The sequence below is a fragment of the Engraulis encrasicolus genome, chromosome 7 (genome assembly GCF_034702125.1).
Source record: "Engraulis encrasicolus isolate BLACKSEA-1 chromosome 7, IST_EnEncr_1.0, whole genome shotgun sequence".
NCBI lineage: Eukaryota > Metazoa > Chordata > Actinopteri > Clupeiformes > Engraulidae > Engraulis > Engraulis encrasicolus.
The window spans coordinates 56,728,848-56,873,026 of NC_085863.1; the positions used below are offsets into that span (position 1 = coordinate 56,728,848).

Sequence of the window (144,179 nt, forward strand, 5' to 3'; positions counted from 1 at the left end):
GTTAATCATTGAGTGTATGTGTTAGTACACGTTAATGCAGGTATGTTTCAAACATTTCTCAACAATTCACCATTTATAATGGTTAAACAATAGTGCAGTGCACTTTTAACAGAAGAAGTCGCTCTTCTCAGAGAGTGGGAGGAGAGAAAGAACCAGCAGTGCACCTTGACGTGGATTCCTGTAGTCAATGTCCATCAGGGCTCTGCTAACTTTTTGCGCTGGTTGCACTGGTGCGTCTAAAATATGTTTTCAGGTGCACCAGCACAAAATCTAGGTGCCCCCAAATGCCCCCCAACACCTGTGTGTGAGAGTCTGTGTGTGTGTGTGTCTTTAGCAGAATCAGAGAAAATACTGCACAGGATATGACAAAAATGGCAGTCATTATAGTTATGGCAGAGTTTTCGTGATTTGGATAGAGAACACAGAATCCATAACCAGCCTTGACTACCAATAGCAGACCTTCTGTAACCCTTAAGCCTAAGGCACCTGCAAAAACCTGCTGAACGCCTAAGCCAAGGATGTCAAACAGAAATTCAGAGGGAGCAAAATTAAAATAACTTAACTAATTTTTTTTTTAAAAGGGACTACAATTTCACATTTTAAAAAAACACTCATATGGTAGCTAGATCGATAGATAGGTTGATTTTTGTTTGTTTTGGTGGAAACCGAGGTGAATTTGGATTTGCCCTTCCCCATTCTGGATCGCTCCGAATGATGATTGTGGCATCTTGGCAAGCGCTTCGAACAGAAGCGTCTGCATCTCTCTCTCGTCACACTCTCTCTGTCTCGGTGCATGAAGGATGCCTTGCCGACAGATAGTACGTCGCTATCAAAAACATCTGCGATCTCCCGGGAGACTTTGCATGTCAACTCTTGACAGTGACTGAAACAGCCCATTCTTTGCGCTTGAACCTTCCGCGTGAATTCTATCAGTGGCCGCTGCTGTTTGCATTTCGTTTCCCTCCTTACCCTCTCGTCCGTTTCAAAACTCCCTGATTTGGTTGAGCACCACCTCGCTAGTCGCTAGCACATTATGAACTCGGGTAGTCGAACATTTTATTTTGAAAAGTCGGGCTGTCTATCAGCGCAAGGTGCAAGGGAAAGCCAGAGCAGCGGAGTTGAAGGAATGGCCGCAGTTCCAAAAACTTTTTTATTTTTTGATGGGCTAATACCTACTAGCACTACTGCAGAATGACTAATGGCCATTAAAATGGCGTTTAGCATTGTCAATTCATTTTGTTTTTGGCCGGATGCACAGGTGAAAAAACATTCAGCCTCGCATTCTTTTACACGACCGATTTGTTACATTTACCACCAATATTACGCACCATGTTACCCACCAATTTCCACCGCTTCTAACTTCATTAGTATTGTATGAACAACAGCTAATCTCAAACAGTCATCCATGGAATTCATGAAATTACGTTTAGCAGACCTTTCACTGTTTCACATCCAACCAGGTTAGTCGCGTCTTGCAGAACGTAGGCTACAAAATGCCTAGCAGGCAGCTTCTGTGGCGCTGCTGATGTCTGACGCCTGTCAGTCAGCTGCTAGTTAAAGGTTAAAGACAAGTTAAAAGAGGGAGCATGTCGCTAAGCTAGTGAAAGTCAATGGATCCGTGTAGCATGTAGCAATGCTACATGGATGCATTGACTTTCACTAGCTTAGCGACATACTCCCTCTTTTAACTTGTCTTAAAACAAGACAACGGCTTACATGAAAAATTAGACACTTTACCACCTATATAAACCCCAGCCAACGATTTTAACTGTATTAAGCTCCAAAATAGTGGCATACCCCTTTAACAACTACCGGTAGTATTAGCACAAAGCTAAATCAGTTCACCCAGCGTCCGTCCTTGCCGCTGCATAAAAATCAATTTGCCGAGATTTGAGATCACGGGCTACAGGAATCAAACAAATTAGAAAACAAATAAGACCATGTTGTAGGGAGTCAGGGAAAATTACTACCAGTTGAGATGTGGCTTACTACCTTTTACTGGTCATTATTTTGGACTTTTTCATTTACTACCTTTTACTACTTTTTACCACCCCGCGGGCACCCTGGGCAATATGGGATTGGGGCGGGCATTTGTGAGGAGGGCAGGGAGGTGACCCTATGCAGCAGGGGACATCTGAAAATACCTTGCCGTGACTTCCAAGGAGAAACCAAAAAGTACCACTTACATTTGTTGGAAATAAGCGTGTGTGTGTGTGTGTGTGTGTGTGTGTGTGTGTGTGTGTGTGTGTGTGTGTGTTTTTTAACTCATGATAAATGCCTATGGTTTTTATCATTTTGCAATGTCATCACACCAAGTTTTGAGGCACTACACCAAGTTCTCAAGTTGGCAAACTGTCTTTCACTTCCGATATCAGCCCTGATTTTTGGCACAAATACATCCGAGATCAGGTGCGGGAATGGGCACTGGCATGAAATGACTACAGAGAGAGGCTGCATTTCTCTCCAGCCATTCCTCACCTGTTTCTTTTTGAGCTTGAAGATCTGCTGCTCCACCTTGGCGATCTCCCGGTCCACACGGTCCATGCTCTGGATCAGCTCCTCCTTGGACAGCTTGGAGGGAGATGCATCCTGCTCCTCCGCCGCCTGCTGCCCTGCTCCCCCCGGGGATGACGCCTCTGCCTTGACATTCAACTGCGTCTCCTGCAGCAGGAGGAGAGATGATGAGGACGATTATGAGAGCAAAGAGGAGATGTGATGATGAGGAGGGGAGCAAAGAGGGGGAGCGGCGATGAGGATGAGGAGAACAAAGAGGAAGAGGACAACAAAGAGGAGGAGAGATGATGAAGATGAGGAAGAGAAAGAGAGATGAAGAGAAGGAGAGGGAGAAGGAGAGATGAGGATCCAGTGGGACAGCGAACTATACTCTTACCGCTTTAAGGTCAGATTAGACTTCTGCAACTGCGCTCGTCAAAACTCGCGTGGGAGTGGCCACGAACCAACATTGTATTCATGCATCTGCGAGTTCTGCGAGGTCCGAGGTCTCGTCGCGAGCCACATTTGAAATTGCGCGATTAGGATACTTTCACTAGCCTACATTGTAAGCACTGCGGTCATTAAGCAATGTTGCTTTCTATCCCGGTTAGCTAGGTATTTTCACACAAATTGCAAAGGCAATGCACTGGTATCATTATTTGACATACCCAGTCTGTTTTCACGAGCAGAAAATGCAAGCATGTAAAGACAGTTGATTCTGCCGATGTGTGTTTACATTCGGTGGAGGAACGGTAGTAAAACCGCAGGGATTGTGCCACGAGTGTTCAACTGATGCATTGTTTGTTACTTAGCTTGTAGCTTCGTGTATTTACACACATTTACACACAAGGCATTAATAAAGTTTTTAACAGAATACAGATCTGCTCTCGCAAACTACTGGCATTGCGCTGCCACAAGAACAGAACAAGGAAGTAGCGAGAGGACCAATCATAGTGCCTTTTTGTCTGCGTCCGACGGATAGTTAGAATTTTTTCGAGGCGCTCAACGACGGGCGCAGAGCCTCTGAGAGGGAGGCGTGGACTCGCATAGACAGAAAACGGACGGACGCAGATTCTATGCGTCCGAAGCATAAATCTAGCTTTACTCGATGGTCCCTGGGACTGTACAGTGTGTGTAAGGCCAGATTCATACTAGAGCGTGGCGGAACGGCAGCAAGAAGACGGCTGTCTTTCTGTCTAGTCTCGGCTAGTGTGTTCTATTCTGCCTTTCACACCGACAGCGTCAGTGTGCGCGGCCAGTTCTGTTCAAAATCCCCCCACAGCCAATGTTAGTTTGCTACTTTGCCATACGTTTCAATGGGAGGCCGCCGGTCGCTGCCGTCCAAAATCCGCTCGAGTTCTATTTTCCAAATGCAGCGCGGAGTGGAGCCAGCTGCCGCGCCGCTACTGCCCGACTACCGGTGTGTTGGTGTGGAAGGACAGATCTGTTACCATGTATGTTCGCCGCCGCCGGTAAAAATCATTTCCGTCCCATCCCGCTTCCCTACTCTGGTCTGAAATAGGTCCAAAGCATTAAAGAAACTGTACAATGACATATGTTCTTCTCAGAAGTGAGACGAGATGTCGCGCTGTCACTCCTGTTAGCATTTGTAGCTATTCAGCATGGTCAACGGTAAGTTTTGGGGCTGTAGTTATATGCGACCAAAGTCTTCCACGTTTTTCCTGTTTACATAGGTTTATATGACCATTGACCTGAAACAAACTTTGGTTACGCAAATTCAAACGTGGCTTTCTCCATGCTGTGGAAAGTGTGTACTATAAAGACAGGCGTAGCAACACATTCTGTGCGCTTCGACAGCACATTGATACCTTCACTTCCCACAATTGGGGAGAAAAAAAATGGAACGTGGAAGACTTTGATCGCACATAACTACAATCACTTAATACCGTTGCCCATGCCAAGTAGCTACAAACATTAACAAGAGTGACAGCGCGTCTGACTGGAAGGTCAATGCTCGGAGAGGTACGCGTCATGTTGTCTCACTTCTGCAAAGAACATTTCATTGTCTAAGTATGGTCTGTTCCTTTAAAACATTGACTACCAAACCACGGGAAAACCCGTTTTTACTTCCCATGCGTTGGCTCCTGGCGTCTGGTTTTTGTTTTTTAGTGGATTCTGAATCTACACATTCTAATGCACATTCTGTGTGATTTTCGTAATTATGTGATGAACATAACTCACATAGATCACAAAAACACCTACAGTCAAAACTCCTACAAAGTCATTGTTTGGATATTTCATCTGTGCAACTTATCACAATGCAGTATTCTTGAGTGTAACGAAAGCGAATGAAATCATGCACACTTCCTGTTCACGTCACATCAAGGCGCCTGGGTAATCAAAACATACCTAGCTTCCTAGCTTATCGTAAACACAGGCCTACAGAAGGATAAGGAGGTTTGCTGTCATCAAATTAGGTATGGAAATGGAAGTTTGGAATGAAAAAAAACAGCACAACACAGCAGCAACGTGAGTGTACTTCGGTGCATCTACTTTTTGCTATTGAATGACTGACATGCCCATCAGGATACACTAGTAACTAGCTCTTCCAGTGATAATATTAGCGGTAAACAGAAGTGATCCAGGTGTTTTTTCATGAAAATAGTTCACTTGGAAGCGACTGGTCTTCTCTTTGGAGCGTGAAAATATATTTAGATCCTCAATTTAAACTCTGAGATTCAAAGAGCGCATCCGTGACAAAAAAGCCCCTTTCTCCGGTTCGAATGGGGGAAAGTGCAATTTTTTGCTAAAGTAGCTGCCGCTTAAAGTTGAATAACTTCGGAATGGAAAAACGTAAAAACCTGTAGAAAGCGGAGATTCTCAGCTTTCGAACAAGCCCTACCATGTGTCTGTCTAAGACAAAATATTCGGTGGCTGTTCGAAAATGACAAAAAATGATGAAACTGGCTGGGAGTCTTAGGCTAACATTTCAAAAAAACGCCTGGTAGTCAATGTGTTAAGTACAGTGCGAAACTATGAAATATGACTTCCAATATTATGTCCTTACAATGGTGGTTAATCACAGGGATATGGACATGGAGTTAAGATTAAGCCTAGCCGTTAAGCATGTACAGCGTAAGTACATACAGCATTATATGTTGTTACAGCTAATCAGCGTCTGCTAAGATTTCCTGAGTTTACAACACAGAACACACAACATTTACAAGCCCTGCACTAAGTCTGTTGTCGTATGTTCACACTTTGTTAAACTGTTCTTTAGGCATTTCATTGTATTTAAGTTATAATGCCAAGGGGAGCTCCCCTTCGTAGCTTGAAAGTGGAGATCTGCCTAACTAGCTCAGGAATCCTACAGCAGTAGTTATTTGTTTCAAGAAAGGCATTTAATTCTCCAGCTAATTAGCAAGTTAATAACACAGTAATTATTTATACAGATGATGTTACACTAGATTGAGGTAATTCGGCCGTGCCTACACAGGCTTGCTAAATTAAGTATTGGATGTTGATACAATGTCAAAAGCGTTAAGCGAAATATTACTCTGATCCACCTACATGCTGTTAAAGAGCCATTCTTCCATTTCTAGAAATATGCTCATTTAACACCTCCCTCACTACAAGCAGTTAGCTGGTCCCATACAGTTAATGATACATTCTTGCTTAGAACAAGAGTAATGCTCGAACTAAAAAACTAAAACTGAATTATTTATTTAACTCAAGCGGAGGTGTAAAATGAGCATATAAGAAGTAGAACGTCACTTCAACCGAGGCAGCGCACAAGTGTGATTTTGGGAATGGGCGAGTGACCACCACACAGCATCAATATCATGCAATATCACTTCCACAGAGCAGGGCAGGTCGGAAGTGTGATTTCACTAACGCTAACCTTTTTGATGTCTCCGGCGAGGGGCCTGAGTCCGTCCTGCATGACGTGCGGCAGGGGCAGGACGATGGCTCCTGGTGAGGCGCGGGGGAAGTGGCCTTCGGACGCCCCGTCCAGACGCGGCCGCTTGGCGTCCAGGGCCTCATGCTCCACCTGCGCGCTGACGGACGACACAAACGACGGCTCATAGCCATGGCGCCTCTCAGGGGGCCTGTGGGAGCGGGGATGAGATAAGAAAAGTAGAATCGACACCTAATGATTTTCACAGTTTTTAACTGGTTGCTGAACACATAAAATAGATGACGTAAAGAAGCGAAAGACAGCATTCTTCAAATTTTTATTTTGCCTACAAATGTTGTAATGTAATTTAATGGTGACACACACTGAAGAAGAGCCATGTCTAAAATAATTGTAGGCGAATAAACAAAGAAAAATCTGAAGAGTGCCTTAGCTTCGTTCCTTTGAGAAATGAGATTACTATTTTTATTATTATTATAATTTTGGCTAGACTGTCTGCTGGATCAGACAGACATGGGTGATGTGGGGTTAGGTGGTGTGGGGAGGAGAGTTCTGGGAATAGAGTTTTGTAGTTTTTTTTCCGGGAAAGCGTCCTCATCCAATTTTCCCAGACAATCTGTATGAGCTTTGCACACTGCTCTGTCTCACTCACTTAAAAACTCTTTATCTTTACAACTTCATCCTAAAGCGCATCACCCCTGCCCTACACACTCACACTCACACACACACACACACACACACACACACACACACACACACACACACACACACACACACACACACACACACACACACACACACACAACTGGACGAGCTCCAGGCCACAGGCTAGGGGCATAAAAGATGGTGTGGGTGAGGGATGAGGGATGATGGTGTGGGGCAGAGTGAGTGTGGGATGGGATGTAAAAGACTGAGTGAGGGTGTAAATCTAGCTACCTCTCAGTGCCTGGGTGGAACTCTGAGAGCAGAGAGGGCCTGCGTCGACCTTGCTGCTGATCCTGAATGTGTGTCCGGTAGTCTGGGACGGTGAATTCCTGAGAGAGAGAGAGAGAGAGAGAGAGAGAGAGAGAGAGAGAGAGAGAGAGAGAGAGAGAGAGAGCATAAGAAGGTAAAAAAAGAACAAGGGTGAGACATAAATTTGTACTGTTGAAAGTCCAGCACCTACAGTACTCCTCCCAAATGCTCACATTAAATCCAAGCTAATGAAGCGAGACGATAACTCATAAAGAAATAAGCTTTTTTTCATAACCTGCGTCTCAGTCTGACTCCATGTTTAACTCTGGTGGTGCTACCAGTAGTAAGCTTACACAGTGCTGGTGTGAAAGTCACAGTCTGAAAACTAAACATACAAGAGCTTGACAAATAACCACCTTCGGTGCCACCCTTTTAAAACAACTTTTAACAGTGTCAACAGTATTAATTGAAACAAACCCATTTGTATACTAAAACAGAGGTAATATGATCATTTGATTGAACCTCAAGTCCAAAGAGGGCATGGCTATGGTCTGTTCAACATCATGCCACAGTGAGTCATGAAATCTTCCATAATTTGATCATCTATACATTAACCAGCGTCTAGCAGCACTTCCTGCAGTCTGGCCAGAGGACTTGCCAGACTGGCTTTGTAATGCCAGCGTCGGGCAGGAGAACAAGGGTATTGCCAAGTCCTAGACCAGGTCATATACATTTCAGCTTGACAGTTAACGGAATAATTGACAATACAAATAACTTTTCAGATATGCCTTCAGTCATAGAAGTTGGTTGTCCTCACAACTACAAATTCAAATCAAATGTACTGTGGCACGCATTCCCTTTACACACACAAACGCAATATTCATGCATTTGAAAAAGTAACATAATCTGCATCCAAGTGGTGGGTATTAACATGGGGTTCATTTGTTGCGCATCACGATACACATCCCACGATACAATACTATCACTATGTATTGCAATAAATGTATTATTGCGAGATATCAATATAATTTAGACATTTACTTGATTCATATTCTGTTTTCACATTTGCCAACATCCTACAAGAAAAATGTAAATAAAAATATGATAGTTCATAGGTAGAATAGGTTGCAGCAGGCTAAATAATCCTTTTTCAGTTTGAAAATAAGCTTAATTATGTTGATGGTTTGAAGCTTGGAAGCACCATCACATCATATCATGTAATTGTGTTCTGGACTGAAGGGTAACAGAACTTTGTGAGGACACATCACGATCACGATACTGTGTTCTTTGATTGAGATACAGTATCATGACTCGGTGCATCAAAATTATCATGATTGAATAGTTACAGCCCTATTGCATCCTGAATCAGAACTACAGATGAACATTGTCTTCCTTTCAAAGTAGGGCTGCTCGATAATAAGAAAAATTAATGTCACAATTATTTTTGTCAATATTGATATCACGATTATTTTAGACGATATTTCTTTTAAAACAAATAATTGTGCTGAACAATTCACAATCTTCCCTCCCTTCAGCAGTGTGAGTGGAGGGCCAGAGAAACACACAGTGTTGTTCTGCATGAGTGTTGGGTATCAAGTCTGCTCTGTGCTCGCAATGGCTGAAGTGGAGGAGAATGCATTGCGCTTAGCGTAACCTACCTTTAGGCAGTATAGACAAATAACAAAGATAGTGTTTCAAATCGATATTGTGAAATGTATTGTTTGACAGCAATTGATATCACAATATAAATTCGATATATTGCACAGCCTTATTTCAAAGAACACTTAAAGCCTAGATGTGCAACAAATGTGTTGTTCTGTTTGGAGTTCTGCATTTAAAGGTACACTGTGCAGGAAATGGTCAAAAAAGGTACTGCAACTATGCTGCTCATTGAAACTGGGCTGCCTATTGCCTAATTTGTATGAAAAGTGCAATTTTTCCGGTCATAATGAATACATAGAATTTGATGGTGGTGGTAAGTATTCAAGAAAAAGTTAACATTAGTGAATGGGTAGCATGAATTCTGGAAATAAACAACTGAAAATGTTACACAGTGTTCCTTAAGAAACAACTACTTTTATAGGTTCTTAAGAACACATGATGAATAAATCAACCTATCAAAGGCACTGCTGTACTGACAGTAAGAGACAGGAGGACCATGGCTTTAACAAATCAAGCCTTTCTGGTTTGCCAAATTATAAAACACCCCAAACACGGCAGAATGAACCCGCCATTCCTTAAATGTGTGTGTGTGTGTGTGTGTGTGTGCGTGTGACTCCAGTTGAGCCAGCAGCCTTCCCCACCCCGTCATCATGAGCTTCTCACTGTGCAACTGCATCTGGGAAACATGCCCGAGAAGCTTATCAAAAATAGTTAGCTAGTACATTTCTCTAGAAAAAATGGTTTAAAACAATATACAGCTCCAGGCCTTTTTATTAGAATAGCATGAAAAAGTTGATTTATTATATACACAGTTTATATATATACAGTTTATCAATAATGTTGAACTGTCATGGATTGTAGATTCATGGCCCAGTTTCTTAACTATTCCAGTCATTATTTTTTTTTTTTTATATACGTTGGCCTTCCAGCTCAAAAAACCCATGAATTGGGGAATTCGCAGCATTAGAATATTGTAATAAAATCAAATTTTTCTTCATCAAAATTCGGGTCACATTAAATCAGTTGAAATTTGGTACTTTCTACATAACATGCAATGTTCAATACTTGGTTAGGACATTCTCTGTCTTCATAACGGCCATGATGCGTTTAACATTGAAGTCAATGGCAAAAACAGTGCATGGGAGTTATGGAAGCTCAGATATCATTGATGCTTTGCTGTCAGCTGTTCTTGTTTGGTGACCTGGTGCCCCACACTTCACTCTTCATTTCTGGTGATTTAGAATTAAACTGGTGAGTTAGCGCATGGAAATCTACAGGGTATATTGAAGAGTGAAGTGTTGGGCACCAGGTCAACAAACAAGAACAGCTGACAGCAAAGCATCAAGGATATCTGGGCTTCCATAACTACCATGCACTGTTTTTGCCATTGACTTCAATGTTAAACGCATCATGGCCGTTATTAAGACAGAGAGAGTCCTAAACAAGTATTGAACATTGCATGTTATGTAGAAAGTACCAAATTTCAACTGATTTAATGTGACCCGAATTTTGATGAAGAAAAATTTGATTTTATTACAATATTCTAATGCTGCGAATTCCCCAATTCATGTTTTTTTTTTAGCTGGAAGGCCAACGTATATAAAAAGAAAAAAAATAATGACTGGAATAGTTAAGAAACTGGGCCATGAATCTACAATCCATGACAGTTTAACATTATTGATGAAATTATGGAAATAAATCAACTTTTTCATGCTATTCTAATAAAAAGGCCTGGAGCTGTAAATACTCTTAACGCAAGATTGAGGTTTGACTTTATCTGACTGCTGAGATTCAGTCTGTCACACAAGAAATTGATAATCATTTTTTTCATGGTTAAAAACTGTCATGATATCGGATTCGCTTTAGAAATCCAAGTCTTATGTTTTTATTTTCAGAAATGATCTGCATCTTCAAAAATGGTGGGACATGAATCCTGGCCACAAGGCCTATAAGCTTATCAGTGATTTAAATTCTTCTCTCATGAAACAGTGGAGTCTTTGCAGGACATACAGAACATTCATCAGGCCATAGCAATTATTCATTAACCAATCACAGAGGTTCTTGAGGTAAAGCTTTCACACACCCGCACACACACAAACACGCACACACACGCACACTTATCAGTCATATCTGTGGGATATGAGCTGATGCCTTAGTAGCCTTTGCCCAAAAGCATTCTATGGACTGCATAGGCCTAAATGTTGTGAACTTTAAACATTTGCATTGCACGTCGAGCTTCCTGAAGGGATATTTGCCAGACAAAGGCCACTGTGAGAATAGCCTGGCTGCCAGGATTCAAAATAATGAGTAGCAAGTAACAGTCAATGTCATAAGTAAGAGTTTATGATTTCCCAGATTGCTTTGAACCCAAAACACTAGTACAGACTCCACAGTGAAACAAAACAAATTGAAACATAATGGTATTTTTCTGCCATTTTATGCATTTCTTTGCGAGCATCATACTATTCCCAAAGCACCCTGAACCAGACATATAGAGCGTGTCAACAACATGCTACCTTCTTGGCCTTTGAATTAATTCACCTGGAAAGTATGGTTTTGAGGGGAGTTGTATCGCTACTGAAGTAAAGGAAAAGGCTTGATGCGACGTAGAACAGCCATGCAGACGCAGAAGCTAACACTGGACCTGGATTGAGAGTTCCAACACTTGTGTTGCGTCTCTTGCAAGATATTCTCATTTTCCAACGTTCTAATCACAAACTGTGTGTTCTATCCGCTAAAATGATGATGGAAAATCATCTGGCGAGTCAGAAAAATGTGCATGAAGACGGCTGGTTGTGACGTTTTATTTCGTTAGAATTGTCCCGTTGATTGAAAACCAAGCTGACGGATCGTAGATTGCTAAAACACAACGCACTTAAATCACACTTTAAATCTGATGGAAAAATCACTAACTTATAGAGAACAGTGGCACGCAAGTTTATGGCTATACTATACTATACCATTGAATGCTCCTTATATTGAGTTTTATTGCTGTTATGAATCAAAGGTTTCTGACACCACATGGGAAAAAACGCACATTATACACAAGTTCCTAAATGAATGCTCATTGTTGCGAAAGTGGCAATGGGAGGAGGGCAGACATTCCCTAAGGGCTGTGTGAAAATATTGCTAGTTCAAAAATCCCTCAATTCAGGAGGTGATCCAGATCATTACCAAAACATAAATCAGTTCTTGGCTACTCATATTTTGACCCATCCAGATAGGTTTATCAAAATCTGTCCATAAACTTTTAGTTAGCCTAAATAGTCAGTAAACGAAACTGCCAACAACAAAGGTAAAAAAAATTGTGTCCTTGGGTAACCACTGGCCCAGTCAGCCCTTACAGCCTTGCTCTGTGCTGCCAGCTGTTTTTTAGAACTGCGTCCCCATTCCCTCATGATACATGACTCTATTGGAGCCTATATGCAAACACAAGTCATATATGCTGCCCTTTCTGTAAGCCTTAAGTAACTTATGTGGGAGAGTCTTGTTCTTGTTCTTGTTGCCATAAGTGAAAATGGTGAGGGTGCTGCCGGTGTGTTTTTACAGTAAGTTAACTTTCAGGTCAATTTACACAATTTATACGATTAATCTGGCCAAATATGTCAGAGCAGTTCCCTTGACTTGTGTGAAAGCAAAAAGTTCACTCAAAATCAGCCACACAACAGCGCAGTGAGCATTGTAGTTCATTTAACTACATGTTCTCCAAGTGGAGCTGAAAACCCAGAGTGTAAAATGAAATAAGCCCAACAGTCTGAATTGCTTATGTACGTCAAGGGGACGTGGACTGCCATATGATTGAAAACTATGCTCTCTCTGACTTTTAGATGAGTCTGTAGTCTACAAGATAACAGTGACTGAGTTGTTGCATCATACTGGTAATTACACACGCATTACAGCCTTCGTAAAGCTACAGTACCACTGTCGTAGTCCGTTCTATGCACACTATGGTCATCAACGCACTGGCTAAGTTCGCATCTTGGCGCAATCTAACTTGAGGGATACATTTCAGCGGTTAATGCAGAAAATGAGTGATGGAACTGCTGCTTCCTGTTTTGCACATGTTGCCAACTTTTTTGTCCTTATGCAACAAGTAGTTCTATTTGCAAGCTACGTATATTTGCATTGGCTGATCTTGTAGGTCTCAACATGAGTAGAGCATACCATGTAGAATGCATCGTCCAGGTTAGCAAGGCTGCCGATAAAACAAACATGACAACTCCCATCATTAGCTGCAGACAGGCACTCGAATCAACACTTCTGAATCGCCATGAGTGCAAAATGGAAAAAAAAGACAAAAAAAAAATGTGTGTGGGTGAACTTGGAAAGGCGCAGGACAGTAACCAGCTCTTACCGGCTGATGACGTGCTGTGCTGAAGGTGTACTGGACAGAGTGTGGAGGGTAGCGGCTCTGCTCGCTGCTGAAGGCCCCCTGGCTGGGGGGGTATCCTGAGCTGGACATGGCTGGTTGGGCCGGTGCCAACGCAGGCCTGGGCCCAGGGCAGGGTACTGAGGCTCCGCTCACGGTCTCAGCTGGGGCATGACTGAGAACCCAAACCACCTATTGACAAAATGACACCAAGGAAAACGTATGCAGGTTACTGGTTAGGTTTATAATACCAACAATAACTATTATAATAATTCAACTTTGATAATGATTTAAAGGGGTATTCCACTATTTTGGGGCTTAATACAGTTAAAATCGTTGGCTGGGGTTTATAAAGGTGGTAAAGTGTCCTTTTTTTCATGTTAAGCGTTGTCTTGCTGTAAGACGAGTTAAAAGAGGGAATATGTCGCTAAGCTAGTAAAAGTCAATGGATCCGTGTAGCATTGTAGCATGCTACACGGATCCATTGACTTTCACTAGCTTAGCGACATGCTCCCTCTTTTAACTTGTCTTAAAGCAAGACAACGGCTTACATGAAAAATAAGACACTTTACCACCTTTATAAACCCTGGCCAACGATTTTAACTGTATTAAGCCCCAAAATAGTGGCATATCCCTTTAATTTTATGACATGTTTCAAGACACCCAAGGTTGCAGAGACCAAGAAAATGCAAGCTGATTCAACAACTGAATTATCATTAATAACGTTCCAGTTATATTTTCAGAGATAATAACATTTTCTGAGGCATGTTTACACACCCAAGGTCACTTAGAGGGTGCTTTAGTTTTAAGGCATGTTGAAATTAAAAAAGCTGGTTTTGCAGTATGATTGAAAAATATGTTCATCACAGATGTGTCTGACGAGATAACGTTAGCAAAAGACCTTGCGTCTGTCTGTGACCTGGCACTTGTGGTGTAGTAAACCTGTTCCAATTGCTGAAAACCATTTCTATACTTTATAACAGAAGCCATTAGTATTCTGTTCCAAAGATTTAATAGCTTGCTTGCAAGCAAATCAAAACATGACAAAATATTTTTTAAAAATCATCAAAAACGTAAAAAACAGACACACCAAGAACTCAGACATCAACATTTTGGTCTTTTTTCCCCTTTGACTTTCACCCACCTTAATGTCTGTACATGTGTGTGGTGCAAGTTAATGGTATGTGTAAGTTAAGACATACTTGACCCTTTGATTTGGTCCTGAGGCTCGATAAACTCTACGAGTTTCATGTACAAAGTTTTGATGAAATATGTCCACCTCCACTTATCTCGTCTCCTCAAACATAGAATGCTTAGGCAATTCAGTCCATCTTTAAAAATGACCACTGATTGTACTCTCTGCTGCTATGCGAGTGTGTGCGGGTATTTATTGTCCACCAGTATGTTGGTCCTCTTATTGCACTTATTGTGTGTGTGTGTGTGGTACATGTCTTGTATCAGTATGTTAGTTTTTCTCCTGCACGTGTGTGCGTGTCTGTGTGTGTGTGTGTGTGTGTGTGTGTGTGTCTGTGTGTGTGTATGTGTGTGTGTGTTAAGTTAACCCTGTTGTAGGCGTTTTGACAATAAAGTACACTTGACTTGACTACAACATGTGGCTTTTTTTAGTTGTCAAATATAATCCAAGTACAAAGGTAAAATCGCAGGGGATGAGTGAAATCGCAGAAACAAACCAATCCCAAGCCAACGTGGCAGTTTGCTGAGCATGTACCCACAGAGAGCTCAATAATTACACATCAGCTGGGCTACAGCTTTATCCTGTCCTTCATAAGAAAATGATCTTGAAAAAAAAACCTCAAATATTCTACTGCTTCAATGTTTCATTTTAGCATGCATCAGAATCAGACACTGTACTGTCCGAACAGTCATCTACAGCTGCTCTCAGCTATCCACATAAACAATAAAATGCAAGCCAAGCTTTACTCTGCAACCACTCTTCAGAGTAAATAAGCTTAAACAGTTTCATATCGGATAGATCATACCCAACTGTGTAGTGTGCATACCTTCTGTATTTCACTTGACGTACACTTATCAAGTACACATACTTGCATATAAAACACAATACAAACCAATTTTGCACTACTGTTCAGGTCTTATTGTGATCATTTCTGTTAATACCCCACAGTTAATGGCTCATTTAACTGAGATGCATATTTGGAAGTGGCCCTCCGGCATGAAAACTGGAGGCCACTGAATTGTCGGACTCCAGTCATAACAACAATACAGTGAGCTTAATATTCGCCTTCAGTTCCCGTCAATCGATTCCCGGCGGACAATGAGGCAAATTCACGGCCCTTTACTTTCTGAACTAAGAAATGCAATGGCACCGCATGGTAAGAACTTCGTAACAGTTTTCGGTGGGTAATGCCCATTTCGCTGTCTAAACATTTTCCTTTCACCGTGGACCCACGACCCTGACGTTTTACTATTGCTGTATTTTCTCTGCCATGCCTAAAAAGTTGCTATTATGAACATACACCGTTTCAAAACACAGTGATACATGTTGCTTTGATTAGTTAAAATAAACCTTAATAGAGTGCAGATTCACATTTCAAATGTCAGGCAAGATGATATTCAAAGGAATGAGCACGTTTGTGGTGTTATTATGATTGCTTAAAATAAAAATAAAAAATAAAAAAAGGACGAGGTGATTAATGGACGGGATTAACTTACATCTATGACCATCCCAAAACATGTTAACATTTGTTGTGTTAGTTGTAACTAGCTTCATAGCTTAGCTAGCCAATGCTGCGGCTCATTATGTGGTTAGGTAGTTGCTGCTCTGGCGGGTAAAATCATCTCCAAAGCTAGTATTGCGAATCTAATGAGAAAGGCCAAGCTTGGAAAATGCAATAACTAGATCTGTTGCAATAATATACATTTGTGTTTTGACGGTTCCAGGATAGTAGACTAAGTATTTCTTAGGGGACTGGCATAACCAAATGGTTGGTTAATGTTAGCTTGTTATTGCTAGCATACAGTATCTTTATTACTGGAACAAGGAAATGCGCCCATTTTTCTATTCAATAGGACTTCTGAATCGCTCCATAAACGCCTCCTGTATGTACAGTAATGAATACCAAAGTGTCTGGCATGATAGACAGGCCAGCAATGATAGTTGCAAAGTATTTCTAGCCTTGGTTTAATTTCACCTCTGCATTCTCAACCAAGCCGCCATCTTGCAAGGAGTTGGTTACACAGACACAAACGTAAACGTCCAGGCAACAATGTATTTTTATACAAGCAATTATAGCAGTGTAAAGAATAAGACCGTAACTTACCACATACTTCTGTATAAACCTCCCACACAAAACTAGATGTACACTTGTTTATAAAGTCGGAGAGGTGATGGTTACTCCGCGGATGACGGACTAATCGAATGTTGCAGGCTACAGGCTGCAGCACACTTCAACATTGTATTTATCCTAGAAGTACTACGTGTATTGCCCTTGCGTATATTAGGCAAACTGAATTTTGTTCTGATCTTTGGAAAGCGTTACGATTCACTTTTATGAACGATTTGTCGTTGAATATATACCGCAAATGATTTTGAAACAAAACCGAAGCCTTTGTGTTCCTTTATTTTCTTACATCTATCATGTAGGATAACATGGTGTGACGTTAAATAGTTCCCCACAGACGGCCAGAAGTTCCGACATGTCTCAGTGAACTCCACCCAACATTTTATATTAAGAAATCTGATTGATATTTGTCTGATACATACATGATCACAGCAGAGTAACGCATTTTAGTAGTTGATATCCTCTATGTTACGTCCTACTTATGAGGGTTGCGTTGTTACTCAAATGGTTTCGTTACTGACTGTAGGTTTTCATGGATTTAAATGGCGTCAAAACGTTTGAAACCTGTCTGTGTTTTTTCTTAAATGCTGTATATAAAGAGTGGCATTAATGACTAGGTATTCACGCAGATGCATTTTTTTTGGGGGGGGGGGTGGAACGGAACTACATGGGGATAGAACTAGACATTTAGACGGACGGTTTAAGGAAGCACTCAAGTGAAAGTAAGATTCGCTAGCATGAACGTCTTTGTTGTATGGATTACATTTCGGAATAATTCAGAAATTAATAATATATTCAGGAAATGGCACGAAGACTCAGTTGTTGTTTTAAACATTTTGGTGGGTGGTATGGATATCCTGTTAGACGCATAGACCTCGCGTACATCGATTCATACACGGCTGGTATGCAGTCTAGTTTTAGAGCTGGATACCTGCTTATTCGTTATATTTATATGTTTAAACACATAATAGCCGGCTGATCGTATTGAGAACATTTACGTTGTGTATGCTGTTGCTGTATTGAGTGGGGAATACGAATCCATCGCTGTTATTATGTAACGTTACTTGCTGATTAGCATGTAATTAGATCCCCATGTGGTGATGTTGCTTTAGCGCTGCTCCACTTACTAAATGGCTTTGGATTATCGTGTCTGCTTAGTGCAATGTGAGATAATGTACTAATAGGTTGGATAGGCGCTTGTGGCCACAGTCATCCCATATAGCTCCTTTTGGAATACTGTACCGATCACTGTCTAGTAGTCGCATCATCATTCAAGTTGAAAGTCATCAAACTTTGCATAGCCTGCAAACGGTGGGGGATGGAGACTCCCAACTGAGATCGCTCTCGGACGTGCGGTCCCAGGTGTTTCTATCACTCCCGGACGTGTAGTCCCACCCGATTATATTTCACGTATTATCATATACTGCCACATACAAGCAATTTAGGGTTAGGGTTAAGGTTAGGGTTAGGGTTAGGGTTAGGGTTAGGGTTAGGGTTAGAAACAAAAAACTAACATCAACAACATAACTAGCTCCATCATATGGCGGTGGTACCGATAGTCTGGCTAGTGGGAGCGAGATGAAAGGGGAGCGTCAATCAGGGAATCGCCTGCAAATGGGATGAACAAAATGTAGCCTATAGCCTAGTAATAGTTTATATCCCAAATCAGACCATTGATGATCAATGAGTAGACTGTGCGAATCTAAAATCTAAATTGCACAGCACAAGGTGCTGAGATACATAATTTATCCTCGACATATTGTTTTAGTTGTTATGTAGTTTGTTTTAAGTCAATAGTGGTAGTAATTACAATAGTGCAAACAAATAAGTAGAAATAGTTTTAATGTGACCCAACGGTAGGATTTTTTATTTCTGTTGTTGCATTGCATATTCTTTTGGACAACTTGTCTGGTGAGATATAGGCTATTAGTATTTACTGATCTAATTAACCGTGTAATCCTCTTCCAAATAAACCAAACGTTTCAGCTGCCATTTTGACAAAGACGTGTGTTTGTGAGCATAACTGGACAGATGCTGATGTTACATGAACCTTTGCATCCATTTTCTTCTATAACACTGAATAAATGTTACTTCAATTGATCCAATGTTATAACAAAGTTAGAACACTTGCAAACAGCCAGCAAATGGCCATTGCCCCATTCCACCATCTCTCAAACCCAGTATGCACCACCATTAAGAATGTACCATGCTGAGTCTCCACCAAGCCCCTTCACCAGCCATGTATTCAAACTGTGGTCGGACCACATATCATGTGGTCTTATTCTTACCACAAGAGAGCCATAGTCATCCAGAGCTGATGTATAGGTCCTCCCTGTCACCACAGGTCATAAATGATTAGGGCCACAGTCCTTAACAACAACACACTCCCGCCACACACACCACATCACCACAACCAACACCTTCATCCTCAGAGAGACAGCTGGCCTTGGGTCTTGCGGCCCTGTGAGTAGAAATCAGACTATATACCCCTGTCCATTTACCATCTCACCGTGCTAGACGTAAACAAAAGAGGTTGTTGGGGGGGACTATATCTTTAGGTGTGATTGGAGTATTCTGTCAGAAGCACTTTTATCAACGTTAGATCGCCACGTATTTATGCCACACTTAGTTGGTAAAGGTGTACAAAGAACCATACTCAAACGTAGAGACAACTTTGACATTTAGAATTACCAGTAGGTAATGTAGGATCTCTTTGATCCAGACATGCACTTCCTTATTCCCAATCACTTATTTCTATGCATTTATTTAAAAGAAATGACCACCTTTTTATTTTCACACATTCCCAAGTATTAAACATGAATGTGTGTATAAAAAGTGTGTTCAGTAGGCTTAGATGTATCAGTATAATAATTATTGACATAGTTTAGCATAATCACTGGAAGTGGATAGAACCATTAGCATCAAGCCACAAGTGATCTAATTAAATAGCCGTTTTGCAATCTGTTGAATTTTACATTAATTTTAAAGAAGTTTATAAGTACACTTGACAATGTTTTGTTTGGTTCCATAGACTTCCATTGTTAAGCTTAACATGGCTATACTGTTAAACTAGGCAATGCAAACACAAAGAGAAAAAAAATCCCATGTATTCTCATATTTTACCAGGGCTCAACTACATACAACCAATTTCCTGAAATAAGGTGGACTGTTCCTCTAAACATTAGTTGTAGCACGTTTGTGTTTCTGACACTATCTCAGAGAGATATACCGGTTCTTTAACTATGGGTGAAGGGCACATGAGTAGGCCTACAAATTAAAGCATTATTAAGTCTTCTAAAATCCACTTAGTAAGTCTTACATCTTGTCATGATCAGCTGACCCGACACTATGATTCTGACACCCACCACTAACAATGGATACAAGACTGCACCAGTCTGCCAGCTGACTGATAGGAGTGCACTCCAGAATCAGACGAGACTAAATTTGTTACTATGGTGTCATTGAATACGAAACAGTAATTGGAGGACAATATAGCAATAATAAGTACAGTGCATAAGTAGCAGCTGCCACTTGCAGGACACAAATGACACTCAGTTTGTTTATATGTACTCTCATGACATTGTACACTTCAACTACACTTGCAAGATCAGTTAGGATGTGTGTCTTATATGTGTCTGAGCATGTGTAGAATTGCGGCACTAAATGGTTTATGGCAGTCATGGGTAAGCGGTTAGGGCGTCAGACTTGTAGCCCAAAGGTTGCCGGTTCCACTCCCAAGCCGCCAGGTTGGTGGGGGGGAGTACTTGTCCAGTGCTCTCCCCCATCCTCCTCCATGACTGAGGTGCCCTGAGCATGGCACTGTCCCACCGCATCCTATAGGCGTCATTGGGGGCTGCCCCATTGCACTTGTGAGGCATAAATGCAATTTCGTTGTGTGCAGTGTTCCCTTGTGTGCTGTGGAGTGCTGTGTCACAATGACAATGGGAGTTGGAGTTTCCCAGTGGGGCTTTCACTTTCACTTTATGTGCACCAGGAGATGCATTTTATTACTCAATGGAGCATTATAAAAAGGTTTTCCTAAATACAGTTATCATTTAGACCAGTGTTTCTCAACCTTTTTTTAAGCGGGGCACCCTTTCAATTCATTAAAAATTTCAAGGCACCCCAAACCAACAAGCCGTAACATGGTATCGCATCTGATACCACACAAGCTTAGAAAAGTAACACATTTGGAGACGTCACAACCTACGTTCGAAGTTGCAGCTGACTGGGGCGACATATATTTACTTTATTGTGCGTAAATGGCAGATGAAAGATTCCACTGACTAGCATTAACTTATCAATTTAGACAAATATGTATTATATTACATAATTCATTCATCAGCCAAGTTTCCGCAGCACCCCTGTTGAGAAACACTGATTTAGACGTAGCATTAACTTATCAATTTAGACAAATATGTATTATATTACATAATTCATTCATCAGCCAAGTTTCCGCAGCACCCCTGTTGAGAAACACTGATTTAGACGTCCGATCTGTCGATAGTAGGTCACATTTACCTTATTGACATTATAGGCCTAAGCAGTCATTTCATTCTGGCTGGTTACATTTCAAGGTGGATGCCATTTTTCATACTGTGTATGAAAATGTACAAAGCTCATTAATTCCTTTATTTTAAAAAAAACATTATATTAGCTTAAACTTAATAGGCATTGCTGGAACATTATTATGATGAAAATGTCAAAACTTGTCTTTGGGGTCAGTAACACCGCTTTAAAGATGTATGTATCCCACTGGACATTAACCAGATAGGGGCAATAGAGTGTCAATGCAATTTTAAATTGGATTATACAAATTGGCCTACAACATCAAAGTGTAAGATGACATGCAGTTCAGGGCGGGTGTCACTAGTATTACGCACTGCATACCTAATTTGTCATTTTAATCATCTATTTCCCAAAATGGTATTTTAGTTTGACAATTTTATAGAGAAGTGTAAATTGTGTTTGTGAGAGTTGTCTTTTAACTTTTAATTTGCTGCCTGCCACTCCAGGATTCCCTGGAAGAAGAGCCATTGTGGCTCAATTGGACTTTGGTTAAACAAGGGTTAAATAAAAAATAATGTTAAAAAAAACAAATAAATAAATAAACAATAGGATATGACTGTTACATTCATGTTACAATAATAATAATAACTGGGGTTGTTAAGGGGATATTCGGCAATCAAATTCTGAGGGGTTATTACTAATTTTATGTATATGAGTTGGTATGGTATTACAGTATTTTGAATGAGGAACAAGAGGCATTTCCAGTCTACTGTGAGGCAGACATGACTCACTTTGTGTTCATGAACATCATGGCCTGTGAACCCCTCTACTCTTACATAAAGTGTATAGCCAGAGTCTGTATCAACACTAGGCCTACCAGCAGACCCCAGTGACATTTTATTGCATAAATGCCAGGCGTTATATATTAAAGATAGAGATTATATATAAAAATATGTATAATTGAAATATAAACACTGTGAAACATAAATAATATAACATAAATAATATAATAAACAAAGGCTATATAACTGCTTATTTGACCAAATCCATCACATAGGATTAAAACTACAAGAATATGTAAGTTCTGTTCTACAGTAGGTTTAGGGGTTGCTGGCCCCTGTCCAATACCTAGGCCTAATTAAGCAACATAATAGAAGTAGAGATTCATTAAAATAATCGAATCGTATCCTGGGGCATTCTTCAGTAGGCTTTTCACAAATAATCAAATTATAATCTTAAGAAATCGATATCGAATCGTATCGTCATAGAAACTGTGATTTGCTCCCCTACCCCCGGGATCAATAAAGTTATCTACTCTACTTAGGTACCCTGAAGCAAGGATCTAGTGAGTCGGAATAATGTGGTTAATACAGTTATAATAACGAACCAATGAACTGAACTGGTCTGTGTAGGCCTATCTACGTGATGCCCTCTTCAAGTCTTTGTCTTTGTTTTCTCAGTAGGCCTATATGAATGCCATTTCCTAATACTTAGAATAGTGTTTCTCAAACTTTTTCAGGGCGAGGACCACTTTGTCCCCCAAAAATGTTCAGGGACCACCTGTCAACTGAATTGACATCTGACAGGTGCTAATTTGACACTGCTAATTTCGATGCAGATCACTTACTTTTATTCACAAGCCTGTCTCATTGTGGTGAAAATATGACTTCAGCTATGTTTAGCTTTGTAATTATGTTACAAATATAGCTTATACTGCAGGCTTGTCTTGGAAAAGTAGAAATCCCCTCGTGGACCACTTGAGCTCTGTCGCGGACCACACTTTGAGAATCAATGACCTAGAACATCCCTGGTTCTCAGATGAAACAGTGATACAAACTCAAAACATACACATGAAAATTGCTCCATATTATCAGTCCCTCCAGTTTTTCGCGATTCAGCGATCGCGTGGATTCATGCAAATTCAATGATATTCCGCATAATTTCACAATGCCACGTAATTCCTGTAAAGCCGCATTTTTCCCGCAAAATTTTCCCCTTTGTCCCCTTCAACATTCTGTGGAGTTTATTGATTTATATTTTCGTCAAAAAAAAAAAATGTGACTACAATACCACCGGAGACGAAAACCAATAGGAAGCATTTTTGTTAATATGTCACTGAAACATTGAAAAATAATTGCCTGCTATTTCGCAAGTCGCGACCCTCATCTCAGCTGCTCAGCGTCTCTCTCCTCCCCTCCCTCACACCTAAGCTACACGCAGGCGTCGGTGCTGCACACCCGTGACCTTTTTTTCAACAGCAGTAGCCTAGGCTACTTTTCAGTGCAATCCTGGCTGGAAAAAGTAGGCCTATTGTTGCCCATTTATCCATGACGAAGAAGTGTATGCAGTCATGAAATAGTGGCGGTGCTGTCGCACAGCAAACATCTTACGTTACATTTTTGCGCAACTTCTCCACTCTCCCCTGTCGCTTTCATGAGCATGCTACCCGACGGTCGTTGGCCGATCTTTTTTCAATGTTCGCTAATGTTTGTAATTTAAGGGTCTATGTCTATGCGTAGGCACAAGCCTTCTGATAACAATCACTGTAGTGCCGATCGCAAAGGATTCGGAATTGTGGAGTTTTGCAACTTGTTTCAGTCCAGGACACCGAGATAGGAAGTGAACGGCCCTTCCACGCTTTCACTGTGTTATTGCAATAAAGTCTTGCAAATCCAATCCATGCAACCATGCACACAACCATGTCAACGAGAGCGTGTAGGCCTATGCCATCACAACTTTGCATCAAGCAAATAATATGCAACAGCTTGCAATACGAGCACGAGAGAGAGAGAGAGAGAGAGAGAGAGAGAGAGAGAGAGAGAGAGAGAGAGAGAGAGAGACGCGTCTTCCAACAGGTGACATTGTAACGCTTGCATACAACCTGGCTACTGTACCCCGCGACGCTCTTCATTAGCCTACTGGTAGGCTATACCCGAGCCCTATGGCAGCGTGGAAATTAATCTATTATTTTCGTGAAGACGTTACGAAAGGCGGGCAATAACGTGAATGCACCACGAATTTTTTTTTTTTTTTCGGGAATACTTCACGAAATGAGTGAGATACGGTTGCAACGGTTGAGTTGGCAATACAAGCTTACCTCAGATTTTTGGATCCAAGTGCAGATCGCAAGGAAAAATTCACCTCATTCAAATATGGTGAATGGATAATGCATTGTGTGTAGTCAAAACCTTGGAGAAAGATGTATTACAAAAGCAGTTACATAATTCTTTTACCTCATGTGCACCACTATGGTTGGAAGAGAACTTTTGCTTCGAGGAAATTTAACAAGTCTCTGCTGTACGTCATGGTACCCTGCGGGAGCCTTGTCTGGACGTCAGTTCTGTTTCCTGTTGCTCTTACATAGAATTACTGGCATGAATAAAAGGGTAACCACAGGACAGACACACACAAACACACACACACATAATTAAAATACTGTATGTGAATTCCAACCTGCGTGTGATTGCATTACAATCATACTGCATATGTTTTACCAGTCTGTCATGGCCAGCATGCTCTTCTATACGGTGGCATGCTGGGGTGGTAGCATTAGGAGGAGAGATGCTGGACGCCTTGACAGGCTGGTGAGGAAAGCTGAGTCTGTTGTAGGCACAGAACTGGAGGCTCTCAATACCACAGCTGAGAAGAGGACTGGACTCTTCATTGGACAACTGCAAGCACCCCCAATACCCATTCTTTGACAACCAGAGAAGCCTGTTCAGTTACAGACTTCGCGCCATCTCCTGCCGGACAGACAGGCTACGGAGGCCCTTTGTCCCCAGGGCTATCCAGCTTTTCAACATCACACAGAAGGACACATTACATTACATTACATTGCATTTGGCAGACACTTTATAACCAAAGCGACTTTCAAAAGAGGACATAATCAAGCCAACATCACAAGCAAATACAAAGTGCACAGGAGATATACAGAACAACAAGTGCAGTTGCAAAGAGGGGTTCGTTTTTTTTTTTTTTTTTTCATAAAGAGTAAATAACGAGTACACAAACACACACACAAACTAAACTAAACTAAACATCATGTCAGGAGTCTGCCCTGGGGCAAGGCCAGCTCAAGCATTAGTCTAGTAGATACTCTCAAAAGAGGAAGGTCTTTAGTTGTTTCTTGAAGGCTGCAAGAGATGTGCTTAGTCTTGCTGCCTCTGGGAGACCGTTCCACAACTTGGGTACCACAACGGAGAACAGTCTTGACTGGGAGTACCTAGAGCGACTGGATGGCAGAGCCAGACGGCTTGTGCTGGATGAGCGCAGTTCTCTTCCAGTAACATAAGGCGTTAGTAGGTCCTTCAGATAAGCTGGGGCCGTTCCTGTGATGGTTTTGTAGGCAAGGGTCAATGCCTTGTGCTTGATCCGGGCAGCAATCGGTAACCAGTGCAACTCAATAAATAGAGGAGTAACATGGGTCCTTTTGGGTTGATTGAATATCAACCGTGCCGCCCATTCTGGATCATCTGCAGAGGTTTTAGCGCACAAGCAGGTAGACCTGTCATGAGTGAGTTGCAGTAGTCAACGCGGGACAGGACCGTGGCCTGCACCAGTCGTGTAGAATATTGTGTCAGCACAGGTCTGATATTCTGTACGTTGGACATCTGGAATCGACAGGTCCGGGTGACTGAGTTGATGTAGTTGGAGCATGACAGCTCATCATCAATCATGACGCCAAGGTTTTTGGCGACTTTGTTTGGGGTCACGATGGTGGAGCCTATCTTGAGGTTGATGTTGTGACTGAGCGACTCTTTAGCTGGGATCACCAGGAGCTCAGAGAGAGAGGACACAGAGAGAGAGAGAGATCGAGAGAGAGATCGTCATAGGCGACTGGACCGCATAGACATAGACAAACCCCCACACCTGCACACTTAATGCATGCCTTCCGTGCTTCTAGGACTCTTATCCTACACCTTTCCTACACTAGGAATCTACACTCTGCTCTAGGATTATTTGCTGTATTGCACTGTTTTTATTCTCCAATGCAGCCATACAGGACAATCACCATTTTCATGCTCAATCGTGTGTGTGTGTGTGTGTGTGTGTGTGTGTGTGTGTGTGTGTGTGTGTGTGTGTGTGTGTGTGTGTGTGTGTGTGTGTGTGTGTGTGTGTGTGTGTGTGTGTGTGTGTTTGGAGAGGTGGAGCGACACAGTGTGCGACTTGTGATCCGTCATCTTTTTCAATGAATACAATGGATACTTGACCCTGGCTTTTTTTCCCTATGCACAGTGACTTCTGACACTCCTGGACACTTTCTTGGTCATTTTGTCTTGGCCTGCTCTGTGCCAATCAGCTAAGGCACATGTGATAAATCACTGGTACACTTTTCTTTGGACACTTTATAACTGTGTGTACGTGTGTGTGTGTGAGAGAGGGAGAGAGAAAGAGAGAGACCTGCCTTGAGCTAAATGTATGTAAGAGTGAGCTATACTGTATATGGTTAATATCGGCTATGTGTAATTTCTTGTGTGTAATGTCTTTTGTATTTATGTATGTATGCACCACACCTTAATTTCTCCCTGGGATCTTTGATACTCCACTCTACTCTACTCTGTAAGGAAATACTTTACTACTTCAAACAAACTTACCTACCTGTGCTAAATGCACACCATGGTAATGTCATGCACGTCGTATGTGTGTTATTTTATTGTCCTAGGCTCACATATAGGTAGTTGAACTTCCTAGTTTGTTCTGTCTAGGCTGTGAACTCTAATAGCCTACACTAACCAGGGGGTCGTTTCTCGACAGTGCCTTTGCTAACGACGTTAGCCATTTTGTTCGTTCTTAAGACCAACGTTGTAACCAAGGTCTTGAGTTGGTCTTAAGTTGTTCTTAAGTTGTTCTTAAGTTGTTCTTAAGTTGGTCTTGCGTCTAAAGACCAACTGAAGACCAACTTAAGACCAACTTAAGACCAACTCAAGAGCAACTTACGACCAACTCAAGACCGACTTAAGACGGTTAGCAAAGGCAAGAATCGAGAAACGGAGCCCAGACTGTACTCTTTTTTTCATACTTTATCTCCAATATTTACCTAAGGGCAAAATCCCTGCACTCTGCTTAGCTTCACTGGTTTCTCCACTTCATTCTTCATGCTGTCCTGCTTTTCAAGAGGCTGCAAACAAACATACGCGTGCATGCACACACGCACGCACACACGCACACACGCGCACACACACAGCAATATTTATTCAATTTCCCGAGTTTTTCTTGCCAGAATGTGTAAGTCTAACCATTTTAATTCATAAGCACAAACACAAAATGGACAAAAAAATATTTGTGTCGAAAAGATTGTCAAATTAATCCATTTAGTTAATGACACGTTACAGCCTGTGTGTTCAGTGACACACATAATTTGTCTAATCTAACTTATATTGTAGGGCCTATGCATTACACAAGATACATAAAGAGATGATAAAAAATTAAAATGTATTTTACATATTAGATTTAGAAATCTTAACATATGCCCAAAATCTATGTACACATTTAGATGTTAGCATTGCTGTGATGGGATCATATGCTTGTGGGCCGCCAACACCATGCAGCCTCATCAGGGCTTAATGAGTAATGAATACGACAGCTGTGTTGACAATCTCCAGAGCCCCAGTGCATCATGGGTCCCCTTTGTGATCAACACACATCTGAGCACGCCTCAGTGCCCCTGCACTTGCACCCAGCTGACCTGTGACCAGGCCGCTTTCACTGCTCCCAGGGAAGCTGGCAGGGAGGCAGAACAAAGGGGCCAGCTGTCCCGGGCCCAGCTAGAGAGGTCCACATTACATTACATGTCATTAGGTGGGGAGCCCTTTCAGATGACTTTATCCCGGGCCCGGCCAAAGCAGAGTGACTGCACCCGCCATGCTCAGTCACTCTGTTCAGGCACTTACCACTGTACCGTTACAGGCTATCTCCATCACTGCATTATTCATTGCCGATTTTAGGGCAGTTTCAGACAGAGAGAAGACAACATTTCATGCGCGGTAGACTTTGCATTGTTAATTCGACACTCAAGCCAACTCAAGCCAACAAGAAAGGGTTACATTTGACTCTCTGAGTGTTGAATTAACACTGCTATGACTATATCTACGGCAATGTCAGGTAGAGAAAAGACAGCGTTTCACATGGTCTCCAGCAAGTACAAGTGGCAAAGAGACCATTTACTGAACAGGACAGGTGCTACTGGTTAAAATGTTTGAACAGGCTCTAATTTCTATGAGTTTCAGTTTATTATGTGGGTCATTCTATGAGGGGGTTTCAGTTTGCGATACGGTTGACAGTTTGTGACACGGTTTTTAGAATTATCCAACTATTACAACAATGTTTCAGCCCTGTTCCAACTTTTTTGAGATTTGTTGCATGGACCACATTTGAAATCAACACATATTTCCCTCAAAACAGTACTTTTGCCTTTGATATTGACCTTGTGCTATTGTCCATCCATGCATTGAATGTTTGGGAAAATAGCAACCTTTTGCTTTTATTCACCAAATACCAAGTGTCCCAATTTTTGGTATCTGATGTAATATAAAAAAACCACTGTGAATAAATATTTGTAAATGTTTTATACAAAAAAAAGTTTTTATACATTTCAATATGAAGACTGAATCTGACATTTGGAAAACAGGACAGCATGAAAACATCCAAAAACTAGTACTATATATTCATTTTCTCAGAGGTAAATGACGTTATTTGTTGACTTTGTATTGCATAAAATATAAATGTGTGCTTATGTACAAAAGATCATTAATTGAAGTTAAAATTTCTGTGGCAGAGGGGTATTTGTATTCGTATTTGTATTCTGTGGCAGATAAATTAACATAGACGATTCAGAAGAGCAGAAGCGAAAGAGCATTTTTTCATGGTCAATGATTAATTGATTCTGGGAATAAATAAAACTGCCTGCACCTGCGTGAAGTTGGCACCTCATATGTTGAAAATATGAATGAAAGTGTTTAGATTAATTTGTGCATCATTTGTGCACAATTGTGTTTGTGCACAGCCTTTGAGATCTATTCAACTTTTAGGAGGTTGGTGAACTTAGCAACCCATTAACAACAAAATGTGTTTTGTTTGTGCATGATTTTGCGGTGTGAAATGAACATGCATAAACCATTTTTATTACTTAAATGTAAAAATGTTGAGGGTAGGTGCGTCACACAGTACCTGTCATCATCCAAATGACTCAGAAGTGGTTGGAATTGTTTTGTGATTTGTTTGTGCACTTGTGTAGCCATAAGTAACATTAACATAATAAAAACAAACTGTTTTCAAGGTATTTCACTTTTGAGAGGTTTGTGACCTTAGGTCACTCAGCAGTTAGCACCCCATTAGCATTCAAATGACTCAGATATGGTTGGAATCAGTTGTGTTCCATTCGTGCATGAATGTGCAACATTTGTGCACAAGCCATTTTTATATTATTTAGCTTTTCATTTTATGAAAGGTCACACAGCACCCTGTCGACAACATCCAAATGACTCAAACATGTTTGGGAAATGTGTGTTCTTCTCATGGGTATGGGCAATATAATGGCATGCAGTTTTTTAAAGGCAATATTCAATCTCACTCACGTTGACAATAACACCTTAAACAGTGACATAGCTGTAAGCAATACTGTCCCACATCCCGTAACCAGATCTAAATCTCCATCCCTCCTCCAAAGTGCAGTGGGCAAATTAGTGGGACAACAAGAAGCTGGCAGCTTTTCCAGGCCCACCCTTGCCCCATGTGAGCAGACTAAACAAGCACTGTCAGTCAGTCTGTCAGTCCCACTGTCTCTCTCCACTAGGCCAAAGTTCAACAACTGCACTCGGATGCCTGCAAGCAATTAGACAATGACATCCTGAGCCATAGCACAGGAGAGGAGGGGTTGGAGCGATGAGGTTACCCAAGGTTATTTCACCGCTGTTGTCATAGCAAAGCTTAACACCACCTACCCCCCCCCCCCCCATTCAGCTTCAGAGAAGGTCAGGTAGATCATGTGTCTGTTTCTCTTGCTGTCTTTCCCCTTTCATCAAATCCTCTATCTTATTTGATTTATTTTATTTTATTTCATTTTTTATATTTAATTTTAAGTGGAACTATTCACCTAGAGACGAATGGTAATGCATTTGATGCACATGTTTTGGACGACATTTTGTAAAATATTTTTTGTGAATAACATGGTTCAGAACTTCAAAATGGTTGAATTTAGTTTTTTTAAAAACTGCTGTGCTGACCATGAAGTGATAATGGTTTTGCATTTCCTTGAGTGCACACTACACATTGACTCGACCCGATTTCAAAAATAGGCTAAAAATGGGGCAAACATCACACAGCATACACCCACCATAAGGTCATCTGCTGGTGGTTTGTTCTCAATTGTTATGAAGTGATTACACATTACTGTAAAAGAGTAAAAATGACCCAGAGAACTAGTTTCACTTGGCCGAGTCCACCTGTGCTGGTCTGGATAAGCTATTATGTTAACTGCTGCCATGAAGTTGACAAAGATGAGTGACCTGTTCATGCCCCCCTGTTGTCTCACGTCCCCCTCGTCAATGGGGCTTTACCTCCTGTGACCCTCAATCCCTCACCGATGACCCCATAACCTTGCCAAGGGATTGATTTGTGTTGCGACCCGCCACATCCCTGGGTCTGCTTCATTGTAAAGTGTGGTGATTATGGCATGGTGGGAGTCAAAGGAGGGGGAGGGGAGGTGTCCTCCGTTTACCCCTCTGTTGCCTCTTGTCTGTCACTCTTGAGTGATCCTTCTTCCGTTGCTTTCCTCCCCCCTCTGTCCATCCCTCCTTCCCAGGTTATCTGTCTCTCGCGCACTCTCTCTTTCTCTCAGTCTGTCACACTGTGTCTGTGTCTGTTCTGTTCCTCCCCCTGCTGACTCTCTCGGTGACCTTGGGATGAGATGCTGCCACCCCCTTCCAAAAAAAACTATTTTTTAAAACTCTTTCAGCGCCAGGGCCTCAGGAGTCAACCCTTTGTTTTGAGAGATACACAGTTGTCTGTGCTAACAACTGGTACATACAGCTTTCCTAGTAAAGCGTGATGTGGGAAAAAATGTATGTAATTTTTACTACTTATTACTTGTTACACTTCGTTACTGGTCCTGTGTTGCACGTTAATGTCTGTCCTGTTAATGTCAGTCCTGTGTATGTCTATGTCTTTGAATGGGGGATAGAGAAGCGCAATTTCAATTTCCTTGTATGGTTCGGTGTTCTTCAGTGGTTGAAGTCGGCCTCTTGAAGTCCCTTTATAATAAATGCGTTTGTGAAGTACCTTCAGCAGAAACATGACTCATGCTCATCTGAAAATATATCAGAAAAATGTACAAAATGTATCTTTGTATTTAGTGCTACGGCTACCAAGTGTTCCTGGAAACTGTGAAAGTCTGCCTGAATGCCCACTGGACTTTGTGAAGTACCGTCTGCCATAACATGATTCATGCTAATCTGAAACATTTCTGATTGTGCAGCGCAATGTGAAAAATATTTAATTTATCTTTTGTATTTAGCGCAGTTTAGTGGTCCTGGAAATGGTTAAAGTCTGCCTCCTGAATCTTCCTTTGTCATAAATGCCTGCAGGACTTTGTGAAATACCGTCTGAAGTAGCATGAGTCATGCTCATCTGAAATATTTCTGAGTCAGTCTGCTTCACAGCATTATTATTCTTCCCTCTATCTATTCTGTTTCCTGCCTGTGTGCAGAGAGTGTGCAGAGAGAGAGAGAGAGAGAGAGAGAGATGTGGTGGGGGCAGAGTGTAGTGGAGCGCATCCTGCAGCTTCCTGCATTCACCAATGAATGGCACACCGTAAAAATGAAAGCAAACTGGAAAAAGGAAAGCAAACTGGCCCACTTCAGAAAGGGACGACTGATGCGCTCAGATACTTTTTAGTTATTTTAGTCATTATGCTTGCACCACAATAAAACAACTAAAAAGCATCTGAGTGCTCCAGTTGTCCCCGGCCTAGTCTTTCTGAAGCGGACCAGTTTGCTTTCGTCCTTTGGTGCATGTCTCGAAACCATAGTTGTTAACTATGTTAGCTACTTTGTTTTTTGCAATGCAATTTCCCATTGACAACTACCCAAGTTGCTAACTGGCTAACAACTCCGCTTTCCAGAAACGCACCCCACTGGGAGCACCAAGAACGTTAGAGCGCAAGTAACCTTCCTTTTCCAAGTAAAAATGCAGCTTTTATTCAACACCTAGATACTACTCTGGGACCAAAATTAAATACAATCAAGAAGATGTTAAGTCAGCTATGTATGTGTTGAATTTACACTACATACATTAAGATTTTTGATTGTGCAGCTATGGTCACATTTATTGCACACTGTGTGTGTGTGTGTGTGTGTGTGTGTGCGTGTGCGTGTGCGTGTGCGTGTGCGTGTGTGTGTGTGTCCTTAGCTCCTACCCCTCACTCAATGAAGAGTTTTAATTAACTGACTATCACCAAAGGCAGATGAGAATAAAACTGTTTTAACTTCCTTTTAAAACAAGGTACTGTTGGGGCGGTTCTTATTTGGACAGGGAGTCGGTTCCAGCATTTTGAAGCATAATGACTAAATACCATTTCACCCTGTTTAGACCTAAGACATCAATTAGGATGATATTGCTCAAGCATATGGTAGCCTAAGCCATTCAGTGACTTATAAACTATCAGATGAGTTTTAAACTCAATTCTAAATCTCACTGGAAGCCAGTGCAATAACCTAAGTACTGGAGTAATGTGGTCTCTTTTCTTTGTTTTATGAAGGATCTGATGCTGAATAGGTGATGGTATGGGGGCCCCCGGATGAAATTTTGCTTTGGGCCCCATAAAGGCTTGGGCCGGCCCTGACTGGACATTCTGGAACTGCACTGCTGAAAAGGTTGTGTGGGCATTTCTCAACCTCTAGTCTTCATATATCAACGCTTCCTCATTTATTAAATCTGTAATAACACATACATGGCGCTATGTTGAACACTCACATTTGAACTGCAGTTATTATTGTTGCATCATTGCAGTTCATACACATACATGTAAGGTTGCATAAAACTACCACAAAAAAATTCAATGGACACGTCACCTCCAAACAGGCCCCTTTGTGAAAGTATCATTGACCGACATCTTATGTCTGTGTCAATGGACCTGGTCTGCATTTTTCATTTACCAACCCGGCCATTCTTGGTAATTGATAGACTGGGACAAACAAATCATCCCAAGTCTGCATTTAGACATAATTACACATCTAATAATCTCCCAGAAGTCTTGTGGCTTTAGCTTGCAGTAGACGACGGCGATTCTCAAGGGTCAGACTTGGCGGCATGTTTACCCCAAGATTATTATCGACCGCACAAAGAAGTTCCAGAAAATTTCCCAAAAGGAATTTGAAATCAAGATCTGAACAAAACACCGCCCTCCACCTACCCCACCCCCCACCACCCTTCCTCACCATCGCTCGTCAGCGCCCACCATCCTCTCTCGCACTCCCACAAACCCATTACAACACAAACACAAACGGAAGCAAATTAAAGTAACTCTATGTGTGTGTGTGTGTGTGTGTGTGTGTGTGTGTGTGTGTGTGTGTGTGTGTGTGTGTGTGTGTGTGTGTGTGTGTGTGTGTGTGTACGCGTGCGTCCATGTGTGTGTGCATGCACGAGTTCTCAGCAAGCACTCATAAAGACACCAATCTCTATAGACTGTGTGTGTGCGTGTGTGCGTGTGTGCGTGTGTGCGTGTGTGCGTGTGTGCGTGTGCGTGTGTGTGTGTGTGTGTGTGTTTTATTCTCAGCATGTCCCTGTAGAGGCATATCTCTCGAGCATAGGCTACTCTAGGCCAAGCACATTGAGCAACATTCTCCCCAAAGATCCTCCCTTCAGCAGCTTCCAAGCAGCCACTGGACTTCATCCAATCAGATGTCAGAAAGAAGCCTTTTGCTATCTGTGATTGGGCCTGGTCCGACGAAGCTGCAAAGGTTGTAAAAAAAAAATCCCAAGTAAAACTCTATTTGCAGGGCCCAAGTCAGTTTTTTGTCTTTCTTTGAGTACCCCTTCACTTGTGCTCACTTCCTCTATCCCAGTGTGACTATGCTCCATATATTTGCTATTATTACATTTTTCCATGTATCCCCTTACAGTGTGTTTGCATAGCCTTAGTGGTACATGTACCCCTGGTTGGGAATAACTGTGGTAAGAAATCACACAGATACAGTATGTAATCTCAACAACACCAATCTGATCGACCTCTGCCCTTGTTTTGTTTCTGTAACCTTTTTGTCAATGAATGTGGTCATGCTAAGTCAAGGGCTGTGCTTCAGATTGATCTTTTATTTTCTTAAGCAAATACTCAGATTGCATTTGCAGCACACATCCGTGTCACTTCCTCTGATGTCATTTGTCACTATGGTACCATAAATATGTACTAAGTGTATGCAATGCCAGTGTGTGCCCTTTACTTTACAGAGAACTATAAACACAGAAATGTTATTACAAAGCAAATCTGAATGCCAAAGTTCTCTTGTATTCAGTAGCAAAGAGGCTCATTTTAGAAGAGACATATTTGTATATCTGTGCTGCATTGTTTGAATTTCCACATCTAGTGTATGGTCTTACGAATTGTTGGGGCACTTACTCCCATGTCCCTTTTCTTGGACGTGCTCACAGCGTCCTGTTTTAACTGGCTATTGCCAATATACGTACTGTATACAGTAAATTAAATAAACAGCACAATTATTTTGGTATAGTGCTCTTTTTTCTTCCCCTCCCTGCCTTGCCTTGTCTTGTCTTGGCTTTCCTACTGCCTGCTGTTGGGGTCTGCATTGCACACAGTGAAAGACAGTCACATTTCCTGTCTGTGGACTTGAAAGAGATGGATGGGGTTCCCCATTGTGTTTGGTGGAGGAGCAGATTGTAGTGTGTTTTGACTCTGCCAAACCCGACCTGACAAACTGCTGGCTGTTCAAACAATTCATGCATTCTTTGTGTTTCCCTCTCTCTTGTTCTCTCTCTCTCTCTCTCTCTCTCTCTCTCTCTCTCTCTCTCTCGTTTCTTTCTCTTTTTTCGCTTCATTGTGCAGGCAAAAAAAATCCAGACAAAAAAAGCACCCTAAATATCAGTTATCCTCTGCCAGGCAGTCTTATGTTTGTTCTCATTCATACAGACTTAGCCCTGTCCAGTTTTTATGACCACTCTTCTGAACCTTACTTCTAGGAAAGCTAAACGTACCAGTAAAACCTCATATTGATACAAGTCTTCCGTTTTAAGAGGGAAGCGTGAAGGGAAAAAAGCAGGATGTTCGAAATCTAACCGGCGAAAACGGCCTGAGAATGGATCTGTTCACTGTGTTCTATGTATGTATGTATGTATGTATGTATGTATGTATGTATGTATGTATGTATGTATGTATGTATAGTATGCATTACATACATATATTATATATCGTCGCTGTCCAAAGAAAACCACTTATCTCCACTATTATTTTTAGTTTTTTTATGTTCGTTCTTTATTTATTATAAAATATAAGACAGTACTACTGGTCAGTCTCCATGGGTATATGTGTATGATAAATAATTTAGTAGCCAACTTTAATTTTGCAATTTTTTTTTTTTTTCGAAAATGTGGTTTTATAAATTAATACATAAAAAACAATGAGAAGTGGAGATAAGTGGTTTTCGCTGGACAGCGACGATATGTAGTACAGTATCTGCGTATGTATGAAGATATAGATGGATGGATAATGTAGCTTTTTTGTTTTACTTAAATTCCGAATAAGTGGTTATCATGTGACAATCTTGAATTACCAATATGTTAATGCTTTCTTAAATGCATACTCCCCCTCCATGGAAGCACTGAGGCTCGCAAAGGGGATGAAGAGGCTTTCTGCAGAGTCATAAACTAGAGCCTTGGCCAGTGTCCATGGACGCTAACCCGCAGCCAGACTCCATAATTTTCTATGCACAAGCACACCACATGCAAAACATTTGAGCACAAAATAAAAAGACACACACGCATGGACGCACGCACACACGCATGCACACACACACACGCACACGCATACACACACACACCCACATCTCTCCTCTCTCTCCCCCTCCCTTTAGTTTTATCACACTTCATGTATTTTATGCCACATAGCTGTGGGACAGCCTCAAAGCCACAAACTAACTCAACGAATCCAAACAGTCCCACTCCCAGGCTGCCTTCCTGACGTACTCCCTCTCATGTGACAAAAACTGAAGACTACGGAGCTGTTAAGGACACATCGCAGCACTCTACAGACCCAGTATTAGTCACAGAGACGACAGAATGGGATGACTCTGAATATGAGTGAGCTGAGAGAGAGAGTCCAACATTTTGGATGATGTTATAATTGGATTGTTTGTTTGAGGCAACAGCATTCCAAAATGACTATTGTGCATGCACCCCTAAAATGATTTTAATTACACTGCCATTAGAAAATCCTAGACTGCATGCATCAGAATTCATCAGTCACTGGAAAACCACAGAGGAGCGCTGTTGAGAATAACGTGTAGGCCTATACACACTTTATTTTTATAGCCTACACTAAAATTATGGTCTGGCAAATAGATATCTATAGAACATAACGTGTCAATGAAAATGTATAATGATAAGTATAATTAGTTCAAACACCAGCATGCATCTGACTCAGTCAGTCAAGCTTCAGGCAATGCAGTGATGAGGGCAAAGGATACATTACTCTTCATGATGACAGAAGAGATGAGTGAAATACATATAAACGGAGTGTACCAAACATCTGAACCCAAATTAGGAAGTTGGGGAATGCAACTCGTTTCGTTCTATTTACAGTAGGGGGTTTATGGCCATGCAAGTGATTGGATGACCACCGTGGTCGTTTGGAAAGAGAAATCCTTCCCTAGTCACACTAGTAGTATCCAACTGACCGAATTGGCATGATCATGGCATCAACGCAAAAGTCATGGCTTCCTCCTCCTGTGTCCACTCTGCTAGTCACACTCTCTGCAGGACAAGTCTGCCCTCTGCTGGGGAATTTCTATACAAAACAAGAATACGAAGCACTCAGGTTATGTATGATATATATTTTTATATATATCAAAACAAGGACTCTTACAGATTTTTCTCAATTGGTTTTGTACATTTCTCATAACAGAATAATAATTCTGAAAACGTTTTATTCAATTCTGACTTTCTGGTGTTACCTGTGCACATGATAAAATCAGTTTCTCATAGTTTTCAGTATATAGCAAATGCTTTCGTCCACCATGCAATGGTTGTGTACAATTCTCAGCTTTTTCATACATTATCAATTGCTTTTGTCATATCACTCAAAAAGCTTCGTCACTGAATGCATGAAACTGTTGCACCCCCCAAAACATTTAGGCCCTAGGTCATAGTTTAAGTCATGACATGCAAAATGATTTACCAAGCTGTCATAATGTGATGAGCACTGTATAATTTCCACTGGATTTTTGTTTATAAATGTGATCTGAATTGGTAAATTGCTCGAACGTAAATATTGACTCTCTCTAATCAAAGGCAGTAGAAGGGATATAGAAAACAGGCATGCGATACAACAATAGGCACTGTACTGCATTATATTACTCTATGCCTCATGTGCCCTACATAATTACGCTCCACGTAAAATTACAATATTTCCCTAGAAATTCACAAGACAGTAAGTGCGCTTTATACAGTATCAGTGTATTGTTTTAAATTTATTTTGCCTTACAGTTCTATTTTTTTTCACATGGGCCTGCAACACAAGTAAAATGGCGTGGTAGAGGGCGCATTTTGACACCTCAACCAGAGTTGGCTATTTTTTGTATTTTGCAATGAGAAAACCTGTCAATTAATAGGTCATTTTCTAAATCTTATCTGATCAATGTAAGATAAAAGTCGAATTTACAACATTTCCCATCCAATCTGAACAACATTTCGCTTCAGAAAAGATCCTCGAGAGTGTACTAGTCAATTGACAACATGACAAATCCATTTGACTAGCCTATCCATACACTATATGACACAATGACTTACCATTCTGCTGGCACTGACACGTTCATTGAAACAAAATCTTGGTTTTGAAAGACAAACTAAGGATTTTGAGCAAAAGACTTGGTTTTGCAGGTCATCCACAGTGTTTTGCCATTTGTTAAAGCTGTTTTGAGAATGAATATTATGTTTTGCAAATTGCGAGAGATTTGAGAAATGTTCAAAAGCAATTGAGAAAATCTGTAATAATAGTGCACTACACTACTAGAACTGCTACACACATTATTAGAATCTTTAGTAGCCCTTACGAAAATCGATCATGGTAAACCATGATTTTCATGTTTTTTGAGCATGTTTTTTTAAAACTTTTTTTCATTATGGTTCAATCATGGTTTGACTGGTTTAACTATAAAATTAACTAACCATGGTCTTACCACGGTTTATTATTCATTAAATACAATTAGCTGCCTCTTTTTTTATCCAATGCAGATATTGGTGATAGTCCTCCTTGGAGCAATGTGGGGTTAGGTGCCTTGCACGAAGGGCACTTCAGTCATGGTAAGTAAGTGTGGAATTTCGAACCTGCAACTCAATGATTTTCAGTCCATCTCCCTAACCAAGTTTTTTTGGTAACCATGAAACCCACAATTAACCATGGTTTTTGAGCATGGTTTGTGACTATGGTTAAACCCAGGGTGCGATTTGTAGGGGGGGATGGGGGGGGATTGTCCCCCCTTCTGGTTTTGATATCACCACTTTTACTACATGATTTTAATCACAATTTAATGTAACTCCATTGATATTGCTCGAAATCTGAAACATATCTCCCCCTCTGGTTTTCTGACAAATCGCACCCTGGTTAAACCAGAGTTCACATCAACCATGGTTACTACAGTAAAACCATAGTCGATTTTCGTACTGGAGGACATTATGACTTGGTCATCATTGCCATTTCAGAAACAGCAAATTCATAACTGTGGCCTTGTCTTGAAGGTGCACTGTGTAATATTTTTTGCAGTCTATTTCCAGAATTCATGCTGTCCATTCACAAATGTTACCTTTTTCATGAATACTTACCACCACCATCAATTTAGGTACTTATTATGACTGGGAAAATGGCACATTTCATACATGAAAGGGGGGATCTTCTCCATGGTCCGCCATTTTGAATTTCCAGAAATAGCCATTTTTAGCTGCAAAACTTATTGTACTTTGATCATACTAGTATATTAGTTCATTATTTAGTAAACATTCATGAAAAGATCCAATTTGGCAGTAGACTGTGGTTTCAGTGAGCAGCATAGCAATACCTACTCTGGCCACCATCTTACACAGTGCATCTTAAAGAGTTTAGTAAGACATCACACAGCAATTTTGTCATTTTGTTTTGACACATTAAGACCTGACTGATTAGCAACATGGCATCACATAAAGTAGATCCTGTATGGGTACACTTCATTGCAAGGCACCACTGTACATTTTGCGGGGTTAATTCAGCACAGAGGGAAGAAACAACTAAAAGGGTGCCAAAATTGACTGTAAAAATATTGAATGAACTACTAGAAATATTTTGTATTCACTATATTTATATTCAACATTATCAGTATGACCAAAATGAAACAGAACCTACCAGATTATAGGTGTAATATCTTGGGAACACTGCCATTGATATATTTAAAAAAAAAAAAACACTGACATAATTTAGGAATAAAAACAGCTTAATACAGCTACACAAGGGTGTGTGCTAAGCCCTCTGCTCTTCACCCTACTCACAGACGACTGCAAAACAACCCACAGCACCAACCACCTGGTGAAGTTTGCAGACGACACAACCCTGTTGGAACTCATCACCAATGGCGATGAGACACACTACAGGACAGAGGTGGACCACCTAGCCAAGTGGTGCAGCGACAACAGCCTCATACAGAATGTCAGCAAGACAAAGGAGATTGTTGTCAACTTCCAGAAAGGTCCCCGCCAACTCCTGCCACTGACCATCGATGGTGCTGCTGTGGAGAGGGTGAGCAGCACAAAATTCCTTGGAGTGCACATCAGCGACGACCTCTCCTGGACCACCAACACTGCATCACTGGTCACGAAAGCCCAACAACGCCTCTACTTCCTGCGGAAGCTGAATCATGCCAGTGCCCCACCAGCCATCATGACCTCCCTCTACAGAGGAACCATTGAAAGCATCATCACCAGCTGTATAACCGTATGGGGCGGGAGCTGCACTGACTACAACAGGAAAGCCCTGCAACGTATAGTGAATACAGCTGGGAGCATCATCAAGGCACCTCTCCCCTCCCTGCAAGACATCTACACCAGTCGCCTCACCCGCAAAGCCCTCACAATTGTGAGAGATGAGACCTACCCAGCACACAACCTGATCCGTCTCCTGCCCTCCGGAAAGAGGTATGGGAGCCTACGATCCAGAACCACCGGCTGGCGAATACCTTCATCCACCAGGCCATCAGAATGCTGAACTCCCTCCACCCCCTCCCTACACGGTCTGCTCCAGCCACCAGGCAGACAGGAAGCTAAGACTATCTTTCTCTCTCTCGCTCTCTCTCTCACACACTCACACAACAAAACACACACACACACAAACAAAACACACATACGCACACCACAAAACACACACACACACACATCCTATGGAACTGCTCCACGTGACTGCACCTTACCTGCACTCTCTGATCTCCATTTCCAAGAACTGCTTGCACTATGAGACTTGCATCTCCAACTATGCTGCTAAATGACCACTGGACTACAATGGACCATGTTGGACTGCACAGTGGTACAGCACAGCCATGAGTTTTTGTATTCCACTATTTGACTGGACCTGCACTTCCCCACAACACACACACACACACACACACACACACACACACACACACACACACACACACACACGCACACACAATGCTGATACCTCATTTACTACTTGTATAACTATTGTTATTATACTGTTACTATTGCAACTGTTCTGTTTATCATTTTTATTATTGTAATGTCTATATTCTATATTTATCTTATCTTCTGTCTACATGTTCAATGTTAAATGTTAAATGTTAAATGAGAAAACATCATTTCATTTTTCCTTGTATGTCTGTGCATATGAAGAAAGTGACAATAAAAGCTGACTTGACTTGACTTGACTTAATAGCTTAATGCGACTCATAAAAAGCTGTAGCACAGGCTTGAGTGCTTGAGATATTTAGGGACATCAGGCTTAGTAACGGTTTCAAGGGGTGCTTATAGAAATGATAGAACATACAAAAATGCTCAACTGTTCAATATTACTTCTCACATTATTTGTGTCCAATCGGCAGTCTAGTGGCAGGGAAGGACACACCAGAGTAACCACACCAGTGCTGACAAAGAGGTTAGAAGTGCTGATGACTGGTGATTATAATGGTGATAAGTTGTTCATCAAAAACACTGCAAGCAACCAGTTTTGTTTCCCTGTTAAATTTTGTTTGCAGTTTTTAATAGAGCTCGAAATAAATAAGCTGATGTGATAATGCTGATTTGTCTTCAAATTCATCTTAGAGAACAGAGGGCACACAGGCTGCTTGCAAATAGGGTGTACAGTGTTACAAGTCAGAATCAGATCACACATTTATTTTGGAAAAAACTATGGTAGTGAAATTATCAGTGACACTTCTGATGTGTCCATAGAGTTTTTTCCACACTTTGCCGAAGTCATCCAATTCCAACATTGCAACATATTCTACTCTCCAAGAATGTCTTAACCAACCACCTTTTAGCCTTGAGAGCCTGCCTCATCCCTTAACATATCTGCAAAGTCAGGAAATTTGAAATGTTGCTTGCTTGCCAAATGTAGCTATGTTGCACCACACCTCATGTCAGCAATCAAACCCATAGCTTTCGATGATGACTAACTGAACTTTCCAAACACAAGAGAAGTCTCAAACCACATTGGATTCACGTGGACATTCATTTTAAGCCAATTGAATGGCAACTCATGCCATTAGTAAGTAACTGATCCCAAAAATAAAAACAAAACTTTTAAAACAAATTAATGAAACACGCAGTGTTCAATTCTTTGATCCTGCAGTGATGGATGGATTTGTGCCAACACAAATGGATGGATGGATTTGTGTCCAGTTGTCCCAACACAGTTTTTAAATGGCATGGTACAACAGACACTACTAACCCATATTTTCTCTAAACAAAGGATTGCTTATATGCAAATCTAGAGTAGAACATAAAGCTTTTTCTTTTCACTTCTTTTGCATTGCCTTTTCCACTGGTTTGAAACCGTTCCAAAAACCCAAAAGAAAGTGGTGTGATTATTTGATCATTTTCATACTGTAACCACTAAGGATTAATTATATAACATTAATGTCAGGAAAATATGAACGTGACTGCATGACCAGAGGTGATTAAAAAATCAGTTTACTATTAAACATTCTTTTAAACAAATACACTTGTCTGAAGACTGAAAACAGAAAAAAGCAGAGGCAGAAATACAGTTCAGTGCAGACTGTGTTTTTGTTGCTTTTGTGTGGTAGTACACTGTTATTCCGGACTCTTTGACATGTTCCTAATAGTCCGATGCTTCTGCATGCTTCCTTCCCAGTCCTGACCGTTAAACTTTTCTACAGTCACACTGCACACTGTGCCCAAGTCCAAACAATGTGGTGCAACTCCTAAAAGGTTAAGAAAATGAACAAATGAACAAATCTCAAAAGCTATCACCAACAGTATACATAAGAAACATGTTTTCAGTATTGTTCATCCAAATTCAACAACTTGATCAATTAACATTTTTGTTTTCTATGAAGTGTCCAAATTATATTTCTCACCAAAGCCATCTGGGTTGGAACGTGGTGTGTAGAAACTCTGTACCCCACAGGTCTTACAGAACGTGTGCTTGGCTTGATGTGTGTTGAAGGTGTATGTGGTAAGGCTGTCCAATCCCTGTCAAAAGTTAAGAGGGATGTTTAACCAGAGAAAGTCCCAGTAAATAACATGATATCCATTTTACTCTATTTTTTTTAAATTAGCATATATACAATATGACTCCACATACTTAACTTACCTGTAGGAGTTTAAAACGAGCTTGAGGGACTACAAAATGGAGGTTCTGCTTTTTTGTGCAAATGCTGCAGCTGAAAACACAAGAAGAACATCTCTATAGTACCAAAGTAGTGGACAGGCTTAAGAAAAGGAGGTAAAAAAACATCTCACATTTTGCCACAATGTTCTTGTTTATTAACATCACAACCTGACAAGAATAGTTTTTTGCCATTAAGTGGGTTTGTCTACTGTACTTAATTTACGAGGTTACTTGTTTATTGTTTGAATAAAAGACTCACTTGCATTCAAACACGTGTAAGTCAGGGGGGCTCCAGACCTCAAAGCGGACCGCACCGCAGTGGCATCCTCCTGTGTGCTTCACCAGACCCTCTTCTTCCCTGTGTGATAGCATTCAGACGAATAAAGGATTATTGTTATTGCTTTATTTCTTTGACAAAATAGGTGCAAAGGCAATGCAGCTACATGTCACTACTTTCAAATGCAGCCTAATTGTAGATGTTTTAAAGTACAGTACAAGTTTACGCCTGCTTTTGACAGCTCCTGTAGGCCTCAATCTAAATTATTCGGTTTCATTCTGAACAAATGTCATATATTTAAGAAGTGGTAAATGTAGCTTTCCTGTCTATTACAATAGGTGTTTCCAATAGCACAGTCGATGTTGTTTTCAACTGTTCATCCAAGTGAGAACATGTTCCTGGAATCAGTGACCCTCTGAAACACGTCTGAGGAATTTGGGAAAACCAGATGATGTATGTCACTCGTGACAGTGTTACATGTTCTGTTGTCCTGCTCATGTGTTTTCTCTTGCATAAATCACTGTAAATGAAAGTGCATGAGTCACAGACCCTATCCACCTGGGAAAGAGGGATGATCTTAACCCCAAAATGATCCAAACTATCAGAGGCCCCTCTAAGGCTATACACTGTAAACCTCTAAGACTTACTGTTTAAATGTGTTTGTGAGTGTATAAAACAGTATACATGCTTATAGGCTAGTACAACGCTTTTGTATGTGGTTAAACAAGTATGTTGTAATAAGCCTTGTGTGGGTAACTAACTATTACTGTATAATGCACCACAATTAATTAACTCACAAAACCTTGGGTTCCTTGAAAGGCGCTATATAAAACCAAGTTATTATTATTACTATTATTATTATTAACCATGATTTACTTAGGACATCACCATTTTCAACTACAAAGCAAGAAGACCGCTAAAAATGCTGAGGTCAGAGGTACAAACTGAAAGTTGCGGCAGGGGTGATGGCTAGGAATTTCCAAAGAGTGTCCTAGGCATTGCGCAATCCCGGAACACCCTGCACTACAGCTGAAGCTGTGCTGTGTTCCCTCCATTGGCTTGTTGGGGCTTAGAGAAAACTGGGAATTTCCTCAGATATTGTGTATAAGTACACTAGCTCTTCTACCACGTCCTCACACCTTCAGAACAAAGCAAGACTTCACTCGAGCCAGTCAAGCTCCACTGAAACAACTCGGCAGCAGCAGCAGCCATGCTCTACTTCAAGACAGCAGCTTGCATAGCCTTCCTGGCCATTCTGGTGATGGTTGCTGAATGTAGCACTGGTGGAGGAGGTATGTCCTGTCTTGCACTCAATAATTCTTTGCATTACTTTCTATGATGTCAATGCGTGCCTTTAATGTAGAGCTACTACTGAAGATATTACAAGCAAGCTACCACGTGTTGGCTTAAGGTTGCCATGCACATGGGAAGGATGATGTTTCATTACATTTAGATAATGTTTTAAAGTTTTGTACTTTCAAGTGAGGAACAAATATCAAGCTTAAATTGCATATGACACGTTGAGAGGAGAACTTGATGGACAAGCAAGGGTAGGGATAAAAATGTCAAGTTTTTTAAACCCAGGAAGACACGGCCCCTGTTATACATTAGCTGTTACCAGTATGACAAAGACCAAGTCGTAATGTATCATTAAAGGCCCTGTGTATTGTCATGGTGGTGGTGTAGCACTATGGTAGTTCAGTTTTTTTTTAGTTCAGTTTATTACTACAGCATTCCACTGGTGGAACGGTGTGCATTAAGGGGCTACGGAAATTATATTAACCAGTGTCGCCAGCCAATGTTATACACTGACAGTTTATGGTTACACACTACTGTACATGTTGTTGGATTTTGTCGTTGCTATATATACTGTAAATTGGGTCACTTTGAACCATTCGCTTATGTGCAAAAAAGTGGCCCATTTGACCGGAATTCACCCCTGTGTATATATTTTATTTATAAGGTGGTGCCAAGCCCGCTCATGAGCTGACCAACAAAGGTGACCTTCAGCGTCTCCTGGGCTCTAAAGTGGTCAATGCTGAGGTCATGAAACGACCTCTGGATGGCTGGAAGAAAGAATATGGCATCCTGTCCCACTCTGGAGTGAGGTAAGAACACTTTACATGAGGAAATAAGCCATGTTGAACAAGGGGGCTATTCCATTAACATGGTTATTTGCTAACACTGGCCAAGTTAACTTACAGGTGGTAAACCTGCTCATGGAAAGTGTAATTTAGTTAAGAAAGTTAGGACTCTTTTAATGGATGATTTACCACTACCTCAAGGTTAACTTAGCCTGCCTCACAACTGAACCATGGGAGTATGCCAATAACCTGGCAGTAATCCAGGTTAAATTTAATCTTGAGGTAGTGGTAAATCCTCTAATACAAGAGCATGGGTTGCTATTTTCTTAATTAAATGACACCCGTGGGCTATCTATTAGCAGATTTACCACTTCATGAAGGTTAACTTACTCAGTTTTTTTTAATTTAACCATTCCAAGCTCTTGGAATACCAAAATTGGTTTCCCATTTAACTTTCCCATTACTGTATATTATATACTTTGTGTCCAAGTCTGAAAGTACCAAGGAAGTTGAATTTGGCTCTTATACATATCTTTATCTGATGATGAAAAACGTGAGACCTGATAACTAAACTTATTGGGTTAGCAATAGACCTCAATTTGTTTCAGTAACTGTGTGAATATGAATACCAATGATTACCAATTAATTACACAAAAAAATATCTGTGTTTCCAAACATTTTAGTCATTCTGCTACACTCTACACACAGTTACCAACTGAAACCAATTGATAATTTCCCCCTGGGATCAATAAATGATTAATACTCTACTCTACTACTCTAACCTTATCCTGACATAACTTGAACCTCTTGTGCAAACATCAGGGTGACCCTGCAAGATGGCTCCCAGCATCTGGTCCACAAGGGCAAGGGCGTTGGAATAAGCACCCAGACAGTCGTAACAAATGCAAACAACATGAGTCCAAAATGGAGGGTAAGTCTTCTTTACATTCTTATTTGTGAACCATCTCGTCTGCCTGGCTACATTTTACATTAAGATGTCCAGATGCAAGAAATGCCATTACAATCACTGATAGATGTAATGATGCTAGTTTTTTGTCTTTATATGCTTGAAACGCATGTGACTCTTCTGAGATGTATGGACTGACAGCGGGTTATCCATATCAATCTATAGGCAACCGGTGAGACAAGAAACTTTGGTGGACAGAAGTCAGTGTCTGACTTCATCAATGCTGGAGGAAAGCGGTACAACGTCGCCGCTAGCAACTGCCATATTGCCACTAGAAACATGATGCGCCAGCAGGTGGGCCCCCGTAGAGTGGGCAGGCTCTCGCGAGTCAGCCGGAGGAGGGGCTGAGCACAACACCAAGTTCAATTGAACAAAACACTTAGCGCAAGTCAGCTGGGGTGGTATTCCATGAACATGGTTAAGTGATGAACCTAGCCAAGTTAACTGACAGAAAGTGGTAACTGCTAATACCGTAGATAGACCACTGGTGTCATTAAGTTAAGAAAATGAGGACTCCAAGCTCTTCTAGAAGATTAACGTAAACTGATTTACTGCTGAGACAAATTCTTGGAATACCCCTCAGGACAGGCTGAGATGAATCCCAATTTCAATTGAGCAACACTGAATTAATATCATTTGCTGTACTCCCGCACTGTTTACATTTCATCAGGTCTTTTTTTTTTCAATTGAGTGTTAGACAAAATGTGTTTTTTGTTGGGGTTTTCAAATAAGCCATGTTTTGTACACTAAGGAATTGTGAAATACTTGTCTTTGAGATGTTAAGATTAATGAATAAAAGTTTTTAAAAAGTCATAACTTCTCTGTGTACTACGCCTCCGGCTGACATGTGCTACTCATTGCGTCACTGTGTGTTTCCAGTAGGCAATAAGATCACAAAAGATTGGGATTAGTGTTACATATGTGCATTTTACAATAATATCACATTTTCACTCTTTGAGTGTGAGACTTTTAAGGTTCTGGCTACAATATTACCGAACAAACATAAAATACTAATCAAAACAGTCATAAAGTCCTAGGGCATGTCTTGGTATGCAAGTCCAGAGTTTAGTTAGGGCATATAGTCACACAGGTCCACAATTTGGTAAGGGCACAATCAGCTGTTACCATGGCTATTTAGCCTGCCACACATCCCCTTGGGTTGCTGAACTGCTACTACAGCTGCATTTACAGTGCACACATGCATGGGCTTGCTACTGCCAATGTACTAAACTTGACAAACCCACCTAGAAGGCAGAAAAAAAACTTTTGCCAGGAGAGTTAGTCAAGTACTGAACCATTGGAGTGACAGCCCCAATTGCCATTGTGACATACAGCACACGGTGCACACAACAAAATTGCATGCATGTCTCACCCATGCAAGGGGGCAGCTCAACAGGCACCCCAAGGGAGCAGTGTAGCAGGACGTGTACCTTACTCATGGTACATCAACCATGGAGGAGGATGGAGGAGAGTGATGGCTTGATGCTGCAAAATTTGGTGATAAATTGACAGTTGAATATGACAGAAAAGATGCGCTCTCCCAGCGGAAGCGCTTTCGCTGTAGATGGATGGAGGTTACGTGGCGCTATTCCGACATGTCGCTATTCCGACATTGATGTCTATTGTCGGAATACCGGCGCGAGTTATGCAATTTCTTTGGTTTGTGCTACGTTGCTCAGCTTTTACTAAGTTTAGGGAGAGTGCATACAGTTACCCTAACCCTAACCCTGACCCTAACCCTAACCCTAACCCTAACCTTACGGTATGTCGGCTGTCGGAATAGCGGTATGTCGGAATAGCGGTATGTCGGAATAGCGATTGCCCCCCATGGAGGGAGGCGGGGCTGGTGTGTGCAGTGGACTGCGAGTGGACTGATGCTGAAAATTCTGTGCTGAGTGAATGAGTGGACTGGCGGGGAAACTGTTGTGCGTTGGGTAGTGGAACATGCTAGCAGTCGCCTCGCTAGATGCTGTGGATGTTATGGAGGGACTGTTTTAACGGCAATGTGTGTGGAACATGAAATGCGCTTGGCCCTATATGAAATAACCTCGTGGTTAGGCTAATGGCGTCACCGGCGGCGACCAAAACCGTCCAAACGTTTCCCCCTTAAGTTCCAAACCTTCCCCCCAACAAAACCCGACACAACAAAGTTCATTTTAGCCATGCTCAAGTCCAGAATCAGTATTGTATGCGTGTGCGTCAACCCTCATGAAGTTTGCGATCGATATTGTTTGTTATTTTTGCCATTTAGTTAGGCCTATTTCTTTGTATTTTTGGGTATTATGACATGTCATTGGTGGGGGTGTAGCCTATGTAGGCCTATTTTGATATTGTTTTGGCCAATTTTAATTCTGTAAATCCCAGAAAGGGGCGCAAAATCTTTGCAAAAAATGAAAAAATGCCGCCACAAAATCAGGCATTTTGACCGCAAAAATCACAGAATCCCAGCGCGAAATCCTGGAGGGACTGATAGGCACATACATACATACATGCATATAAAGTGCCATCATAGAGATACTCTGTGCATATCTACTATAGCCTCCTACACACATACATACATGGCATTACAAGGATGGTAGTTGTTACCGACCTGCGTTCAGTAGGTAAACAGAAACAGGGACAAAAGAAAACCTCCAAAACCTTTTCTTGTTTTTAACTGGTACTCTGAATCGCCTGCCAGAGGGTAGCAGCTCATATTCTGGGTGCAGAACATGTGATGGATTCTCAATTATTTGCAAGCCTAACTAGACTCTTCATATTGCTTGGAGGGTGGGGTAGTCCCTCAACCCCACTACCTTCAGTGCAGAGCGGGTCAGTCTGTCTATTTGACACTTCATTTTCACTGTCAGGTTTCCAAACCACACAATGATTGCATAGCGTATTACACTCTCAACAACAGCATGGTAAAAAAGTAACATTATCCTAGTACAAACACCCTGAGTCTACGTAAAAAAATTGAGTCTCTGTTGGATCCTAGTACACACATTGTTAACATGAACATTCCAGGACAGATTATTATCAAAGTACACCTGAGTAAAATTGGTATCACCAATGACTAATGTGGTGTGGTCCCCTACATTACTAGGGTCAAAGACCATTTCCTCTGTATTCTTGGTGTTAACCGTAAGGTGGTGCTCCTCGCACCACTGCACAAACCTATGCAACCAACCAATCAACTTATCTGGTGAAAACCATATAACTTATTTCTTGCAAGTCATTGCAAATGTCATTGACAAATTGCATCAGTTTGGCAGATTAGTAGAGGGACTGTACCAAACAGTGATGTCAACTAAAGGACGTTGTAAGTTAATCAAATCACGGGTCAAAAAGATCAAGGGGAACTGACAAAATGCAAGCATGACAAATTGAACATGCACTTGCAGGAAAAGAGTGGGTAGGGTGCCAATTCTGTGCCAATCAACTTATCTGGTGAAAACCATAACTGTTTCTTGCAAGTCATTGCAAATGTCATTGACAAATTGCATCAGTTTGGCAGATTAGTAGAGGGACTGTACCAAACAGTGATGTCAACTAAAGGACGTTGTAAGTTAATCAAACAGCAGCCTACTACAATATTTTTGTATTTGGCAAAACAATCACGATAAACCTAGTATGGTTTGAAGATTATGAAGACAAAATACAGTGCACTGAATGTCATGTACTTGATGGGATGTTTCATTTTACAATATGTTTTATCCAAAGCAAATAATAAGTGGAAACAAAGATCAAAATCTAGAGGAAAGCTAGAATGTTAGGTTTAGAAGAAGAAGACAATTTTTATGAAATGTTGCCGGGCTACGTTGCGAACATGGGTAATTTATCATAGATACAAGGCAAACCATACTGTTAAGGTTATCATTAATATTGCCATTATCATTAGGCCCTATTATTATTATTATTACCGGTATTATGGTATTATTAGCCTATTATTATTATTATTAGGGCCCGAGCACCGGAGGGTGCGAGGCCCTATTGTTCTTGCTTTGTGATACATTTTTCCCGCACGTCGGGCCATTTTTGAGGTGGTTGCCATGCGTAACTTTGAACGAAACTTGGCACAGGTGTTGGATATGGTGGCACGATGGACTCCAATAAAGCTCAGCCCCCAAATCGACCGACGGGCTCAGTAGCGCCACCTTAAGTCATGGGCCTATGGGGCGGGACCGGCATAAAGTTGAAGCTACGGGCACCAAATTGTTTGTGCTTGTATAACTCACTAGGACAAGCAAAAAAGTCTTTAAGGTGCCATGGCCACACCCAACAGAAAGTGAGGTAATTGGAGCTAAAGTTGAACTTTTGTCAACTTCTGGCATACGACAAAATTGTCATACCATGAACTTTGATGTACTTGTCCTAAACCGTACAACTGTTTGGTTTCGTTTCAATTTGTAAATGATCTTAAGACATCGCAGAAGATATATTGCGAAGGAATTTTCAATATGTTGTAAGAAAACAAGATGGCGGCTTGATGTATTCTGATGAAAAAATGACCAAAAATGTGCCTCCACTGTGCCCTTTCTGAGGGGGTTGCCATGCATATCTTTCAAAGTTGCTTTGCACTGGTGTTTGGTAGGACACAACGTACCTCTCAAAACAAGCCCCACCCCTAACTCAGGACATGGGCTCTGTAGCGCCCCCTTAAATCATGGGCCTATGGTGTGGGACCGGCATAAAGTTGAAGCTACGGACTCCAAAATTTTTTTGTGTGTGTATCTCACTATGCCAATCAAAAAAGTCTTTAAGATGCCAAGACCACACCCAACAGGAAGTGAGGTAATTGGACTAGAAATTCAACTTTTGACATACGTCAAAATTGTCATACCATGAACTTTGATGTACTTGTCCTGAACCGTAAATCTGTTCAGTTTCGTTTCATTTTGTAAATGATCTTAAGACATTGCAGATGATATATTGCGAAGGAATTTTCAATATGTTGTAAGAAAACAAGATGGCGGCTTGATGTATTCTGATGAAAAAATGACAGAAAATGTGCCTCCACTATGCCCTTTTTGAGGGGGTTACCATGCATATATTTCAATGTTGCTTTGCACAGTTGTTTGGTAGGACACAACGTACCTCACAAATTAAGCCCCACCCCTTAGTCAGCACATGGGCTCTGTAGCGCCCCCTTAAGTCATGGGCCTATGGGGTGGGACCGGCATAAAGTTGAAGCTACGGACTCCAACATTTGTGTGTGTGTGTATCTCACTAAGCCAATCCAAAAAGTCTTTAGGATGCCATGGCCACACCCAACAGGAAGTGAGGTAATTGGACATGAAATGCAACTTTTGACATGCGACAAAATTGTCATACCACAAACTTTGATGTACTTGTCCTGAACCGTACAACTGTTCGGTTTCGTTTCAATTTGTAAATGATCTTAAGACATTGCAGATTATATATTGCGAAGGAATTTTCAATATGTTGTAAGAAAACAAGATGGCGGCTTGATGAATTCTGGTGAAAAAATCACAGAAAATGTGCCCTTTCTGAGGGGGTTGCCATGCATATCTTTCAAAGTTACTTCACACAGGTGTTTGGTAGGGCAGCACCATTGAGAGTAAATAGAATGGAGGCCAAAATTCTATTTCATTGTTGAAGCCAAGTTGGAGCCAAGGTTGGACCCAAAAAGACCAAAAAATGGCCAAATCCCATTCATTCCTATGAGAGACATAAAACCCTGTATCTCCCTTAAATGCCACTCCAGGGGGATCATTTTTCGCTCAACTAGTAGGTCCCCTTGCTCTCCAACTTACCAGGGTGGTGATTTTTTGTGGTGATGTTTTATTTTAGAGAGATATTAAAAGTTAAATTGACCAATGAGCATCAGAACATGGTTTGATTGACCGTTAGAAGTCTTGTTGTTGTCCAATCAGCACCTGCGTTTGGCGTTGCTAAGGTGGAATGTAAGTTGGAATGTTCCCAAATCTGGCTTCAAAGCGTTGAATGGCAAATAGCGTTGATTTGGCGTCCATTCTATTTACTGTCAATGGGCAGCACGTACCTCTCCAAACAAGCCCCGCCCCTAACTCAGTACATGGCTTCTGTAGCGCCCCCTTAAGTCATGGGCCTATGGGGCGGGTTCAGCATTAAGTTCAAGCTACGGACTTCAAATTTTTTATGGATATGCATCTGACTAAAACGAACAAAAAATGTCATGCAGTGACATGGCCACGCCCAACAGGAAGTGAGATAATTGGACCTCTTATTGAAACAGGAAGTTGGCTTCTATTTTAGTTTGCAGTGTTTTTAAAACAGTGCAAATGCATGTGTTCATGCATATAATGAGTATAAACCTTTTTCTATATGCCTACTATGGCAACCTGGTATAGCGCCACCATATGGTAGGCAAATGAACTGCAGTAAAAGTGGATGTCTTAAATATCTTTATCTCGTGAACCGAACGTCGTAGAGACTCCATTTTTCTTTTGGGCTGGATGTGACGGGATTTGGGGCGATATGCCTTGAACCGTAGGTGCGAGGGCCCGTCATCGCCGCTCGCGGCTTTAATTATTATTATTATTATTATTATCATCATCATTATTATTATTAGTAGTAGTAGTAGCAGTATTGCTGGTTTTATGTTCGTACCTACGGTCTGTCCCACTCCCACACTTACATTGCCCATCAACCATGTGTTCAAATCTTTGAGATTGAAAGTTCAAAGGACAAGTATTCATCTTTTGTATATCTGAAGATAATGGGTGACCTGATAACTAAACCCTTTGCCGTAGCAAGAAGACCTAAATTATGTGTATGTTCCAATTTAACATGGTATTCACAAAAATAAATTTGTGCTGTCCAAACAAAGTAACATTTGTATCATTCTGACAGACTAAAGATACAGCAACCAACTGCAACCGTATCCTGATTCAACTTGGCCTCTTATCCAAACACCAGGAAGACAGATCCAGACATACAGCTGATCCACAAGGGCAAGGGAGTTGGAACTAGCTCTCAGACAATAGTGACAGATGCAAGCAACATGAGTCCAAAATGGTATCCCTCCATGTGACTCATCTGCCAGTTCAGATCTAATCAAATAATACTATGAACTATCTACAATTGTGTAGTATAGCAACTAGTGGGTATTTCCTTCACATGAATCTTCAAGACATACTGTCTGTAATCCTTTTTCCATCCAATTCTGAAGCGACTTGTACCTTGTGTCGATTTTATTTAAAGCGACAAAAGTCGCACCAGAACCGTTTTCCATCAAAAAAGTACTTGAAGCGCATTGAAGCTACGTCACAATGCCTCTCGTTAATCCACATATTTCTGTCGCGCTTGGTCGTTTTCCATCCACTGCGTCGCTCTTTTAGAATGTTTGTGTCAAAAGAAAAATAGACTTTATCGCGCGTGAGAATATAGCCTTGACCGACAAAACAAGATGGACAGTCTACGTGTCGTGTTATTAATAATCAATATACTATCCGCAATAATTGTGATCAGGAAAAGGATGACAGTCCGGAGAAGGCGACTCGCATAGCCTAGATGTGCTTTTCACTAGTACTCGCAGATCGCTAACCTGGCAGCACCAGGTGCTGTTTATGGTGGGAGATGGACGTGCCAACATAGCCTACGGAGCGTCAGTTTATGACAAATTTTCGAGTTAGCAAACATCTGTTTCGAGAGAGGCTATGTGTGCTTGTAGAGCCACATATGAGGCCTGACCCTGCGAGCAGGGAGAGCAGAGGTGTCGTTGGGGAAACGGGTGGCAATAGCACTTTTTAAGTTAGCTTTAGGCACTACAAAACAATTGCAATTTTACAAACAGCCCCTGGCAAAAAAGTATGGAATCACCTGTCGTGGAGGATGTTCATTCAGTGATTTTAGGGTTTTTTATTTATTTATTTTTAAAGAAAAATGATGAATCACAGACCCGACCCAAAACTGCCTAGTCAGACAGACACAGAGCAGCATACAGGCCATCATACTACAGTAGGCCTAGACCCGTGAGAGCAACACCTCCCCGCCCTCCATGGCCAACCCCTGTACCTGTCCTGTCTGAAAAGGACTAAAACATCAACTGAATGAACATTCTACATGACAGGTGATTTTTTATTTTGTCTGAGGTTGTATGCCTATCACATGGTAAAATTTGCAGTCTCAAGTCAACACTGCTTAGAGCATATGGTCCCACTCATTTTAGTGTTAATGTACTGTTGAATTAACACTTGAAGAGTTGAATTTAACATTATAAAGCAGAGGAGAAGATCCCGAGTCAGCTGAGGAGGACACTGAGGCAGCGGCAATAAGAGATACCCTGATGCGTCACCTGATGCGTCACATGCATTTGTGAAAGAATTCACATCAAGTGAATATGTATATTAAAAACAAACAAACATGGGCATTTTTCACAAAAATGCATTTAATAAATATTCATAATTAGTATTAAATATTAAATAACATTAAATGGTAAGCCCACTTGGCTGCTTGAAGAGGTAATGGGCGGGTTATTCTGATGCTCCAAACTGGCGCTTGACGGACGTTCTCAGATAAGTTAGCATCTCTCCATCTTCCTCCTCCTGCCTCTTGCCTTTTCAGTAAGTCCGACAGCTGCTGACTCTATGCAGCTAGTACAGACTTTTTCTTCAGTGGCCTGCGAAACAGGCGACTACCTCCTGCTGCAGCTGGGGTGGGGCCTGGGGGCTCTGAATCCTCCATGGTCACTTGTCCACTGTAGTCTTCTATTACATGAGGAAACACATAAAATACAAACACATTTAATTAAGTTATCCGAGACATGGTATTACACTAGAGTTTTTTTTAATCCAAGTTAAAGGGTGTCAACTAAGCTTGAACATATTAGCCTGAAGTAAGCGTGAAAATATTCAGTTCCAATGATTTAATGGATATCAGTGTTAAGAATATTTTGAAGCTGTTTATCAAAATGACACCTCAACCTCTGACAAGAGAAAAGTGAGTACACCCCTATTTGAAAATGCATAGAAAGGTCTTCAGTGAGGCATGATTTGGTTCAGTGTCACGGTGCTTTGGACCATTTCTTGTGGACTGATAAGCCCAAGATAAACAATTTTGTTTTAGATGGTGTCAAGTACGTGTGACAGTACCCAAGTGAGTAGTTTGAAGACAACAGTGTGTTTTGCCTCTAGTGAGGCATGGTACTGGTACTGACATGGTTTGACATGAATGCTGCCAACATTTGGATGCTTAAAATACAGGTAAGTTAAAGTGACTAGTGAGAGCGTAACTTTTCGACCCTCAGGTCTTAATCAGGCAAAGTGCATCCTTGACAAGCAGAAGGCCTACCATTACTATGAGTACCAAGAATGAAAGAAGTGGAGGGCATAGTGTCGGTGTCAGACAAGTCACCTAGAGGCAGTGACCGAGGCAAAAGGTTACTCCAGCAGGAGACCTTTTGCATATGTACTATTTAAACATGATGTCCCCCAATGGTCTTATTGAAGATTTTGACATCAAACCATTCTTGTACATCTAAATTTAACAAAAGAGAAGCAGTGTTGCAGATTTTATTCACTTCACAGGACTATTCTATTACTCTTTCACTGGATTAATACTTTTATTGTCCTGCACCTGACTCTTTCTGGGCATTTTCGCATAGGGGTGCCGGAGTACTCACTTTGGTCAGATGTTGAATTGTTTAAAAAAAAACAAAAAAAAACAGAGAAATGTGTAGGCTACTCACTTTTGTGATACACAATATTAGCATGAATAACATGACATTCAAAAGCATGATGATCCTGACTTACCAGCACCCTCTTCTTCCTCATCATCTTTCTCGTCTTCCACACCAGATTGGTCATCAGGGGGAACTATTTGTACAGAGCCAGACGAACAATGTAAACAGTGAGAAATCGTTTATCAGATCCATAGCTTCATTAGCAAAAGTCAGTCCTCGTCTTTCTGTTTACTTAGCTACTGCGCTATGTCTGTCTGAGTATCGTGTCCTGTTCGATACAAACATATCATTACTTGTGCGAGCGATATACGAGGGGGGAAGATTACAAAGTAGACCTAGAAGACATTTATGTAAACAGCTGTACTACCTGGAGTCTTTTATGTGACACCTGAGGAGGGCTATCTATTAGCAAGTTTACAGTAGCAAGTTCCCCTTCGGATAAAGTAGCCAGGTTAACACTAGCCTACATCAACAACAATTAATCCACTCACCGGTGCTGTCAACAGCAGAGGACCTCGCAACCACGACCGGCCTGGCACCCAGTAGCTAGCTGGTCCATTTCTTCGAAAAAATCAAAACAGCGTTTTCCCCCAGCCCCATTCCTTGACGCCTGCCTTTTCTCGACCAAACTTAGCTTTCAAATTCTCGCGCATATAATAACAGCACTGCGCATGTACGAACTTCCTACGTCGCTTTAACGCTTTTCCATCAATTTTATGTCGACTTATCTCTAGCCAATCCACCTTTTTAGAGCGATATAAATGAGGTCGACAAAGCTGGCGTTGAAGCGACTTAACCGCTTTTCCATCACTTGTGTCGCATCAACTTTTTAATGCGCATTATTTTAAAGCGACTTTATATTGGATGGAAAAAGGATTTGAGAGACGATTGTTTTTGTCTTCAGGCAACAGGTGAGTCAAGAAACTGACTTCATCAGAGCTGGAGGAGAGAAGTAAAATGTTTAAACAGACAACTGCCATTTCTCCACAAATAGGATGCGCCAAAATGGCCAACAAGATGGGGGCAGTTGCAGAGACAGCACGTCCCAAAAGAGCAAGCCCCCAAAAAAGCAAGCCCCAGAGAAGCAGGCACAGAGAGCAAGAAAGCATGTGAGCGAGAGGCTGAACTGAAGATGAAGTTGAGAAGAGCAAATCAATCATGAAATAATTTTCTCACAGAGAACATTATGTTCTGTTAATGTTTTGAAATTCTACTTGCTTATATTGATATTGATGCCGTTCAACTGCTCATTAGGCCTAGACAGACCCATTTTCCAGGAGTGTGAATATGATTGGCCTAAGTGTTTATTACAGGTTTAGAACGCACACTGATATGAAATGTGACGAGTAAATTTACGCCTAGATGCTGATTCAGTGGTGCGCGTTTACACTATCCTTCCCATGAAAGGCTACACAACCCTGATATAAACCGACGAGACTATAAATAACAAATAGCCTACTGCACTGCTCTTGGATCATGGAGATCCCTCGACTCCCCTTCACGTGGTGAACTAAAACAACATACCAATGTGGTGGAAACAAAAAACTGTCGTTGTCATTGCAAATGTGTCATGGACACGTTGCACCAGTTCGACGGGTTAAACCGTGCATATTGATACTAGTGGTTCGTGTCAGCAGCCTACCTTTGGCTCTGCACTGATTGCGCCATGAACCTTCCACAGGGAAAAGACAGCGGGATAAAAAGTTCTAGGTAATGCTGACAAGTACAAGCACGTGTAGCCTAATTCAAACTTTCTTTAACGACGTCTGTATTAAACATCGAGGTCAAAAGGAGGACTTCAAACTAGGCTACGCAAGCAACAGAGGCACGCGCGTTCTTGGAGAATCCTCCAGGCACGCGGCGGAAAAAAAGTAGATCAGGTGATAAAGTCACGTGGAGCTGTTTTCCACCAGCGTCGGGTCATGTCCAGACAAGTTTTCGGTGTGCTTCTGGCAATGGCATAACTAAAACTGTTCTGTATAAAAAGAAAGTGTGCAAACTTTGTTGTCTGCATTCACAAAATAAGTCAAAAGACAAAACACAAGCACTTAAACAACATGGAGCACAAGTTGGTTGCCTGTATCCGAACTGATATCTTAATCATTTCAACTACATGTTATTGAAAGACTTCCCTAGAACGTAATGGACATAGTCAACAAGGAGCAACTGTGTAAACAGGGTTGCCAAGTTCCCGAGTTCCAGGCACACCCTGAGACTGAGAGACGTGGCACCATCAGCCAGTCACAAAGCTGTCATGTTCTGAGGCAAAGGTCAATTCAGTGACCTAAAAAAAGACAACCGAACCACACCTAGAACAAACAGGAAATATGCTAGGGGAACAATCACACAAGGGAAGCCATTGACAAATCTGAGATTAGGCTTTAAGTAATTGTTGTCTGACAGGACATTTTGAAGTACCTGTAGGCCTACCAAAGGTTTCATTTAACAAGGGGTCGGTGTGTGACTATCTTTGAGTAGCCTGGGCCAGGGGTTCCCAAACTTTACCATGACAAGTCCCCAGCCAAGTGCCACAGTATTTTTTTTCTGTGCACCCCTTTCACAACCATAGTCAAGTCTGTGAGTTTGCCCAACAGATCTGCCTGGCCCCCACTTTGAAATTCACTAGCTCAGGCCATGAGGGTTTGGGCCATATCATGGAGTTTGGTGCATGTAGATTTCAGGCTATTATTTGTTTGTTTGCCTCTGTGTTACTTTCAACTATTTTTCTGACCCGTATGCTCCTTAATATATACTTGCAGTGGGGGTGGGTAGGCCTATCGCATCAGGTTTATTTTGGCCTGACCTACATTACAGTAGGCTAGACAGCGAGTGGCAGCTTGGCACGACTGGTGTAGGCTATGCTTACATGGATGGACACGTGCTGGGGAAAGAACACGTGCCGAGTTCCATCCATTACAAACAAACAAAATGTTATATTTTATACTTTGAACGTAAAATAGAGTGAGAAAGAGAAGTCATGAAGTTTAGATCTAGAGAATATTCCCTATATTAAGCATATGGCTACTCTGCCACGATTGATTCACTAAACGTAATGATACGCAGAGGTGGAAAGAGTACAGAAAAGTAGTACTCAAGGAAAAGTATCTTTACTTTGCCTAAATCCTACTCAAGTAAAAGTAAAAGTACTTATCTAAAAATCTACTCAAGTAAAAGTACTTCACTTAAAATGTAATTTGAGTAAAAAGTACTTAGTTACTTTTAATTAGCTTTCCTCTTGAGAATGTCATGTTTATTTTTCTTGAATATCGTCCTCCATAACCTCTATCTCTTGCTTGGCACCAGCCATCATCCAATACATTGATACAAGATAGTAAAATAGTGGAAATGCTGTGTGCCATCCTGCACAGTCTTTCATTTCTGGCGGATTGTGGCATTATTGTGCATGGCATTTTGTCTCTCAGTCATTTTTTTTTACTCAGTACTCAGGCCAGGTTCCAGTGTAATTGAGTAAAGTAGCCTACTTGGGTCAAAATGTACTCAAGTACAAGTAAAAGTATTAATTTAAAAAATTACTTAAAAAGTACAAAGTATTCATAAAAGCTACTCAAGTACAATATTGAGTAAAAGTAATAAGTTACTTTTCCACCCCTGATGATACATTGCAACATCAAGCTCTGAGATTGCCCAATGTCAAAAACTGCCCTCTTATTTCCTTCTTGAGAATGTTGTTATGGTTCTCACCAACTGCGACAAACATCAACTCACCCAAACACTAAACCAGGCGTTGCTTGCTTTTCCTTCTCGCATTTTCTAGGCTCTTCCCGTAGGCCTACTTCCCGATCAGTGCGTATCATTCCGCACAAACTCGTGTTTCATATCAAATGGCCACTTTATGTGGTTACTATAAGGTAATGTTACTTTATTCAGCACGTAACATGTTCAACTTGCATCCAAATCAACTTCAATGCATGCCAAAGGATGAAAAATATAGGACTGTTTTTAGCAGCGGAAGGATAAAGGAGCGTGACGTCTGTATACGTCACACGAGTTTGTTTGCATAAATACTGTAGCCCGTGACTGCGCAGTTATTATTTTCAGATCAGAGACACAGCTGTTATCACCAGAGGAGAAGAAAAAAATACCCGCCGTCGTTTGCTTATAAAGAGTAAGTACAAAGGCAAATTAATTGCCATTACTTGTATTTCTGTCAAATAACAAGGATTTTCAATGTACTGTCTACTGGATCATTTTTTGAGGTCGGAGTGTAAGGCTAACGTTAGAAGAATCTAGCTGATTTGACAAAATTCGAGACCGATCCAGCGAATTAATTTGCTTGATGTACTTCTTTTAAAAGGTCGTGTAAAAATCATATTCGGATCTGTTATTTTTCACCTACGCACAAATTACAACACCAAATGTGGATTTGTTGATTCACCGCCGACGCTAGCCGAGAACAAAGAACCCGGATGTCCTAAAATGGCGGCGTCTTTGACTGTTCAATGTCGGACTGCGTAAACAATTCGTACGGGTCCATTTGAAAGCATTCGTTAACTCGAACCTGTATTTTCGTAGTAATATATCGTAGTGATCCTGCTCGTACAATTCTCATGAATTTGAAGTAAAAGCCACTTTGTGTGACTCGTACTCCTCAATTGTTTGGTTTTAAATCCTTGGTCAAACAGCACAGCGAGTTTATTTACACGACCCATGAAACTCAATATTTGTTTCGAAGTGGTTTACAGACATAATAATAACAAACCAAACTCATCCATGCTGTTTTCAATATTGTGTTGTCTTGTCATGAGATATTAACGAGCCTTTTTATTTCCCTTTACTTTCCACACAGGCTAAGATGCAGATCTTTGTGAAGACGTTGACTGGGAAAACCATCACCCTTGAGGTGGAGCCCAGTGACACCATTGAGAATGTCAAGGCCAAGATCCAAGACAAAGAGGGCATTCCCCCAGACCAGCAGAGGTTGATCTTCGCTGGCAAGCAGCTGGAAGATGGCCGCACCCTCTCTGATTACAACATCCAGAAAGAGTCCACTCTGCACTTGGTGCTCAGGCTGAGAGGAGGTATGCAGATCTTTGTGAAGACCCTCACAGGCAAGACGATCACCCTTGAGGTTGAACCCAGTGACACCATTGAGAATGTGAAGGCAAAGATCCAGGACAAAGAGGGCATTCCCCCAGACCAGCAGAGGTTGATCTTCGCTGGCAAGCAGCTGGAAGATGGCCGCACCCTATCAGACTACAACATCCAGAAAGAATCTACTCTCCATCTTGTCCTTCGTCTGAGAGGAGGCATGCAGATCTTTGTGAAGACGCTGACCGGCAAAACCATCACTCTAGAAGTGGAACCAAGCGACACCATTGAAAATGTCAAGGCCAAGATCCAGGACAAAGAAGGCATTCCCCCAGACCAGCAGAGATTGATCTTCGCAGGCAAGCAGCTTGAAGATGGCCGCACCTTGTCTGACTACAACATCCAGAAAGAGTCCACCCTCCATCTGGTGCTTCGTCTGAGAGGAGGCATGCAGATCTTCGTGAAGACCCTCACAGGCAAAACCATCACTCTAGAAGTGGAACCAAGCGACACCATTGAAAATGTCAAGGCCAAGATCCAGGACAAAGAAGGCATTCCCCCAGACCAGCAGAGGTTGATCTTCGCTGGTAAGCAGCTGGAAGACGGTCGCACCCTTTCAGACTACAACATCCAGAAAGAGTCCACCCTCCACCTGGTGCTACGTTTGAGGGGAGGCATGCAGATATTCGTGAAGACCTTGACGGGCAAAACCATCACCCTTGAGGTGGAACCAAGCGACACCATCGAGAATGTGAAGGCCAAAATCCAGGACAAAGAAGGCATTCCCCCAGACCAGCAGAGGTTGATCTTCGCTGGTAAGCAGCTGGAAGATGGTCGCACCCTGTCAGACTACAACATCCAGAAAGAGTCCACTCTGCACTTGGTGCTCAGGCTGAGAGGAGGTATGCAGATCTTCGTGAAGACCCTCACAGGCAAGACGATCACCCTTGAGGTTGAACCCAGTGACACCATCGAGAACGTTAAGGCAAAGATCCAGGACAAAGAGGGCATTCCCCCAGACCAGCAGAGGTTGATCTTCGCTGGTAAACAGCTGGAAGATGGCCGCACTCTTTCAGACTACAACATTCAGAAAGAATCTACTCTCCATCTTGTCCTCCGTCTGAGAGGAGGCATGCAGATCTTCGTGAAGACGCTCACAGGCAAGACCATCACCCTTGAGGTGGAGCCCAGCGACACAATTGAAAATGTCAAGGCAAAGATCCAGGACAAAGAAGGCATTCCTCCAGACCAGCAGAGGCTGATCTTTGCTGGCAAACAGCTGGAAGATGGCCGCACCTTGTCTGACTACAACATCCAGAAAGAGTCCACCCTCCATCTGGTGCTTCGTCTGAGGGGAGGCATGCAGATCTTCGTGAAGACCTTGACGGGCAAAACCATCACCCTTGAGGTAGAACCAAGCGACACCATCGAGAATGTGAAGGCCAAGATTCAGGACAAAGAAGGCATTCCCCCAGACCAGCAGAGGTTGATCTTCGCAGGCAAACAGCTTGAAGATGGCCGCACCCTCTCTGATTATAACATTCAGAAAGAATCTACTTTGCACTTGGTGCTGCGTCTGAGAGGAGGACAGTAATGGTCAATCCCTGCCCCTTATTCCCAACTTTTTAAAAAACACTTGAGTTCACTTTTTCATCCCATTTTTTTTTACTATGGTTCCTGAGTCAATAAAAGAATTGCAAGTTACGACCACTGTCTCGCTAGATAATTTTTTTTGTGTCTGTGTATATAATTGGGTAATTGCATTAATCATGAGTTGTTAAGCTCAATGCTACAAGTGAAGAGAATTAGATGTTAAAGGGACAGTTTGGTCAATTTCAACATGCAGTTGTAATGCTCACACTACCCTGGACCTGTCAGTACCTGAGATTTTTTTTTTTCTTCTTCAGTCGTTTCCGAGATCCTGGTCATTGTAATGGGGGCAGCTCTTTGTTTACATTTCAAAAAAACATTTATTTATTCCCAAAAACATCTAAAAGGTTATAAAACATCAGCAGACAACTAGCAAACAGCAGTACCTTTTGGGAAAATATTTGGAGTTGGCCTATGTTTCATTTTTTTAAAAATGTAAACAAACGCTGCCCCCATTAGAATTGCTCATATCTCGGAAAGGGCTGAGCCGAAAAATGTGGCATCACCAGGTACTGACAAGTCAAGGATAGCGTGAGCAATACAACTGCATGTTGAAATTGACCAAACTGTCCCTATAAAGTGTATGGCTTCAATCAATAACTCCTGCAATGACCCTCCCTGGTGACCTTGAATTAGGGTGTTGACATAAACTTAATATGTTGACTGAGGTTCATGTTTCAATATAGTCCAGGAAACAGTTTTTTTGACTGGCTTCTAATCAGTGTTGGGCAAGTAACTCATATGATAACATGTTACGGTCTTTTCAAAATAATCCCTTGCCTTACATTTTAAATATAGTACTATTGTAGTGCATTACACTGCTTTCACATTATTTTAGTACTTATGCCACAAGAACTGTAGGCCTAAATATGGATTTGCCAATTTATTACATTGTATATCAAGCTCATGAGTCATGACTTTTTCACCTCTTATACAGGAGTTTTTTTGGCAGCATGCAGACTAAAAACTACCAGGTTGAGGAATAGTTTTTCTGAGCCACCACACTAAATACCACTACAATCCAGGTAATTGTAATGCAATTGTAACTTAAGTTATTTAGCATTGTAAGTAAATATTACAGATTTTTGCAATGTCTTACATTACTTCATTACAGCAAAAAGTAATGCATAACTGCCCAACACTCATAACGGCAGTGGTTGAAAGAAGAATTTAAGAGCATTCATGTGTAATGGCACATCAAAGTTTAAGCGACCCTGCGTTGTCTACATGTGACATCTGCCGTAAAATAAAGTGGAATAAGAAAATTAACGGATTTGAAGTATGGATTCTTCCATTTTAAGGGATTAAATGGGTTTCGTATCAAATTCTCTTGGTTAATATTTTCTGATCTTTGAGTAATCTTCAATCAGGAACCATCTTCTTAAACACAGAATTGGTGCTACTGGGAATCTACTGTAATAAAGAGATTCAGTACTGTCAGATTTGGATCTCCCAAAAACTTAAGTCACTAACAAACCCATGGGTTTCAGTAGGCCTGCTCAAGCTTTACCTGCAAATGAAAACCATTCGGCTACAAAAAACATGATTAGAGTGTTAGTGAATCTGGGGAATGACCCACACTTTCCCATACTGAATTATCTTAACACAGAGCAAACACGAGACTTTTCGGTCGTCAAGGCCGTGTTAGTCACTCACACAGACTACTATAGAAGTCAGTGGTCACTCACCAGAGCAACATTGGCCTGAGGCTATGACCAAAGGGCATCACCCATACAGGTAGAACATCACCGCTCTGAAAAGACTGTTGTACAACAGCTCCCCCTGCAGACCAATCTTGGAAATGTGTCGAGTAGGTCTGTCAGGTAGGTCAACAGCTTTACTGTTGTTTACTGCTTCATTAATAATCTAACTAATTATCCTACACAACAATATGGGCTGTCAAGACAATATACAAAAAAAGACCATAGGCTATAATAGGCCTACTTTTGTCTTTGAGCTTCTTAGAGTGGAAACTATTTGCCACGATCTTGGGAAAATATTGTGTATTGTAGCTTATTGTATTTCTGATTTCTGAATTAAGGAGAGAACTACACTGATTCATAGATATCTCAGTAAGACATTCACTTTTCTTTTTTTATCTTGACTTTGTTCCTGAAACAGGGGTCTAATCATGGGGACAAATTATTTATTTTAGTTGGCTACAGAATGAGATTTCAGACAATACGCCCACACCTAATCTTCATTTAATTGGCACCCACCTGCAGATTTCTGAAATGTGCGAAGATGTATTTTCTGACTGAATAGTAGCCTATATTCCCTATTTGTCTGAGGTTGTAAATATGTGACATTTCATCGCAGTCTGCCCACCCACCCGACACCCCGGTCTGTCTGCACCTAGTCAGACTGATTAACCCGCTGTGACACTTAAGTTTACACTGCATGTCAGGTTATGTCAAGATGAAATGGTCATCTCCCTTGCAGTCTTTGCAAAAGTCATAGTAGGAGCACAGCAGCTACATTACAAAAAGTGCCCCTCTAAAAACTAGGAGAAATTCCTCAAAATGTGCTTAAAATAGGCCTATATTTCAATAGGCCTAAAAAATTTGCCAGTGGGGGTTGACACTTTTTCTTGGTCGAGTTGAGAAGTACTGAAACAAGGATCATTTTAGAACAAAAGTAGATTAATCTCTCCAAGACAAGACAGTTTACTTTCTTGAAGATCAATGTAGGGTTTGCTGTGTAGTGTTGGTGTAGGCTACCTCTGTTATTACTATTTAGCCTAACTACAAACCCTCGCTAAACCATAAGCATAGGCCCCTGCATTGTCAGACGCCTGAGCCCCTCTTAGAACATTATGATGAGCAGCACTGTTATTTTGGGGTAGTCAAATATTCTAGGCAAGGCCTGCTGTTTCACAGGGCCCAAAATAATCACCCCTGCCCTTTGACTTTCCCCACTTTAATGTCCAGTTCCTCCTGCAGGAAATGTTCTGCCCCAGATTTCCACCCTGAACTACAAGCTTGTTTGAAAGCCATTGCTTGGCATTAGGGTTGATATAGCCTGACGCTATCAGTTCGAAGGCAGGTGTGTGTGTGTGTGTGTGTGTGTGTGTGTGTGTGTGTGTGTGTGTGTGTGTGTGTGTGTGTGTGTGTGTGTGTGTGTGTTAGACACAAAGCATATGATACTCCATACAAGATCAGCGGCTACCTTTATTGGAAGTGAAAATAATCGTTAGAAATAGTGTTTTCAAACTTACAGGCCTACAAGTCAGGTCAGTATGTTGCTTGTTTGAAACTGGAGACACACGAACTGACGTTCGAGCTATGCGCTTTCCCAAAATTATAGCTCCCTTCATAAGATTACTTGAATACTTAGGGTTGCACAGCGTGCGTAAGCTATTGGCTTCTTTGCCTCCAGTCACTCACCACTAGTAGAGCGTGCAAGACAGCAGAGGTGACCGCGGTGATTTCCCCAGTGCGCAAGCATGGCTGGTGGATGTTTGGCATTCGCTTGGACACTTTTGGATTACAAAACGGAGAAGTTTGTCATTGCTAAAAATAAGAAAATTGGCATTCTATTCAGACTTATTCAGTTGTCAGTCATTGGATACCTCATTGGGTAAGTAGCCTAGTAATACAGTGAATCATTTTGCACGTGCACTTTGTCGCGTTCGTTCTTGAAAACATAGCCTATGTGCCGTATAACAGGTGGCGAATTATCTAGCCCTACATGTAGGCCTAATCTATCATTTCATCACAGACAATGACGTTTCCCCGAAAGTGTGGATGTTGTTTAAAGTTGAAATTCAAGACATAAAGCAGACCAGCCCGTACGACTGAAATATCTCGGCTGCCGTGCGGTCTATTAATAGGGCACAAATGTAGCCTACAGCGCAAAAGCGCATTTAACTTTGTCAAGTGTCCACTTTGTATGACTGTATGCTTGAAACAGTATTTCAACAGGTCTGAGAACATTTATCAGTCAGCCATTCCAATTGTAGATTGTGGTGTGACTGTTTCAGTGTAGCTACTTAATTTGGGTCGTGTCATGTTTCAGAATCTGCTATGCGTAGAAGTAGGATAGGATATGGGGTCAATAAGCGTACCAAATTTCAGAGGACTATTTTCCTTGCCCCTTATCAGTTTTGGATTGAGGACTGAGTACAGCCTTTATCTGAAACCTAAAATAGGTTTATTTATATATATTTTCGTGCCAAACAGCCACTGTGATAATAAAGCAACTTTGTTAATAAAGCATTTAACTTTGCCTCCCGTTGGTTGATAGAGCATGATGAACTGTTCATGACCTGCTGAGTCTATTTAAATACTGTTAATCCAGATAGTTGTGTCGACCACTGTTCCCTGTGCTTAAAATTCTGTATCCTTCACTGATGACACATGTGCCTGCCTTTGGCACACCCTTCATCCCCACAGCTGGGTCTTCCTTTGGAAAAAGGGATACCAGGAGAAAGAGGAGGCAGTACAGAGTTCTGTCATTACAAAGCTGAAGGGAGTCACTCTGATTAACAGCACTGCAGGGCCTCAGATTTGGGGACCAGAAGACTATGTCATCCCTCCACAGGTGTGTCTCCTGTGAACATAAGTTGCATCAACTCGAGTGGTTTTGCATGGGTTAGCCTCCCTATTCTTCACAATTTACATGCACACTGGCATCAGGGAAGCCGACACGGGGATAAAGGAGTAAGGTGTCCCGGCTCAGGGAGAGACGGGGGGCCCAAACTGGGTCCTCATTACATTGTATTAATTTGAGCCATTTAGATGACTTATCTTGGGCCCGGCCAAAGCTGTCAGCGGCTCTGCCAGCATACTAGTCTAGCCTGTGCTCAGATGTAATGGGATGAAACCACAAACGAACAAAAAGTGAATTGGATGTAAACAAACACCAAGACAAACCCAAGGCAGTCTCATATTACAAGTGCTAAAAAGCTTTTTACTGCCAACATTTGGTCAGATGGACCTATTAGCAGCGTTTTATTTATCTGATGTGGGCATTTGTAACACGAGCTTGACTTGAATTTCTCTAGTAGTCTTCCAAATAGCGCCATAGGATGATAGGAACTTCCGACTCCAGCAAGGAGGCCTAGGCAATTTCATTCAGCCTAGACAGACACTGATAGCAACATTGACTAGCACAAACCCTCTTCTCTTAGAAGAACAATACATGTTAATAGTTTTTTATTTGCTCATGGCATGCAGGGCTGAATTGGTGAACCAGACACCTGTGACTGAGCCCTGGGGGAGTTTGAGGAGGGGTCAGGGCAGGAGGGGTCCCCAGACTAAAGCCATGCAGCACATGCAAAGTGAAAGTCAGCTAAGCATTAAAGGCCCAGTGTATAGAATTGTTTGATATGCATTATTTCCATTTGTGTGGCTGGAGTCATTTTATTGAATATTTAGCACCTCTATCAATAAATTATGCATTAAGTAGTCCCATTGGCTTTAAATTTCACATTTGTGCAGGTGGTCCAACCTCCACATGTTGAACTGCATAACTTTATCAGGGACATACAGGGTTCTGAAAATCTTTTTTTTTTCATTTTGACATGAGAAACTGCAATGAGTATCAAATAGTCAAATTTCGCAGGAGAGAAGGAATATTGTTCCAAAGCAAACCTTCCTGGATTATGACAAATATACTGCCTGAATTTGTATGGAATCAGAAAACACCAGGTGGTTTGGAGGGAGACGTTGGTCTGCTTTCTTGGCAGGGGATTTTTTCTGTTTTGTGGCAAAACAGTGCACTACACATTGTACTGTATAACGAGAAAAGATTCCACATTCCAAATGGGTAAACAAGGTTTACGTTAGGTGATAACGTTTCAGCTGCTCTTGCCTTTCCATCACTGCACGAATGAATGAATGAACTAGAAATATACTCAGAGAGTGCAGACCTCCGCCAAGGAAGCTATTTGATAGAACATTTGACTATGTTACACCCATTTTTTTCAATTCTTTCTGCTTTGTTTTTGTGGAGTTAGAAACTGGAATGTCAAAATTTGCGCTATCCCACAATAGAACCTTTTAAAAAAAATACTGGATCCGCATCGTGATCCAGATCAGCACCAAAATGTTATCTCTTCTTCCTTCTGTTATTTCCAACAAATTTCATCCAAATCCATTTATGACTTTTTGAGTTATCCTGTTGACAGACAGACAAATAAACAAACAGACAGACAAACCAACGTGACCACAAACACAACCTCTTTGTGTAAGGTAATGAATGAATGAATGAATGAATGAATGAATGAATGAATGAATGAATGAATGAATGAATGAATGAATGAATGAATGAATGAATGAATGAATGAATGAATACCTGATTGTATGAGTGCATAAATTCATTAATGGATGCATGAATGAGTGAATAAATTGGTTTACTGAAGTGATTGATGGATGGATAAATAGATGGATGTGTGAAAGTTAAGCATTCAGCATTGCCATTCTTTTTTTCTTTTTAGGGTGAACAAATCTTCTTCATTGTGACCAATTACATAGAAACCCCAAACCAGAGACTGGGCATCTGTCCCGAGGTACTAAATTGACTATAACTGACAATAACTGATAAATGGTATAAGCATATTAATACAGATTGCTACAGGAGTTTTTTAAATAATGTGTAAACATAAGCATTTACCTGCATTGTTGATGTACTGTAAACCAAACTATATATGTGTCAGAAAGAATGGATAAACTATAACAGACAAATTGTGCAGGTACACACTGATAGTACTGTAGGGTACATAGCATTTCATGTGTCATGACTGTGTCTCATACCTTTTTTGTATCACTACAGAGCCGTAGGGTTCCTGATGGCCTCTGTGTGGTGGATGAAGATTGTCCTGAGGGGGAAATTGTTGCTGCTGGCCATGGTAAGACCTTTCTGTCAGATATGATCATACCGGATGTGCAAGCTCACCCCAGTGCTGATGTTAATGATGAATTCTGGTAGGAAGTGGTAATATTGCACTGTTTTACAGCCCTGGAATGTTTCTGCATAGTCTGTAAGAGATGTTCGATTTTAAGTCATGGGACTTGTTAACCTATTTTTTGAGGTGTGCATGTGTTTGGGGCAGAGTGTTATGGGCCTTCTTGCCTGTGCGCGCTGCTAATGATTTGTAGTTTAAATTGAGTCCAGAGTCCCGCCACACTTCAACTTAAGGCCCAGTGAGAATTGCTGCCCTTTGTCCTGCCTGACATGGGGCAATGTACTGTATAATCTGTCATATGTTCCTTGCAGTAATTGGGTGCAGTCATTGCAACATGCATCAGTTAAAAACAGATGAAGTAAATTAATACATGAGGAAACAGGATAAAAAATGGTTGTGCATCCATGTCCATGTTATATCTACAAATGTTAGGACTGGGCTCTGTGCGAAACGCAGGCACAGTAAAACAATGTTAATTCAACTTAGAGAATTCATCATCATCATCATCATCATCATCATCATCATCTTCATCATCAAGTTTAGCCTTGGGCTAGTTTTCATCAATAGTCCTTGAGATTAAAAATTAAATGGTATACAATAGAATAATAAAGTAAAGCAGCAGTCAAAAACAAAATGAAATAAAATACAGATAAAAACAATAAACAAATCACTCATGTCCCCATTGTTTTACTGTGCCTGCGTTTCGCACAGAGCCCAGTCCTAACATTTGTAGATATAACATGGACATGGATGCACAACCATTTTTTATCCTGTTTCCTCATGTATTAATTCAGTGTTTCTCAACCTTTTTTTGGGCGAGGCACCGTTTTAATTCATGAAAAATTTCAAGGCACCCCAAACCAACGAGCCGTAACATGACATCGCATCCGATACCACACAAGCTTAGAAAAGTAACACATTTGGAGACGTCACACGACCTACATTCAAAGTTGCATTAACTGGGGCGACCTATATTTACTTTATTGTGCGTAAATGGCATATGAAAGATTACACTGACTAGCATTAACTTATCAATTTAGACAAATATGTATCATATTACAGAATTTATTTATCAGCCATGTTTCCGCGGCACCCCTGAGGGGGGCCCGCGGCACCCCAGGGTGCCCCGGCACCCCTGTTGAGAAACACTGTATTAATTTGAAGAGTTCAGATGCAAAAACCCCTAACTCCATTTCTAAAGACCTGCACTTCTATATTCTTAGAGAACCCTGTTGTTGGTTTGGTTTACATTCATGTACTTGATAATACATATAAATAGTTATATTACATAAATTAAATAAAAAAATAAGCAGTTTTGATAGCTTTATATTAAATAAAAATGAATTAAGATTATTTTCTGAAATGGCACTTAGGGGGTTTTGCATCTGAACTCTTCATTTACTTCATGTGTTTTTAACTGATGCATGTTGCAAGATATTGGTATCATTTTGTGTCAATGGTTACAGGTTTGGGTCTCTTTAAGAGCACATTTAAGTTGTAATTTAAAGTTCTTGAAAGAGCCAGAGCTCTTCAGGTTACCTGGAAGAGCATTCCATTTTAATGTGGCCTTGTAGGAAGAAGAGGACTGCCCGAATGCTGTGCGAGGATGGTACTACAATCATTAACTGATGCAATTCTAATTGACATCCTCTAGACTCTAGAGTGGATTTGATAAATGCTGCATGCGTCAGTTAAACATAACATACAAAAGCACAGAATATGTGCAAGGAAAAAACCTAAAGCAAGAGCAATACATTTAGCATGTGTCAGTTAAACGTCAAACAGAAAATGTGAACATACGGTAGATGAAACAGAAAAGGGGGCTAACTGCATGTCTGTGTCAACAGGTGTTAAGACAGGGCACTGTGTAAACACCACCGGGACCTGTGAGATTCATGGATGGTGCCCTGTAGAACGGAGCTACAAACCCACGTGAGAGAGAGAGAGAGAGAGAGAGAGAGAGAGAGAGAGAGAGAGAGAGAGAGAGAGAGAGATTCTTCTTAATGTCAGTTTATGTTAATTTCAATTACGTTGTATATCTGTGAGAAGTTACGATATCACCTCACACTGGTAATCATCTTGAACTTTTCTGTCTGTTTTTAAATATGAACAGGGAGGCCTTGTTGGGAAGAGCAGAAAACTTCACCATTTACATCAAGAACTTTGTCCGCTTTCCTAAATTCGATTTCTCCAAGTGAGTATGTGTCACACAGGGCTGTGCCATGTTTTAGTTTGATATATTCTGGAAAAGTTTTTTGTCACGGGACAAGTTGTTGTTTCAAACGTTCTCATGCTGTCCTGACATATACGTAGGCCTACCTGCCTACGCCTGCTGTCTGAGACCACACACTATTCTGCAATCAGTCACCACCACAGCCATTGACTGGCCTGTCATACGGCAAAGTTTGTCATCTGAAGCATTTGTGACAGTATAGGTGTACACCGTAAATCAGACAGTGTTAACTTAGCATGTACACACGGGTGTAGAGTACTCATAGAGTAGGTCCTATTGTCTAGGAGGTGCCAAGTTAATGCTGCAAAATTTACTGTGTGCGTTGTGCTGCTCATGACAGACGGATGGTCAGTGTGGCCGGCCGTTAACTGGTCTGTCAGGCTGTGAGGCCTATCATCAGAGCCATTTGGGGTAGCATACACAGTGAATCCTTATCCCTCTAAAATATAACATCCTGATGTCTCATACTAATTTCTGTGTGTATGGTGTGTGTAAACAGTTTTTTATTTCATCGATTTCATTTATGCATAGCTTTTTACAAAACATTTTTGTAAATTTATATTTTTATGCAATAGGTGTTACAGTAGGTGTTATAGTACATATAAATACACTTATCTTTTTTGCGTGAAGCACTTTGAATTGCACCTATACAAAAATGTGCTATATAAATAAATGTGCCGGGCCGTACCAGAAGTTACTGCAAGCATTCAGTCAGTGTGGTTGGCCGTTGACTGGTCTGTCAGGCCGTGGGGCCTGTCATCTGAGTCATTTGGGACAGCATACTCAGTGAATCGGACAGTGTTAATTCAACACACTGAGAGACACATTTAACATGCATAGTTTTGCTTTTACTCTCTTGATTGTTGAATTAACTCAGCAGAAGTTAATGCAAGCATTCAGTCAGTGTGGCCGGCCGTTGACTGGTCCGTCAGGCCGCGGGGCCTGTCATCTGAAGCATTTGTGCCAGCGTCTGTACTGTGTGCTGCTCATGACAGGTGTCAGCAGGAAGGGCTCAAGTTCTCAGATTTCAGCTGGGCCGTTGTTTGACTTGCAACCCAACTTGGACCCAACCATGGCAATCAAGACAGGCAAAGCCCAAACAAAAGACAGTGCAAGATTGCAGCTTTGGAATTTTCTCATGACCTATAATGCTTATGGGAATAATAAAAGTATAAGAATATAGTAATAGTATAGTGAAAGTGAAAGCCGAAAGCCCAACTGGGAAACTCCAACTCCCATTGTCATTGTGACACAGCACTCCACAGCACACAAGTGTTCACTGCACACTGCACACAACGAAATTGCATGTATGCCTCACCCGTGCAAGGGGGCAGCCCCCAATGGCGCCCCAAGGGAACAGTGCGGCGGGACGGTACCATGCACAGTCATGGAGGAGGATGGGGCAGAGCATTGGTTAATTGTTCCCCCCACCAACCTGGCGGGTTGGGAGTCAAAGCGGCAACCTTTGGGTTACAAGTCTGACGCCCTAACCGCTTACCCATGACTGCCCATAATAGTATAGCAATAGTATGAGAAATGGATGATATCCATGGCATGGATGACATTTTCATATGGGACATAATGTGTGCAGTCAGTCCTGCCTCATTTTAATAGCGTGACATTGTTTTTGTCAGGAATAACAATAGTGCCTTAGTATGTGTGTGTGTTGTGGGGGATTCGGGCAAGTCACACTTGCTTCCCCACCTCAATTTTGTCTGAAATGTATGGATATTATGCATAAAATTAATAAGCCAGCATATTCCATACAGACAAGGCAAACTGAAAATGTATATGTTGATTGGATGTATGCATGCTTCATACAATAATCATGTTTTTACAACTTTCTTCCTTTCTAGGTCTAATATTCTTGAATCTGGGGATGACAGCTACCTTAAAAAGTGTACGTTTGATGCAGACCACAACCTTTACTGTCCCATCTTCCGCCTGGGGGACCTCATCAGTTGGACCGGACACAGCTTTGAGGAGATGGCTGTGCTGGCAAGTGATCTCGACTTTGTTTCATTTCAACATGAGTGGCACCCACCCAATACTGAATATACAATGCAATGAAGATCCTATTCTGGCCCCCCCCCCCCCCCCCCCCCCCCCCCCCCCTAAGGTGCCGTTTCCACGCAGCAGGATATTTTTTTAAGCAGGGTATTTTTTTTCTCCTGTTAGGTGTAAACGCAACATGTGGATAAAAAAAATCCTCCATTGTAACAAATGCGTTTCAGACCCCTAAACAGGATATTTTTTTCTCCTGCTATTTTTTTCTCCTGCACCTGGATTTTTAAATATCTGCTACGTGGAAACGGAAGGCCAAAACCAATGCAAAACCAATACAAGCAGGAAAAAAAAATATCCACATATGAAAATATCCAGCTACGTGGAAACGGCACCTAAGTGACACCATAACACCACTCTGAGAAATCTGATATTGATAACCATTGTACACCTGACACCTATTTACAGTTTTATTGATTTAATTGACTCTGTTCTGTTCTTTCTATAAAGTGTTTGTTTATTTTGTTCATCTATTGGATCCCCATTAGCTGTTCTTCTTCTCAAAATTGACTAATTTTAAAAAATAGCCTATTGTAGCTGTATTCCACCATTCTGTTATTCTTCAGTTACTTTTGTACGTATGTAAAGTGTATTTGCAATGACTGTAATGCATAAATGCTGTATTTGTTTATTCTCTTCTCTTTAGGGTGGCGCGATTGGAGTTGCAATTGAGTGGAATTGTGATCTTGATAAAGATTATTCACTCTGCAATCCCCAGTACAGCTTTGCTCGTTTGGACGCTACCTCAAACAGCTCCAGCACATCAGGCTACAATTTCAGGTACTGTAAACACAATGTAAAAAACGTCTGTGGCTTTGTCAGTTTAACATTGAAAACACGATAAAAAATAGGGTTGCCAACTGCCCAGGGAAAAATACTGTAAGGGACCCCTTCTTTGCGTGGAAGGTGTGGGGGTCCTCCCCCAGAACATTCTGTGTCTCTAAGATACAATTTCCTGCATTTTAACCAAATTGCTTCCCGTTTCAGCTAGATTTGGACCTGTACTATTTTTTCTAAATACGGGAAGATTCCGTATTTCAAGGGACTATTGGCAACCCTAGTAATAAGGCAACTTTTTTTCTAGGTACACCCAGTATTTCAAAGATGGCAATGGGGAAACGTACCGTACCCTTTACAAAGTATACGGGATCAGGATTGACATCATGGTTAATGGACGGGTATGATCAAGTCCACATTCAGTCAGTTTCTTACAGCTTTGTCATCTGAAATGTTTAACCATAGTTGTCTCTTTGTCAGGCTGGAAGATTCAGCATCATCCCAACTGTCATAAGTATTGGATCAGGCCTTGCTTTAATGGGAGCTGTGAGTACTTGTACAAGCACATTTGAAAAATAGTACCTTGTGAATTTCTGCCAGCAGTAATAATTTGTCTTTTCTTAGCAGGTTCTTGCTCCTTATATTAAAATACTATTTTATCCAATCCTGTTCTTCACAATCCAATTTAGAATTCTTAAATTTGTCTGAGTGTTTTGTCTGAAATTAGACAATAAGACAATACAGCAATACAAATTCAAATAAATATGCTAAACGTTTTTTTTTTATTGTGTATGAAATGCTACCTTTAATGCAACCATTTTGTTCTTCTTCTTCAGGGAGTATTCATCTGTGACATGCTCTTGGTCTACCTGATGCCAAATAGTTCTTTCTACCGTGAAAAGAAATTTGAAACTGACAAGTAAGGGGAATAAATGAGACAAGCTTTTCACACCTGGTGCTAATTATTTTAATCCGAGTAATGTAATTTACACCAGAGATCTTGCACTGAGAGATCTTGACTTATGTTTTGCTCATCTATAACATCATTATATAGGCCTACATATCTAGAGGTAATATTTTATTCCTCCCTAAATACAAAATGCACAAACAAATCAAACGCATCGCATTGACTCTCAGTTCATGTCTGTGTATTGTCGTGTTTGCTGATGGTTACCTCTCCCATTTACTTTAGGAGCAAAGGACAGAAGAAACACAAAGATCCTAAGAGCCACAAGGACCACCGCGATCACAGAGACCATAAATCAGCACACCACCACAGGGACAGGCATAGGCACAGGAAACGTCCGACAGAGGAGCAGAAGGTTAAGGCAGAGGGACAGAAGCTTAAAGCGGAGGAACAGAAACTGAAGGTCGTCACAATCCAAAATTAGCTCCTACTGCTGTAAAGGGACGTGGACATGGGGACGAGGAGGGCTATTCTAATGGGCGTCTCAATGGACGACTTCCACATTAAGGCTCTCATGACCCATCATTTGAAATGAAGACAATGTTCATGCAGATTGGATTAGCAACGATATCCTGGAAAGTGCTTGAATTTTCTGTTTCGGCCTCATGGAAAGGCAACAAGTTATATTTATCTTGTCTATGAGGCCATCAGTGCTTGTATGTTGAGTTTTCTTTTTTAAACTCCTTCAAACAGGCAACTGAGAAATTGTTGTTTTAGCCACAAGGTGGCACTGTGTTGTTTATATGGTTCTGGCCTGGTTCTCACCAGACAGTGTGTGTATGGGTGCATCCCAATATGTGACCTTGCCTCCTCCACTTGTGCTTGTCTCCTCGTCCCGCCTCCTGGCCCCTCCTCCATGGAGAAAACGATTAAGTTTCCCAGCTGTCAGCCTCGCCACAACAACTTTTGAGGGACTGTTTTTCATTCACCATCCCAATTGCAAATGAGAAAAAGACTTAACAATTGAGCTTTTGTAAGATATTGAAATATAATGCTGTTGTCAGTGATGTCATCATGACGAGAAGCAAGTGGAGGAGGCAAGTGGAGGAGGCAAGGTCACATATTAAAACGCACTCTGTGTCATACGGCTCTGGTGTGTGTGTAGCTTCGGCGCTCCCTGGTGGAGCAGAACTACACACACTACCCGTCTGGTACACAGCCATAGAGCACGCCATGGGTTCAGCCAGAAAATAGACTATTTATTGCATTTTTATAGCATTTATTGCTTTAACATCGACACCAGCTCGCATTGAGTTGTCACAGGACAGATTATAGACTATATTCATTGACTCTTTAGAGATTAACAGAAAGGTTTTTGAAGGAATTTGTTGGTGATGAGGCTGCGCAGAAACAATAAAGGCTCCGTCTATTTTCTGCCTGAACCCATGGCGTGCTCTATGGCTGTGTACCAGACGGTAGTGCGTGTAGCTCTGCTCCACCAGGGTCGCAGAATCTACACACACACCGTCTGGTGAAAACCAGGCTACCTGTTGTGTTCTATTTTCAATAAATATGGCATTAGTCATTAGTTTATTAGCATTTCATACTTAACATTTCTTCTCATGGGAATGGAACCATAGAATCAGGGGGGCAGGCAGATGGGAAAAGTTCTCCAGCTACTGGGTCAAGTTATTCTTGTTTTAAATCCTCCACATGGCTGTTGTAGGACTCGTCACTGACACTCTTGGCCCGACAGCTTTAGGCAAACATGCACTGAAGTCCTATTCTGTCTTAACTATTTTTACCGAAGCCGTGCTGCATGTATAAGGTTACAATGATTTTAATTGGCACATGCCGTATGGAACGTTACTGGAACTAAAGAAGAGAGTAGACAGGTCAGTAATGTGTTTCTCATGGAGCACAAAAACGTTCTCCTTGAATCTTGTTAGCTCTGCTGATTTGTGTTGTCAGTTTTATAGTTGTCTGTGTATTTAGCACAATACCGGACACTGTCAAGAATAGCACTTCAGCATGTTAAGTATGTAAGCATGTTAATTCTGCCATCACTTCATGAACCGTGACATTGGCCTCTAGATGTGATATATAATGTACAGTTGACAGTACAATTGCACAGCAGGATATTCCCATAAATACAGTTCAAAAGGATTATATTCCAATAGTAGGCGCACTTGTACCCTTATATTTCTTGCACCTTGATATATTGCTAGCATGCTGTTTAAGGTGTGTATTAGAATATTTATTTCTAGAATATACGATGCACCTTCACAAATGTCATTCTTTTCATTAATATTTCATCAATTTCTAAGTATTATTTACAGAAATATTTTAGCATTGTAAATATTCATGAAAAGGATCAAGGAATTTGAATGTCCAGCAATTGTTGGACCATGAGGACATTTGAAATAACAGTTTAGCCAGAATGGGCTCATACTAAAACACATGCACTTACTGGGGGACATAAAGGTCAAAGAAAGGCCCTTCAGGTCACAGTCACGCTTCCAATGAATTGTGAATAGATTGATATGCACACTCAAAACCAGTGGTCTATTACCTTTTAATGTGTTCAGCTCAGCAGCAAACACACAGTGTGTGCATGTGTAAATAACCAACATAATCTTCAACATCAGTCTTAAAAATTAATTTCTAGGTGAGAGCACTATCTGAATATTTTTTCTTTTAAAAAGGGATACTTCGGACTTGGATGTGCATTGTGTTTAAATATATTATTGACAACAAACAAACATACAAAACTTAAGGACAATGACAAATGGATTGCTAATGACCTAACATTACTAATAAACAGTGAAGACAGAGCTCTCTGCTATTGGTATCAAAGTTCCCTTCTACTGTAACGACAGATGGTTTGACATGGCCCCATGCCGCCAATTAGAGTGAAAACAGGTCATTATCCATTAGTGTGCTAGGGTGTGTACATAACTTTCAACTTCAGTAAGATAATCAATAAAATCTATTCGTGGCAACGTCATTCCAAAGCAATCATTTTTAACAATCACCCAGTACTGAAAAGCTGACAAAAGACATCATTACCACCAGAATAGTCCGACTGATCACACAACACTCAAGAGTAAAAATGGTATACAATTTTCAACACAAATGAAACTGGACATTGTGTACAGTCTGTGGCAAAAGAAAACAGCAATGGCTTGACAAATATGAAGCACTGTGTGCATAGCCTACATGTACAATGGAATAACGGAACCATGGGCATTATTTATCACCTGTGTTGGGGATTAAGTAAGAGATCACCTTCAGTGCAATAAGAAGTTCCCGCAAAGATGATTGAAACTTCACTGTAGGAATTGAGTGACAGTTGCTCTATACAACACAGGGGGCCTAGTTATTGATTTCAACTAAGACGTGCTAGTAATAGTAAGGTCATTGTAAAAAAAAAAACTCAGTATACATGAACCATTCCATACAAGAAAGTCCAAAACAAGATGTACGTGAAAAGGCCACCAACTAGGCCTCCAGTGAAGAGCAAGCGTCGAGATTTGAAGCACTTGTTCCATCGGCGCCCTGCTTTGAGGATGAGTAGCAGAGACAGCAGGAAGGATGCGAGGAGGTAGAAGATGAAGCCATACAATCCAGTCAAGCCCAAGATGCCCGCGGTAGCTCCGGACAGGGCTGACACAGACGTCCGACAGTAGTCAAGCACAGCTGCGTTGCCTCTCACCGCTACCTCGCTGATGAACTGTGGTCCTTCGCGTTTGGCTGCCAGTGCAGCGGCCATGACTGTCCACAATCAGTTTGGAATCTGACAACAATGTAACACAAACGAGCATATTCAGTCAAACACAAATGGGTAGGAACCATTGCTTCATTTTATGTTAAAAAAAATGAAACTGATTGTTGTTGCATCATGCATATCATAAGCATTAGGTTAACATACAGGTATTAGCTATGCTAACAGGGCAGAGGTTCTTTGCTTTACCGACAGAAGACGATATTTCCCTCAAGGAAATCTTCAAATGTGGATTAACGAACACGTCGTCTTATGAACTGTGATAAAACAATTCAAATGAATTGTAAACGATGATTCGCATGAAATTAACAGTACGAGACAATCTAAATCAAATCGTTATTCCCATCTGTCGGTTCCTCGAGCAGCCATCTTTCGTGCTGAGCATGCTGGGACGTCAGTTCTGAAACGTCATACTACTTCCGTAAATATTTAGCACTTTGAAACTGTGTAAGCAATATATTAAATATTTTCTCTGAATTATTATGCTTATTGCTATATCATTATTCATAAGATTTAATTGCATTAAAATAGTACATGTGTGTAAAAAAAATAATTTAAAAAACAAAAAACAAAACAGAAAGACCTTTGACGGGCTACGGTTCCCCCTTTGGGACAAACAGTATTCATGTACTAAATTACTTTAGAACAACAGTGTGTCCACGATACGGGCATACTCCATAAGATTCAAAGGTTTCATAACTGAACTGGAGTCCACTGATCATTGTACTATGGGGGGTAGCTAATCTCGCCGATGTTTTGACAGAATTTAACAGGAACTAACAAGGAGCTGTCTGTACTTTTTACTTGTTTAAAAAGCAGCGAATGCGTCGGAATCCTGGAGATGTCTCTTCCCACCTGTTCTTCGACTTTTGTCCTTGGTGTTGATTTAGGGACAACATCTGTAAAAGCGGTATTGCTGGACTGCACGACGAGAAGTATCACGGACAGTAATTCGTTGTCAACAGCTGCTGATAGAGAAAGTCAAGCTGTTAATGTAGGTATTTAATGCGTTGTCATGTCTGACTCTGACTACAGCATGCCTACTACCAAACCTTGCAGTGTGCATCACTTGTCTTTTTCTCCCATGTCCTCTTTGCAGGCTAAAGAACAGGACCCCTGCAAAATAATTGACACCCTCAATCAGTGTGTAACTTCTCTGCCTCGAGATAAATTACATAAAGTCGTGGGAATAGGGGTTTCTGGACAAATGCATGGGGTTGTTCTGTGGAATACAAATGCAGGTTTGATTTGGTTTGGTTTTCCTTCTTTACTTTTGGGATAGGCCTATAGAGTTCTTCAGCGGAAGCGGAAGCATGTAGTAGATTGTAGTCTTTCATGTTAGCATTTAAGGACGTCCTGGTTCCTATCGGCTTCCGGCCTCCATTGGGAATGAATAGGGGTAAATTTCAAATAAGCTCCGAGTGCAAGCACGCGCTTAGCGAACCCCCGCAAACTGTCGAGGGTGTTAAAAATAGGCTGTAGGTATGACATGGTTGATCATTTTGTGTCAAACTTCGACATAAATACGATGTTGCGTCCATATGCTAAACCCGGAAGCTTTTGGCGACTACAGAAACGGCGCCAGTATCTAACGGCATGTACGTGCGGAAGGTTGTACCCATGGCAACCAAAGGAAAGTATGTAGTTCGGAAGTTTTAATGATCAGAAAGGGGTTAGCAATATTGAATTATAATCGTCATGATTTAACATGTGAATACACCAACATGATGATACGATCCGTTCCACTAATGAGAAAGGGATGCGGGGACACGCTAATGTTCGTTGTTGCCGTGCAACTTATATTTTTGCCAAACCTGAATCTCTATGGCGTTTTGCAATGTAAAAAATCGCCAGGGAACCGGTAGTCCAAACGCCGCATACAAGTTGACGTCAACGCTGAAGAGCTCTATTGTAGTTGAGCCCAGTAGTTGTTGAGCTAATTAGTTCCATTTACATTACATTTGCATTGATTCAACTACTAATATTTTTGGCAACATTGACAGTTCTTGTTCTCTGTTCCTGTTTTTATCAGCTTGCGAGTGGTTTGTTTCCAACAGCGTTGGCATGTTCAAGCCAAAAGATACCAGTCAGTTGATCACCTGGGAGGATGGCCGCTGTAGTAGCGAGTTCCTGTCCTCACTGCCGCAGCCCAACTCCCATCTAAGCCTCTCCACTGGCTTTGGGTGTGCCAGTTTGTTTTGGCTCCAGAAGCACAGGTGAGCACAAAAGAGATTTATTTTGTCCTTATCTAATATTCACTCAGATCTAGTCCTGTGGTTGAAATGCCACTGTCAAGGCATAGAGACCCAACAACTATAGCTACATTACATGCCATTTAGCGGACACTTTTCTCCAAAGTGACTTTCAGTTATATAGGCACAGGTTATTTGGTTGCTGTATCTGAGGCAATGTGGGTTTTGGTGCCTTAATCGCTCAAGGGCACTTCACCTATGGATGAGGGTACTCACTACTCACATTCTTTTTATTCGAACCTGCAACCTTCAGATCACAAGGCCCACCTCCTTATTCATTAGGCCACAGCTTCTAGAATAATGCCATAATTATGTCAGAGACTCTGCAGTGCCACAAACACATGTCAACATGAGTCAGTGTTACCTTTTTTGCAGACCTGAATTCCTCTCGCAATTCGATGCTTCCGGGACCATCCACGACTATGTGGTATCGATGTTGTGTGCATCTAAAGGCTGTTCGATTTCCACACAGAATGCTGCCAGCTGGGGTTACTTCAACACAGTCACTAGCACTTGGAATGTTGACATGTGAGGACGCCATTAATCTACATACTAATAGCATGAATAGAGGGCAGAGGTTTATAAAGTAGAATTACATTCATGATGTAAATGGGTCAATGACGTTTTAGTAATAACATGTCAGTGTGATGCAACTACAGCTAATCAAAGTTCAAAGTACTTTATTTGCCATTTGTGCATGAACTAGTAGTCCAAGCACATAGGAACTCTTGTGCAGGCCCTCTGAGTCAATAAATATAATTAAATAGAAAAATATATTAAAAAGTGATAAAAATCAAAGAGATCAAAAGAATAATAAGAAAGGTGTCAAATGTTCTTCTTTGCCAACAGCCTCACTGTTGCTGGGAAGAAGCTGTTGAAAAACCTTGCTTTTCTGGTAGGAATGCTGTCCGGTCTACTGTGTCTCAGTTTGTATATGCAGTTCTTGTGTTTGAGCAGAGAGTTAGCTGGATGGAGTGGGTCTTTAATGATTCTCTCTGCTCTCCTATGGCTGCGCTGTACATATATGGAGTCCATGGAGGGAAGTGCTGTGCCTATAATCCTCTCCGCAGTCTTGATTATTCGTTGCAAAGACTTCCTTTCAGCCTGAGTGATGTTGCCATACCAGACAGTGATGCCAGCTAATGCCACTATTGTATGCATTAAATGTTTTTTGTTTGTATTTAATGAATTATCTAAGAAGCATATTAATTACAGTAGTAGGCCTACATGCATTACCTTTTACTAATTCATTTGTGGGCATTAGCTGGGGTTGTACCACCTGACGTCTAAGCCCAAAAAACTGTCATTGAGCCACATACAACACAGGTACATGATACACTGGTATATTGCATGCAGTATTTGTTCCACATGTTATAACACTGTACATAATGAGGGTTTTCTTTTACGTCTTCCTCTTTATACACCTCTGGTAAAGGGAGAGAGAAAATATCAGCATGGAGCATGTATGTCTTCAGTGTCACTAACCCATGACTTGGTGTGCTGTGCAACCCCTGCATGTGTTTCAGCCTGAGGGAGGCAGGCTTTCCCGTTCACCTGCTCCCGGAGCCTATGGAGTCGGGAGCCTGTGCTGGACACACCTGCTCTGAATGGCACGGCGTACCTGCTAACACGCCTGTTACGGTAGCGCTAGGGGACTTCCAGTGCAGTGTCTACTCCTCCATGACCAACAGGACAGATGCAGGTAGGCCTACACCATCCAGGCATACAGTGGTGCTCATATGTTTACATACCCCAGCTAGTCCGGGAGCCGTGGGGTTGAACCCAGATTTCTTTGATAAAGTTTTTTTTTTGCTTTATCTAATAGATTTTAGGCAAGTCTTCAAGATTTCAGACGATGCCCGGTGATATCCCTTGAGCATTTCCAGATTTTGAGCCTTTATTGTCCCATAAATGCAAATTATGACAAAAAACTAAAGACACCTAATATTACTGTGAATAATGTTACAAAATGTACCAAATTGCTGCTATTACCTGAAAAACATTCACATTGGACTGCCTTAACACTGCCCTTATTGAAACAAACCCAATATGGGGTAATAATTAACCCTTTCATAACAGCAATCCCACAAATAAGGCGAGACACTGTAGGTGAATAGGGTATTTTTTTAACTTGCAGATATCAATATGAAACTTTATCAGATGATTACTCGTATGAATTGGAGAAAAAAATGTATTACAAGTTTTCTATATTTTATGTTTAAATATGCTAATTAGGCTATTATCTAATTTAATATGCACTAATTTGCATATATTTTGATGCAATGAATCTGACCACCTGAAAATGCCAGCTTCAAAATTCCTTTTTTATTTTGTTAATATTGTATATACAAGAATATTTACTGTGGTTAATTGTGGCTATCTCCTTCTGTTATCCAGGTACAGAGAAAATACTGCCAATAACCTTAAAAAATGCGATTTCGGCCTATTTTTATGCATTTAGTTATATAAATCAGGTCATGAATGACAAATCAATAAATGCATCGGTAAAAACATTCACAACATTGCTTAGAATAAGACTGTAAAGTATGTCACGGATTGTGCATTATGAGATCCTGCATAACATCACATCATGACAACATACATGACAACATCGCACACGCACACACACACACACACACACACACACACACACACACACACACACACAGTAAAGCTCACACAACATTGGTTCGGCAGCATCCCAGCCGAAAACATGCACAGAAAATGGTGCAAGGCACACTGTTTACAGCACAGCTACATTTCTTAGAATTGCAGGGGCTTTTACTCTTGCAATCACGTCTGATCATCTGTAAAATGTAGTCTGGTGCCACTTTGACATTTTCTGGAACACTTATTGGTATCAGTGCTTTGTTGCATGGGTCTTTCTTCCATCCAAATGCTTCAGGAGATAGTTCAGGTGGAGTGTGAACCAATGTCCTCCACAATATTGCTTGAAAATGAGCCCTTTTCACATTCTCAAGAAATGCCTCTGTTGTTGGTGGAAGAGCAGCCAGGTTAGGTGAAGATAAATGACCTTTCCCATTCTTTTTTCCCCATACCACCAACCTTGTATGTGACATGCTGATACTGTCTGGAATGCCATAACATGACGACACAAAGTTAGTGGCCTCATTGGAAAGTTGTTGGAATGGTGCCAGCACATTACCAATTGATGTCAAGTGATATCCAGCTTTTAGGGTCTTGATAACAAAGCCTTTACCAATACCAAAATAGGATGCCGCAGTGTCACACCCTGATATGGCATGGGCTGGTAAAAGGTCAATTACAATGTCATTTTGTGGATTTACATTTTTAATTTTATCTCTTTCCATGTTAATACGACCACCACTGAAATTATGTACTTTGTAGGCAAACAAATAATCAGCCAAAAATTATGTAATTATTACTTACAATTTTTATTTTGTGTTACAACAGCACAGGAAGAGTAAATAGCAATGTATGAAATGGTGAAATTCTGTGTTGAATTAGTAATCCTTTCTGGGTATGTCTGAGCTGACACCACCAATACTTGCCTAAATGTTACATATTTCTGCTTGACAAACAGCTAGTTATGTAATTGTCTAAAATGTATTTGGTACGAGGACACTTTTTCCACTTTGATGTGGCAGGCCTACCACCCAGAATGCTCTATGGTTAATCATAGTGCAGTTATGAAGCTGTCAAAAGCTTGCGGGCTATGGCTGCAGCGAAATCAACATGAAAGGGTTAATATCTGAAATTGGCACATCACCCACTCTTATCCTGATGGGTAAGTGTTGGACAACTACAAACAGCAAAACCAAACAACCAACTATGAGATATAAAGCCATGTTTGGCAAAATGCTGGCCTTTGTGTCTCCGACTTGGAAAATCAGGCTTTTTGGGTGAATGCCCCGCCCCCAAACATGCATGACCCCACCCCCACTGATGTCCATACCTCACCACCTGTTCTTTTACACATCCTACCATGTAAACAAGCACAAAATAAGTATGGTATAGGGTATTTGGTCAGCATAACATGAATTGGGAGCCAAACACTGTTGTAATCTATGGCTGCAGCACACCAAGCATAAAAGGCTCAATATCTGAAAATGCTCAAGGGATATCACCGGGCATCGTCTGGAATCTTAATAGGTACACCTTAAGCAACCACAAACTGCAAAGAAAAAAACTTTATCAGACGAAACTGGGTTCGGCTGATATTTGGCTTTTGGCTGCCGGACTAAGCAGAATATACGCTTTTTTGACGATTTCTAACAAAATATGAAGGATTACACAAAACCTTTTTTTTCACTCATTGCTAGTGACTGGCTTAAGATATTTATTTGCAATATTCTGTGTTTACTCTTTCAAAAGCATGATCACAACCCAAACTACCCAAATGACCCTGTTCAAAAGTTTACATACCCTAGTTTCTGATGCTGAATATGGCCCTGTTTAACATCAGGGACCGCTCTAAATTGTTTGTGGTAGTTGTGGATAAGGCTCTTAATGTTCTCAGATGACAAAACAGCACATTCTTCCTGGCAGAATGGTTGTTTCCTATAATATCTTTGGGTGTCTTGCTGGAACCTCACATTTGAGGTTTCCCCTGAGTGGCTGAGTACCACAAACAATTTAGAGCGGTCCCTGATGTTAAACAGGGCCATATTCAGCATCAGAAACTAGGGTATGTAAACTTTTGAACAGGGTCATTTGGGTAGTTTGGGTTGTGATCATGCTTTTGAAAGAGTAAACACAGAATATTGCTAGTAAATATCTTAAGCCAGTCACTAGCAATGAGTGAAAAAAAAGGTTTTGTGTAATCCTTCATATTTTGTGAGAAATCGCAGAGAAAGCGTATATTCTGCTGGGGTATGTAAACATATGAGCACCACTGTACGTGCCAGTTTTGGATGTTCCATTATGAGAGCAGATAGGGGTTGAGTGGCGTACATTAGAGACTTTATTGATCTCAAAGGAAACTACTGTAAGGTGTCCAAGACATGATGCACACATCAAAAACGTATCATAATGGTGATATATTCACATCACACATTTTCACACCTCTAGGCCTACTGATACATTGGCTTAACAGTCAAGGTAGGGGAAAAGAGAGAGATGAACTACCTGACGTCAGAAAATAAAACCCTTTGCTGAAGAAGGCTTAAGACACAACATGGCCAATTTCAAAGTCCTCTGTGGACATGTGATTATAAATAAAGGTTGAGAAAAGTTTTCTTTTTCTTTTCACTTAACCTTAGATAACATAACTTTGGACCAAAGAGCAACCACGCAAAATCTTTTTTGGTTTACTTTCTGACTTGAAACACAGTATTTCCGTCTCTGGTTCAGCATTTGTTGCAGGAATGCCCCATGTTTCTGATGGGGAACTTTGACTTGATTGATCTACCTTTTAATTATGACTTAATGTGATATTTTTAAAAACACTAACAATCTCACTAATATCACCCACAGTGCTCAACATTAGCACATCTGCTCAGCTAACCTTCGCCATGCCTGCTGGCTTCACACCTGCCTGTGTGCCTGATGCTCTGTCACCGATCGCCTACTTCCCCTATTTCAATGGATCCTACCTGGCAGTGGCCGCCTCATTGAATGGGGGCAATGTGCTGGCCACCTTTGTTGGAATGCTAAAGGCCTGGATGCATGAGCTTGGTAAAGGCACTCAATAAAACTATGTGCATGCATGCAGTGGTAAATTACAAAGACCATGTGTAATAAGGTTGATTGTGGCCCGAAAGGGTTGACGGCTATCCGTTTTAGTTTTTTTTTTGCCTGCTATGACATGACCAACACTGTTAAGTAACAAATTGGTTACCATTTTGGTAACAACAAGATTATGATAAAGACACTGCAAGAAATGGTTAAGAAATGGGTGGGGCTACTATTATGATGATGATGATGATGATAATTATGGTAATAGGGGACCAAAATTGTGTTCTTTATTAGCTCCTAAAAATGAATGCCCCCTAGTGGTAAGCGGTTGCAGTATCCTAATAATAGTTGAAATGTCTTTCCTCCAGGGGTGGAGATCAGTGAAGCCAGTGTCTACCCACAGCTCATACAGGCGGCCCAGGCTCAGCCAGACACGGACCTGAGGCTGATCCCCACGCTCCTGGGTGAGCGCCACGACACCACCTCCCTGGGCCAGCTGTCCAACATCTCCCCCGGTAACCTGAGCCTGGGTCACGTGACCAGAGCCCTGTGCAGAGGCATCATGGAGAACCTCTGCAGCATGTTGCCTCCACAGAAGCTACTGGAGGCTGGGGTGGAGAGGGTGGTGGCCAGCGGGAGTGGCCTCGGCCGGAACCAAGTGCTCAGACAGGAGGTGGAGAAGGCTCTGCCGCTGCCTGTGGTGTACGGGAAAAATGTCGACTCGGCAGTTGGGGTCGCTTTGCTGTGTTGTGATCGTCTGAACACTGAGTGGTCCTCCTAATAACTTCCCTTTGTAATGTGGATAAAGAAGGACTGTAAAGACCACACTGTGTCCATTAAGGCAAATGGATGTATAGTGCTTATGTATGATCCTTCTTTTGATTAGATTGTTTTTAATGGTATTAATTTATTGATCATGCATATTGTGTGATGCAAGGGCAGGCCACACTTTCTTCCTTCAAAACATTCCTCTTCACATTGAGAAAAAATAATGAAAATAACTTGATTTACAAACTTTACAAACTTTACCACCCTAAAGTTAAATAATTGCATCATCATAACTGCATAATTATTAAGGTCTTAATTTATGATTTAACAACTTAACTTAAATACATTGTGTAAATATGCGTATAATGGCTTGAATGGTTATTTAAATAAACATTCCATTATAAACAACAACAAAGTAATTAATATAGCATTTTCCTTATTTTTTTTATTTTTTTTTATTATATATATATATATATAACAAAAAATATATGAATTCCTTAATTCCTATCTGTAATCAATAACAATCAGGACAGCTGCATACCAGAGCTCTTTGTCTTTGTGTGGTACACTTTGGGGGTGGTGCCACTTTCATTTCTGCATGTGCGTGCTGTGCAGGATTCACTTCATCTTCACATATGCATCATCGTCTCCGGTAGAGCCACAGCCTCATGACCACAGCCGTCAGCACTCAGCGCACTGTGCCCTGAGATGCAGCTGCTGTCTTAACAGGAAGCACCAACAAACCAGAGGATACACATCAAAAGAACATCTCAGAAGGAAGCCCACTCAGGCGAGGCAAAAAGAAGTAGCAGTTTCAACTTCAAGGGATTACAACAGGGGATCAGTTGTTTTCTGCTTATCAGGTACAATTTGTAAAAAAAAAAACATTTATGGGATTGTGGTTTTGATGGGATTGCTTGCATTGTGATACACACAGTTCTGTACATGTAGCAGTGTGTAATTGTTATTGCTAGGATTTGTCATTTGTTTTTTGTTTTCAATGTCCATATCGTACTTCGTAGAAGAAGTCAAGGTGTCAAACAAATCAAAATGAAAAGTAGTGTGTGAACCACTGCATTCCTTTGTCTTGTGAAAATGGAGGTGGGCGTACTAATGTGTAAATGTTGTACCTAAACGCTTGGGAGGGTGGGAGTGGCATGGTTAGTGTCTGGTGGTCTACTCCAAGGAGATCAATACAGGCACCCTTTTAGCCTTTTAGTCTCCTCTGGAGATAACACACAGTATGACTTCAGTCACATTTCACCCATGGCTATCTGGTTATTGTGTCAGTGGAGCACAGATGAAGCCATGTGTAGATATCTATGAATCTCACTTATTTATCTCTTGTGTGCAGAAGTAGGCACAGTCATATTATGACAGTGACAGTGTATGACATCACGATTGGTATTTACAGGCTTTTCACTGAATAGCTGTATTTAAGTATTGATTAATTGATAGATTTTCTCTGAGGAAGTAGTGGGCAAGCTGCCAAAGGTACTAAACTGCATTTGTCTTGTTATGTGGGAGAGAGACATGTTCATCAAGGGGGGAAAAACACTGAAATCTGAATCATAATGGCTATGTGGTCTGGCTTAATAGCTTTTTGAAAGCTAGGTAATAAAATTGACACTATTAGAGAGTAAGAAAAGCCATGTCGTAAGGAAATATGATATGAGGTAAGTGAAACCGTTCTATCTCCACAAATGCTATTTGTAGGGCTGGCATAGTGTTTTCTTTCTCATTGCAAGAAATGTGCGTGTGGGTGTTGCACATAAGAACACTAGGAAATGGATAAAAAATCATTGAGAAGTGAGATACCGTACAACATCAATAAGTCTGTTTTTCGTTTGTCTGGCCAATGTGAACTGTGCAAGTCAATGAAAATTACTGCTTCTCATTTCCTGACATTTTCTTTTTAAAGCATGATACTCTTCTCTATATAGGCTAACGCTGATGGGATACCCATCATAAACTCACAATATATATTTGTGTGATTATAAGCAGTGTTTCAGTGTGTTCCTTTGACTTCATGCTGTAAACAGAAGGCTTTGCGTAGTTGCATAGTCTGATCATGTGATAGTGCTATAGATAGAGGGAAATCTGACAGACTGCAATGCCACAAGATCCACTGTGAAAATGGCACATGTGAATCACTGGTCAGCCCCTTCCCTTTTTTCTCAAGACATCTGCAATGACAAGGATGTAGTTTGTCTGATTTTTGTGAATGCTGTAGGGTATTGACGAGCTGCTTCTTGCTTCTGTTGAACACTGACATTTAAAAAAAAACACATAGTCTGTTCTCTGGTACAAATATCACAAGACCAAGAGCACGGGGTACTGAGACCGATTTTTAAAAATGTGAACCCATCAGAGGTTGTTGTTGCCTAGTTTTTCAACATCATCTCAAATCTCTTGACTGCAGCATTGGCTTGTGCAGTCAGCATGTGGAATGGGAAATAATGCTATGCAGTGAATATGAACTAAGACCTTAATGATATCTTGTATCTGGACATTGAGGATATCTGAGTCATAACTTTGCTTGATCATCAATACAATGTTCAATGATAATTAAGTTTCATATATTTGGAGAAGGTTTCATTAGAATAATTTCATAGATGGTGTACACATAATGAAGAAGTGAAAGATAAAAAAAGAACTTTGGATTTCTGACACAGAAAATATGTATACGGGTGAGTAAATTTAGTTACAAACTGGATGAGACAATAAGAGTATTGCTTATGTCACCCATCGAGTGAGTGTGTGTTTTATTTAATCTGAGGGCGCCAAAGGTCAGGATACATGCCATGATATGACCACATAGTATGTGGTTCTCAGAGATGGGACCAAGTCCCACATTTGCAAGTCTCAAGTAAGTCTCAATTCTTAACTTGCAAGTCCCAAGTATAATTTTTTTCGGGCAAGTCAAGTCAAGTCACAGGCTATGTCAAGTCAAGTCAAGTCTTGTGATAGGTCAAGTCAAGTCCAAGTCAAGTCATCGTCACTGGAGTGTTGCAATTTTAGCTGCAAAGGGATGCTATGTTGACAACTAGCATAGGGCGTCTTTGATGTTACACATTTAACAACCCTGAAATTGTTCAACACTTCACAAGGGGGCCTCTGGGGTTGAAAACGAGGCGGGTTTTTTTTTACTTTGTAAGTGAAAACAATTTATCAGCAACTCATTTTGGTGGCTGTGGTGGTCAGACACATTCATCCTCCCCTACAATGGTTGCAGACAGCTTTGCCTGAAAAGGGGCGTGTGGTGTTACGTTCTGAAAGCCCACAGTCAGAGATATTATAGTAGGGCCTAATATTAATCCAATCTCTTTGCCACAGTTGTGACGTTTAACCGAACTCTAGTGCAAACAGTAGGCGTGACCAGAGACATGACTGATTGACAGAGCAGCAGAGGTGGAAAGAGTACTAAAATATTGTACTCAACTACAAGTACTGTTACTCTGTTGAAAATGTACTCAAGTACGAGTAAATTTACCAGTCAATAAATCTACTCAAGTAAAAGTAAAAAGTAAATAATTAAAAATGTACTTTGAGTAAAAGTAAAAAGTTACTTTTTAAAGGGACACTGTGTGAGATTTTTAGTTGTTTATTTTCAGAATTCATGCTGCCCACTCACTAATGTTACCTTTTTCATGAATACTTACCACCACCATCAAATTCTAAGTATTCATTATGACTGGAAAAAGTGCACTTTTCATACATGAAAAAGGGGATCTTCTCCATGGTCCGCCATTTTGAAAAATAGCCATTTTTAGCTGCAAAAATGACTGTAATTGGACCATACTAGAAAATATTTTATTATGTTTATTACTCAGTAAACTTTCATGTAAAGTTCAAATTTGGCAATAGGGAGTATAGTTTCAATTAGCAGCATAGTTGCAGTACCTTTTTTGACCATTTCCTGCACAGTGTCCCTTTAACAATCAGCGTTTTCTGCCTCTAGATGTGCAAGGGGTGCACTGGGTTAGAGGAAGAACAGCTAATGTTGATCTCCTCTGAGTTAAGTGAATCTCCATCGTCAGCCTCCATGTCAGCTATCATCGTTTGAGTGAGAGACAGGTCGCACGCGCCAACTCTTTATAAACTAGACTAGAATTCTTGAGGTTTTTTGTTTTTTTTTACTCCGTAACGCTTGTGAGGTAAAATGTACCGAAGTACATTACTCGAAAGAAAATGTACTTAAGTAAAAGTAAAATTACAAATTTTAAAAAGTAGTTTAAAAAGTACAAGTAGGCCTACACAAAAAAGCTACTCAATTACAGTAACGCGAGTAAAGTAATTAGTTACTTTCCACCTCTGCAGAGCAGTGACAACCCACATCGCACACAGCATCGATATTATTTTAAACTAAACACATTATTCAAATAAAAAAAAAAATGTAAAAAATATTCACACTGAAACACGCACTCAAGTCATTCAAGTGTCTCGTGTCTCAAGTCAAGTCCAGAGTCTCAAACTCCCAAGTCTGAGTCAAGTATTTCATATTTTATCAAGTGAAGTCAAGTCACAATACCGACTCGAGTCCAAGTCTCAAGTCCCCATGTCTGTGGTTCACTTGTTAAACTACACTGATTGAATGGAATGCTGAAAGTTGGCTGCTTGTGAATGTGTCTGTATAGTAGCTGTTATATAAATGTAGAGGTACCCTTCAATCCTTGCAAGCATATGTGATTAATAGGGCAACTTTCTATTCTTCTCATATGAAACAATGAATATGTTTGGCTTGCAGTAAAAACTAATTCTATTAATTCTGTTATCTGAATTCTGCTCACCGGGTATAAACTCATAAACGAGTTATTGGGGTTGCTCTATCACTAGGGTCACAGGGGTGACTAATCAAATCAAATGACTTCAGTAGATAGATAAGGAGCTAGAAACCGAAAAGGTCAACAGAATCTCTCAGGAAGCCCCATGGACCTTGGGCCAAGAGGTGACATCACAAGCAACCTACAAAAAGAAATGCTTTCGGAGAATGAAGAGAGCTTGTGGTTGCTGTGAAGTCAAGATGTAGCCTACAGAGGCTATGTAATGCTTTAGTCATTTTATAATTTTATTTAATGATATGCTGGATGTTTTGGCTAAATAAACCAGCTAAATTCAAGAATCGGATACCATGCTCTCTGACTCTTTAAAAAAAGAACATACCGGACCCTAGCTAATACAAAGTAAGTTTGTAAAATGAGTTTTTAATGTTTTTTATGGTTTGGAGTAGATCCAACAACAGCACACACTATCTGATCTCATCCCATGAGATGTCGAGCATCTTGTCATGGATTATATGAGCCGTGAAGTATAGTTGTACTATGTGCTGTTGTTGTTATTTATTGTAAAAATTGTCTTGTGCAGTCAGCTTGGGGAATGGGAGATTACGCTATGTAGTGAATGTCAGTAAGACCTTAATGGCTTGATAAGCATCTTGTATCTGGAAATGCACTTCCACACACTATCAGAGGTGGTATCTATCTGATCATGTCCCATTAGATGTGAAGCATATTGTGATAGATGATATGATATATGATAGCCTTGAGCTATCAGAGTGGTATGCATTGTTGTTAGTTAATGTAAAATTGGGGCAATTGTGTTGGACAGAGAACACAGAGGAGTTGAAAATGAGTCATAGTGCCCCAAATGTTTGTTCAAGGCGTGCAAAATGTGTAACAGCACCAATTATTTTTCAATCGTATCCCCATGTTCCAACACCATAGGGTCTAATTGGGATCCTTCGCGATGGGCTCACCTAAGAACCAAGAGAAGAAGCCATTCAGACTGGAAGTGGATGACCGGACAGATGAAGAGAGGGAACAGGCCAAGGAAAAGGATAAGGGTCTTTGGGCTTCTGCACTTCGGATGGGAGCCTCTGAAAAGGACAGGAGACCTATGGACTCTGAATATCAAGAAGACTTAGAGGACACCTCCCCAAAGATCAAAATCAACAGGAATTTCATGAAGTGAGTTGCAGTATAATTCATGAGTTGCTCACCATTACTGATAACATTTTCTCAAAAGTGATAGACTTACAAGGAATTGCATGGAATTTCCTTTTCTCTCGATATTATGCAATGTACAGTATGTGCTGTATGTAAAGACAAATGATTTATACAAGATGTGCACCGGTATTATTTCATTTTCTTCATTGTCATCTTAGATTTGAAGCATCAAGTTTGGTATTGTTCGATTTTTATGAAAAGTCAGATGTCACAAGTCACCCGCAAAGACTCTTCTCTGTTTCAGGGACATAAGTGGAGTAAAAGGTGAAGCTTCTCAGGACAAGGATAAGTTTGACATGAAAAGGCTCTTTGCCGCTGTCTCCAGTGGAGATGTTGCTCAGCTGAACGGACTTGAGGGATATCTCCAGCGCTCCATGAAACACCTCATAGACTCGGAATGTGAGTGTTGGTCCTTAAACAGTGATTCTCAATACTGTGGGCCGGGGCCTTCTAGTGGGCCTCGAAGCTATTCCAAGTGGGCCTTGAAATAATTTCCTACAAATCAAAATAATATTTGTGTGTGTGTTGCTGTTGACTATTTATTACTTCCGTCAAGGAAATTATGTTTTCGGTGGAGTTGGTTTCTCTGTTTGTTTGTCTGTCAGCAGGATAGCTCAGAAAGTTATGAACAGATTTGGATGAAACTTTGTGATTAAATTTTGGTGATGATCCGGATCACGATCCGGAACCTGGATTTTTTAAAAAAAATCTTCATCATTGCTAGCCTAGAAATCTAGATGGACCTAGGCTAGTGACCGCAAATTGAATTGCGGGACAGGGCGAATTTTGACATTCCACTTTCTAACTCCACAAAAAGAAGGCAGAAAGACTTTAAAAAAAAAAAAAAAAAAAGGATGTAACAGTCAAATGTTCTATCAATCAGCTTCCTTGGCGGAGGTCTGCACTCTCTGAGTGCATTTCTAGTTTGAGTTGTATTGTTTATTGGGTCAGAGGTGGGCCATGACCGTGAACGTTTCAAGTTCCCAAGTTTGAAAAGGATTGGAACCGTTGCCTTAGAACATCTATGGTTGTGATTCTTGTTACTTCAACAGGATGCCAAAAAACAGAAGGCATTCCTCGTGTCAAATATGTTTTTAAATGGTCATAGTCCCACTGCCTTTCGAGCTTAGTCCCCTTGCGCAGAGCCTCTGTTATTTTAACATTGCTTTCTCCAAAATTGTAATAATGACCGAGTTTTAATCTGTTACTTAACATTCTCTCTATTGTCATAGTAATGTTGTCATGATGTCATTGAGTCTTTTCAGTAAAGAGTAAACGGGCCCATCAGCAGGCCCATCTGTACAAAGAGGCTAAATTGTGTTTCTCGTAATAAGCGGGCCAGTATTACTCATCTCCATAAATTTGTTTTCAACTTTTTAAAAGTTCCATCAGCTTGCTCATATGCATTCCTGAAAAGATGTATTGTAGAGGCTCACAACAGTGCATTTATTTACATAATCATGTCCATAATAATCTGAAAAATCTGCTTGTCTAAAAAAAGGTGATTATGGAATGTTGAACCTCGGCCACAACTAAGCATTACCATTTCTTTTAAACATTCGGTGGCCACCAAACTAAGGAACTGATTCTTGGGTAGTGCTTACACATGCTTCTTCTTGAGTGCGTTTTAATATGCAACCTTGCCTCCTCCACTTGCCTCCTCCACTTGCTTCTCGTCATGATGACATCACTGACAACAGCATTATATTTCAATATCTTACAAAAGCTCAATTGTAAAGTCTATTTCTCATTTGCAATTGGGATGGTGAATGAAAAACAGTCCCTCAAAAGTTGTTGTGGCGAGGCTGACTGCTGGGAAACTTTATCGTTTTCTCCACGGAGGAGGGGCCAGGAGGCGGGACGAGGAGACAAGCACAAGTGGAGGAGGCAAGGTCACATATTGGGATGCACCCCTTATCTCTCCACATCCCCAGTTCCTCTAAACAAGACATACATCAAACTATTTCTTGTTACCCATTACTGTGTAACATATTACAATTTGCTTCAGGCATTGGCAGGCAGTCAAATGCTTGTTCACCAGGTTATGCTGAAACAAAAAAACATTCCTCCACCTTTTCCTCAAATATACTCTGTACACTTGGTTATTATTATGTTTAAAAAGGTATTGTTTTTCTCACAGGATTTAAATTTGAATGCAGTAAAATGTATTTTGTGATGTCTAGCTTTCTTTTCACAAGTATGTATCTCTTTTACTTTGTGTAGACCAGCCGAAGGGCAAGACAGCCCTACTGAAGGCTCTCCTGAACCTTAAAGATGGCAGAAATGACACGATCCAGTCACTTCTTGACATTGCTGAGCGCATGGGGGATTTAGAGGAATTTGTTAATGCAGCGCATACCGACCCTTATTACAAAGGTGAGAGCTGATTATAAACGTATGCTGTTTTAATTACTTGATGTATGTGTTTATTTGCTTGAAATTCTGTTTACTTGCAGATGTGGTTAAATGTGGTTTGTTTTACCCTACAGGCCAGACCGCCCTTCATGTAGCCATTGAGAGAAGGAGCAAATACTTTGTGGAGCTTCTGGTCCAGAAAGGAGTTGATGTTCATGCCAAGGCCTGTGGGAAGTTCTTCCAGCTGCATAAGGGACACTGTTTCTACTTTGGTGAGAACTGAAGAACGTCAGACCTTATGTTGAAATCTGTGTGCACATGTGACCCCCACGTTAATTTTGGTAAATGTCAACAATACATGTTGTAACTCAGGCTCCATCTTCACATGTGTTTGACTTTCATGCGTTTTCTATCCAACTATTGTGAGTCTGACCTCAACGTCACTTAAGGTTACACAGCATGTCAATTATTTAAATTTGTAGGCTAGATTTTTACATACACCAACAATAGTAGACCTTGTGCATGTTCTTACAACTCTTACAACAAATGTCAAATCTTGCACATTCATGACAGGCAAATAATGTAACTCTGACATGACTGACAATGTGTGACCTTTTGCTATTAACCAAATGTCTGTTATGTTTGGGCACAGGGGGACTGCCTTTTTGCTGGCAGCCTGTACCAGCCAGAAATACTATCAAATTAAGAAAATAATGCAAGTCAGACCTTCCATTAATGTCAGTTCAAGTCATCGTTTGCAACTAACCAAATAATGTGTGATATGTTTGGGCACAGGGGAACTGCCTCTCTCGCTGGCAGCCTGTACCAGCCAGAAAGACATTGTTGACTTCCTTTTGGACAACCGCTACCAGAATGCAGATGTGCGTGAAACCGACTCGAGAGGTAACATCGTACTCCACGCCCTGGTGATGGTAGCAGACAACAGTCCAGAGAACACAGACTTCATCATCAAGATGTACGACCACATCCTGACCAGGACTGCCCAGCTACATCCCAAGGTCAAACTGGAGGAGATGGAGAACAAGCAAGGCCTCACTCCAATCAAGCTAGCGGCCAAGACTGGAAAAATAGAGGTGAGGTGATTTACTGATGGCATTTGTGAGATAATGTTTACTAATCTAAAGCTGTGTGTCTTGACTTAGATTGTGCTTCGCAACATACTACAACCCCCTTAACTGTACTAAATCCAGCACAAACACACGGCTTCTAGTGGATTAAATTTCCTTGTCTTATACTGTCATTTGTTACTCCTGAGCTTCTTGGACAATGTTGTTTCTTCTTCTCTGAATTATATTGTCTCTTGTCTCTCCCCTGAAGCTGTTAAAACACATATTACAACGGGAGTTCCAGGGCAGCAACAGACATCTTTCGAGAAAGTTTAATGAGTGGGCGTATGGACCTGTATGCTCCTCACTCTATGACCTGTCATCAGTGGACTCCTTTGAGAAGAAATCTGTTCTTGAGATAGTCGTGTACGGCACTGAAATACCAGTAAGACATGCTTGTGAACTGATCATGGGTTTTTAAAATGCAATTTTATGTAGGATGATCATTGAGTGCTTGCACATTCTTTATGTCAGGGGTGGGGAACCTTTGTCATTCGAGGGGCCACTTCAAAGTCCTCCAAGGGCTGTACTATGAACACAAACCAGGATTTCCCCCCTGCACTTTAGGTCTATATTGAAGGCGGCCACCTTTACAACAGACCCCACATTCATTAGGTCCCCTGAAAATATTTTATACAATATATAAGTTAAATGTATTGCCAATGTAATTTTTAACATTTTTCTACAAAACATGTCATATTTCATGTGAAGCTGCATAACATAAAAATTATGTCGGGGGCCGGATACGATGGCCTCATAAAGGTTGCCCACCCCTGCTGTATGTGCTGTGTGTTTACCATGTATGTGCAATTATGTTAAATTGTGTATTTTGAGATCAGGTATTTGCAACAGACAAACATGTTGTCATCTGGTAGAGGGACCTAGGAACAACTCTAGATGTAGCAATACTCCTTTTTGTTGTTTTAAGTAAGATTTAATTGTATAATTTAGCTTAATGTTGCAATGTAGTGTTGTGGCCAACAGTGGCAATGAATACTGTAAGTGTCTGTTTGTTTCAAATGGTTGTATATATTATTTGCAGTTTAAATGCCTGGTTAATGAGAGAGTATAAAGAAAAGGTGTATACCTAACCAGTCATTTAATTAGTTGATTGACTTAATCGGGAAATTAAGACTTTCTAAATGGCACTAAACCCATACATACAGGTCCTTCTGAAATAATTAGCATATTGTGATTAAAGTTCATTCTTTTCCATAACGCAATGATAAAAATTAAACTTTCATGTTAGATTCATTGCACACCAACTGAAATATTACAGGTCTTGTATTGTTTTAATACTGATTATTTTGGCATACAGCTAATGAAAACCCAAAATTCCTATCTAAAAAAAATTACATATAATGACTAACTTCTCTAAACAAGCCATTAATCTAATCATGACTTATGAATCTAATCAATGACTTAACTCTAAACACTTGGAAAAGATTCCTGAGGTTTAAAAAAAAAAAAATCCCAGCCTTGTTCATTACTGCTCACCTGACTTTGTTTAACATTGCAGGCAATGGCAATGGCATTGCATGAGAGTTATGGAAGCCCAGATATCCTCAATGCTTTGTTGTTCTTGATCTGGTGACCCACACTTCCCTCTTCATTATACCCCATACATTTCCATTCAACATTTTGGTTATTTGGTGGTTATGAGCTTTCTAATTGGCCAGAAATGAAACCCCATTGAAAATGAATGGAATGTTATGTCTGGTGATTTAGAATGCTCATAACCACCAAATCACCTAAACGTGGTAAGGAAATCTATTGGGTATAATGAAAAGGGAAGTGTGGGTCACCAGATCAAGAAACAGAAAACAGCTAAAAGCAAAGCATTGAAGATATCTGGGATTCCATAACTCTCATGCAATGCCATTGCCATTGACTTTTTTTTTAGATAGGAATTTTGGGTTTTCATGAGCTGTATGCCAAAATAATCAGTATTAAAACAATTCAAGACCTGTAATATTTCAGTTGGTGTGCAATGAATCTAAAATATATGAAAGTTTAATTTTTATCATTGCAATATGGAAAAGAATGAACTTTAATCACAATATGCTAACTATTTGAGAAGGCCCTCTACATGGGGAGATGCTAGATGGCAAGTGTGGAATAGTGAAGGATCTCCAATCATTTAATAAAATGAGGTAGATAAGAAATGGATTTTGTAGACTTGAGAAGAATTTTTTTACTTTGAAAAAAAATGACTTTCACTTGAACCCAATTTTAGAATCGTCTGGAGATGCTTCAGTTGGAGCCACTCAACCAGCTGCTGGAAGAGAAGTGGAAGAGATTTGTTTATCCAGTGTTCCTCTTCAGCTTTGTGGCTTATGTCATGTACCTCTGTATCTTCTCTACTGTGGCCTACTACAGGAAGGATCAAGTCGAAGGCTCAAATGGTTCAGTAGGTTGAGATCTCCACAGAGTGTTCTCCGCTGCATTAGAAAGCACATTTACTCTGGTTTGACCCTCAATTCATTATAACTTCATTTTTGCATTTCTTCTTCCCAGGGACCTCCATATCCTGTGGACGATAACTTGGAGGATTATTTACTTCTTTCAGGGCATATCATACTTCTCTTGGCTTCTGTTTACTTCTTTATTAGAGTGGTATGTATCAAAATAATAATCGTCACCTTTGGTGTAAAACTCTTAAGAGGAACATATTTTTTATTTTGTCCAAAAATTAAACATGACTATGTTTTTTTTGGAAGATACTTGACTTTAGAAGAAAACGGCCATCATTGGGAACCTTTCTAGTTGATGGATTCTCTGAATTCCTTTTGTAAGATTTTTTAACAAATCTTTAACAGATCATTACAAAACAAATGTAAACAAATATATAATACAACCATTAACATCTTGCTTTCTGTGCCCTCTTGAACCTTAAGTTTCATCCAGGCAGTTCTCTTCATGGCCTGCGCGGCCTTCTACCTCTGTGGTAGGATGGAGTATCTTGGGTGCATGGTGTTGTGTTTGGCCCTCAGCTGGGTGAACCTACTGTATTACTCCAGAGGATCCAAGAACATGGGGATTTACAGCGTCATGATCCAGAAGGTGAATCACCATTGCACATGTCTGTGTCAGGATCAGTCTTTGAGTTATCCTAGATAGGGGCTGGAGCCACATGATATAGTACAACCTGTCTGTGATTGAGTCTGTCATTTGCCATATGCCTCAACATGGTAATATAGTATATAATGTGGAGGCATGAGAATCCCCCCCCACCTCCGCCTTTGTTATTCTGTACTGGTCTGTGTTAAGATGGCGGCATGCAGAGATGCAGCGTCCCGGAGTATTCCAAACACAATTTCGTTGCCTTTTTTGACAATTGCAATAAAACTCTTGAATCTTGAATCTTGAAGAAGCTATTGTGACCCTTGTGTAATGGCAACTTCTTGTACTTCTTCCAGCTCATCCTTGGGGACATATCTCGTTTCCTATTTGTCTACATGGTTTTCCTCCTTGGATTTTCTGCAGGTATACACAGAAATATTGTCTGAATGAAATGGCCAAATTTCTTGGAAAACAGATCAGCAGAACAAGCAGTAACTGTAGAAGACTATACGTTTGGAAATGAATCAGCAACATAGGCTATGTATAAACCATCTTTTTTGTCTTCCACTTCTAGCAATAGTCACCCTATTGGATGATCCAGAGAAGACCTCACCCAACCCAAAGGCACGTCTTATTATAACTCCTTGTGGTAAACCAACCTACAAAAACTTCTACTTCACTACTCTGGAGTTGTTTAAGTTCGCCATAGGCATGGGGGATCTGGAGTTCACCGATCACTACCACTACAAGGAGGTCTTCTACGTGCTGCTTATCTCCTACATAGTCCTCACCTACATCCTGCTCCTCAACATGCTCATTGCCCTCATGAACAAAACGGTGGAGAAGACTTCTGAGGAGAGCACCAACATCTGGAGACTGCAGGTAGTACAGTGACTTTCTTCACTTCTGTGTCTGTGCTGTTGGAAGATCACCCAGGCTAAACTTAAGCATCATTTTCATGTTGATATCTTTGTTTTGATACCTTCCCAGAGAGCTATCACCATTCTGGATATAGAAAGACGCTTACCAAAGTGTCTGAAGCGCAGATTTCGCTCTGGAGTGGAGAAAGACCTGGGCCAGGGCAGTGAAGAGGACCGTCGCTGGTGCTTCAGGTGACATTGTCCCAAACATCCTGTGCTGTAACAATCCCATGCTGTAATAACAGTCATGTAAAATTATGTAAAACTATGTTGAAAATTAAAGAGACTTTGTTCATCTCGTTTTGCATTCAGATATATATATTTTTTACATTGAACCAGGTTTGTTCACAGCTTATGTGTTGTTGATCGCTGATTTCAGGGTGGAGGAGGTCAACTGGAACAAATGGAACAGTGTTATGGGCATAATACATGAGGATCCTGGGAATCAAGACACCTCAATCCTCTCACCCCCTCTTCTCAGACAAGGGACAGGTAAGGGGACAGTAAAAAGTGTAAAGTGTACGCACATCCCAAAGAACATGGATACAACAAGGATATAAAAGAACACATAGGGGAAAAAGAGGGAATATTCGCACACCTTACCTGACAAAGACCTTGCAGGACAAAATATTGTGGTATTTTTTCACAAATTGAATCACGACAAGGGATCTTTTGTGGTGTGCGAATATTCTTTCTTTTTTCCTCTGCAGGTAAGGGACAGCCATGCTTACTATGCTCCACATACATCATAACACACATTAATGAATTTAGTCTTACAAAATACAAAAGTAGCACATGTGTGGCCATTATTGGGAAATTTTACTTTTGATGATGGAGGTTTCCTGAATAAAATGAAACCAAAAATTTACCAGAGAAGACCTTTTTGACTTGCGTTGGAATAACACATGCATATTCATACACAATTTACCATACGACAAACCCAGTCTTCTCAATCGTCAAAGTCAGCTTTATTGCTAATCCCTTCACATGCACTGGTTATATGAAGGTCTTTAGAAGAAATATAAAGGAAATTATGTTTCTAGGGTTGGAGAGGATGGTTGTTTATGTTGCCTTCTTTTCCTCCCTTTTTCCTTTCCCATTTTTATAAATAAAAAGAAATAAACAAAGTACTGTTGTGGCAATAACTGTTGCTTGTATCTTAGTAACCCTTGTATGTGTTGGAAATGGCAATTTTAGTCTCCGCTCTTCATAAATAACTGCATGCTGACTATGACTCACCACAGTAGTTTCACATCCCGTCTGTGATGCACCCTTGCTCTTTGTGGTGAAGGAACTAGACAGACAACAGGATAATATGATCTTATAGTCTAGATCAGGGGTTCCCAACCTTTTGCAACTTGGGGCCCACTCGAAATTGTCAAAAATGTTCGGGGCCCGGCCCACCTCTGACCCAATTAAGTATAAAACTCAAATAAATCAACAGCAACACACACCAAAATATGATTATTATTTTTGGAAAATTATTTCAAGGCCCACTTGGAATACCTTCAGGGCCCATAGTTTGGGAACCACTGGTCTAGATGACACAACATGCAGTCTACTGTTCCTATTTTTATTTTTGCTGCAGGGTGTAAAATTGTTGTCAGAAGGCAAGCAGAAGGGGTTGTTGGACAAGATAATGTTTGAAATAGGATCATCTTAGTCACATTTAGTCACCAATTGCTTAGTGAAGAACTGGGGGCTGCTCTGGCATGCCCGGCACTAATACTCCAAATCATATGGGCAACTTTGCCAAAGGGCACCCAGGTTCGTATCTGGCCTGAGTCATCTCCCAACCCTACCCCATTTCTCTCTCCAAACCATTTTCTGTCTTCTCTCTACTGTCCTTTACCATGATGTACCACTACCAGATTAGATTTTTTTTATAACCCATTGTGTCCTGGAGTGACATATACGCTGCATTAAGGTTCTAGATTTTTGAGGTGTTGTATTAAAAATGTGGGTAAAATGTGTTAGAGCTGAATTAACACATTCTAGCACAAAATGAAGGGTCTGGCTTTTTAATGCAACTTATTTCACGTTTTTATGTGCTTCAGAGGCTGAGATATTTAGGTTTTAATAGGGAGAGGGCACCTTTTCCCAAAAAGGGCTTAGGCTAAAATGGGTTAATCAATGAATGAACTGTTATTGTGTACTTTGATGTCGCAGAAAGAAGATGGCGAGGTTTCCTGAGGGATTTCAGTCTCCGTCGCACTCATCACGGACGACAACATCAAGGACAAGAGATGGGCCTCCTGCCACCCAGTCATGTCTGAACAAAATGCCTTCTCTCTCCTCAACTTGCACCTAAATATACAATAGGACCCACTTGTTTTTTCCATACTCGTGCGAATCCCATGAGTCTTCCAAGGTGTTTCGAGCTGGACCTTGCAAGGACCAATCATGGAGCGCAGTCAAGGAGACATGGTGCAAAATTAGTGGTTCCTGCTGTATCACAATGATATCAAGGAGTATAATTGCCAAGTGTTATATGGCCTGGAATGTGCTTGTGTGGGCCACAGCATGCCGACAGAGTCAGCGCTGGGCTGAATGGGGGGGTGATGTAGCTCAGTGAGCTAATGTACTGCACCATAAATCTGGGGACCCGGGTTCAAGTCCCACATGAGGCCATTTCCAGATCCTTCCCCCATAACTCTCTTCCATTCATTTTCTGTCATCCTTTCACACTGTCCTATCTGAATAGCAAACAAGCCCAAACATCTACAACACTGGGCTGAGTTAATCAACATGAATGAACTGACCATTCATTTTGCACATTATATAATCATAACTAAACCTTCCTGCAGTAATAATGTGAAAAACTAACAATATATGTGTGTAGAGTAATACTGTTCTAAAATTCATTAATGTATGCATGTGGAGTGGGAACATCACATGCCATGATAAGCAGGGGATCGGAGTGAACTAGGTTTGACTGATTTTATTGTTGTAAATAAATATGTATATACTGATCATTTTCTTTGTTTTGAGAAAAATAATGTCATAGTCATTCTGATATTCTTCCACACTAGCCTGTTTATCATAGACTTTCAAAGAAGCAACGCCGGCAAAGGTGTTGCGTCACTAGGAGGGTGTAGCCTGGCTACTTCCACACGTCCATGTACACATCCTTTACTGTAGGCCTCTGCTACCCTCTTGTGGGAAAGGTGCAAAGTAGGGTACAAATGCAATTTTTTGCATATTGCTAGTTTAGGTGGAGTACTTTGAAAATCTGATGGGTGCTACCCATGAGCATTTTTTTTTTATAAATGACATATGCCATGCCCATAGGAAACCCACAGAAAATCAGTTATACATCCTTTTATACAAACACATCATGTTTGTTATGAAATTACACCTCGTGTTACACATAAATCATTAATGGCAACAAAAAATAACAAACTAAATGAAATGGTCAGTAAAATTGTTTGACCTGTAAAATTGTTTGACCCTCACCCTCAACTTTTTTCTTAAAAAGACGTCATAAACCATGTCATAAAAAGATGTCATAAGATGTCATAAACCATGCGCCTTTACGACCACCTAACACCATAGAATGTCTTTTGTAAAATAACAGTGTCATGTTTGGTATTCAAACCTAACATCTAGAGAATGTACATATCTTTTAAATTTATATATCACCATAAAAATCTAACAAAAATCTTTTTTTAACAAGGCAGGTGTCTGTATGAGTGCTATTATGGGCCTAAAGGGTGTGTACAAAATGAGCGTGTACAAAATGTATGGTCCATGCATGCATTGTGCCTTCTCCCTCTTGCCTTCTGCCTATGTAGAGAACGATAATTCAAACTCCGCCCACCCAATACAAAGGGGTGTGCACAAGTTCGGTCTCCTCCTCCTTTTCTGGCATTTGGTGACGGCTTGCATAAGATGTGCGCTACTGCCATCTACAGCGCCAAGGGAACTTATTCTCAACCTGAAGTCTCTCAAGGTCTCCTAACAGAAGGTCTCCTAAAGGGGCGTTCACCTGACCATGGATCCAGGAAATGCACAGGCTTGATGTATCTTATTCTAATAGAAGATTCTTTGACAATACATTTTGTACACTCTCAGATACCTACTGTACTGTTTTTTTCATATGTATTGCTATAATATATTGCATCAGCAGCAGCAGCAGCATCACCATAAGCAACAGCAGCATCAGGACCACCATGCATCTGGAGTGTGTTTCGAATACTTCATGATCCCTCTGGACCTGTTAGTCCTCTGGGTCCTCTGTACTATTAACCTAACAACCTGTGGATCACCACCGGACAGGGCATTGGATCAGCAAATCCAGTTGCATGTCATCTATTACAGAGAAATCACAGAACTCCTTAGTACGTGGTAAGTGGACTTTTGTTTCATTTATTATGTTCCTTTTTTACATTGATTCATAATTTTGTTACATTCTTTATTACTCATCTTCAAGATATAAAATACAGTTGCCAGGAAAGCTCTTAGGTGAGCTCACGCAAACAACAATACAACTAAAAACACAAAAATGGGGCGGATGTTATGAAAGAAAAACAAATTATACATAAATAAACAGGGAATGACACGCACAAAACATTGGATACATTGAAAAGTGCAATGGGGCATTGAAAGTGCATGGGTTGTACAGATTGTTCACATCGGGATACAATCACTTGGTTGTTTAGGATCCTTTGCTTGTGCTTGTCGCATGCTGTACTTCACGATTCATTGCTCATAATGTATATGTTTGTAATGACCTTTTTTTCTACAGATTCCAATACGGTAAAATGCTTTATAGTCCACTATACTGTACATGGCCTTTTTATAGTGGTGTTTCTCCCTTTACTTAGCTCTTAGCCATATATGCAACCTGAAACAAATACAGTATTACACTCACATACTATACTCACACATACTGTGCAGTAATGGCTAATAAATGAGATCAACTTCTGAACTACAAGTCCTGTCTCGCTGAATAGCCTACCATTAGGTCGACATATCTGTTCTGTGTGGGAACTGGTGTTGCTTAGTGTTAGTGGGCACTGTGATGCAGGGGCTTAGTAAAGGTAGGCCTACTGTGAAAGGATTGGGAAAAAACAGCATATACAATATTTTTTGTTTGTGACTGAAAGTAACTTCAGCATCAGTAATCTGACACAGGACCAGGCACCCAGCATGCTAAAGAATACATTAGCAATGATTATGGTGTTTTATGATCTACTCAGATATCCCAAGGGCCTTTGGTAATGGCTAACTTCTTCTGGAATGGACTGCAGAAAATGCACTTAGTAAAGAATGCAATATTTATGAAGTGCCTAAAAGGATAGACACAAAAAGATAATGTGTTAACATGTTCACTCTGAAAAATTGTTGGACAATTATGTAGGCCTATGTGCCGTGATGAGGCCTAATGGATGTTTTAAGACACCAACATATTCAATGGGCTAACTTTCGACTATACTACTGTTTATCATTTTTCTTTTCAATCAATTTTTAGTTATAGCTAAAATGTAATGTTTTGAAAATGTAACACTCCTAAACTAATGCTAATGCCAATGGCAAACTTAATGAACAGGACTATTCATGGCTATTTATCTATTCCAACATTCAATTGCTATTACAAGACAACACAATGGGGACACGGGAGAACCAAAGAACAACTGGAGACACCAAAAACAGTCGGCCCCTCACCTTGGAACTGGATGACAAGACAGATGATAAAGATCTGGGAAAGGTCACCGAGCATGATGACACCAGGGGTCTCCTGCTCTCTGTGCTTAAACTGGGGGAATCGGAAAAGGACAGGAGCCCCATGGACTCTGAGTACCAAGAGAACAATGACGAGCCAAGAGTTAAGAATGTCATCAAGTGAGTTATGTGGCATATTACGAATGAATGGATGACAAAATGAATGAATGAATGAATGAATGGATGGATGAATGGATGGGTTGATCGATTCAGAGTCTGTGAGATCAATCAATCAATCAATCAATCAATCAATAAATCCATCCATCCATCCATAAATCTATCCATCCATCCATGAACTAAATAAACAATCATTGCAAACTCAAATTCTGGTTAAAGATTTGAGGGTAAATATGTGTACCTATACATCTTTATAGGAGCACTTTTGTCATGACAACAACTTATTTTTGTCTCATCTTCTGATGCAGGGGTATGAGTTTAATAATAACAGGTGAAGCTGGCCAAGATGAGTTTGACATGAAAAGGCTCTTTGCCGCAGTCTCCAGTGGAGATGTTGCTCAGCTGAATGGACTTGAGGGATATCTCCGTCGCTCCATGAAACACCTCACAGATACTGAATGTGAGTGTTAAGATGTATGTACAGTATGTCTCATTTTTCCATTTGGCATTCGGATTTCAGAAATCAATGTTAACGCATTGGCGGTGGTCAGTCTTGGGCCCGGGGGAGAGGATGGGGGCTCAGATTTGGGTCCCTATTGAATTGTACATATTCGAGTGGGGGCTGGCTTTTGGACTACTTTGTCCCGGGCCTGGCCAAAGCTGCCAGTGGCCCTGAATGTTACCATATTCATGTGTTAATGGGTGATAAAACACAAAGAATGGAGACTGATTCATGGCTGATTGATTTATGCCCTTTTTATGCTCAGCCACATCCTTGATCTTTGGTTCCTCTGCGCGCTAACATCAAGACAATTTGTTCTTGCTGGAAAATGTGGTTTGTTTCAGGCATGGGAATAATGCATTTAACCACTTAAGATTTATATCCCTGCTCTGATGCTACTGTACATATAGAGTGAGCAATCTGAGCAATCTGGTCTTTTACATTGCACTTAGCTGATGCTTTCGTTTATTGAAGGCAACTTACAGTTACAATTTTTCAGGGTATTGGATACAGGCCCTGGAGCAATGTGGGGTTAGGTGCCTTGCTCAAGGGCACTTCAGCCACGCGCAGAGATGTAGGGAGAGGTCAGGTGGAATTCGAACCTGCAACCCCTAGATTAAAAGACCAGCTCTCTAACCACTAGACCACGGCTGCCCCACAGTCTTTGGTGTTTGCTGCCCTAACTGGTGCCTTAAGGCCAGCGTGCCTGCCAGACATACCACCTAAACAAGGATTAGGGTTAGGGTTAGGTTTAGGATTAGGGTTAAGTATTATTTATTTTGAATATCTTTGTTTATATTGAATATCTTTGTCTATTGAATATCTTTTTCTTAACTCTTAGCTCTTTTACTTTGTACAGACCAGCCGAAAGGTAAAACAGCATTACTCAAGGCTCTGCTGAACCTGAAGGATGGCAGAAATGATGCTGTGGAGTGTCTCCTTGGTATTGCTGAGAACATGGGGGATTTAAATGGCTTTGTTAATGCAGCATATACAGACTCTTACTACAAAGGTAAGAGCTGAGTGTAGAGATTTGTTTCTTCTTCTTCTTCTGATGTCATCATGTTTTACATAAAAATATTATAATATCATTAATTACATGTGCACCAGAAAATATGAAATTGGTTTGTTCTACCCAATAGGCCAGACCGCTCTGCATGTAGCCATTGAGAGAAGGAGCAAATACTTTGTGGAGCTCCTGGTCCAGAAAGGAGCTGATGTCCATGCCAAGGCCTGTGGGAAGTTCTTCCAGCTGCATAAAGGACACTGTTTCTACTTTGGTGAGAAATCAAGAATAGGAAAGACTGTATGAAAGTATGAAGTTGAAGATGGTCTAGCTTACTATCAAATTAAGAAAATAATGCAAGTCAGACCTTCTATTAATGTCAGTACAAGTCATCATTTGCAACCAAATAATGTGTGATATGTTTGGGCACAGGGGAACTGCCTCTCTCGCTGGCAGCCTGTACCAGCCAGAAAGACATTGTTGACTTCCTTTTGGACAACCGCTACAAGAATGCAGATGTTCGTGAACCCGACTCAAGGGGTAACATCGTACTCCACGCCCTGGTGATGGTAGCAGACAACAGTCCAGAGAACACAGACTTCATCATCAAAATGTACGACCACATCCTGACCAGGACTGCCCAGCTACATCCCAAGGTCAAACTGGAGGAGATGGAGAACAAGCAGGGCCTCACTCCAATCAAGCTAGCGGCCAAGACTGGAAAAATAGAGGTGGAATGAGATTACAGTCTGCATGTTTTTTCCCCAAATTGTATTCCTGGCATTTGTAAGATTGTATAGTATATCTGCTCAGCAACAATGAGTACACCCCTTTTGAACCGTAACATTTTGAAGATTTGAACAATATTTCCAAAAGTTATTTCCAAAACGGGCATAGAGTAAATGCAATACAACATCTGTTGAGTTTACAACGGAGAAGTGAGGTCAATAATATGCCTTAAATTGCACATTTTCCAATTTTGTGAAATTATGCTGGTGCAAAAGTGAGCACACACTTATGTTAAACTCCCATAGAGAGGTTAAAGTTTGGGAGAAGCTTAATGAAATTGTACCTCCCCTTATTACAGTCATTTGTCGGGATTCAGTACGAAAAGATTGGCACGCCTATTTACCCACCTTCTCTGCTCAGCCATCATTCTGTGTAATTTTAGTGCATGGAAATTTAGAATGCCCCTTATTTAACTACACAGCATTTATTCTCTGCTCACCTGTCTCCAGTCAGAAATGAGTTTTCTCGCTTGCACCCGCCACCTCCCCGTTCACCTACATTCTGTCGCTGTTCAATTGATTCGTCAGCTGTCCTGCCCTAGTTTCCTCTCCAGTTCACCTTACTCCATTGCTCTCTGACCATCATTGTCTGGGGGGTGTCTGCTCAGACCTCACACATACTGTTTCTGCAGGTGCAGGTGCCGGAGGTCTCAGTGGTGCCCTATTTCAGATAGTGAACTAATGAATTTCTTTTGGTGAAATTCAGCTTCCCATTGTTGACAGCATTAATGCAGCCCCAAACCATGTGAGTCCTTTTATATTTGGTGAACTTAGTTTTGCACCAGCATGAGTTTTTTTTTTTTTTTTTAAAGAAGTAGGTCTATGTCAATTAAGTTTTATTATTGACCTTGTTTTTCTTTAGTAAACCTCTGTTACATTGAATTGAATGTAGTCTATGCACATTCTGGAAATATATATAAATATTTAATACATAACAAGTTATATATAATATATATATAACAAATGATATAGGCCTATATATATACATGTTACCACTTTTCTCATCATCTTTCCTCATTGGTGTTTGTCTTTTTTCCTGAAGCTGTTAAAACATATATTACATCGAGAGTTCCATGACAGCAACAGGCATCTCTCCAGAAAGTTCACTGAGTGGGCATACGGGCCTGTGGGTTCTTCACTCTATGACCTGTCATCACTGGATACCTTTGAGAAGAACTCTATCCTTCAGATAGTTGTGTACGGCACCAAAATCCCTGTAAGACAAATGTTCATAATACATTAACAACCATGTTGGTATTATTATCATAGGGTTCATGAGCATTAAGTGTAAGTATTTAATAAAGTTCAATTTTTATGGTTGGTAAGAACAGTGAGTACCGGTAAGTGAACAATTAAGCAATAAAATAAATAAACAAATAAATAAATAATTACAATCATGTTGTGTTTAGATAAGTAATTGAATTAGTCACATAACCAAGAGATTGGAATGTGCATTCATCTCTCATTTTATATAATATAATGAAACCAATATAGGCCTACAGTAGAGTGCCTGTTCCTCCAACCTTACATAGGCTATTACAGTTAGGCCTATCCATGAAGACGCATTCTGGGTGAATACAGAAGTACATTTTTCACCCTGTTACTGTACAAGTATAATTGAACCACAATTTTATGATATATTAGTTAACATTTAATTCTGAAAAAGAAATCAATGTTCTAGTGTTTGGTTGAACCCAATTTTAGAATCGTCTGGAGATGCTTCAGTTGGAGCCACTCAACCAGCTGCTGGAAGAGAAGTGGAAGAGATTTGTTTATCCAGTGTTCCTCTTCAGCTTTGTGGCCTATCTCATATACCTCGGCATTTTCTGTACTGTCGCCTACTTCAGGAAGGATCAAGTCAAAGGCTCAAATGGTTCAGTAGGTTGAGATCTCAAGGTTTCACCACTATTAAAAAACTGCTCTTTCTCTGGTTTGCCCCTCGTTTAACTCAATTTCCGTCTTTTTGCATTCTTTCCTCCCAGGGACCTCCGTATCCTGTGAATGATAACTTGGAGGATCATTTACTTCTGTCAGGGCAGATCATACTTCTCTTGGCTTCTGTTTGCTTCTTCTTAACAGGGGTTTGTAATTGAAACAGTTAGCATAGTTGCTGTAAAACACACATAAAAACATAAAATATGCAATAATTAAAAAAATATCAATTACACTTGAATGCCATTCTTTTTCCAGTTAATGAATTTCAGAACAAGACATCCAAGGCTAGGCCCTTTGCTAATAGATGGTTTCTTCGACCTCCTGTTGTGAGTCTTATTCATAAGTAGTACATATAGCAGTGGTTCCCAAACTTTTTCAGCTGGGACCTCCTTTTGGATTTAAGAATATTTTCACGACCAAAACAATGCTAATGCCATTTTTTTGTCCACTAACATTGCTAGATTTTCCGTTAATAGTTTGTCCGCTAATATTGCCAGAAATCCACAGGACAGCAAATACATCCATTACCCATATAAGTCAATACTGTTACTATCCAAATTCTGGAATTATGTTAGCTGTTAACCTGTGGATTTTCCATTTCTATGCGATGTCCCTTTTGTCCGCAACCCCCATTCAGTACCTCCACGACCCCCTTAGGAGTCCAGACCCGCAGTTTGGGAAGCATTGAATACTGTACATGTCTGCTTCAATTTGCTGGCATCTCCCACAGCCAACCTTTGATGTTTGATTCTGCCTTGTGTGTCCTACCTCGACTCACATAAGTGTCCTGCAGGCAGTTCTCTTCATGGCCTGCACGGCCTTCTACCTCTGTGGTAGGATGGAGTATCTTGGGTGCATGGTGTTGTGTCTGGCCCTCAGCTGGGTGAACCTACTGTATTACTCCAGAGGATCCAAGAACATGGGGATTTACAGCGTCATGATCCAGAAGGTGAATCACCATTGCACACCTAAAGCAGTGTTTCCCAACCTTTTTTGCGTCTTGCGTACCCACTAACCTAAGCCTTTTTGTCTTACCATGAACACCCCTCTCTCTCATTCTCTATCTTCTTCTATCCCAATGCCACTATGTTTCATTCATTTGGTATGAATATGTACCAATGGTGGGGAATCACTGATCTAAAGGCTAAGCCTTCGAGTTGTCCAAGAGAGGGTTGAGGCACATCAGTATATTAACATGACCTGTACAGTTGGGAGTCCTGATTTGGTACCATGTTTCCTTGACTGCACCATGATGCAAGACCCTTGCCAGGTCTAAGCAGTCTCCATTAGTCCCCCATACATAAGCATCTTGGGTGTCCCATGGAAGTCATGGTATGCTCATGGAAAGGGAATAAATAAATATATTTATGTGTTATGTATCTATTGTTAATTAAGAATATTTGGTTGCTAACTCATGCTGTATGTCCTTCCAGTTAATTCTTGGAGACATGTCTCGTTTCCTATTGGTATACATGGTTTTCCTCGTTGGATATTCTGCAGGTATGCACAGCATTCTTTCTAAATGAAATTGGCGCAAAGTCCTTCACAATACATAGATACTGTACGGCGCAAAATATGATGCATGAAGAACGCTAAGCAAAGAATAACTGTAGAAGGTAATCTTGTCACTATTTTATCACAGTGTGTATTAACCCATTGATGCCTAAAGCACCTGCAAAAACGCCTGCTGAATGCCTAAACCCTTGTTGGGAGAGTTGCCCTCAGCCTATAAAACCCTAAATATCTCAGTCTCTGATGCACATAAAAACATGAAACATGATTGCATTTAAACCCCAAGACTCTCATCTTGCATTAGAATGTGTTTATTCAGCTGCTACAAACCCACATTTTCATTTTAAAAAAACCCTAAAATCTCAAGAGACTGAATGCAGCATATACTGTACGGATGTTGCTCCAGACACCAAAGGTCAAACAACATATATGAGTCATCAAGCTAAAATGGGTTAAAAATAATGTTGGAAGTTGGAACATGTGGAAATGATTTAACACCAAAATCTTTGTGTGAGCCATCTTAATGTGTTTCCCCTACAGCAATAGTCACCCTGGTGGTCGAACCAGAGGTTTTGGAGTGCCTCAGACGTAAAGAACAAAATCATTGCAGTGATCCAACCCACATTTCCATCATCATTGGAATATGTATGGAGTTGTTTAAGTTTGCCATAGGCATAGGAAATGTGGAGTTCACTGGGAAGTGTCTTGGTGACAAGGTGGTGGTCTATGTGCTGCTCATCTCCTACATAGTCCTCACCTACATCCTGCTCCTCAACATGCTCATCGCCCTCATGAACAAAACGGTGGCCAAGACCTCTGAGGAGAGCACCAACATCTGGAGACTGCAGGTAGTACAGTAACGGACTGTGTACTTTGTGTGTCTGTGCAGCTGGAAAAACACCCAGGCCAAATTCTTCCACAGTAAAAATGCAGTGCTTATTTAACACGTAGAGAGTGCTCTGGGACCAACTACATACTAGAAAATGTTAAACCTACTTTGTCTAAGTGTTACTGTAAATGAACACTGTTTTTTTTACTAGACAAGAACTCCTGCCAATTTCAACATGTATGCTAGTTGTATTGCTCACTCTAATCTTGACTTGCCAATACCTGATGACGTGACATACTGTATTTATTTTTATTCAGCCCTTACCTAGATCCTGGTCATGCTAATGGGGGCATGGGTTTTCTTACATTATTTAAAAATATCTTAACATACTGTATTCTATGTTGTGCAACACCAGCAGACACTTTAAAGCACATCATTAACAGTTCTGATTATATTATGTTGCTAACATTGCTAATTATTTGTGTGTGATTCAATGCACTCCCAGAGAGCTATTGCCATTCTGGATATAGAGAGACGCCTACCAAAGTGTTTGAAACGCAGACTTCGCTCTGGAGTGGAGAAAGACCTGGGTCAGGGCAGTGAAGAGGACCGTCGCTGGTGCTTCAGGTGACCCCCCCCCCCCCCACACACACACACACACACACACACACACAAACACACACACATACGCATCTTAGTAGTCATGGGTAAGCGGTTAGGGTGTCAGACTTGTAGCCCAAAGGCTGCTGGTTTGACTCCTGACCTGCCAGGTTGCAGGGGGTAATTAACCATTAGTCTCCCCCATCCTCCTCCTGACTAAGGTACACTGAGCATGGTACTGTTCTACCACACTGCCTTGGTCTCATTAGCCGCGCTTCAGCGGCCCGGGGCCGCCCGGGGCTCAGGAGAGTGGCCGGCTCGGAGCTGCCGGCCCCGGGCCATTTTTTGCCTGATCGGACTCATAGCCGACCCCAGGCACATTCAGGTACACGCCTTGTTTGTGAAACGTCAGTCGGGCACAGCCCACTTTCGCCCCAAATCACAGAAGGACAACAACAGAACAACGACAAAGAAGGAGAAGAAAATGGAACAAACTCTGCTGGAGCAGGTCGCCGTTTGGCTCGTAGCCTACGGACAAAGACGACAAGAACTGCAAAGAAAATGGCTTGCCTTTCAAGAACAGTTTTATTACATGGCAAAGTTGTCGATTCAGAAGCTGTATGGGACGCAGCGCATGTTAAGAAGACAAAGACGCATGAAAATACGAGCAGCTCGACAACTGAGAGTGAACAGAAGGAGACGTGCGAACATGCCCAGTTAATCCCCCCAATCGCGCACAGAAGCATGAGCCCCGGACATAGCGAGACATGAATGTGCAGGTAATTGAATAAGTTACCATGTGAAAGGAGACCAAATCCCGGAGCACCTTCATCAGTTGCTATGGAAAATTATGAGCCCCGGACATAGCGACACACCCCCTCGTTGCGGCGTGCCACCTGTCTATTCATTCATGTTATTTCCATCCATTTGACATTAAAGCCCTTGTGTAAATTTCAAACTGTGTTTGGCGATCTGTCTGAAACGTGCGATATAGCCTACCAGACCTTCGGCGATAATAGCGCAAAAGCTAAATAAGCCGACATAAATGTCATGTGTGAGTATTTGTGAGACACTTTTTATTGGTGTCCAGTGGAAAGCATGCCAAATCACGATAATGGCACAAGAGTTGGCGGCTAAAAGCAGAAAAAAGCCGACATGACTTACATCCCAAGTTTAGTGGTGCCCATGATGCCCTGATAACAACAAAAAAGTTATGTTGGCTAAATAACTTTAAAAACACAAACAGAAGTGCCAAGGTTGCATCTTATGAAATTATGCCATAAGAAAGCCAAACACCCCAAACTAATGCTTAACCATAATTTGCCCAGAATTTAGCGATAAGTCCCCCATGCAGCCACATTATTACACAGAGGTTGACCCCGCCTCCGAGCCTAGGCGGTGCTTGCTGGCCCATCGAATTCGACGGGCCAGGGAAAGCGGCCCTTAGCCCCACAACCTGGCCCGGCGGCCATCTTTAGCACCTAGCCCCCTTTTGATGAGATCGCCGTCAGCCCCCTTTTGTCCGGGCCAGCCCGGGGCTGGCCCTGCAATGAGACCAAGGCAGTGGGGGCTGCCCCCTTGCACGGGTCAGGTATAAATGCAATTTCGTTATGTGCAGTGTGCTGTGCAGTGCTGTGTCACAATGACAATGGGAGTTGGAGTTTCCCAAGTGGGCTTTTGCTTCACTTTTATCTTGCTCCATACAAAACAAGTATGCCACTCAATGACCATGAATCGTGGATTCAAAAACTGAAAAAGTGTCCAGGTGTCTCAAAAAAGTCAGCATGCATACAGGTAGTCCAAGGAAAAATTCGGGGGTCAAGTATCAATTAAAGAGCCGGGAATTCACAAGTCAAAAATCCGAAAACTACTTTCACACCTGCAATGACATCATATTAAGTACAAGGTGGACTTCATCATGGGCAGTTGTCTATCTATTTAAGTTCATGAACATACAGGTCACTGATTCTTGAAAGTTTGGCAAAAACATGTCCCTGCAGTAAAATATTAATTCTGTTGAAAATCAACTACATTTTCACAAACAAAATGAACCCAGGTAATGGCCAAGGGGTCTGTCACACGAATACACAGTTGTTTGAAATATTGAAGTGTAATTTTATTACTTTTCATGGCTATAAACCTGTCCACACCCTGTAAAAACGCCTGTCCCAAGGACTGGCATCATCATTTCAATTGACTTAAAATACAAAAATCACTAACAGAATTGAACAATATCACCATGGTGTGGAAGACCATATTAAAGTGGTTCTACAGATGTGCACATAGTGGATGTAAAACAATATTTACTATTATTTACTGATTGCTCAAAATGTGTCCAGCATATTGGTCACCACCGTCAGATTTTTTCTAAAAGACAATAAAATCAGGTATGCACAAGGTAATTTTCATTACTGAGGACCCCTTTTCAAACCTTTAGCTCTACTGCCTACTTCACCATCACTGAAGCTCCTGTAAGTTTATTATTTTGTCCTCAATTTGTTAATTTGTTTGGACACTGGTACTGTCCCAACCATAAACTGTCAACACCGTCGGGGGTTTTAATAGTATTGTATTACATTAATGTTAATAAATATAATTTTTTTCAGAAAAGGTATGAAGCACCAAAGAAACAGAGCGAAAATGAAATGGCTAATGTGAACAAACAATGCATAATATTTAAAAGAGTGTTTTTTTGTCTCACACCGTCAGATGTCACCACCGTCAGATTTTGTTCTGCTCATCATGTTGTTCCATATTTTACTAAATTGTGCTGGTTAATGAAACATTACTAGGCATGTTAGTAATAATTGTGATCCAAAATGATACTCTAGCCACCACAGAGGTGCATTTGGAGGTTTTTTTGTCAGAAAACCTGACGGTGGTGACATCTGATGGAGTTCACCAAAAAACACATGTTTTACATGTTTTTGACATGTTTTAAGAATATGCATACAATAAGTATCTACAGTTATGTTGAATTGTTAAAGTAATTCACTTTAATACAGTAAACATGTGTTTTTACTTCTAATTCTGTCTGCCGCTGTTGACAAAACAAGAAAGAACCCATTTTATGAAAAATGTTAAACATGGGGAGCTTGGCCAATGTATTCACTGCACAGCCAAGACCTACATCTATGATAATACACCTCTATATTTTGGATTTGAACAACTTAAAAGCTGTTTTTACCACATTTTCAGCAACCAGTGGCTTACTTCCTAGATAATCTAACTAATGAAGTAAAAACACATGCTCATACTGTGCACACACAAAAATAAAGTGTTTATGCAAGATGCCATTGACTTGAGAGGGCTATTTATTTTGCTAAATGCAGGTACTAATTAGGCCACTTTCACTACTCTCAGATTACTGTCACCACTGTCAGTTCTTAAGTCACCACCGTAAGAAGGAGTTTTGGACATTTTAAAGGAATGTGCTTACAACATTTTCCTTAGGAGTTGTTGAAATATCAAAGTAATAGCCAATTTAAGCCTACACGAATATTTGTGAAATTACAAAAAATTGTTTGTTGTATTTAGGCGTTAAGTAAGCATCGTATGACGGTACATATTTTAAAATTAGAACACATGAAACAGTATTAAAATAGAACAAAAGTGAATTTTCAACATTTAAAGGCATATGTGTGAACCAAAAAATACACATAATCACTTAAAAACTCCAGATACATATGCAACCAAATCAATACAATTTTAATAACTTTTAATTGTGTCTGACGGTGTTGACAAAAAACAAGGTATGATCGGAGAAAAGCCTGATTTCTGAAAAAAAATACATAATGGGGAGATTGGCCTTGTGCATTTCTGAAAAGCCAAGACCTTAGTCTACGAGGATATGCCATATAATTTTGTAATTCACTTTGTTTTTTTCTGTCAACATTACAACCTGTTTTAGCCACTTTCTCAAGAATCAGTGAGGTACAAGTTGTAGAGTTTCAACTGCTGACTTTGCCTTGTGTAAATGTAATTCAGTCTGAAGTGTTAATGATTTTCAGAGTGGAGGAAGTCAATTGGACCAAATGGAACATGTGTTTGAGAATTATGAATGAGGATCCTGGCAACAGGGACCTGCTCATCGGGACACCTTCATCAGTCAGAGGTAAGGGCATAAGGTAGTGCTTATTGCATTCTATTACAATCAGGGCCATAAATTAACTTTTTTGACCACCAGCCAAAATGTCCGGTAGATCTAAATCTTACTAGCCAAACACACATTCATTAATGGGTCAAAGTGGCTGGTAAGTTGGTCTTTTCTACCAGCCAAACTAAAATTTCACCAGCATTTGGCCAATTGGCTGTTAAATTAGAGCCCCGATTACATTACATTACGCTGCCCCCATCCTCAGAGCTGTATAACGTTAAGTAGAAGTAGGAGTACGCTTAACACTAGTGCATGATTTTACATAGTACAAAGTGGACTCCAAAAAGTTGGGACACTTGGTATTTTTGTGAATAAAAGCAAAATGCTGCCATTTTCAAAACATTTAATCCATGCATAACATGGACAAGAGCTGAAGGTAAACATATCAACAGTTAAAGCCAGGCTTAAATATCGCTTAAAAGGAACTTTTCTGACTGCCAACATGATTAATGGACATGATACAACTGGATTAATGCACATGATACAGACATTTAACCATGTTAACCAGCATGTGGCAAAGATCATTCTAGATTGACCTAGAAGACATGTGAAACTGTGCTCTTTACAGAGGGGGAAATATTTCATCCTTTTTAAAAGTCATGGAGTCATGCACCCTCCAGGTTACACAGAATATTAATATTTCAGCTTGTTTTAGTGGTCAGTTTAAAAGACAGCGTATATGATGGTATGGGGGTGCAGTAGTGCCTTGGTTATGGTCTTCTTACTCATGTTAAAATGAATGCTGAATGATATATACAGATTTTAAATGACCTAGCTATCAAGGCATTATTTGGAGCACAGCCGATATTGCCCATAATGATGGAAAATTGCATTCTCTACTACAGTATGTTCCAACAGTGTCATTCCATCATAAGAGTGAACAGGTGATAAAATGGCCAGCTTGCAGTCAGGATATGCCATATATTAAACATACCAAGAAGGAAACCAAGATGAACAATACACCTACCAGTTGAGCTGCTGAAATCATGCATTGCACTAAAATAACTTTGTTTTTATGAAATCATGCCACAAGTCAAACTAATCAAGTGTTACTTATCCTTTGTCTAGTCTTTAGTCTTATTCAATGTTAAAAGCATTTTATTGGCCTTGTCCCAACTTTTTGGGGATTTGTTGCAAGGGTGAAATTGTAAATGAGCACATATTTTCCTCAAAACAATAATTCCGCTTGGCTTTAACAACTGATATGTTGTCTTAGCACAATGCTCTATCTTATTAACAGATTGAATGTCACATCTGCTTTGGATGAAAGTGGCAACTAAATGTTCAGAGTTCAAGAGAGTCACTGTGCACAATGCTTCAGTAATGCAGGTGCAGGTGTGAGGTAGGAAAAGGTGAACAACGAAGAAAAAACTAAAGTTTGCTCCCAAAAAAATAAAGTAATAAAAAACAACAGTAAGCAGTGTGCAGTGTCTTCTGAATTTTCTTTGTTGCCAATTGAATGTATTGTAACGTCTCCTATGTCCAGTGGCAGGGACTCGCTGGCGGCGTCCTGGGCCCTGGGCTCCTCGATTCCTGGGCCACTTTACTCAGCACTGGTCTCAACAGGAGCATCAGGGACAAGAGTTGGATCCTCTGTCATCGAGTCCCGTCAAAACAAAATCTCACGCCTGATTAACTCTCTCCTGACCAACTCCCTCCCTGTCTACCAGACTGTGATTTAACACCAGTGTGGTTTTTGCATGTGACTTGTAATGTGTGCAGTGCCATGTGTGTAATGTGTGTATTTTCACTAGCTTAGGCTGCAACCATGTCTGACACGAGAACCATCAATGGGTCAGGTATTGTGAGGCCCATGTTCACGATATGTACTTACATAGCCATGAAGTTGTTTTTCAATGTGAAAAATGTTAAACATAACAGTACTACTCAGCCTATAATAACTCCAATGATGCAGATGCATTTATGTAACCATTTTGTGGTGTTGTCTGATTGTCCGTTTCTGGCTAGCCCACACCTATAAGATTTTACAATGTTAAAAATGTTAGTTATGAAGTTATGAATTGCATTCATTTACATATTTGGCTAGTTCCACTAAAAGGTGGTGTTTTGTGCCAGGGTATGTTGACAGAATGTGTTGCTTTATTAAAAGATCAGAGCCGTACGGCTCTGTAAAAGATAGTCATCTACTGCCCTCTACTGGAACCGGAAAGTTACTCGTCTTTTTTATGTCTCAGTGCAAGTTATGTTATGAAAGTTATGTTATGGTTGAGAATGGCTTATAGTTTGCTTGTGTCCAGTTGTTTACACTAGGCTATTTGAGCGTTTTCTATATATAGTAGGTTATCCAGGGTGTCTCCAGTGCTGTGCTGCAATTTTCTGGTCTGTACTCACAGCACCAACTATGTTTTCACAGTTCATACCACTGCAGGACTAAGTTAAGCATCGAGAATGCATATTTAAAAAAGGAATCATGGGTCTTAAAATATTAGTTCAGTGTGGTGAAACTATCCGTTCAGCAGTATCAGCATTTTAGGTGGTTCATATACAATAATTTCCAAAAGTCTTGGTACAACAAGGCACAGTTCCCTGTTTTTGTTGTTCACTGAATACTTTTGGGTTTAAGACTAAACGATGAATATAAGACGAGTTCAGAATTTGTATTTCCCATTAAATAATGTCTGATGTGTGTAAAACAACTCAGGAACCCATTCACTTTTAAGGGGAGCAAACTTTTTGAACAAGTGACTGATGTTGACCAGTTGTTGAATTACAGGTTGATTTCTGTATTTCTTTTCAAATCGTATAAACCAACATGCATATCAGAGAACCGTCTATGGGAGAACAACAATCCAATCCATTCTATAGATGAGAAAAGAAGGTGGTATGGTTTGACTTGTTTCACACATCATACATTATTTTACCAGGAAGTAAAATATGACCTTCTGAGTTCTGAGAGTTCTCTTGTCTTATATCTTTTAGTCCAAATGTCCTCAGTGAACAACACATGCAAGGAAAAATGTGCCTTGCTGTTCCAAGACTTTTGAGGACTAGGGGCAGTTTTTCAGTCTAGGTTAGACAAACTCAGGCTTATCAAGTCAAGTCCTCAAGGTGCCAGTCAGATGTTAAAAAAGTCAGGCTACCTATCCACCTCTTCACATCGCAGCCTATAATAATCAAACCCAGGAATACAAATCACAGCAATCAGACATGGCTGTTCACTGTGCTGTGCTGCTTTCCCCCCTCTGATCATCAAAGCCTGCAGTGCCGTGTGGACATGGCCATCTGAACCAGACTGCTGCCCTCCTGCTGTGCCTCCCATTTCCATCTGGGCCAGACAGCACACACACATACAGTACAACGCCAGGCACATCCTTCCAATCACCACACACACACACACACACACGCACGCACGCACGCACGCACGCACGCACGCACGCACACACACACACACACACACACACACACACACACACACACACACACACACACACACACACACACACACACAGCCAGGGCCACCAACAGCCTTTACTGGGCCCGGAACAAAAACATCTGAGAGGGCCCTCCTCTCAGTACATGCAGTGTAATGGGGAATCAAGTCTGGGTCCTCCCTTGCACTGGGCTTTGGACAGCTGACCCGTATGCCCTCCCCTGCGAGCGGGCCTGCACACAGCAGCTGTTAGTCAGGGGCAGCAGTGGTTCTACCCATTTGGAGGCCTGAGGCGAAATATAGACATGGGGCTGTTTTGAATTACTTTTTGCTGGTATTTATCATGGCGGGGCTGACCATTTTTGAGTGCCTACAGAGGGCAGATTTGGTGGGGCCCTGGCCAATTGCCTATAGTTTGCCTATTTATTGGTAAAAACGTCTCTGGTCAGGGAGCCTTGCTGCCACTTAAATGTATAGGAGAAAGAATCACTGATGCAGTCACCTATTTACTTGGTATGAGAGCTTGTTCATTCAACGGACCTGCCATGATACACTTCTTAGTGCAGTGAACGGAGTCTGACGATCGGCTGAACCCTGTGTTTCACTTTTGCAGTGCTACTAGACATCAATCAAAAAGAAGAAACGATAGGCCTATTATACATACAGTATAGACACCTTGTGTATAATAGGCCTATGTTTCTTCTTTTTTGACTTTCTCCTACACTCTACATCTTCTGATTTTAATTTTACTAAAACTCCAGCTCTAGTCTCTCATATACTGTTTGTCTCTATGCATTAGACATTCCACTTATTTTCCAAAGCAGATGTTCAATTTGGCTTCTTTACTTGTGACAGTCTGTCTGCCAGTCTGAATTCATGCTGAAGCAGAGGTAGGCTTATGCCAACAGGGAGGCTCCGATACCTGGACAGACTTTGATGGGACTTGAACATAGATTGTATGTTACTACTGGACTTAAAGTATAAACATCCTGGCAGCCAAATCCACAATGTGCATTTGAAAAAAAAATGTTAAGAAAGGCATGTGCAGTGGGCAACCACTCCTGTTGCCTTTGAAAAAAAAATAATGACTCAAATAAGTACACTTGATTAGCATTGTAAACAAGAATCTGAAACTCATGGATACCACTAAGAAATGACACTCATTTGGTCTAGATCTGAATGAACGCAAACAAGCACATCCTTTATCGAAGGATGTTGTAGTCAGAGAAAATTGATGCACGCTCCCCAGTGGATTCTAAAAAAAAAATCATCCATCCCTGTGGGAAAGGAGCCAGGCTGAGGGAGATGTGGCATCTTACACAGAATATGAATGGATTAACAACTAGGGTAGCAGAAAAGCTCATGGAATGGGGGAACGGTTGGAAAAATTGTGCTTTTGTTCTTGTTGGTTTACAAACCCCAACTCCATTAAAGTTGGGACACTAGGTAAAAATTATTTTCAAAACATTTGCTTCTTCCATTAGATGAACAACAGTATAAAGAAAACATATCAGCAACCAAAATGGTTGTTTTGGAGGATGGGCCTATAGGCCTATATGAATATGAAAAAATAACACGTCTCAAAAGAGTTGGGACGGGGGCAATAAAATACTACCCAGGCTCCGCCCTAGTGGTGACGCAACGCCTTCGGCTCAGCTACACTCACTAAGGCCAGGAGCTCGTTCAGGTAGAATCTGGATCCCGCTACAGCGGGAACTCCACCCACTTTGTCGGGAACTAATCAACTTTGAGCATTTCCAAACGTTCTGGGTAGAGGCGTGTTCAAAGCAGTGACGTTGTTTAAGCAGAGACGTTCTATTGGGGACTGAGATGTTTGGTTTAAACTTTGGCTCAGCCTGTTCTACCCTCGACCAGTAGCAAACCAACAAGGTAGGTGGGTCAACCATGCCGTTTAAGAATGTTAGTTGTTATGATCTTGGTCAGACCAAGTCTCGAAGAGTTTTGAAAGTCATGCTGTTAATCAGGCAAATAAAATACAACAATGTTGAAGAAGACTAAAACAAAACAAACAACAACCTAACTGTTAATTAAATTAACTGATGAGAGGAAGTGTTAATTCCTGTCTCGGACATAAGCCTAATTCCAACAGCTCAAACGGTAGGTATACGTTTCATCATGTTGTCCTTTCTGTAGTGCTTACACCAGAGATTCTTTAAGTCTCTCTACTCTCTCTGCTTACACTGTGTATCACCTGTAGACAGGTCATCAGCTGGGAAAATTAGGCCTTTCGTCCTACCGCACTTTTCTCTGTGGATTATTGACCAGAAGGCCTATTGGAAGAAATTAAAACATGGGGCCACGCCAATTTTTGCTCAGAATTCAATATGGCCGCCATTTTCCAAAATGACTTGTTTTCATGCATTATTACATTGTACTATAGGGTGATATTCATGAAAGATTAACTACTTTCAGCACTATTCTGTCCTATTTCCTTACATACATGTTTACAAAGGTTGACTAAACTAAAACAAATGAAAATAAAGTTGGACACCTTGCAATATCCAAAGGAAAGTGCTGAAAATAATGATTGAAATGCACATGGCTGGGAAAATTAGGCCTATTGTCCTGTCAGGGTTTTCACAGTGGATCACAGAAGGCCTATTGAAAAAGATTAAAACTTGGGGCTATCTATGTGCTCCAAAATTCAAAATGTTCTCTGTTTTTCAGAATGGCAGACTTTCACACATTTTTCTCAATACTATAAGGCCATAATTATCAATAAAGATGACCTATTTTTCAGTTAAATTGACCTATCTCCTTACAGACGTGAGCATAAAGGTTGTCTAGAAAAAGGCATGAATATCTTGCCACTTTGAAATATCCAAAGGAATGTTGTCAAATGGTTGAATTCCACAGGCACAGTGGACTGCTGAAAAAAGGCATATTGTCCTGCCAAACTGTGTGTGTGTGTGTGTGTGTGTGTGTGTGTGTGTGTGTGTGTGTGTGTGTGTGTGTGTGTGTGTGTGTGTGTGTGTGTGTGTGTGTGTGTGTGTGTGCGTATGTGCGTGCACGCGTGCACGCGTGTTTGTGTGCGTGCGTTTGTATGTGTGTGTGTGACTGAGTGCGCTTTTCTCAAGTTTGTGTGGCCAGTGTGCGTCTTTACATACACTGACATAGACACAGACCGGGTGTAGAGTAGAGTAGAGTAGAGTACTTTTATTAATCCCGAAGGAAATTAAGGTGTCTGTCAGCTTACATAAATACACAAATACAAAACATACACAAGACATTATACACATAATTGAACATTACAGGAAAAATATATATCTTGAGTACTACCACCACACATTATCTCACATACACACATGTTCTGTCTCTCACACACACACATGAAGTGGGATGAAGTGTAACTGTTCAGTAGAGAAAAGAATCGGGAAGGGGGGGGGGGTAGTGGCTGCAGGTTGAGTGTTCCAGTGTGGGGGGCTAGTTTATGCAGTCCAGTCACCAATGACAATCTCTTTGTGTGTGGCTGGGGGGGGGGGGAGGTTAAGGTGGGGGGGTAGGGGGGACCGAATAATGTGGAGGGGGATGAATGAGGGGGTGAGCGGGGGTAGGGGGCCAGAGGGGGGGTGGGGGGGAATGAGTCGGGGTTGAATTAGGGGTTGGCGGGACAGAATAGTGTGTGGGGTTCGGGGGGGCAGAATAGTGTGTGTCTGTGTGTGTGTTGGGTAAGTTCAGTAGGGGGGGTTTGAGGGGGGGGTTGACCTGCCAAACTTTTCACATTGGATGGGGGGTGGGGGATAATTTTGTGGGGGGGTGGGGGGAGAATGAGTCAGGGAGGGTGAGCGTGGGGGGCAGAATAGTGGGGGAAGTGAGTGAGGGGTGGGGGTGCAGAGTAGCATGGGGGGGATGAGTGAGGGGGTTGGGGGGCAGAATAGTGTGTGGGAGGGGCAGAATAGTGTGTGGGGGAGATGAGTGAGGGGGTGGGGGAGGCAGAATAGTGTGTGGGGGGGAGATGAGTGAGGGGGTGGGGGAGGCAGAATAGTGTGTGTGGGGGAAAGACACTGTAGAGCAGGGGAAAGATGAGCAGGGGATACACGCGTACACATGCACGCACACTCACCCTTGCTTTATACAAAAACATGTGGCCTGAAAAACTTTTGGTCAGTAATCTAATGTGAAAAGTCTGGCAGGTCAATAGCCTTTTTTCAGCAGTCAACTGTGTATGTGTAATTCAATCATTTTCTGACAACAACCCTTAGGATATTTCCAGTGGTGTAGTCTACTTTTTTATGGTGGGTATACTGTATATTTGAGCATTTTTAAGTGGGTATACTGTATATATTTGTGCTATTCAAAACAATTGATCAATCAATTTTAAGTGGGTATACTGAAATCCCTGAAATTTAGAAGTGGGTATGCTCTGTATACCCGCGTTCTACGTAGACTACACCACTGGATATTTCAAAGGGGCAGGATATATATTTACATATTTCTGTTGCCAACCTTTGTACTCACGTCTGTAGATAGGAGATAGGGCAGAATTTCACTGAAAATAGGTTGTCTTTATTGATAATTATGGTCTTACAGTATTGAGAAAAATGTATGAAAGTCTGCCATTCTGAAAAACAGAGAATATTTTGAATTTTGGAGCACATTTGAGATGGCAACCAGCTGGTGAATCTTTTTCAATAGGCCTTCTGGTCTGTAATCCTCTGTCAAAACCCTGACAGGACATTAGGCCTAATTTTCCCAGCCATAGAGTCATATGTGCATTTCAATCATTATTTTCAGCACTTTCCTTTGGATATTGCAAGGTGTCCAACTTTATTTTCATTTGTTTTAGTTTAGTCAACCTTTGTAAACATGTATGTAAGGAAATAGGACAGAATAGTGCTGAAAGTAGTTCATCTTTCATGAATATCACCTTATAGTACAATGTAATAATGCATGAAAACAAGTCATTTTGGAAAATGGCGGCCATATTGAATTCTGAGCAAAAATTGGCGTGGCCCCATGTTTTAATTTCTTCCAATAGGCCTTCTGGTCAATAATCCACAGAGAAAAGTGCGGTAGGACGAAAGGCCTAATTTTCCCAGCTGATGACCTGTCTACTGGTTGTCCTTAGGTCTACAGATGAGTGAGAAGAGCTTAGCCAATGCATTAATGCACCCCCATGCCATCACAGATGCTGACTTTTGAACTGAGCTCTAAAACAAGTTCAATGGTCCATTATCACAGAATGTGCAAGATTCATTATTTTCAAAAATAATTACTTTGTCTTCTGTAACCAAAGAACAGGACTACACACAAACAATTTAATGATCTATGAACCTATACAATGATTTTACTGACAACAATGTCTTATATACACACAATCATGGTAATTCAAAACTTTATAATAACCAAGTAATTATTCCCTCTGCATTCCCTCTACTCAGCCGCTGTATGATGGTCTTATACATGGGCATTCATGTTGAAAGTCAATGTAGGCCTAATTAATTTTGAAATGTTCTTTCTGGTGGTGTTCTCGCTTATTTGGATGTTTATTACATTTCACTGATCCCCGTACCAACTTATTTGAGACATGTTGCTGTTATCAAATTTGAAATGGGCACATACTGTCCCGTAAAACAATATTTTTTTCAAGGTTTTAACAGTTAGTATGTTGTCTTTTAGTCTATTCCCCATCTACAGTAATAAATAGATTGAGTGTTTTGTAAATTATAGTGGTTTGATTTTATTCACATTTTAACAAATGTCACAACTTCGACAATCGCACAACTGGATGGATGGCAATCTTCCATGATATAGCTATAACCTATGGCAGTGCATCATTCAAGTTCAACTCCAGAACAAAAGGTTTACCTGGAAGTGCATACTGCAGAAACAAATGCAAGCTCAGGCAAAAGTTGAAAGCATAAATTAGAACTTTATTTTATTATTACAATATTACAAAAAGAGTAGCACAACTTTCTCACACTTTGCTTTCCTCATCAATCGTACAGCCACAGAGTGACACATTATGAGAAAGACTACAAGGCCTTCCTCATTTTCACAGCAACAGCAAAAGGAACAAAACAAGGAAAAAAAGATTTAAATAACAAGGAAATCATGTCCATAATTATAAATAGTCACAAATGGCAAAACTGAAGCTTTTGAAACGTGGAATAAAAAGATCTGTTACAGCCCAGAAAAACTACTTTTAGCTATAAAACAAAATTACAATAAAATATTATTTCGGCTTTTCGCTTTGTTTTCATTACAAAGTAATTCTAAAGAATTGCTTTTTTCTCTATTCAACAAAAGCATCAATTAATGAAAATTTAAAAAAGAAAAAGAATGCTGTTCATTTGTATTCTCTATTGTCTTCATAATCATTATCGTTATAGGTTTCAGTATAACCATGCTTGTTTTCAAAGGAAAGTCCAAGGACCAAAATACTTAAGGCTTTGTAAGGGCTGTTTAGGAGGGAGGCAAACACAGAGTGGGTATTGGAGAATCCACTCTACCCACAAACTAGCACGCAACTCACACACACATACACACGTGTGCATGCTTGCACACACAAACATACAATACATGCACACTCACACACACACACATTCACTTCAATTCCATCACAACATTCATTCAATAATCAAACACAATCAGTACACCTTTTTTCAAAGTTACAGTAGTATAGTAGATAAGCCAGTGTACAATAAAATAAACAATACATTTGCTGTTTCACTTTTTAAACTTAAAAAGTCCTTTTCATTTTACCCACGAGTAATCTTGCAAGTGATCAATTTGGTGTCGTCAAGTGCACGCATGCATGCAAGCACAGACACACACACACAAACACGCAAACAGGTCTGTGCAGATTCAGTAGCACGCTACAAATGACTCCAAAAGAACAGCTTGTGGAACAAATGAACAAACGAACGAGAGATCCAACATATTTGGTTCGTGGTTAGGCTCTAGAACAATGTTAGTAACAATCTCGTAATGCACACTCAGTAGTTCTGTAAGATTTTCATTCCTCACAACTCATTCAAGTAATATTTTTTTCTATTATCTGTAACAAAAAAATATATAAATGGCACCCCTTTGAAATCAATTGCACTATACAATGATCAAACGTAAGCCCCACAGGACATAATAATGACGAGGCATTTTTTGTTTTCTACTGCATTTCCTGTGTATGTTAAAAGGTATATCCAGTCTTACTGCCAAGCCATTTGGCATTTCAGACACAAGATAGGAACGCACCCCTGAATAATCCTTTATTTTTCTTTGAGAGAAAATATGCACATCCACATCAATTCCCTGCTCGATAAATATGGATAACAACAAAATATGATTTAAAAAAAGACTAACAGATTGATGTAATAGTACTTTAGTAGTACTTACTTACTGACTATCTATGCATCAGCACAAAGGCCTGACTCCTGATTGCAAAGCTATAAATGTTTATTTTTCACAAAAAGTGTGCCTTCTATACACCTGCCCATGCAGTCAGTTTAGCCTTTACCTGCTGACTGACCAATAGGAAGGCCCCATGCTTCCTTGAGAGGAGAGAGAGCACTAGGGAAGTGCAGGCTCACCATCATGAGTCAATGGGCCCATTTCATGTGACATACACCTTCGAACACTAAACATTTCAAAGCATTCCAAAGCAGGTCAAAGTTGCATTCAGTGTCATAGACACAAAATATGCCATTGAATTGTCTCAAACCGCTAAATCATATACCCGCTTCGATTCAAAAACGAAACTTGTCAGACGTCACGGTGAAAGGGCCAATTCTTGACATCGTGACAAATGAGAGGAGGTGAAGCTCTTCACTGAAATGGAACCTTGATGTGCTAGTCTTTCAGGAAAGAACACTTGGAGCCTTTCAGGGAACATCCTGGTGTCCCCGACACATGTTCCTCCAGATCAGAACACGAACCTATTCGGCTCATAGGCGGATGAAATGTTTCTTATCTCATTCAACCAGGGTTATTGTCTGGACACAGTCTGGAACTCACAAGCTTACAGGAAAGTCTGGGATGGGAGGTATATGTGCTAGCAAGTGAGCAGAAAGCCAGACTGCTAGCCAAGTCAGTAGCGTATCTGGTATCTGTATGGGGCTTCAGCAGGAAGGTTTACTAACGTTCCACACCATGCTCTAACAGGCTGGTATAGGTTACACCTGATGCACTTCTAAATTCAGGCACAGAAAATAAACAGGGACACACAAAGGGTAGGAGGAACAATAAGGACAGGAATGATGCTGTAAAACAACAATGTTTATAATATAAGGTGCGTGGTTCTTTCAAAATGATAACTGGAAGGAAAAAAAAGAAAATTGATCACTTGCAAGATTGACATTAAAAAAGAAAGAAAGAAAAAAGAAAGAAAGAAAGAAAAACACTGCTTTGTTAAATGTATTTATGTATTCTTTTTTAAAAGTTAACTTTTTAAGTTGTCATCATTTTATTGTAATTGTATTCTTCTGTACTCTTGCGTGTGTATGTATGTGGTGCAGTTCTTTTACGTTTTGGTTTGAAACGCTTTTCACGTTTAAGACTAAACAGAAGGTGTATGTGCTGTACTGTACTGTATTTGTGTTGCACTGTGTTGTGTTGGCTAACTGCAGTATTGGAGACTTGGCTCTAGCTTATCTGTACCCTGGGTGCTGGCCGCGGGCGTCCAGGAGGGGGAGGGACAGGGGGACGGGGAGAGTGTGCGGGGTTGGCCGGCTGCCCAAGGGGAGCGGTGGCCTGTGCATCTTTCCCATCAGCCCTAGATTCTGATCGGGGAAGCAGGGCGTCTGGAAATCCCCGCCCAAGTAATCCACCACCGCCGCCGTTTGCATCAGATTAGTCTGGCCCGTGGTGGTGGAGGAGGAGGTGATGAGGGCAGAGGAGAGAGAGGTGGAGGAGGAGGAGGAAGAGGATCTGTAGTGATGACCTCCTCCTCCACCTCCACCTCCACCTCCGCAGTCTATGGCTGTGGTGGCAGAGGAGTTGTTGTTGGTGTGGTTGTTGCAGGGTCCAGACACCGCGCTGTGGAATGGCATGGTGGCCAGGTCCTGGGACCCGGAGCTGTCGCTGTTGGGCGTGGGGAGGATGCTGCTCCACACCTGCTGCTGTGGCTGCTGTGTGAAGTAGTGGCCGTTGGTATAATGCGGCCCCGGCGGCAGACCATTGCTATTGTTGTGGAGCACGGGGGGTGAAGGGGTGGGCTTGTCCATCAGGGCTTTGAAGGGGTAGGGGTGCCCACCAACACTACCGCCACCTTCAAGGCCACACATCTCCGAGGGGTAGGCAGCTACCCCCTTGCAGGGGAAGCCGGGAGGGTGGTCCCGGGCCGGGCGCTTGCTCGGCCGGTGTCCTCCGCCCCCAATACCACCACCTTCAGGTATGTGCTGCAGGTGGGCCAGCTGGGGAGTTGGGTTCCACGGGCGCAGCTGCTGATGGTGCTGCTGCTGAAGTTGATGGTGCTGGAGGTGTTGGTTGGACGGCGGTGCTTGTTGGAGATGCTGCGGATGGGCCTTCATGTTGTCTCCACGGTGGTGGTACCCAGCAGCTATGCGGTGGTTGATGTTCTGGGAGGCCATACTGGCCCCCAGCGGAGCCTGAGTGCCGGGGGGGGCCCGAGGGTGGGCAGCAGCGGTGGCAGCGACAGCAGCAGCAGCAGCAGCGGCAGCCTTGTTGTCCATGGGGGTGATGCCGCAGGCTGGGGGCCCATGAGGATGTTGGTGTGCCGGATGGTGGTGTGGGTGGTGTTGATGATGTGGGTGGTTGTTATTGTTGCTGTTGAGCATGGAGACGCGGGAGCTGGCGCTGATGAGCAGGTTGCGGCTGATGGGGCTGGGGTTGGCGATCTGGCCCTCGCACATGGACGTGGTGGTGGCCGAGCCCTGGCCCTGGCCCGGGGCCTGCTGCTGTGCCGCCCGCGTCTGGCAGAACTGGCTGATCTGGTGCACGATGCTGCTCAGGTCTGGCGGTGGTGGCTGTGACTGCTGCTGTTGGTGGTGTGGCTGTTGATGCCTGACCACCGGCCCTCCGCCACCGCCACCTCCCCTTTGCCCGGTGTGGTGCAGCGCCCCCACCATGGACAGCGGAATGGTTGAGGTAGACACGGTCACGTTGGGAGGGGCATCGCCCTCGGGCATCTTCCTGCCTACGATGCCAGGAGGGGGCTGATGAAGGTGCTGTAGATGTGGTGGATTATGGGGGTTCTGGTGCTGGTGCTGCTGCTGCTGCTGGAGCAAGGCAGCGGGGGGCACCTGGCATGGGTGATGACCCAGGACACCGCGTGGGAGATGGGGGAGCGTCTGAGTCTGAGGCTGGGGATGGGGCTGGGGGAGGCCCTGGGTGTGCTGGGCCATGGAGGATGCAGTCAAAGCAGCTGGGGCTTGGGGGTGCCTGAGACCTACTGCTGCTGGGTGGTGCGCTTGCTGAGGCGGCTGGAGAGTCTGTGCATGGGCCAGCCCTGGACCTGTAGACTGGGGATGGGGATGGGGCCGTGGTGGATGGTGCTGCTGGGGCTGTGCATGTTGCGATGGGGCCCTCTGCAGCCCTGGAGCCTGGTGTGGATGGTGCGGATGATGGGGGTGATGGTGGAGGTTTAAAGTGCTGGCCGAGGCCGAGGCGGCGGCTGCTGCAGCTGCTGCGTTGGCGTAGGGACCTCGATGAGGAGCAACAACAGGACCGGTGGTCATGATGGTGTCCTGGTGTGGGTGGGGGTGCGGCGGGTGCAGACGTGCTCGGCTGCCGTCAAAGTCCTTGACGACGCCCTTGGCAAGGGGGAGCTTGACGATGGCCAGCAAGCCGGCCTTGGTGACACCGGCCTGGGAGGAGGAGGAGGAGGCGGCAGAGGGAGGGTAGGGGCTGTAGCGGGTGGTGGGGTGGGGGCCTCCACCGGATGTGTCCAAGCCGTTGACGGTGCGCCGCACGTGGTTCCTCTGGGGGACCTAGTTTGGTTGAGTTACATTTTAGTTTATTGGCTACAAAAAGTTCAATTTTGCATTCACAGCTTCTAGGTACTGGTAAAAAAGCAGGACTACTAAAGCATACAGCAAAAGAAAGGGTTCACCGCACACTTGAATTTGTTGTTTTTATAATTAGAGTGAACAATGTCTCTACAACGGCATCAGGTCTGCTCAGGAATTATTCGTTTATTAGCTTATTTAGCAGGGGCCATGTGCAAGGCAGTTCCTGTTATCCCTGGTCAGCGAGCTACAAACCAGGCGATAAAACATACTGCATACAGTAGACCATACTGTACATCTACATCCTACTATTGCTACTACAAGATGCACACGAAACGCAATGTCACACTAAAACGCATCATACGAAAGCATAACAAAACAATACAAGATATGTACCTTGATGCTGTTGGGGAAGATCTTGATGCTGAGTGGGCTGTTGGCGACCTTCTTAGCATAAGCATCCAATTCCGCAGGGGTTGGATACTGGGCGGATCTCATCCTCTGTGTAGTGTCCCCTGGGAGGAGGAGAAGAGGGGAGGAGGAGAGGAAAGAGGAGGAGGAGGAGGAAGAGAGGAGAGATAAACACAAACAACTTTAGGAAAAAGATCAGCGGGGGAAATGAATGATGAGGCGGAAGGATAAGAAAGACAACATGGAAAAACATCCTAACATTTAGGAAATTGCCCGAGAAGTCAGGCAGTCAGTGAAGTTTTTTGCTTTCCTGTCTGATACAGGACAGCGAAGATGGGATTGGTAAATGGGTTAAGATTTGGAAATAATCTGAGATGATATTAAAAAACCTGGGTCCCCATTGGACTTATTTGTCCAATATGGTTAGAATGTTCACACATTTAACATCTTCAAAAAATACACACTTGTATTGCACACATGTGGAACTTATGGCTCAACGGATTTGCAATACAGCACTACAAGCAGCACTATTCTAAGTCTTTTTCTACAAGCTTTTATTTTAGCTTGGAAGTCTGTCTAAAGGTGCCAGTATGCTTGCTGCAAGATATGTGAGTGCGTGCACGATTCGTTCATGAACGCGTTAACATGCGTATTTAATGTCAATTTCGCGCAAGTTGGACACGGCAGCCAAATGCGTGCGTCAGGTGCAATAGGCTATCTTCAAACTCGCTGGGGGCGATCGTAAGATAGACTGCGCAGTTCCACGCGTGTGCTTGATATGAAAACGACAATGACAGCAACTTTTAAGAGCATCTCATTGAGTTTGTCCGCCAGTATTTTGCATCTTGGTCAACTGCTTTTGAAGCAAGCATGTGCAGTCGGTTCCTCACGGTGACACGCATAATTTACAGCTCGCAGCAAGCATACCGGCACCTATACTCTTTACTTCCTTTATGTGTCTGCATGTGACAGTAGTCACCTTTAGAAGAACAAGAAGAAACCCACAAGTGACAGTAACACCAGGCCTTTATTCCACACATCCCCTACATGAAGGAGGGGGAGATGAAGTATTCAGGACGACACCTCACCTGCTCCCAAACAGACTGCCAGGCTCTCGTATCACATGGAGCAGCTGAGGCTTCTGTGACAGAGGGCCAGGTGCACAAACACACCTCACCACACGCACAACAATCCACCTGACTGCACACACAGGATTCAATACTACCACTACACACCACAGTCTGTGTTATTAAAACCAGCTCAGATCGGCTGCCCGGGCAACAACACTGCCTCCACATTCCAGCCGTTCTGCCTCGGCCTCAGTCTTTGAATGGAGCTGATTATGGCACATTTTAAAAAGATCTAAATGTCCTCTTTCTGGCAGCTTGGTGGGCACACACATCAACATTACACCCCCTTTATCTGTGTCTGGGATGTGGGGGAGACTGAAGTAGATGCTTAGCATGAGGAGGGACAGAGGGATAAGGCTGTCATCTGTAAAGCAGGGCCTGCTGACAACTTTGGTTGGGCCCAGGACAAAGTCTTCTGAAAGGGCCCACCCCCACCCAATACATACACTGTAATGAGAACCCAATTCTGGGCCTCCCCTCTCCCTGGGTCCAGGACAACTGGCCCCTTTCCTCCCCTGTCTGACTTCTCTGTCTGAGATGTGGTGGAGGCGTACAGTAGATGCTTAGCGTGAGGAGAGAAGAGGGGCATTAAGGCCAGGCCATCATCATCCTGAGGGGAATAACGCGGCTCGGTCTGTGACTGACACATTGTGGGGACGTTGCTGTGGACGTGTCTCTCTGCTCTCAAAATGTGTGACTCAAATAGCACTCCCAGCTGCTCGCCGGCACAAAAGAAGAGAGACAAGATGCCCTTTTCTGTCAGCACAGATTTTCCACCAGATCAATTACTGGCAAAGAAGACTGGACTTTTTTCCCCTACTGTCTGTCTGTCTACACTGCCTGCACAGCTTTACACAGACTCCTGAATGATCGCAGGGATCAAGTTGGTTTACTTCATCCGGAAGGTTCCATACTTAAATATCAAAGGCGGAGAGGACTCTGCTATCTGGCCCCTGGAGATGAATGTCAAATCCAAACGGCCAAACCGTAGTGGAGGGCTGAGGATGCACGTTGGGGTCCTCCAGGATTATGTTTCATTAGAAATGTCCCTGGTACTGTAAGGCTGAAGGAGTTTGCTTTTGCTTTTTTTGACTGTGCATTTGAGAAGGCCCTAGATCATTTTCCAGTGTGTCAGTCTTGACTCAGACATGATTAATTGCTTACAGAAGCCACAGCTCAACCCAATGCCATTGAACAGTCAGACACCTATGCAGAATAGATATAAAACAATATTTACATATACTGCACAAAACCATATTTACATATAAAAAACAGGTAATTGGACCATAACATTGCTGCAGCTTCTTGACTTTCAGAAACACGGTACTAAACCCACCACAGAACAGTACTTCATTATACATGTAAATAGGCCTCTTTATGAATAGATCTCAGGCATGAAAAACAGACTCAGACTGTGTGCTGTCCTTGCCACGAATATAGGAGTGTTGGCAAAGTGGTCTGCTCTGCTGTACACCCTTGAATGGCTCGCTTCAAAGTCTTCACCACTTGACTATTTAAGCACTGACTCATTCTCGTCAATGTCAGCATCATCAAAATGGATGCCATGAAACACTGTAGGCTTCTCTTCCTACATCATGTCTGACTGCTTATTGATGATGATGCATCAGTGAATGAAGAGAAAACCATTTTGCTCAGCTACAATATTTTCAAGATTTCAAAGTGGTGTGGCTCCATCATATCAGGCTGTTTTGACTGGCTGTCTTCTGGTCTGATAGTTAAAAAAATATTATTCCTACTTCCAGAACGTCTGCCTTTAAAGATCCAATCTTATGTGGGGCATGAAAGAATGGCGTGACAAAAAGTCCATTGAGGGTCTTTCAGCCAACAGCAATGACGAAATAAGATGAATAATATTTAGTGTATTTTCATTCCTTCCTTTAGTGCTCTCAATCTTTTCTCTATTTATCCATCTTTTCTCTCTCTCTCTCCTTCTGTCTGTCTGTCTGTCTGTCTGTCTGTCTGTCTGTCTGTCTGTCTGTCTGTCTGTCTGTCTGTCTGTCTGTCTGTCTGTCTGTCTGTCTGTCTCTCTGTCTGTCTCTCTGTCTGTCTCTCTGTCTGTCTCTGTCTGTCTCTCTCTCTGTCTCTCTCTCTCTCTCTCTCTCTCTCTCTACTGAAGAGGGCATGGTGTGCAAATATGACAGATCAGCTGCTTATGCGGGTGGGAATTAGTGTCCAGACACATTTCATGGTGGGATGCAAAAGCACAAAAGGGAGCAGCGCCATAATCTCCAAAATACCTTACTTGTTTATGAGGCCTTCATTATCTGATAGTCATTTTCAGCTCTGAGAACACTTTGGCAATCACGGTCACCTGATTTACACTGTCTATAAAAATGATGTACTGCCTAATGTATGCTGCCGTGGGATATACAGCGCCGCCAGTTAGTATTGGCACCCCTTAATTTTATTTACAAATTGTGCAATATATCCAGAAATAAATGGAAATATACACAACTTTTACCATCAGGATCTTTTAATTGAACACTATAAGATATTTGGAATTGCCAAGTATTTATTTCCAAATGCATTTTGTAATTTCAAGCAAAAACACTTAAAAGGGCATGTCCAGGAATATTGGCACCCCTCCTTCAAGGGTTAATTGCACACTATTAGACAGCAATGGCAGCCTCTGAAGGTTTTGGTTTTCATCAATGACTGTGTTCTTTCATTTTTACAACCAATCCACTGTGCATTTGGTTGTGTTCTTTGGGTTTTTGTCTTTCTGGAGTGCACATGATGTTCAACTCAAACCAAGTGTTCTTGCCATGGTTACACATTTTACTGTAAATGATGATACCTGTCATGTCATGATGCCTGTCATGATACCTGTGATACAGTCAAAGCCACCTGATGCAACAATGGGGTGACATAATATTATGGATCGGACACCATGCTTGCTTTTTGTTAGGGTGTCCTTTTCCTTAAAGACTTTCTTGCAGAGTATGCAAACATGCTGTTTGTGTGAGTCACTGAAAAACTGTGCTATTGCTTCATCTGACCTTAAAACATTCTTAAAAGGGCTGTGCTAGGCCTGTATTTTTTCATACAGCCGTCAGGTGTTCCCTGTTATGACTTTTATTAAGCAATGTGGTCTGCCTTGGTCTCCAACCAAAAGGCACTACTTTGTGTAGTGTTTAACACGGGGTGCTTATTGAAAAAAAACTACCCAAAACAGTTCAAAGTTGACCGTCAGGTCTGTAGATGTTAGTCCCTGTGTTTTTTCATTATTTGCACCGACTTCCAAAGACTTTTATCATAATATCTTCCTCTACCCCCCACATCCAAAGATGTTCTTTACAGCTCCATGTTTGACAGATTTCTGAATAACACAACACAGTGTTGAAAATGGTTTACCAAGGTCTTTTGAGATGACCTTTTATTATTTGGAGGTCTTGTTTTTGTAAATAATAGTATTTGTGGTGTCCTCAGGCAGCTCCTCTGTCTTCAGATTGGTGAAAGACACACAAGATGTGACAGGTGGCTATTTAAACACAAATATCATAATTCCTTGCCTAATTCATGTTCTATGGGCAAAAGCAATTAGTCAAAGGTGATTCCCATTTGCGATTTACCATAATTGAGTCAAATTAGGTTTCCAAAATGGTATCCAGTAAAGGGTGCCAATACCAGTGATCCCGGGAACTTCACCATCTTCAATTATTTCCCTCTCATAGTTTAGTATTTAATGCTGTTGATATTTTTTATATTTAGTATCAACCACAAGCTATCTATAGAAATATCATGGTTGACCATATTATTTGTTTTCTGGAGATATGTCCCATAATGTACTTAAACTTCAAGGGTGCCAATATTACCTGGCGGCACTGTAGTAATGCCTAATTATATGTGGATTATATTTCCTATACATTAATGACTCTTTATAGGTGCTGTATACGGTATACACATTTCCACTTTTTGCAGATTAAACCACTGACAACAAACACATGTACAGTTTAATTGATAACATGTTTGGAAACAAACAAAATAAGGTTACGTTTAGAGTTAATATGTCCAGCCCTAACAGGATGAACCCTCTTGCATACTATTAGAGAAGACCGGTTCTAAAAAAAACTAATGCCATGGTTAAAGGCATGCAAACTGAACTGACTCATTCTCACAGACTGTGTCTGGAGTATAAAGTGCTGCTAGGCACTGGGGCTTGGAGATCTTTGAAGGTCTCCGACTTGCAGCTTCACCTACTGCTATTTTCATGACCTGCACTTCCCTCTGCAAATCCCCCACCAGCACATCTATACACGCACGCTCACACACACACCACATAGACACATGCGTAGACGCACACCACTACATGCATGCACATGCACGTGCGCGCATACGCATACACGCATACGCACACAAACACCTGCACGCACACGCACGCACACAAGTGCACACATACACGCACATCCAAACACGCCCTCTGCTGCTCTTCGACCGGCCCTTGCAGGTCCATTTGCATGCATTTCCATACGGCACGTCTGGACCCTGAGCCTGGCCTCAGCTGCGCTGCTGAGGGTTACTGGTGGAAGCGTGACAGGGGGCACCTGCCAGAGGGGACGATGGGCTCAGGTGAAGTGGCCATGACACTGGTTATTGTGTCCCTCTAACGATGCATGCACAAGCTGCTCTCACGCCCCGAAGATGCAAACACAAGCCACTGTGGTGGCTGTAAATGATGCATACACAAGTCACTATGCTAAATGCAATGATGTCCACAAGTCAGTATGGCACCTCTAATGTAGTAATGACGCATGCACAAGTCATTCACCATGGTCATTCACCATGAAGATGCAAACAGAACACACACATACAAATGAGCACCTTGCTTCTCTTTGTTCTTCCTCTCTATTCACCATCTCTGGTTCAACCTATACCATTTCTGCTCTATCTTTTTTAAAGAGAGGTGGTGGAGGTGCTCCTTCTCTCAAACATATGCATCTCATACGCACACGGGCGCCCACATACACACCCTCTCGCCCTTTCTCCTTCACACACACACTATCGATACAACCCGTCATGAACTCTACATGCCAGATGCCTTGAGCAAAGGAGATGCAGAGAAGCAGTTATAGCCTTACTTGTTCTCTCAGCTTTTCCTTTGCTCGCTCTCTCTCTCTCTCAATTCTTCTACAGTACACTCATTGTTACGTTACATTACATTACATTTCACTTAGCTGACGCTTTCATTTGTTCAAAGCGACTTACAACTATTATTTTTCAGGGTATTGGTTACAGTCCCTGGAGCAATGTGGGGTTAGGTGCCTTGCTCAAGGGCACTTCAGCCATGGATGGAGGTGTAGGGAGAGGTCGTGGGGGATTCGAACCGGCAACCCCTAGATTGAAAGACCAACTCTCTAACCACTAGGCCATGGCTGCCCATTGTCTCTCCCTCTCTCTCTCTTCCTCCCTCCCTCCCTCCCCAGATGTGCAGAGCAGTCGGCCAAGCAGGCAGGTTGTGCTTTAATTACCCTGCTAATGGGGGAACACAGCCTCTCCTCTGCAGCGTCAGCAGGCGCTAATTAGAGCTCCAGTACCAGAGCCTACAGGCCACCGCTCACACTTTCACACTTTTTACTCCCGCTCTGGCTCTTATTACAAACCTCCATAAAAAGAAAACACAGAGCAAGAGCAGGGAGTCATTTTTCTTTTAATGAACTGAGCTTTTGAGGGTTTTTTCTTTTTTTAATAAAACGTGCGAGTCCATAGGCGAGCGTAAAATAAATGGACAATAATGTCACTAGTTCCTGATAGGATTTGACTGGCTCTAATGAGGGAGATAAATGCGCACTATGTCGGCTGAGCTGGGAGAAAGTGGCACGAGTGGGAGATAAATGGAACTGAAAACGGGACTCCCTGGCAAGAAGAGATTATTTGTCTCAAATGCGACTTTCCTGGCAAGACAAAGGTTAAATAAGCAATGTTTACTCTACCTTTCAGACTGAATTTATCCACCTCTCATGAAGACATTAGCTATCTACACTACAGTATAGTCATCCTGCATCCTGTGTTGCACCAGTCTATATAGCCACCGTCGCCATGATCACCAAATGAATAGTTAAAAGGTGGGGTTGCAGGTTAACCATTTTAAGAAAATGTGTTATTATGACATCACGTTGGGGGCTCCGAAGGCTCATAGGAGTCTATGTAGAACCTTAGAATCCTGGGGGCGTTCCCCCAACGTGATGTCATACCTGCAACCCCACCTTGATTGTACTGCTACACCAGGGTTGCCAGATATAATCATTTCCAGCCCAAAAACCACATAGAGGCACTAAATCCCACCCAATTGTACCAAATTGTATTGATTTCTATGGCCATACATTTACAGAAAAACTGGCCCAATGCCCCTTTTTACCCGCAGATGCCCATCCTAAGTAGCCCAATTTGGCGGGAAACAGCCCAATCTGGCAACACCAGTACAGTTGGAACAGGATGAAGCTCTAAAGCTCATGAGAAGGAAAAGCTTTTCATCCCTCCCTCCCTCTTCCTCTCCCTCTCTCTCTGTTTGTCCGGTGGTGATGAGGTGATTATGCCCTCTGTATAAGGGGATATAGAGTCACAGCACTGTTTGTCTCTCTCTGATGCAGATCGCGTTTTTTGCCATCATTGGGAAGACACTGTGACTGTTCGTTTGTTCACTTTGCCTTCGCCTCGTCTGAAAGACGATCCTACCTCTAACAACTTTCAAATGATTCTCTCGGTCGGTCTCTGCATTACAGTCAGAGCACGCCACTCTGATCTGTATCTCCAGGAGGGAAAGGAGGAAAGTTGGATGGGGAGGTGGAGGTAGTGGTGTGGGTGGTGAATGGCTTGTAGGAAACGGAAAAAGCTAGTCATTTATTGGGGAAGAGTTTGGGGAGGCAGAGGGGTGGGCCAAAGGGCAGCTCATCTCTCACCCAGCTACAGTAAAATACCCCTAAAGCAGAGGTTCCCAACCTTTTTAAACTTGGGGCCCACATCCTATTTTTCACAAATGCTCAGGGCCTACCTCTGACTCAATAAACAATAAAATTCAAATAAAAGTCAACAGCAGCAACACACACACAAATATTATTTTGAATTTTTAGAAATGCTTCAGGGCCCACCAATGGGCCCCGGGCCACAGTTTAAGATTAACTGCCCTAAAGGTTCTCCTGCAGGGCACTTTGCAGTCCCAAATGCACACCAATCTACCTCCATTTCCAATACGCTCCTCCCATAGAAAAGATAAAGCGATGGGCAGGGTGATTCAGAGAAGTTTGGAGGGGAGGTTGGAGTGGCAAAAATGGCAATGACAAGTGGAGAGGAGACCAAGACAGACAATCTGCCATATCTCTCCTACTCCCTTCTTTTTTTTCAAAGTCTTTCTCTAGCTTTCTCTCTCCCTCCCTTTCCTCAACTCTCTCCTGTCTTGCCTCTGTCTGCCCCATCTCGCTCTCTCTCTGTCTGTCTGTCTGTCTTTGTTTCTCTCTCTCTGTGTCTCTGTCTGTCTCTCTATAGACACACAGACACTGTGTTAGATTAGCTCTCAGTCACGGTGACGAATGGCGCCCCGGAGATTTGACGTTGCTTTCAGTGCTGCGTATCGATGGCCTGGAGACAGATGAGGCATGCTGAGCAGAGCGGAGCAGAGCAGAGTCGCGCTTCACCCCAGCAGCCCCCGGATGAGGAGCAATTACTGACAAACACAGCTCTTTCAAGTCACACTCAGCAACCCCCAAAGCACCTCCCCAGTCCCCACCACCCTAAAATATGAAATAAAATAGCATTGAGGCGAAGATAGCAAGGCGAATTTGGGCGTGCCCCCTCCCCACCAAAAATAAAATAAAACCATGTTTCTGACAAACACACCTATTTGAAGTCACACTCACAGCCCCACAAAAACAATCCCTTCCTGCAACCCCAAAATATGAAATAAAATTGCAGACAGAAAGGGGAAAATGGCATTGAGTGTTTGGTGGCGTCCCTCCCCAGCAAATAAGGAAGTAAGTGCTACTGACAAAAACAGCTTTTCGAAATCACAGCCACCGCCACTCCCTCCCTGCCACCCCAAAATATGAAATAAAACTGCAGCCAGCCAGCCTCCCTTGCTTTGGTAGTATCCCCCCCCCTACCACTCAAATATAACATCAAAAGAGTGTTACTGAGAATCGCTGGCATTTGAAGTTGCAATCCCCCTCCCCACTGCCCACAAAAAGGCATAAAAATGGCAGCCAGATTGCCTCAGGAGAGTTGCAAGGAGAGTTTGGTGGTGCCTCCTACCCATCCGAATACAAAACAAAAGAGTGTGTCACTGACTGACAGTCATCAGCATTTGAAGTCAGACTCAAAGCCCCCAAAACCCCTCGCTGCCTGCCACCCAAATATGAAATAAAACCACAGCCAGAGTGTGTATCTCCTTCAAATATCAAAGTGAGGTTGGTGGTGCCCCTTCCTCCTCCACCTGAAAAGACAAAATAAAAGTGCTGTCAGGGTGTCTGCCAGGGTTAGTGATTTGCAAGTTCCTGGAGGTGCCACTACTAATGCTGGCACTGCCCGACTGGCACGGGCATTATTACGAGGTCATTAATTAGGGTACAGCGTTATGAATCGCCACATCCAAACCAGGAGTACAATGCACAGAAGACAGGCCTGAAAATGTTGCCTTACTTGGCACTTTCCCGCTATTTAAAAAGTAAAGACAGTATCTCCTTTTGCCTGTGTTGCAGGCTGTGAAGAAAACAGCAGACCGTCAACTGGGAGCCTTCCCAAGAACTTCTGTAATCATTTTTCATCCCGATGCATTCCATGAATATTTCATGGGTTCTCTCATGAGTAAATGATTATGGTCAGTGTTAGTAAATCATATACATAATGCATGTGACAAAATTAATCTATATGAGTGGCACCTAATTCCTTGAAAAGGAAACAAACCATTGCGAGCTAGCAGAGCAGTTTCTCTTATTGATGTCATAAATGCATACCCACCTTGACAGGCAGAAAAACACACTCATCAAAACACCGCTCCCTGTATCATTGCACTTTAGTCTTCTATTCTATTACATGAATTTGGATGACATTATTATTGGTTTTATGTGCATTGTATCTTCCTTTGGGGATAATGGAAATGCCCTCATATTCAGTGAAGGCTAAATTGCCTTTTTTGAGAGGGCAATTTCAGTACCTAGGCAGCTTGCTGGGCTGGTGAAAAGCCAAATGGTGTTCTGTGGGAGTTCTCACAGTAAGAGAGAAGGGCCGCAGTGCAGGAAGCCTCGTCTTACTCTGGTGACCGGAGGAAGGGAGGGAGCAGTAATGTCTTGCCTGTACGGAGGGAGGTTAGCAGCCATGTTTGGTGACATGGAGAGGTAAGGGGCAGACATGTCTGGTGATGGGAGGTAAGGAGCAGCAAGAGGTTGAGCAGACAT

General features: G+C 41.5%; 8 protein-coding genes and 1 long non-coding RNA gene across 27 annotated transcripts in view; 5 read left to right on the forward strand and 4 right to left on the reverse strand.

The window, feature by feature from the left end:
• Positions 1-16,950, reverse strand: part of ncor1 (nuclear receptor corepressor 1) — a 114,081-nt gene extending 97,131 nt beyond the window's left edge. For 11 of the 14 annotated variants that reach the window (XM_063204086.1, XM_063204081.1, XM_063204087.1 and 8 more), the window contains exons 1-5: positions 16,655-16,950; positions 13,341-13,547; positions 7,307-7,404; positions 6,356-6,563; positions 2,479-2,661 (exon numbers count right to left, since the gene is read on the reverse strand). In XM_063204086.1, coding sequence (XP_063060156.1) covers positions 2,479-2,661; positions 6,356-6,563; positions 7,307-7,404; positions 13,341-13,448 — 597 coding nt within the window. In that variant the 5' untranslated portion in view covers positions 13,449-13,547; positions 16,655-16,950. The remainder of the gene's footprint in view (positions 1-2,478; positions 2,662-6,355; positions 6,564-7,306; positions 7,405-13,340; positions 13,548-16,654) is intronic. The other 3 variants (XM_063204088.1, XM_063204084.1, XM_063204074.1) reach the window with 2 other exon arrangements.
• A 25,608-nt stretch (positions 16,951-42,558) lies between these two features.
• cenpv (centromere protein V) lies at positions 42,559-60,153 on the reverse strand. 2 transcript variants are annotated; one of them, XM_063204091.1, is made up of 5 exons: positions 59,957-60,153; positions 43,498-43,596; positions 43,221-43,290; positions 42,985-43,099; positions 42,559-42,828 (listed from the first exon to the last, which is right to left on the reverse strand). In XM_063204091.1, the coding sequence occupies exons 1-5, from the start codon at positions 60,043-60,045 to the stop codon at positions 42,698-42,700; spliced, it is 504 nt and encodes a 167-aa protein (XP_063060161.1). In that variant the 5' UTR covers positions 60,046-60,153; the 3' UTR covers positions 42,559-42,697. The 2 variants fall into 2 exon arrangements, with proteins under 2 accessions (XP_063060161.1, XP_063060162.1); XM_063204092.1 differs by lacking the exon at positions 59,957-60,153 and adding an exon at positions 57,873-58,101.
• On the reverse strand, positions 53,710-57,099 carry LOC134452317 (uncharacterized). Its single transcript, XR_010035429.1, has 3 exons — positions 56,722-57,099; positions 56,301-56,363; positions 53,710-55,256 (listed from the first exon to the last, which is right to left on the reverse strand). It is a non-coding gene; the product is annotated as an uncharacterized LOC134452317 (long non-coding RNA).
• Positions 60,154-60,247: 94 nt separating the features above from the next.
• On the forward strand, positions 60,248-62,983 carry ubb (ubiquitin B). Its single transcript, XM_063204090.1, has 2 exons — positions 60,248-60,356; positions 61,038-62,983. The coding sequence occupies exon 2, from the start codon at positions 61,044-61,046 to the stop codon at positions 62,871-62,873; it is 1,830 nt and encodes a 609-aa protein (XP_063060160.1). The 5' UTR covers positions 60,248-60,356; positions 61,038-61,043; the 3' UTR covers positions 62,874-62,983.
• Positions 62,984-66,166: 3,183 nt separating this feature from the next.
• On the forward strand, positions 66,167-77,405 carry p2rx5 (purinergic receptor P2X, ligand-gated ion channel, 5). The gene is made up of 12 exons (XM_063204093.1): positions 66,167-66,508; positions 67,324-67,471; positions 69,369-69,440; positions 69,704-69,779; positions 71,684-71,768; positions 71,950-72,030; positions 73,926-74,067; positions 74,780-74,913; positions 75,218-75,311; positions 75,391-75,456; positions 75,747-75,829; positions 76,103-77,405. The coding sequence occupies exons 1-12, from the start codon at positions 66,375-66,377 to the stop codon at positions 76,299-76,301; spliced, it is 1,314 nt and encodes a 437-aa protein (XP_063060163.1). The 5' UTR covers positions 66,167-66,374; the 3' UTR covers positions 76,302-77,405.
• Positions 77,406-80,184: 2,779 nt separating this feature from the next.
• Positions 80,185-88,752, forward strand: shpk (sedoheptulokinase). Its single transcript, XM_063202670.1, has 7 exons — positions 80,185-80,595; positions 80,701-80,842; positions 81,634-81,817; positions 82,229-82,381; positions 83,380-83,555; positions 87,311-87,511; positions 87,880-88,752. The coding sequence occupies exons 1-7, from the start codon at positions 80,443-80,445 to the stop codon at positions 88,290-88,292; spliced, it is 1,422 nt and encodes a 473-aa protein (XP_063058740.1). The 5' UTR covers positions 80,185-80,442; the 3' UTR covers positions 88,293-88,752.
• Positions 88,753-88,830: 78 nt separating this feature from the next.
• Positions 88,831-105,211, forward strand: LOC134453239 (transient receptor potential cation channel subfamily V member 1-like). Its single transcript, XM_063204094.1, has 16 exons — positions 88,831-89,142; positions 94,003-94,245; positions 94,529-94,683; positions 96,508-96,660; positions 96,774-96,911; positions 97,435-97,733; positions 97,978-98,151; positions 100,003-100,176; positions 100,284-100,382; positions 100,487-100,557; positions 100,664-100,829; positions 101,186-101,252; positions 101,404-101,711; positions 101,820-101,941; positions 102,129-102,241; positions 103,919-105,211. The coding sequence occupies exons 2-16, from the start codon at positions 94,025-94,027 to the stop codon at positions 104,023-104,025; spliced, it is 2,367 nt and encodes a 788-aa protein (XP_063060164.1). The 5' UTR covers positions 88,831-89,142; positions 94,003-94,024; the 3' UTR covers positions 104,026-105,211.
• Positions 105,212-106,014: 803 nt separating this feature from the next.
• Positions 106,015-120,550, forward strand: LOC134451880 (transient receptor potential cation channel subfamily V member 1-like). Its single transcript, XM_063202278.1, has 16 exons — positions 106,015-106,096; positions 107,350-107,593; positions 107,899-108,050; positions 108,952-109,104; positions 109,235-109,372; positions 109,531-109,829; positions 110,929-111,102; positions 111,591-111,764; positions 111,869-111,967; positions 112,077-112,147; positions 112,605-112,770; positions 113,255-113,321; positions 113,874-114,181; positions 114,668-114,789; positions 118,773-118,876; positions 120,405-120,550. Exons 1-16 carry the CDS (start codon positions 106,054-106,056, stop codon positions 120,548-120,550), a joined length of 2,460 nt encoding a protein of 819 aa, XP_063058348.1. The 5' UTR covers positions 106,015-106,053.
• Positions 120,551-128,182: 7,632 nt separating this feature from the next.
• fam222ba (family with sequence similarity 222 member Ba) overlaps positions 128,183-144,179 on the reverse strand; it is a 61,642-nt gene continuing 45,645 nt past the window's right edge. For all 5 annotated transcript variants that reach the window (XM_063204100.1, XM_063204097.1, XM_063204099.1 and 2 more), the window contains 2 exons: positions 133,631-133,749; positions 128,183-133,216 (listed from right to left, as the gene is read on the reverse strand). In XM_063204100.1, the coding sequence (XP_063060170.1) occupies positions 130,916-133,216; positions 133,631-133,749 (2,420 nt within the window). In that variant the 3' untranslated portion in view covers positions 128,183-130,915. The remainder of the gene's footprint in view (positions 133,217-133,630; positions 133,750-144,179) is intronic.

Excerpts from the sequence above, each read along its gene's own strand:
- ubb (XM_063204090.1), top strand. The coding sequence starts at position 61,044 with ATGCAGATCTTTGTGAAGACGTTGACTGGGAAAACCATCACCCTTGAG.
- shpk (XM_063202670.1), top strand. The coding sequence starts at position 80,443 with ATGTCTCTTCCCACCTGTTCTTCGACTTTTGTCCTTGGTGTTGATTTA. Across the intron at positions 83,556-87,310 it reads GACCAACAGGACAGATGCAG|TGCTCAACATTAGCACATCT; the intron begins GTAGGCCTACAC and ends TATCACCCACAG. Across the intron at positions 87,512-87,879 it reads GGCCTGGATGCATGAGCTTG|GGGTGGAGATCAGTGAAGCC; the intron begins GTAAAGGCACTC and ends TCTTTCCTCCAG.
- p2rx5 (XM_063204093.1), top strand. The coding sequence starts at position 66,375 with ATGGCTGGTGGATGTTTGGCATTCGCTTGGACACTTTTGGATTACAAA. Across the intron at positions 67,472-69,368 it reads ACTATGTCATCCCTCCACAG|GGTGAACAAATCTTCTTCAT; the intron begins GTGTGTCTCCTG and ends TTTTCTTTTTAG. Across the intron at positions 74,914-75,217 it reads ACATCAGGCTACAATTTCAG|GTACACCCAGTATTTCAAAG; the intron begins GTACTGTAAACA and ends CTTTTTTTCTAG.
- LOC134451880 (XM_063202278.1), top strand. The coding sequence starts at position 106,054 with ATGTCATCTATTACAGAGAAATCACAGAACTCCTTAGTACGTG. Across the intron at positions 107,594-107,898 it reads AGAGTTAAGAATGTCATCAA|GGGTATGAGTTTAATAATAA; the intron begins GTGAGTTATGTG and ends CTTCTGATGCAG. Across the intron at positions 118,877-120,404 it reads GACACCTTCATCAGTCAGAG|TGGCAGGGACTCGCTGGCGG; the intron begins GTAAGGGCATAA and ends TCCTATGTCCAG.
- cenpv (XM_063204091.1), bottom strand. The coding sequence starts at position 60,045 with ATGATACGCACTGATCGGGAAGTAGGCCTACGGGAAGAGCCTAGAAAA. Across the intron at positions 43,597-59,956 it reads ACGCCTGGTTTAGTGTTTGG|GGAAGAAGAGGGTCTGGTGA; the intron begins GTGAGTTGATGT and ends GCTATCACACAG. Across the intron at positions 43,100-43,220 it reads CTCGTTTTAAACTCCTACAG|GGATTGGACAGCCTTACCAC; the intron begins GTAAGTTAAGTA and ends AACTTTTGACAG.
- LOC134453239 (XM_063204094.1), top strand. The coding sequence starts at position 94,025 with ATGGGCTCACCTAAGAACCAAGAGAAGAAGCCATTCAGACTGGAAGTG. Across the intron at positions 97,734-97,977 it reads CCAAGACTGGAAAAATAGAG|CTGTTAAAACACATATTACA; the intron begins GTGAGGTGATTT and ends TCTCCCCTGAAG. Across the intron at positions 100,177-100,283 it reads TCGAAGGCTCAAATGGTTCA|GGACCTCCATATCCTGTGGA; the intron begins GTAGGTTGAGAT and ends TCTTCTTCCCAG.